At 39.3% G+C, this 105,579-nt stretch overlaps 11 protein-coding genes across 17 annotated transcripts; 8 read left to right on the top strand and 3 right to left on the bottom strand.

Moving 5' to 3' along the window:
- Window positions 1–2,063: 2,063 nt before the first annotated feature.
- LOC147058950 (low choriolytic enzyme-like) lies at window positions 2,064–15,326 on the bottom strand. Of its 3 annotated transcripts, XM_085907764.1 has the most exons (11): window positions 15,281–15,326; window positions 14,241–14,350; window positions 5,439–5,506; window positions 5,049–5,082; window positions 4,886–4,936; window positions 3,783–3,929; window positions 3,576–3,705; window positions 3,094–3,272; window positions 2,740–2,821; window positions 2,287–2,411; window positions 2,064–2,174 (listed from the first exon to the last, which is right to left on the bottom strand). In XM_085907764.1, coding segments are annotated over exons 3-11 (804 nt in total). In that variant the 5' UTR covers window positions 5,493–5,506; window positions 14,241–14,350; window positions 15,281–15,326; the 3' UTR covers window positions 2,064–2,172. The 3 variants fall into 3 exon arrangements, with proteins under 3 accessions (XP_085763890.1, XP_085763891.1, XP_085763889.1); XM_085907763.1 differs by lacking the exon at window positions 2,064–2,174 and having other exon boundaries at window positions 2,279–2,411; XM_085907765.1 differs by lacking the exons at window positions 4,886–4,936; window positions 5,049–5,082; window positions 5,439–5,506; window positions 14,241–14,350; window positions 15,281–15,326 and having other exon boundaries at window positions 3,783–3,968.
- Window positions 6,266–13,827, top strand: LOC147058951 (high choriolytic enzyme 2-like). Its single transcript, XM_085907892.1, has 9 exons — window positions 6,266–6,305; window positions 6,478–6,545; window positions 6,904–6,937; window positions 7,032–7,082; window positions 11,966–12,115; window positions 12,197–12,326; window positions 12,643–12,821; window positions 13,171–13,252; window positions 13,695–13,827. Exons 2-9 carry the CDS (start codon window positions 6,492–6,494, stop codon window positions 13,825–13,827), a joined length of 813 nt encoding a protein of 270 aa, XP_085764018.1. The 5' UTR covers window positions 6,266–6,305; window positions 6,478–6,491.
- A 3,469-nt stretch (window positions 15,327–18,795) lies between the features above and the next one.
- c1qtnf4 (C1q and TNF related 4) lies at window positions 18,796–21,958 on the bottom strand. The gene is made up of 2 exons (XM_085907823.1): window positions 21,599–21,958; window positions 18,796–20,525 (listed from the first exon to the last, which is right to left on the bottom strand). Exons 1-2 carry the CDS (start codon window positions 21,953–21,955, stop codon window positions 19,740–19,742), a joined length of 1,143 nt encoding a protein of 380 aa, XP_085763949.1. The 5' UTR covers window positions 21,956–21,958; the 3' UTR covers window positions 18,796–19,739.
- A 15,711-nt stretch (window positions 21,959–37,669) lies between these two features.
- On the top strand, window positions 37,670–42,320 carry LOC147058948 (low choriolytic enzyme-like). The gene is made up of 10 exons (XM_085907184.1): window positions 37,670–37,806; window positions 39,050–39,126; window positions 39,308–39,375; window positions 39,728–39,761; window positions 39,869–39,913; window positions 40,527–40,676; window positions 40,765–40,894; window positions 41,353–41,531; window positions 41,842–41,923; window positions 42,039–42,320. The coding sequence occupies exons 1-10, from the start codon at window positions 37,670–37,672 to the stop codon at window positions 42,169–42,171; spliced, it is 1,035 nt and encodes a 344-aa protein (XP_085763310.1). The 3' UTR covers window positions 42,172–42,320.
- A 6,178-nt stretch (window positions 42,321–48,498) lies between these two features.
- LOC147058947 (high choriolytic enzyme 1-like) lies at window positions 48,499–53,503 on the top strand. Of its 2 annotated transcripts, none has more exons than XM_085908429.1 (9): window positions 48,499–48,518; window positions 49,787–49,854; window positions 50,293–50,326; window positions 50,438–50,488; window positions 51,519–51,668; window positions 51,750–51,879; window positions 52,185–52,363; window positions 52,690–52,771; window positions 53,082–53,214. In XM_085908429.1, exons 2-9 carry the CDS (start codon window positions 49,801–49,803, stop codon window positions 53,212–53,214), a joined length of 813 nt encoding a protein of 270 aa, XP_085764555.1. In that variant the 5' UTR covers window positions 48,499–48,518; window positions 49,787–49,800. The 2 variants fall into 2 exon arrangements, with proteins under 2 accessions (XP_085764555.1, XP_085764556.1); XM_085908430.1 differs by lacking the exon at window positions 48,499–48,518 and adding an exon at window positions 53,336–53,503 and having other exon boundaries at window positions 49,786–49,854; window positions 53,082–53,206.
- Window positions 53,504–55,578: 2,075 nt separating this feature from the next.
- Window positions 55,579–61,144, top strand: LOC147058946 (low choriolytic enzyme-like). 2 transcript variants are annotated; one of them, XM_085908179.1, is made up of 10 exons: window positions 55,584–55,727; window positions 55,877–55,944; window positions 56,498–56,531; window positions 56,623–56,673; window positions 59,160–59,309; window positions 59,391–59,520; window positions 59,826–60,004; window positions 60,331–60,412; window positions 60,723–60,847; window positions 60,977–61,144. In XM_085908179.1, coding segments are annotated over exons 1-10 (870 nt in total). In that variant the 5' UTR covers window positions 55,584–55,678; the 3' UTR covers window positions 60,979–61,144. The 2 variants fall into 2 exon arrangements, with proteins under 2 accessions (XP_085764304.1, XP_085764305.1); XM_085908178.1 differs by lacking the exon at window positions 60,977–61,144 and having other exon boundaries at window positions 55,579–55,727; window positions 60,723–60,855.
- A 2,066-nt stretch (window positions 61,145–63,210) lies between these two features.
- On the top strand, window positions 63,211–68,780 carry LOC147058945 (low choriolytic enzyme-like). 2 transcript variants are annotated; one of them, XM_085908242.1, is made up of 10 exons: window positions 63,215–63,371; window positions 63,521–63,588; window positions 64,134–64,167; window positions 64,259–64,309; window positions 66,796–66,945; window positions 67,027–67,156; window positions 67,462–67,640; window positions 67,967–68,048; window positions 68,359–68,483; window positions 68,613–68,780. In XM_085908242.1, coding segments are annotated over exons 1-10 (870 nt in total). In that variant the 5' UTR covers window positions 63,215–63,322; the 3' UTR covers window positions 68,615–68,780. The 2 variants fall into 2 exon arrangements, with proteins under 2 accessions (XP_085764367.1, XP_085764368.1); XM_085908241.1 differs by lacking the exon at window positions 68,613–68,780 and having other exon boundaries at window positions 63,211–63,371; window positions 68,359–68,491.
- A 3,180-nt stretch (window positions 68,781–71,960) lies between these two features.
- On the top strand, window positions 71,961–77,543 carry LOC147058944 (V-type proton ATPase subunit d 1). Its single transcript, XM_085907928.1, has 8 exons — window positions 71,961–72,194; window positions 72,857–73,028; window positions 73,252–73,430; window positions 73,539–73,618; window positions 73,875–73,952; window positions 74,696–74,872; window positions 75,675–75,752; window positions 76,445–77,543. Exons 1-8 carry the CDS (start codon window positions 72,068–72,070, stop codon window positions 76,604–76,606), a joined length of 1,053 nt encoding a protein of 350 aa, XP_085764054.1. The 5' UTR covers window positions 71,961–72,067; the 3' UTR covers window positions 76,607–77,543.
- Window positions 77,544–77,966: 423 nt separating this feature from the next.
- foxr1 (forkhead box R1) lies at window positions 77,967–82,823 on the top strand. Of its 2 annotated transcripts, none has more exons than XM_085907929.1 (7): window positions 77,967–78,173; window positions 78,644–78,730; window positions 79,810–79,979; window positions 80,264–80,326; window positions 80,432–80,592; window positions 81,258–81,490; window positions 81,613–82,823. In XM_085907929.1, the coding sequence occupies exons 1-7, from the start codon at window positions 78,053–78,055 to the stop codon at window positions 81,639–81,641; spliced, it is 864 nt and encodes a 287-aa protein (XP_085764055.1). In that variant the 5' UTR covers window positions 77,967–78,052; the 3' UTR covers window positions 81,642–82,823. The 2 variants fall into 2 exon arrangements, with proteins under 2 accessions (XP_085764055.1, XP_085764056.1); XM_085907930.1 differs by having other exon boundaries at window positions 77,975–78,173; window positions 80,432–80,559; window positions 81,613–82,810.
- A 2,126-nt stretch (window positions 82,824–84,949) lies between these two features.
- LOC147058941 (uncharacterized) lies at window positions 84,950–104,866 on the top strand. Its single transcript, XM_085907871.1, has 14 exons — window positions 84,950–85,118; window positions 88,336–88,461; window positions 89,132–89,381; window positions 89,541–89,635; window positions 90,147–90,327; window positions 90,979–91,101; window positions 91,691–91,714; window positions 92,783–92,824; window positions 92,958–92,989; window positions 94,058–94,142; window positions 94,299–94,430; window positions 95,145–95,237; window positions 96,084–96,186; window positions 104,475–104,866. The coding sequence occupies exons 1-14, from the start codon at window positions 85,060–85,062 to the stop codon at window positions 104,477–104,479; spliced, it is 1,350 nt and encodes a 449-aa protein (XP_085763997.1). The 5' UTR covers window positions 84,950–85,059; the 3' UTR covers window positions 104,480–104,866.
- LOC147058942 (uncharacterized) lies at window positions 97,454–103,333 on the bottom strand. Its single transcript, XM_085907723.1, has one exon. It carries the CDS (start codon window positions 103,123–103,125, stop codon window positions 98,089–98,091), a length of 5,037 nt encoding a protein of 1,678 aa, XP_085763849.1. The 5' UTR covers window positions 103,126–103,333; the 3' UTR covers window positions 97,454–98,088.
- Window positions 104,867–105,579: the final 713 nt, after the last annotated feature.

The following is a 105,579-nucleotide window of genomic DNA, read 5'->3' as shown; positions in this document are numbered from 1 at the left end:
GGATAAAAACTAGTGAATTTTGTTGCTTAACTCTTATTCCACAAATGAATCATTATTCGGAACACTGTTTTGAATCTTTGGGATGCACTGAACATACTTTTACAGAGAAAATTTGGAGATTGACTTCCCTTTTAAAAATGAAAGGGGAGCAAGGGGCGAGTTAAAGACAATGTCTGCCTTTCACTTATAACCAAACATTCCGAAAGACATTGTGAGGAAAGGAAACAAAGTGCACTTCACTACTAGTAGTGTGTATGATAATTGACTAATGACATTAGCCATCATAGCATTTCTAAAACAATGCATCCAATGATTGCCTTTGCACATTTATGGAGGCAATGAAAGGAGAAACAGAGTGAAAATTCTTGTTGAAATATGGTCAAAATGTCAATGACCTACAAAAGAACAAAAATCTAATACTCTCACCCAACAAGGCATCCAGGTTGTCCTCGCAAACTTGCTTCCCCAGCCACCAGCTGAGGTTACTGGTGCTTCTCTGTTGGGTGATGTTGCTCAGAAACATTTTGACAGCATCATTAAAATCCATCACTAAGACTCCTCCTCGCTGTGCACAGCTGTTCCTTGCTTGCATCCAGGATTTCGACTCGCTGTAAATCTCATAACAAGCATTTTTTAACACATTTTCACACAGTGAGGGTCTTCCATCAGGTTGACAGAGCTCAGTTGTTTCAGATAAATAAACAGCAGCAACCCCCAAAAAAACAGCAATTCTGAGGAACATGTTTGCTTTTTTTATAAGTTTCTTAGCTCACACAATGGTGCAGAGCAACTGCTCAAGGTTAGTTCAGTCGACAAATGTAAAGCAGAGCGCTTTCTCCAAGAAAACTCTGCATGTGTTCTCAATACATTAGGAAAATCACTGCCGACACTCAAACAAGATGCAAAACGCAAGTATCATCACGGGTTTGACTAGTGCAGGGGTCGGCAACCCGCGGCTCCATCCAGAGCCGCATGCGTCTCTTTAGCACGCCCCTAGCAGCTCCCTGAAATTTTTGCAAAAATGCGTGAAAATGGAAAAATATGTTTGTTTGGTTTTTTTTTTTTATATATGGTTTTTATATGGTAATCATGACACAACCATTCTCATGCTGTAAAAATATATGTAGTTGTAAATATATTAAAAATACTGAATTTAAGAATGCGTCAAATACAGCAAAATTGCGTCATGGTCTACAACACAGCACATGCGAGTTGTAAACAAACAGGTGTGTGAGTGATTGGCCATGGATTCAAAAGGCAAAAAAGAGAAAGATTGCTGATGAGAACAGAGGCTTTAAGACAGAATGGACTGAACTATTTGCTTTCATTGCCAATGCTGAAGCATTGCCTGCATGTTTGATTTGCAATGAGAAGTTGTCAAATAACAAGAAGAGGAATTTGGAGCGACATTTTCAGATAAAGCATGCTAAATTTGCTGCCGATCACCAAGTTGCAACTGAGAGGAAACGTGCAATTGCAGTGCTGGTGAAGAAATTGCATGGATTGCATCTCCAAACTTTACTACTGCTGCAAGTTTTGTTGCAGCCCGGGAGATACTAATAAAGCGCGGAAAACCATTCACCGATGGAGAGTACATGAAGGGATTCATTCATGAAAATATCAGAGTGTCTATTTGCGGTCTTCAAAAATAAAACCAAAATCATTCAGAAAACTAAAGAAATGCCTCTCCGCACAAACAATATCACCGATCACCAGGACATCAATTCCGATATCAAACTGCTATGCAGGTACGTGAACTCTAATAGGCCGCAAGAAGAAATGATCGAATTGATACCACTATTATTTATTATTTTATTAGTAAGAATACAGCTTATGTATTGACAGTCCATGTTGCCTTATAAAAGGCTTTTAGATTTCTGCGGCTCCAAACAGGTATGGTTTTTATTTTATTTGTGCCAATATGGCTCTTTGAACATTTTGAGTTCCCGACCCCTGGCCTATGGCCTATCCTAGAGAGAATCTTTTAAAGGGAAAACTCACACATTTACTTCTTTAAAATGTATTTATTTTTGGATTGGTTATACATAAGTGAATTACTGTATCTTATCAACCACTACCAGTTCATACATTTAAATGATATGCTTGAGCACTTAATTTGATCACCACTGGAGACCTCAACAAGACCTGGACATCCTCTGTTTGTCTTGAAGTTTCTGATTGGTGGGGGGGAATAGACATCAATTAACAGGCGTAATCATCCAGTAAGTCAGACGACAATGTATTTTCTATGTTTTTGGATCATCATCATACAAAGTGTTTACTCACAGCACTGATAAAGACGATTGATGCGTACATAGTCAATGTCACTCATCTCTGTTGCAGTGCCAAAATTATTTGTAAACCTATATCTGGCAATGATGGTTGGTTTACCATTTTTAGAGAAGGAAAATCTACAATAAATAAATAAATAAATAAATAAATAAATAAATAACATGTAAACATGTTTTCTCGTCCTCAATTTACATCACCTGAACTCATAAAATGCAGAACTTATATTTTCCATGGAGGATGACCATTTATGTTTTCAAATGTTCTCTACATTTCCACAACAGGTAACAATATACGCATAATATATGGTTCAAACAGCTATTGGGAATTTGGATGTTTAGTTCCATGTCAGAAAACAACCAGTTGGGCAAAAAGAACAGAAACATTGAGCAGTTGGACATCTGCATTCAAATAGATCACATTGTTTTATGGTTGGACAGATGTACTCACGCGTCGTAATGCATCACAGAGTCATAATCATACGGGGTACCCAAGTTGTTTGTTGGTGTAATCTCAAAGTTTTGTTCCTTTCCTGCATACAGAGAGAAAGCCAAAATTTGTTCAGATTTCTTTCAGTAAAATTATGTAACAGTTTTAGTTGTATATTCAGAGTATCATGACATTTATTTGCGCAATCAAAATGATGAGGACAATAGGACATTTACACACATGATAATATGAATGCCATTCTGACAAAAATCTTATAGTCAAAAACAAGTAGCATACACCAGCCGAGCTGCCAGCCATTTCCAAGAAGAAGAATAAAATGAACCAGTTTTGTAAAATGTCTCTCGGCAAACTGACCTGGTTCGATGTTTGCATAATCAATGAAAACGTAGTCATCTCTGTCAGAGCGGACCTGCTCATGGTGGAATCCAAGTGCATGGAGGACCTCGTGTTGCACAATGTTTTTGATTACACAACCATTTCTCTGCAAGGAGATCAGCTGTCTGCCACCAATTCGACCAACGTTTGACCCACACCTGGCACACAAACACACAAAATCTATTGATGTCATGAGCTCACTGATTGCTGACTTTTAACTAATTGGAACGGAAAAGAGAATTCATCCAAATTGTTGCCACACTTGATTTTAGAACACTAAAGTGAAATGTTTTGTGACACTGTGCGCAAGCAACTGACTCAAAAACAAGAAATGATTTCACACTGGAAAACAACCATAACAGGACTAAAGTCTGTCAACTTAAGGAAGGAGGTGCTTTTTTATGCACACCAGCTGAATCAATGGGAAAATAAATGTGAGTTTTAGGAAGTGTATTTCTTACCATCTGTATGATTCGAAGGATAGATAGTGTCTATCCCTTTTAGTCTTCCTGACAAAGCGAATGCATGTCGTGCGCCCTCCGAAACTAATGTCTCTTAGGGCATTTTCTATAATTCTCCTTTGACGTTTGTCTGCAAAAAGAAAATTGAACTGCCAAGTTTGATTGATTAAAGTTACACTTATAGTAGGTAACGATACCATGACTTACTAAAAGCTCTGGAGATTTCATAGGGAATTATGACTCGCTTTCCAGTTTTTGGCCATTTACAGCCAATGCCTGTGCAGGTGGCAGCATTCCTCAAAGTTCCCTCGTGTACCATAATGTCCCCATATGTCAGGTTGTAGATCAGGTTGCCTGTAGAATAAAAAACAGCAGAGTAATTTGTCATGTGGAACAGACAGTTTCTTTCGTCAGTATTCCCACAACAGGTTGACAATATTCCTGAGATGGACACAGAATTTTGCCAGTCTGTCATCCATCCTTCATCCCCGGACTTGGACAGCCTTCAGTCCTTGTCTGTCCATCCTTATTCCTAATTCATTCGTCCCTCCATCCATCGTCGGTCCCAAAAAAGTCCTACCTTCACAGGTGGAAAACCCAATTTGATTAAAATGGTGGAGTGCATATACCGGAGTATCTACATCATATGGTGGCTGCCAAAAATCTTTACAAAGCCTCAAATTCACTTCGTTTTAATTGCAGCCTCAAAACATCAAAACGCTTTAAAATGGCTTACTAGACCCCGAAAAAGGATGAGTTCTTGGGTGGAACAAAACACAACTATGAGTGCTCAGTCCCTCTTTTTTTGACTTTCTCATTCCTCATCCTTCAACCGCAAAATGTCTATCTGTCCATTTGTTACAATATTAATGTTTTTCAAAAGCCACCCTCATAATCATAAAACAAATTAAAGGTAACTACCATGTGCATTCCTAAATACTGTGGGATTGATGTGTTTCAATTGTAGTATTCCAAATTTTCATTAAAGATATCTGGAAAAATTGAAGTAAATTAGCATATATATGCAACATCACAAGCACAAATTTCACTAACAACTGAGACTTATGTTTACCGTTTGCGTCTAATGACAAAATTTAAGTCATTTATGTGTCGTCTGCTTAACTCAGAAGCTATGTGAACACATTGGGATGAAATGTGGAACTTCAGTTTGACCAAGTAATGAATGATTCAAGGTTCAATTCTTTATAGGCCAGCGGTGTTACGATAAAAAAATATATAAGAATAACATTCAAATAAAGTGTCAGCTGAATCCTGCTCAGTACATTTCAGTCCAAAATGAAAACACTGACCTGGTTTGACATTTGCATTTATCTCTTCAGTTTTTGCAGAAACTGACTCTTCTGGGAAAAAATAAGAACAAACACAATCTCAAAGAAGCACTAGAATATTTTCATATTGTTCACATTGAGAACTAAATAGCCCGAATGACCAGTTCGATAGGTTTTCACACACCCATTTTCTTTTTGCCATTTCTCTTCATCGAGACCTGGAAAAAAACGGTAACAAAACACATTTTTAAATCACATTTTACAATAGTGCACATATGAAAAGACGAATCATTTCTCACATATATTGGTCGTTTTTTTTGTTTGTAAAAGACCTAAAAAAGAAACTCTGAAGAGACTATGACTAAACATTTGTGTAAATTGGCTTTGGAAATACAGTAGGAGAAAAGTCCTACAGAAGTAAAAATGGCATTAAAATCTTCAGAAAGCACTTTGCAAATTCTGAAACCTTATCTCATTACATTACAGACGTTTTGGCATTAAAAGTTTGAAAAAGTTATTTTTTTGTATAAAAACTACCATATCACTGATTACGGGATTGTAAACCTGATCTTACCGGAGAAACGGCTGCAACAGACAGAAGGAGAACAGTGATGACAATTGGCGTCATGGTGTTGCGGTTTTCTAAAAATGAAAAAAAAAAAAAAAAGACATTAAAAAGTTAAAATCATAGTGATGGGTTTGTGTGAGAGAGAGAAACAGAGAGAGACAGAGAGATGAATTGAAAGATAAACAAAGCAAGTAAAAGTAGAACAATTCTGTCTTACCGGTATTTTCAGGTAAATAAATAAAAAAAGACATCAGACAGACAGAAAGGGAGAGTGAGAGAGAGAGAGAGAGAGAGAGAGAGAGAGAGAGAGAGAGAGAGAGAGAGAGAGAGAGAGAGAGAGAGAGAGAGAGAGAGAGAGACGAGTAAAAGTAGTGCAAGTCTGTTTTACCAGTGTTTTCAGGTATGTCCGTGGTACCTGGTATTTGTCCTTTATAAGTTGTACATAGGGTGTGTCTTTTACTTATTCCAGCATTCTACATGCCAAATCAAGTCCTATTATGGAAGTTTCCATGATTTATTGTACGACATTATGCAACTTGAGGCTGAATTCAAATGTTTGAATGATCCAATATCTAGTATTTATCATCTATCATAATTACACTTCTTGCTTGGTGGAATATATTGTAGTTGTATACCACCATGCATTTTCCAAAGTCCACGATGCGGCACATGACAAAAATGTCTTTGACACCCTTACAAGAACTTGTGTGAAGCACAAAACGCAAGTTGCATAATGTCGTACAATAAATCATGGAAACTTCCGTATTACCACTTGATTTGGCATCTAGAATGCTGGAATAAGTAAAAGACACACCCTATTTCCAACTTATAAAGGACAAACACCAGGTACCACGGGCATACCTGAAAACACCGGTAAGACAGACTTGCTCTATTTTTACCTGTTTTTCCTTCAATCTCTCTCTCTCACTCTGTCTATTTCTCTGTCTGTCTCTCTGTCTCTCCATCTCTCTAATAAACACACATGGATGCGCACTGAGATTTTAACATCTGTATATTTTCTGTAGTTATTTATCTTCATTTTTAGAAAACAGCGACACCATGACGCCAATTGTCATCACTGTTCTCCTTCTGTCTGTTGCAGCCGTTTCTCCGGTAAGATTAGGTTTACAATCCCGTAATCAGTGATATGGTAATTTTTATACAAAAAAAAACGTTTTCGAAATGTTAATGCCAAAAAGTCTGTAATGTAATGAAACAAGTTTTCAGAATTTGCAAAGTGCTTTCTGAAGATTTTAATGCTATTTTTGCTTCTGTAGGACTTTTCTCCTACTGTATTTTTTAATGAAAATTTACACAAACGTCTTATTTGCTTCAGAGTTTCTTTTTTGGGTCTTCTACAAAAAAAATGATCAATGTATGTGAAATGATAAGTCTTTTCACATGTGCACTATTATAAAATCGACACTTAAAAATGTGATTTAAAAATGTGTTTTGTTACTGTTTTTTCCAGGTCGCAATACATAGAAATGGCAAAAAGAAAATGGGTGTGTAAAAACCCATGTAATTTGTCAATCCTAATCAATGTGAACACATGTTCTAGTGCGTCTTTGTAATTGTATTTATTCTTATTTTTTCCAGAAGAATCCGTTTCTGCAAAAATTGAAAAGAGAAATGCAAATGTAAAACCAGGTCAGTGTTTTCATTTTAGACTGAAATGTACTGAGCAGGATTCAGCTGACACTTTATTTGAATGTTATTCTTATATATTTTTTTATCGTAACACTGCTGGCCTATAAAGAATTGAACCTTGAATCAGTCATTACTAGGCCAAACTGAAGTTCCACATTTCATCCCAATGGGTTCACATAGCTTCTGAGTTACGCAGGCAACAAATAAATGACTTAAACTTTGTCATTAGACGCAAACGGGGAAACATGAGTCTCAGTTATTAGTGAAATTAGTGCTTGTGATCTTGTGATGTTGCATATATATGCAAATTCAGTTAAGTTTTTGCAGGTATTTTTAATAAAAATTTCCATCCATCCATCTTCTTCCGCTTATCTGGGGTCGGGTCAAGTCAAGTCAAGTCAAGTTTATTTGTATAGCCCTAAATCACAAGCAGTCTCAAAGGGCTTCACATAGACAATCAATTGACAATAATTCTCAAAGCATCCCCTGATCTTAGGCTCCCAAAAGGGCAAGGAAAAACTCAAAAAACCCCTACAAGGGGAAAAATGAGAAACCTTGAGAAGGGACCACAGATGGAAGGATCCCCCTTTCAGGATCACCAGGCTGCAATGGATGCAAAGAGGGCACATAAAATACATCATATGGAAACCAAAAAGTGGATGCCCAGGCCAAAGCCAAGAGCTGTCGGAGGTGCCTTCGATTGTCCTGGCAGTGTCCTCCAGGAGGGTATTCCACTGCAGTTCCCTCATGGTGAATTGGTCCACGAGAATCTAGATAGCCATCGTCAGCATGGGTGACACCTAACCACCTCCCCAGCCGGGGAGGGGTGGGGGAGTGGGGTCAGGGAGAGGTTAAAGGCCACATCATAGAAATACGTCTTTAAACGTGTCTTAAATGTTTCTACTGAGGTAGCAGTTCTAATATCCATTGGCAGGGCATTCCAGAGCTCTGGAGCCCGAATGGAAAATGCTCTAGCCCCTGCAGACATTTTCTTGGCCCTCTGTGTCACTAAAAAACTAGCGTTTTGCGAACGAAGGTTACGAGACGGAACATAAGGAACAACTAAGTCGACGAGATATGAAGGCGCTAAGCCATGCAATGATTTATAGGTTAACAAAAGAACTTTGAAGTCACATCTTAAATGGACCAGGAGCCAATGTAAATTGGCTAATATTGGCGTAATGTGATCAAATTATATTGTCCGTGAGAGCAGCCTCGCAGCAGCATTTTGCACTAACTGTAGACTTTTGATGCTGGACTTGGGAAGACCAGAGAATAATGCATTACAGTAGTCCAGGCGCGACGTGATAAATGCATGTATAATAAGTTCGGCATCACTGGTCGAGAGGATTGGGCGAATCTTAGCAATATTAAGAAGGTGAAAAAATGCTATTCTGGTTATATTTTTAATATGCTGTTGAAAGGAGAGCATTTGGTCAAATATTACCCCGAGATTAGTTACAGTATCACTCTGAGTGATAGTACGGCTATCTAGAGTTATAGCGGTTTCCTTAAATAAATGTTGATAACGAGCTGGACCAATTATCAACATCTCAGTTTTATCTGGGTTCAGACGAAGGAAGTTGAGAGACATCCATTGCTTGATCTCTGCAAGGCATGCCTCAAGATTACAACAGTCCCGCGGATCTGTCATTGATAATGGCATATATAATTGGGTGTCATCCGCATAACATTGAAAACTAACATTATATTTACGTATTATGTCCCCATAGAGCTCAGAGGACGCATTGCCATGGACCACTCGGTGCGTCCTGTCTGATAGATACGAACGAAACCAGTCTAGTGCTGACCCCGAAATACCAACACAACCTTTAAGACGCTCTAACAAAATATTGAAGTCAACAGTGTCAAAGGCAGCACTAAGATCTAGTAGTAACAATACCGACGAAGTATTTGAATCCATAGCTAAGAGGAGATCATTAGTCACTTTAGCAAGCGCTGTCTCAGTGGAATGATTAGCTCTAAACCCAGACTGAAAAGATTCATATCGATTATTAGCGACCATGTAATCAACAAGCTGCTGCGCTACTACTTTTTCAAGCAGTTTTGCTATGAATGGGAGATTTGAAACTGGCCTATAGTTACCGAGACAGTCCGGGTCAAGATTTGGTCGCTTAAGTAGCGGTTTAATGATAGCGGTTTTAAAGGCTGTAGGCACTATCCCAGAGGAGATAGACAGATTAATTATATTTAGAACGGACGGTCCTAAGATTTGAAATAATTCTTTAAGTAGTTTGGTTGGAAGCGGGTCAAATAAACATGTCGCGGGGGCAGCAGCTTTAGGAGGGACTCCCAGACCTCCCTCTCCCCAGCCACTTCATCCAGCTCATCCCGGGGGATCCCAAGGCGTTCCCAGGCCAGCCGAGAAACATAGTCTCTCCAGCGCGTCCTGGGTGGTCCCCGGGGTCTCCTACCAGTGGGACATGCCCGGAACACCTCCCCGGGGAGGCGTCCAGGAGGCATCCTGATGAGATGCCCGAGCCACCTCATCTGGCTCCTCTCAAAGTGGAGGAGCAGCGGCTCTACGAGTCTCTCCCGGATGACCGAGCTTCTCACCCTCTCTCTAAGGGAGAGCCCGGACACCCTGCGGAGGAAACTCATTTCGGCCGCTTGTATTTTGGATCTTGTTCTTTCGGTCACGATCCATAACTCGTAACCATAGGTGAGGGTAGGAGCGTAGATCGACCGGTAAATCGAGAGCTTTGCCATTTGGCTCAGCTCTCTTTTCACCACGACGGACCGGTACAGAGTCTGCATTACTGCCGACGGTGCACCGATCCGCCTGTCGATCTCGTGCTCCATCCTGTCCTCACTCGTGAACAAGACCCCAAGATACTTGAACTCCTCCACTTGGGGCAGGATCTCATCCCCGATCCGGAGAGGGCATTCCACCCTTTTCCGACCAAGGACCATGGACTCGGATTTGGAGGTGCTGACCCTCATCCCGACCGCTTCACACTCGGCTGCGAACCGCTCCAGTGAGAGCTGGAGATCACGGCCTGAAGAAGCCAACAGCACCACGTCATCTGCAAAAAGCAGTGACGCGATGCTGAGGTCCCCAAACCGGACCCCCTCAACGCCTCGGCTCGCCTAGAAATTCTGTCCATAAAAATTATGAACAGAATCGGTGACAAAGGGCAGCCTTGCGGAGTCCAACCCTCACTGGGAACGAATCCGACTTACTGCCGGAAATCCGGACCAAACTCTGGCATCGGTGATACAGGGACCGAACCGCCCTTATCAGTTGGCTCGGCACCTCGTACTCTCGAGGATCCTGCCGAGGGTGTAGAGCTGGTCCACTGTTCCACGGCCAGGACGAAAGCCACACTGCTCCTCCTGAATCCGAGGCTCGACCTCCCGACGGATCCTCCTCTCCAGCACCCCTAAATAGACCTTAAAAAATAAAAATTTGGAATACTGTAATTTTTGGACTATAAGTCGCTCCGGAGTACAAGTCGCACCAGCCATAAAATGCACAATAAAGTGAAAAAAACCCATATATAAGTCGCACCGTAGTATAAGTGGCACTTTTGGGGCACATTTATTTGTCAAAATCCAACACCAAGAACAGACATGAAGCAGCAACAACAGGCTAAACGATACGGTATGCTAACGTGACATATACACAAACGAGGAGCTGAGAACGGGCCTGACGTAACATTCAGTTATTCAAGTATGTATTACATAAATAACACCTTTATCAAACCATCTGTGTCACTCCAATTCATTAAATCCATCGATCGTCCTTTATGTAAACAATGCCGCGTATGCGCCACATATGCTGACGTTGGACCCTTTATAAGTTGCATTTCTAATTATTCCATAGACCCATATAACGATATATAAACTATATTTCAAATAACTATTATATAACAACAATATTATCAAACCATCTGTGTCACTCCAAATCATTAAATCTATCGATCAAATTCCTCGTCCTTCATGTCAACAAAGCTGCTCGTGCGCTGCATAGATCTAGTATATAACTATATTGTAGCGTTAACAAAGTACCAGGAAAGACGTGGGTTTGATAAACGGCTCTTTATTTAACAAAACAAGAGTTCAACGAGCCTGCAACTACTGAACTGTAACGATAAAAACATATACAAGTTGCGACACAAATAACTATAACATAAATAAGTTTTTCAAACCTTGTGTCACTCCATATTATTAAATCCTTCAAACGTGGGGCCTTTCGTCATCTTCGTCATCCCGTGATTGTATCCTTTGTCCTTTATGTAAACAACCGCCGCGCGGTGTCGGTGACGTCACTTGCTGTTTAAATGACAGTAATCGCTTGCTACATTGGGGTTCGTTTATCGCGGTTTCACTACATCGTGGATTTTTGAATTTTGAAACATTGTGAAAAAAAATCACATATAAGTCGCTCCTGAGTATAAGTCCCCCCCCCCCACCCAAACTATTAAAAAAACGCGACTTATAGTCCGAAAATTACGGTACTATAATTGTCATTGCCATTTTAAAGCGTTTGGTGTTTTGAGGCTGCAATTAAAAAGAAGTGAATTTGAAGCTTTGTAAAGATTTTTGGCAGCCACCATGTGTGTAGATACTCCGGTATATGCACTCCACCATTTTAATCAAATTGGGTTTTCCACCTGTGAAGGTACGACTTTTTTGGGACAGACAATGGACGGAGGGACAAATTAATTAGGAATAAGGATGGGCAGACAAGGACTGAAGGCTGTCCAAGTCCGGGGATGAAGGATGAATGACAGACTGGCAAAATTCTGTGTCCATCTCAGGAATATTGTCAACCTGTTGTGGGAATATTGACGAAAGAACCTGTCTGCTTCACATGACGAATCACACTGTCTGAATATTCACTGTTTGTTAATCTACAGGCTTAAACCTGACATATGGGGACATTATTGGACACACAAGCGATGAGGAGGGACTTTTGAGCGATGCTACCCCCTGCCACATCCTTGCCTGTAAATGGCCCAAAACTGGAAAGCGAGTCATAATTCCCTATGAAATCTCCGGAAATTTTAGTAAGTCATGGTATCGTTACGTACTGTAAGTGTAACTTTGATCAATCAAAGTTAACAGTTAAATGTTCTGTGTGTCTGCAGCCGAACAACAAAAGACAACTATAGAAAATGCCCTAAGAGACATTAGTTTCGGAGGGTGCACGACATGCATTCACTTTGTCAGGAAGACTGAAAGGGATAGAGACTATCTATCCTTCGTATCAGAGAATATGTAAGAAATACAGTTACTAAAACTCACATTTGTTTTTCCCATTGATTCAGCTTATGTGCATAAAAAAGCACCTCCATCTTTGAGTTGATAGACTTTTATTTAGACGTTATGTTTTTTTTCCAGTGTGAAATTACTTTTTTGTCTATGTGAGTCAGTTGCTTGCACGCAGCACCATAAAACATTTCACTTCAGTGTCGTAAAATTAAGTGTGGCAACAATTCGGGAAAATTCTGTACATCTCTCTTCCTTTCCAATTGGCTAAAAGTCAGCAATCAGTGAGCTCATGACATCAATAGATTTTGTGTTTGTGTGCCAGATGTGGGTCACAGCTTGGTCATATCGGTGGCATACAGATAATCGACTTGCAGAGAGACCGTTGCGTGTACAAAAACATTGTGCAACACGAGGTCCTCCATGCACTTGGATTCCACCATGAGCAGGTCCGTTCTGACAGAGATGACTACGTTTCCATTAATTTTGAAAACATCAAACCAGGTCAGCTTGCCGAGAGGCCTTTTAAAGAACTGGTTCTTTTTTTTTTCTTCTTGGAAATGGCTGGCACCTTGTCTATGGTGTATGGTACTTGTTGACTGTAATATGGGCGATGGGTACTTTTTGTCATAATGGAAATGGCTGGCATCTTGTCTTGTGTATGCTAAGATGGACGATGGGTACTTTTTGTCAGAATGGCATCCATATTATGTGTGCAAATGTACCCTAATCCTCATCATTTTTTATAGAGTAAATACATTTAATGAGAGTCAGAATATACAACTAAATCTGGTACATAATGTTAATGAAATAATTTTCAGTTAGTTTGGTTTGGATTTCTCCTTTTATGCAGGAGCGGTAAAAAACTTTCAGATTGCATCAACAAACAACTTGGTTACCCCGTATGATTATGACTCTGTGATGCATTACAACGCGTGAGTACATCTGTCCAACCATACAACAATTTCATCTATTTGAATGCAGATGTCCAACTGCTCAATGTTTCTGTTCTTTTTGCCCAACTTGTTTTTTCTAGCATTGAACTAAACATCCAAAATCCTAACAGCTGTTTGAACTATATATTGTGCATTTATTGTTACCTGTTGTCGAAAATCCATCCATCTTCTTCCGCTTATCCGGGGTCGGGTCGCGGGGGTAGCAAACCACTCCACCACGATAAGGTGACGACTCACGGCGGGGTGTTATGGAAAATCTATTTAGAAAATATTGGAAAACATAAATGGTCATCCTCAATGGGAAATTTAAGATGACTTTCAGTTAGTTATACATTTTATGAGTTCAGGTGATGTAAATTGAGGACAAGAAAACTTGTTATTTATTTATTTATTTATTTATTTATTTATTTATTTATTGTAGATTTTCTGCCTCCAAAAATGACCAACCAACCATCGTTGCCAAATATAGGTCTATAACAAATTTTGGCATTGCAACAGAGATGAATGCCAATGACTATGCACGCATCAATCTTTTTTATGAGTGCTGTGAGTAAACACTTTGTATGATGATGATCCAAAAACATAGAAAATACATTGACGTCTGACTTACTGGATGATTACGCCTGTTAATTGCTGTCTATTCCCCACCAATCAGAAACTTCAAGACAAACAGAGGATGTCCAGGTCTTGTTGAGGTCTCCAGTGGTGATCAAATTAAGTGCTCAAGCATATCATTTAAATGTATGAACTGGTAGTGGTTGATAAGATACAGTAATTCACATATGTATTTTGAATGCAAAAATAAATACATTTTAAAGAGGTAAACGTGTGAGTTTTCCCTTTCAAAGATTCTCTCTGGGATAGGCCATAGGCTCACAAGATAGATGAACTCCGGGTTGACAATCCACAGATGAACTTACATTGACTGATTCATTCTAAACAGTAAAAATGAAGGACAAAAGCTTACCCACCGCTTGCCATTTTCATGTCATCAGCTTTGGTTACTTGGCAATGGAGGAAAGCAAGGACATGCCAGGACAAAGAGTCGTTAATGGTTCAAGTTAAAGCCAAGTGATCCTGTAATTGAGGAAAAGGCAATTAACAAGATTGGATGTAAACAATCTCACACACACATACAAAAGCCAAGGTCAATTGACGATCTGGCCATGAACAAAATGGCAAAACATAGTCTAAAAGTCTGGAAGCAAAAGAACAAAAGCAAAAACTGTTGTTTACATGTATTCCATCAGAGCCTCTGATCGTGATGAAATGCTGAAATCGATAAAGTGCCGTTTCCGTCAAGTCAGTTTTCTTTCATTAGTTCAGAGACATACGCAAACACAATGCATTCCGAACCTTTATGTAAGCTGAATTGTTCATAGATCTTTATATATTCAGTCGAAATTCGTAAGACTTCATTCGACTTACGTTTAACATATGGGGTACTCCGTCATTTGCCTATCTGAAAAGGAGGTGCTTTAAGTGGCCACACTCGATTAAATGATCGGCCTCATTCTTGAGAATCCGGTGCGCCGGATCTTTCCAAGTTTAACTTTTCAATCCGACAAGTTGACCTCCAGGGGTTGTCACCGTATTGTTGGGGGTACAAGTACAACAATTTAGCCCCAAACATTGAACACCCCCCCTTTCACTCAGCCAAAAAAGGATCAATTTAATCTATACCTATTCTGATATGCCATTAGTAAAGTGGCTTGTGATTTCCCAAACACCCATTATCTTTATTTGTTGTAGGTGAAGTAGACAATAGAACATCCCAGTAAAAATGGCACCACCCCTTATTTGTTTTCTTTAATTCCAACACCCCGCTAGTAAAACCACATATATACATATCATAATATCTCAATTTGATATCTGACCCCCCCACAATCCATTATGCCACACCAGTCAAATTGCTAAGTGACAGTCTCCCCAAAAGTCATCTTCACCATTAGTTTGAAGACACAATGAAAACATGTCATAAAAAATACACGCAAACAGCATATTTACCTCAATTTTGTGATTCCTCATCCTGTCGTTCCCCCCTTGTTTCTTTATCTTCTTTGTTAGCCCTTAATTGAAACTAAATTCAGATTTACATGCTTAATCACAATCATGTGCTGTCATGATGTAGAAACCGAAAACGTCCTATAAACAATGTCAAAAACTAGTAATTCACTTACACTTACATTTTTCCAGTTTATTGTTTCTGTTTTTATTTACTAACTTCAGGTAATGTGAAACACCACTTCTTTTCTTACTCAGTTTATTATGGACAATGTGTATTTCCCTTAAATTCCCATTCTCAGTCTTTCAGTAAGTCCTGTCACTTTATGAAATTCCAAACTGTGATGGTGAATCCAGTCCAGTCTTTCTGATTGTCGATTAACCAACCTATTCCAGGAGGTTTTAAATTGGGTGATGTGAGGCAGATGCCAGATTCCAGACACATTGGTCACCGACTACCTTCATCATGGCGAGGAAAGTGTTGCTTGCAGGATAAATGAAATAAATTTCCCTCCATCCAAAACACTCACTTTTGGGTATAAAGATAAAGATAATTTGCAATATGGGTGCATGTGTGTGCGTGCGTGAATGTGTGTGTGTGTGTATGTATATATGTATATATATATATATATATATATATATATATATATATATATATATATATATATCCATCCATTTTCTGAACCGCTTAGTCCCCACGGGGCACACAGAGACGAACAACCATCCGCACTCGCACTCACACCTAGGGGCAATTTGGAGTACTCAATCGGCCTACCAAGCATGTTTTTGGGATGTGGGAGGAAACCGGAGTGCCCGGAGAAAACCCACGCGGACACGGGGAGAACATGCAAACTCCACACAGGGTTTATATATATATATATATATATATATATATATATATATATATATATATATATATATATATATATATATATATATATATATATATATATATATATATATATATATATATATATATATATATATATATATATATATATATATATATATATATATATATATATATATATATATATATATATATATATATATATATATAAAATATGGGATATGTTTCTGGGTTAATATTATTCATTTTGTATGTTGTGAAGTTGTTTGCAATATTAAACTGAAGTATTTGAAGAAATAAAAATTACTATAGGCAACTGAAAAACAAAACCAATGTGGTTTCGGCAACTGTCCTGAAGGTAGCGCCACAGCATCATTTGAAACAGAGCACTGCTGCTTCCGTCTGTTTTCTTTATCCAGAGATAAAATGACCATCCAATCAAACCAATGCATCTTTTAAATTGTTTTATTTTGTTGAATGGTGAAATAATTGGTAATAATTGGTCAAAATTTTCATCAGCTAAAAGACAAGCCACATTTATAAAAAAATTCATCAGCTAAAAGACAAGCCACTTTTACGTATAAGACAAGGTTCATAATGTATTTTGTGATTTTATTTTAGATGGAGCTAAGCTGTCTTTCTTGAGTCAAAGTCCCTTTTTATGTGTGTGTCCATGTCTTCTTAATACATTATTATAATAATTGTAATCCTTTTATTATAAAGTAACAGAGCAGTGACAATGATTATACTTTTGAATAATAATAATAATAATAATAAGGGAATGCAGTATATAAATTTATATATATAATATATAAATTTCTGCAACGTTGAAAATTTCAAACACAATAATGATGTAAATGTTTTATGTCGAATGTGAATTTCAGGATGAGAATTTTTGGATCAATAGTGTGAAATTTCGGAAAAAATTTTGAATTTTTTAAATGAAGAAACTGAAGCTTGGAAGGCATGAGTATTTTGGCACATGGTGAGGGATGGATAGAAAATATGTAAGGAATAGCAGGATAATAATAATAATAATAATAATAATAATATTAATCGCGACCCTCATGGGACAAGCGGTATAGGAAAAGGATGACTGCATAATAATAATAATAATAATAATAATAATAATAATAATAATAATAATAATAATAATAATAATAATAATAATAATAATAGAGAGAAGAAGAAAGCAGTGACAGTGTCTTTTCCCAATTCATTGACTTTTCAGTTACATGCATGCATCACATCTCATACTGCCACTGGAAGTTTCAGATAAGAATGATGAAGTCACTTCAAACCATGGATTAATTAACATTTTTCATAAATGTTCCATGTTTGGGTAGTGGTGCGAAGTTTTACAAAGAACCATTGTCAACTGTAATTTCTATGTGGCTGAAACCATTACAACAAAAAGGCAGCACACAAATGAATGAGCTGCAGCTTGCGACATACTTTTTGAGTCAAAGTAACCTTTAGAAAAATGCTTATCAACACCACTGAGGTGGATGGCGGTCTATTGGGAGACTGACACTCATCATGTACTACATTTTTATTGCATGTGTCAGACGAAAAGAAATGTTGGGCCTAAGAGACTTTATTTGTTTGCAAATAAACACACATATGTGTGTGTGTCTGTATGTACCATTTTATATGAACAAAATGTTTATTCAAGTGTAAAGCCAGAAATTTTTCAGTGGGCTTGCAATAGGTGCACATACGATATGTGCGTGTGTAGGCGTGCACATGTGCACACATGCTCTTAAATGACTGTTTCTAGAAAGTCATTATCATACCATCCAAAGTCGCTGTTTTGTTCCATTACTCTCAGTGAAATGTGCAAAATGCAAATTGCGCCACAGCAAACTGAAAAGGGATATACAGAGAACCTCCTAAATATTGCCATTAACATTTTTGCACTCTAACGAGGTGGTTTTTGAGATGGGTCGATATAGTAGAAGAATATCGCAAAAGTAGTTGAGGGATAGTTGATAGAAACTGCTTTTATCTGAGCTCTGGTTTTAAGTGGGGCATTGAATGGCGATGAACCAGTTGGAATAAGGTATTGACAGTGCAGACTTGAATAGTATTTTCGAAAAGTATTCATATATTAATGAAAATAAATGATTTCATTTCTATTTATTGAAAAGTATTTCATTAAAGCATATATAAAGTGGCCTCTTTCATAATTTGCTATCCTGTTACCTATGACTGTGATGAAAACCAGAAAAGTTTTCATCAGAAAAACATCATGGCCTTCTCAGACAACATACAGTATATAAATTCACAATGTCAAGGGTAATCACAATTTCCAACGGCATCATGTTTCTCCCCGCAGTGTATAATGAAACTGACATGCATATCAAAGTGGCCTAGAAGAGGAAATTTAATTTTCCCCATAGTGGTCTTCATTTTAAGAATAAATTACACTCTGCCAGAATTAGAAATCAAATTATGGTGCCCCTTCCTTCAGGCTCAGTGCTGGCATGTGGTCAACAGCACATATGGGTTGGATATGGTGTTTGTACTAAACCTTAAAAGAAAGTTAGTTTTGTCCTCAGCTGCCCTTGTGGCTTTTTCAGTGTGAGTGATGCTTTGAAATGGGAATGACCAAATATGTCAACAACAACAAAACAGTCCATGTATTGTCTTTTAATAATTCGGTAAATAGAATTAGGAAGGATACTTACAGTCAGTAACACGAGACAGAATTCATTTAAAGTAGAACAAACACTTTGTCTTTCACCATTTTCTTTTAAGTAAAAAAAAAAAATCTTTGCAGTGTGTTTTATGTGCCCCTACTGGCCTAAACACGGTATTTTGATTGATATTGCTTTTGTGGAATATGATCACATTCACGTCACAGAATTGAGCACAAAAACTGTACCATAAAAATGACAATTATATACAGTGGTTTCTCACGGCAGTCCCTAAGCTTGCTAAAAGGGGAGAAAGGAGGGAGGAAGTTGGACAGGAACATCACTTGACCAGACCCAAAAACCATGTGAGCCATGACAGTCATTATTTGAACCATCAGACATTGTGATGTCATTTTCAGGTGACACCAAGAGACAATACAAGTCAAACTGGCCGCCCCTTGAGATGGGTTTTTCTGATTAATTAATATTCCACAAATACAACATTACTCAGAATATATTTACGCTGGTGGGGGTGCAAAGAACATGCTATTTTAAAGGAAATGTTGACTTGACTTTCCCTTTAAAAGGTTGGCTCACATTTCTTTTGATTGTGCATGACCAATGGCTCAACGTAAAGTTACAGGACTACATCTGACACACATTAACCAACACTTTGAAGTAAATGTAGCCGTGTTTTGTTAATTTGTCTATGAGGTCTAAAGACAATGATCATATTCATTACATATTCAACCAACCCCTCACTATCAATCATAGGGCGGAGGGGGGGTTAGATCTCATTTCATGAGGCTGGAGATTCCGGAAATTCATATCCGTTTTCAATCCGTTCTCTGTAGCATACCGAAGGAAATTCACAGGAAGAGAAAGTATGGAGGAGCCTTGAAGAATCATTCATGCCCATTATTTTGCATGAATTCCACCTTCAACATTTTAGTTTGTAGCCAAATTGCTGTGGCTAGGGCTTCTTTTCTACATGCAACTGAGTGGTGGTGCTAGTGGCAGGAAAGTCTGGGTACACCAGAAAGCCCGTAAAGGTGATGTATTTGGCGTGATTGCTGTACGCCCCAAAGCCATCTCTCTGGTGGGAGTAAAGCCACACTGTGTCCCCTGTTTTCAGCGAGAGCATCAAACTCTGACTCTGCAGCGCTTTCTCTCCGTGGCTGTCGTCATAGATCATTGCCTGCACTTCCAAGTGGTTCTTCATCAGCTTGACGGAGAGCGTCTTCTGCGGAAGCTTGCCCACGTTGAAGGAGAAATAGTATGTGCCAGGAACACGGCACATAAAAATCCCCTCTGTCACGTTGAAGTCCTCACCGATGTTAACGAACGCCGTGTCAAAGCTGACCGGCTGGTGCTGTGGCATACCTGCTTGATTCTCTCCTATTATACTCTGAGTGCGACCCACTGAGAAAGCAGATCGTGGATCTTCCTCCTCCTCCTCTCGCTCCTCTTCATCGTATTGATACGGCTCCTTCTCGCCCACTATGTTCTTCAGATCAGATCCGACATCCACTGTAGCCTGGTTACTATTCTGCTCTTGAGCCTGTTGGGAGTTGTAAACAGGGCGGTGCTGCTGCGGGCGATTTGTCTGGTAGTCGTAGGTGTCTGGGTAGATGAGGTAACCGTTAAAGGTGGTGTAGTGTCCAGTGTTGCTATAGAGGGCATAGCGAGGATCGCCATGGAGGCGGAGCCAGATGCTGTCACCAAACTCCAGCTGCAGCATGACACTCTGGCTCTGTACCTAAAGAAAGCAAAGTTTGCATGGGTGGTCTCCTTTACATCAACCATCAATCGACACAATTTGTGACAGATTTGTTGCAGTTGATAAAGGGTAAAGCAACTTCATCCTCTATTGCTCCCAGCCTAAAAATGTTTGGAATGGAGGACTGAAGGACTGAAGTGTAGGTGCATTTGCAGTATGCAAAGAACTAGTAGACCGAATTTGGAGAAGGAGAAAAGATGAGCTCCTTCCATATAAAGTACGTTTTGAGTTGTATATTCAATTAAAAAATGACACTAAAGATCAGATTTGTTAATGATAACATTAAATGCATCTCTGAAATCAGAATTACATAATTATCAATGCAGTACACAATATGAAGGTTTCTTTTAATTTTACACGTTGCTCTCAAAGCAAATTTTATTCACAAATATAGCTTACTGTAATTATTGTACTATAAGATTACAATTACATATGCGTTAAGGTATTTTTTTTAGGGTGTTTGTGATAATTGAAATAGCTTTTTCCCAAATAGTATGCTATGTGTTCCCCAACTCATAAACACTTAACTGGAGTACCCCTTGAGTTATGATTTGAAATATTTCTCCAAATTTCTACTGTTCTACAGTAATAGAAAAAGGAACTCACCAAGACGTTATCCCTGTATTCTCATGACTATAATAGATAGCAAACCAAAGCAAATAGCAAAAGATATCCATTTAAGAATGGTCTATAGATTATTCATAAGGATTTTTTTCAATGCAAGAGAATCCTTTGGGTCATGAATGAATATAATGAGTGTTCCATTAATCTCCAAGGATTGCAACTGCAACAAATATATATTCTATAACCGAAAAAATGAAAAAATATTTAAAGGCACCTGTGAAAGCACATTTCTTATGTGAGTGTGTTTATACATACACTTTTGAGCTGCCTTTCAAGGCACCCAAGTGAAAGCACATTTCTTATGTGTGTGGATTTGTACATGCACCTTTGATCTGCCTTCTCTTAGCAGTAGCTGCCATTCCTCTTCAGCGCAGCAGTGTGCTTTATACACAAATTTGCTATGCTGCAGTGCCAGAGCGCTGACCTACCTTCCTCTCCTCTCCAGCATTCTCTTCATACACAATGGCTTGCACCTCATTCCTATTCTTCATCAGCATCACAGACAAGTCTTTATGAGGGAACTTTCCCACTGTAAAGGAGAAGTAGTAGGCCCCAGGAATGCGACAGCGAAACAAGCCAGTCTTTGGGTCAAAATCGCCACCAATGTTGACATAGACTGTGTCAAAGGTCACCGTCATCTTGGGTCCCCCTTCCATGCTGTTGGTCCGTGAGACTGAGAAAGCTGACCGTAGTTCGGTGTTGTCTGGTAGTCGAGCGAAACCCATCACAGCGCTCTCGTGGCTCATGCACAGCAGGCCAATCAGCATGCCTGCTGAGATCAGCATCTTGTCTCTGAACGGATGGAAATGTGTAATAAATAAATAAATAAATAAATAAATAAATAAATAAATAAATAAATAAATAAATAAATAAATAAATAAACTTTTAATTCAGTTGACAGTAAAGTTGTGGCTATATTACTTTTGACTGTGCCAGTACAGCACAAATCAAAACAACAATATATATTTGCATATGAATCCTTAATATGAATATTACAGATATTATTTAAATTGGAATTTTGCATCTTTATTGACCTTGGAAGGGTGTTTTACGCAGAAAAGCAGAACGTTTCTTTACATGTTGAATATTAATGAGAAATTTAATCATTTTACATAAGAGGTATTGAAAAACATGTAAAACATCTTGAAAGTTTTCCATCCCAAATGATGTAAATGTGATCAAAGTATATCAAAGATCATTGGGGGGAAAAACCGTGTCATAAAACCCTTAAGATAGTCTCATTGCTGCTGTTTACAATGCAAGATGTGTGAAAGCTGTGAATTACAGACTGCAATATATCTGTTGCCAAGCAACCAAAACCTGGTTAAAAATCAGAGGATAGCAATTTAAAGCACCCCCATGGAGATTAATATTAATACAGTACGTTCTGGTTGCAGGTTTTAATTCTGTTTTAAAAATAACAAAATTTTGTATTGTACAGTATAGCATGAGCAATCGTTCTGTAATAAAAATAAATGTAATCTGTACTTTACAGTTTGTGATGCATATTCAGTGTCAAAAAGCAAAATGCATTTTTAGTTGAGCTTTGGATCCTTGACATTCATTCGTTTAAATGAATTACATTGAAAATGTTACCCAAGGGGATGATAGCTCATTGTTGGAGAGATGCCACTTAACTACTAAACATTCCACAGCTGATCAGGTGAATGTCAAAATTGGGTGAGCCGCATGCCCAAAGGTTTATCCTCACTGCTAAGTGAACCGTCAACTTTGTGAACAATTGTGCAGTTTGAAAACAGTATTTCTCAATTTACATTTTTGCAAGAAATTATGAGATTACATCATCACCGCTGCCACATTCTCTGGGCCTATGATCATTTGTGATGAACAAAGCGGTCAAGTGTGTTTTGGTCTGACGAGTGTTTTTGCAAATCATGGACATTGTGTCCTCCGAGCCAAAAAGGAAACGGACCAACTGGATTGTTGTTAGTCTAAGCTTCTGTGATTGTATGTGGGTGACCATGGCATGTGTAATTTACACATGAATGATGCTGAAAGATAAAATACAAGTTTTAGAGCAACATATGCTCTCGTCCGGGCATTGTCTTTTTCAGGGATGTCTTTGCTTATTTCAACAAGACAATGCCAAGCAACATTCTGCTTGTGTTATACGCACAACAGCATGGCTTCATAGAGTGGGAGTCCTAGACTGGCCAGCCAGCAGTCCAGACCTGTCAGCCATTACAAATAGGCACAACATGGCCCCAAAAAGACTTACACAGGCACTGAAATGCCCATTTTTACGCCAAGTGCATGGACGCCAGTACAGTCATCCCTCCTACTTCGCGGCTTCAACTATCGCGGCTTCGCTGTATCGCGGGTTTTCAAAAATAAATTAATGATTTTATCGCAGAAATTTCATCATTTCACGAGGTTTCGCGGCCACTTGAGTTTCTTCATTTTCCTTTAATAATGATAGCTTATGTTTAAAAGTCGTTTTCTTGTTTTGAAATGAATAAATTAAAGAGTCAGTACAGTATACTTTATCGTCACATGTGACTTCAGGGCGTTCTCTCTGTTGTATATTTAGATGTTGTATATTTTGGACTAACTCATGTTCCGTAGTGGGAAAACCCCGGATGTGGGAGGGGGAGCTTCGGGGACGTTCAGTGTTGTGATGTACGGCCAGTGAACTGACTGTGATGAAAGGAATAAAGCAGTATCCATCACGTCGTTGTCCGAACCATGCTTGCTACATCAGAACCTGGAAAATAGTAAAGATATAACACTCTCCACCGGCGGTGGCCTTCATCTGGACATAGCAATACACTGTTAGTCTCGTCGCTAAGGCATGAATGCGGAGCGCACAGTCCATTGATATGAAAGTCCCCTAGCAGCGAGCTGGTTGATGTCAGCGATAAAAATAGAATATCTTCCAAGAATAGCTCAAAAAAATCTAGTTTCTATTTCGCGGAAATTCCCATTTCGCGGGTGGGTCTGGAACGTAACCCCCGCGAAGTAGGAGGGATTACTGTATACCAGAATAGGCCCATTGTCTGTGCTCTGATTTCCCCTGCTGTACCTGTTGTGATTAAATGACCACATAACTGTTGTCAGCATTCGTCTGTTTCTCCTTTGCGGTTCACTAAAGAGGTCATTAAAAAGTACTTGGCTATCCCTTCATATGAATTTCTCAGTTGATTGTGCCTATCCCTTCATATGAATTTCTCAGTTTGGTATGCAAACTGGTTCTCAGTTTGGCGTGCAACGAAAACAGCATAGTACTGTATTGTTTTACAAGTTAGTTGAAAAACTATACCGTAATTTTCGGACTATAAATCACGGTTTTTGTCATAGTTTGGGGGGGGGGGGGGGGTGACTTATACTCAGGAGCGACTTATATGTGATTTTTTTCACAAATTTTCAAAATTCAAAAATCTGCGGTTGTAGTGAAACCGCAATAAACGAACCGCGATGTAGCAAGGGATTACTGTCATTTGAACTGCAAGTGACGTCACCCATGCCGCGCGGCGCTTGTTTACGTAAAGGGCAGAGGATTCGATCACAGGATGACGAAGATTACGAAGGGCCCTACGCACTACCGGCATCATTAGCGGCTTTGTAAGTGACACGGAGGACGAGGAGTTTGAAGGATTTAATGGTTTGGAGTGACACAGAAGTTTTGAAAAACTATTATGGCTTTTACGCACGCCTGGTCCTTCTCGACGGGAGCTCTCTTTCACCTCCGTGGATGGAATCCGGGGGCCGACGCTCGGCCGGGTGGCTGTCCGGGGAGGTGGATGGGGCTCGGACATGGCTTTTACGCACGCCCGGTCCTATTTATGGAGCTCTCTTCCACCTCCGTGGCTGGAAGTTCAGTATTTGTTTGTTGAACTCTTGTTTTGTTAAATAAAGAGCCGTTTACCAAACCCACGTCTTTCCTGGTACTTTGTTAACGCTACAATATAGTTATATACTAGATTTCTGCAGCACACGCGCGGCGTTGTTGACATAAAGAACGAGGAATTTGATCGATGGATTTAATGATTTGGAGTGACACAGATGGTTTGATAATATTGTTTTAATATGATAGTTATTTGAAATATACTTTATATATTGTTATATGGGTCTGTGGAATAATTAGAAATGCAACTTACAACGAGTCCGATGTCAGTATATGCCGGGTATACGCGGCATTGTTCAAATAAAGAACGATCAATGGATTTAATGAATTGGAGTGACACAGATGGTTTGATAAACGTGTTATTTATGTAATACATACTTGAATAACTCTGAATTTTATGTCCGGCCCGTTCTCAGCTCCTCGTTTGTGTATATGTCACATTAGCATACCGTATTGTTCAGCTTGTTGTTGCTGGTTCATGTCTGTTTTTGGTGTTGGATTTTGACAAATAAATTTGCCCCAAAAGTGCGACTTATACTCCGGTGCGACTTATATATGTTTTGTTTCACTTAATTGTGCATTTTATGGCTGGTGCGATTTATACTCTGACTTATAGTCCGAAAATTACGGTATAGTGATTTTTACAACATACAATTTAGAACTTCAATTTAGAATTTAGAAATTCAATTGGAAATTCTTGTTCAAAGTGGAAACATGTTGATAGCTCACTCCAAATAAAAGGGAAGGAGTTACAAAGAAAGCACAGTAGCCATGTAATTTATCAGTGAGTTTTCCTACATATGGTGCAGATATTATTGATACGATTGTCATATTTAAATCAGTAATAACCGTGGCAATTGCACTACAATGGCCAATCACACATTTTTAAAAATATTTCTATATATTTATTTATATAGCTTATTTATTTAATGGCAAACGCTCTAATATGATTCATGGTACTCAACAGACAAGTGCCAACGGTGAAAAGAGTCGACCAGACAATCGTTTACTGTAATGAGCACCGTTGGGAGCAAGGCAGGGAGATGAAATTTACCCATGCAAGTTAAAATCCACGAAATGGTATGCAAGTTTGAACAGTCAAAATCATCCGTTTTACAATTTTCTTCCAACTTGGATGTACAGTATTTTCCAGACTATAAGTCGCTCTAGAGTAGAAGTCGCACCAGCCATAAAATACATAATAAGAAAGGGAAAGACATATATATGTCACACTGGAGTATAAGTCGCATTTTTGGGGGAAATGTATTTGATAAAATCTTGAAAGGCAATCTAAAATAAGAATAGAATAGAGGCAACAACAGGCTGAATAAATGTAAGGTATGCTAACATTAAATGATAGATAAACAATAAATAAACTGAGAACGTGCCTGACGTAACATATTAAGAGTTATTCAGATAACTATAGCATACATAACATGCTGATAAGTTTACTAAACCATCCGTGTCACTCCAAATCATTAAATCCAATGAAATTTTTATCCTCTGTGTCACTTTTAAACCACTCCGCTTACATCGAAAGTAGAAGATGCGGCGCTTCCTCTTCTACGTCGACTCATTAAAACACTTACCAACACAGGCCAGAGCGCTCTCTTGCGGTTTAGTGTGAAAATAACATGTGAAATTATATAATAATGTGTTAATGATTTCACACATAAATTGCTCCAGAGTATAAGTTGCACCCCCGGTCAAATGTTATTTCAGCGAGTATTCCATTAAGGATTTTATTTCCCTTTTTATGGTGGCAAAAAATGTGTCCATAAACGATACACAATTGTATAATTATTTGGTTAGAGACCGGGCCAGTAGAACATTGTGTTCCTGAACAAATTGCCGTATTTAAACCTGTGACATTCTTCTGCAGGAGAATGACTTAAGTACTTGCCCCAAGATTTCAAAATGTGGACTAACAAGTCAGTTCACACTTTGACTTACTGTACTGTATTTATCTTTGTAAAGCAAATCTGTATTCATCTTTGTAAGACACCAGACCATAAACAACTTGACGTGTTTATGGTCTGGTTCCATGCAATTCAATGCAATTATTGGGTGTTCGTATGATAGACGACTTAACAGACAGCTTCACAAAGATAATGTGCCTTATAGCGCAGTGTGACTTGTTTGAAAATAAACCTGTTCATAGAAATTGTGCCTAATAATAAGATATTAATCACTTGAAATAACATTGTTTGCTCAACTTTCTGCTCCATGTCAAAGTCAGCATAACATAGAATGACCTTGTGTTGGTTTTGAATGTGAAGCTGGAGTGATTTGATCAAATTCCTCAATCGACTGTGAAAAATGTCTCATCTTGTTTGAATATTTCTGTCACTACAAGCTCCCCGGAACATAAACACGAGGACAAGCAACACATAGCAATATGAGTGTGTATAGGCTTCTTCACGGCTTTCCGCCAAAGTGAAAAAAAAAGTGAAAAAGACATTTGAAGTCTTATCAACCTGCTATCAAATACACAGCCACCTCACAGTATCAGTGGCATCTGTCTTCTTTCTCTCAGTAGCTCCCTGAGATGCACTATGTGTCTAAAAATAGAGCTCTGGAGACAGATCAATAGATGGTAGAAGCAGAGATGAAAAGAACACGAAAATAAATAAATAAATAAAGTGGAACGAGGGTGTAAGAGCTTCCACTAAACAATACATTTCAATTTTGGCATGCATCAGTTACCGATAAGTCTTAACTAAATAGTGTGTGGTTTGCTGAGGTTTACAATTAGTCTATCTAATGTACTATAAATTTAAATTTTATTCAAGCTTTTCACAGAAAAACAATGAAGAAATCACACTTTGCTACAAATGTAAAGAAGTCATTTTACAGGTTATATAGCGCAAAATAACACAACACAGTCTTCCCAGCTGGCTTCAGGTAAAAATAACATGTATTGTTGATGAGTTATGGTTTTACTGTATTTCATTGTCAAATACATTTTATGGTAATAAACAGGAAGTGGCTGTCAAGTTTGTCATGCATCGCAAGACCTAGCAGGCACTGTAGTGTAAATTGTTTGAAGGTCAATACAGAATGTAGTTCTGACAGGAGGGCAGATGTTGCTTAGAAACCGAAAACCATGAAAGTGGAATCTTTGTGGCTGTTGGATGAACACAACTTGAAAAGGTTCATAAGGTTTATAATAAGTGTTTATAAACACTCTAGCCGTTAATTTCTGAACTGTTTGTCCTTACGAAGTGTTGGGTCTGTTGCTATTCATTCATTCATTCATTCATTCATTCATTCATTCATTCATTCATTCATTCATTCACTCATTTATTTATTTATTTATTTATTTATTTAAACATTTGTAGCCTGAGTGAGTGAGTGAGTGAGTGAGTGAGTGAGTGAGTGAGTGAGTGAGGGACGGAGGGAGGGAGGGAGGGAGGTTAGGGAGGGAGGGAGGGAATAAATAAGTCAGTAAGTAAAGTTTGCCGGGAACTAAATTAAAATTGCCTCTTAAGTAGTAACTGCAGGAGTCTTGCCTCAACTGCCCTCCACAAGCTGGTCCATGACTGTCAGAGGACAGGTGCAAAACGTCAGTTCCGGTGACATCACAACATCTCATTCAAGTCCACATATTATAAGTACATTTTTAGTATGCCAAGCCCAATCATTCATACACAAGTCTTAGGGCCACGCTTAATTTAAAAATAAAAACAACTATGATAAAAAATGGTGATTTCATAATTGTATTCATCTGCAGTATATAAAGCTGTCCACAATGAACAATACTATTTGAACTTCCATGATGGAGGTAGGGAGGGGTGGAAGTTTTCAGTTGAAAGTGCAATGTTTTGTTTTGATGCTGGTGAGAGTGGTTGATATCAAAGTGAGGAGGGTTGAAAAAACTGAGGGTTTGAAAAAACCTCAACAATGAGCACTTCAAATGTGCATGGGCATCAAAAGTGGAGTCTAGTCACTGGTTCTACCAGTACATGTTTGAACTCCAATTTCAAGTAACACCTGAACAATCTAAAAGATAAAAGTATGCCTTTATGATACCTTATATACTACTGGGTGTTGACAAATTTTGAGATAGCCTCAGCAAAGCATGGTTTTGTAAAAAAAAACAATTACACCTCATTTCAAAAACTGATTGAAAGCCACCCAAAGTTTATTAATTCACGCTTTGACTATAGTTAACCCCCTCCTCCTTTCTTTTTGCGCACGAGATGTTTAATAAAGCTCACATGCGGTGGGTGGGGTGACCTGGCCTCTTGGGACGTATCAAAGAGTCACGGGGGCTGTTATATGGAGATGCACTGACAGACCCCCGCTGCTGCAACCCCTCTCATTAGACTCTCTTCCTCTCGCCCCCTCCCTGCTTCTCATCTTCAACACTTGTCAGTGAGCTGTCAGCTGCCTGCTTGGCTGTAGACACAGAAACAGCCTTGGGCTGAAATTAATGTCAGCGAAGGCAAGAGCAAAAGACAAAGTATTTCTCAGAACTCTAATCCATCCTGTCTGCTATCTACTGCCACTACCTACCTAATCCAACTAAAGAGAGTCACGCACGGAAAGGGCAGAAGGACAAAAGCAATGGCAGCAAGCAATTATCAAGAATTGCCGCAGAACTATTTAGCATTGATAAAAGTATATTTAAGTAACTCTTGTACCTTAAAACCACATTTCTTTTACATTGAAAATTTCTCTTGCATCTCATCAACAACAGATGTAAACAGAAATTATTTCAAATCTATGTGGTGAGAACTTTGAACTGATCATGGTTCAACTTTAATTACATGTTTTGCAGTTTGTCTGTGGTTAAAAACTTCCCACAGTTGCTTTGCACTTCCTTGACAAGTACACAGACGCTGTGACTTTTGAGCTTTCCTTTGACAAATAGTTTCGGGTTTCCCGTATTCCATCTTTCTAAGAATTTTTCAACATAGTTGCATATCATCTTCTATGTCTCTAAGTACTAATTTTAACTTCTATCCCTGTCTGATGGCAAATAATTAGATACAAATTTTGGACATAAAAACAATACATCAAAAAGGTAAATTTTATTATTTTGTATTTATTTATATGGTTATTTATTTATTTCTATTTTCTTTTTTTTTTTTTTTTTAAGGATTTTGCCCATAATCCACAGAAATTCAATCCTCAACGTTTAAGAGTTAAGACAGAAACAGCCCTGCCCACTAATAGGTCACAGTGAAAACACGCATACACAATCTTACTGGTTTGCTTTTTTTTTTTTTAGTGTGAGCAGCCTTGCACATACACAGGAGAGTACATACCTTCCTTGACAAGTACACAGACGCTGTGACTTTCGAGCTTTCCTTTGACAAATAGTTTCGGGTTTCCCGTGTTGCATCTTTCTAAGAATTTTTCAACATAGTTGCCTATCATCTTCTATGTCTCTAAGTACTCATTAGTACAACTTCTATCCCTGTCTGATGGCAAATAATCAGATACAAATTTCCGACATAAAAACAATACATCAAAAAGGTAAATTTTATTATTTTGTATTTATTTATATGGTTATTTATTTATTTCTATTTTCTTTTTTTTTTTTAAGGATTTTGCCCATAATCCACAGAAATTCAATCCTCAACGTTTAAGAGTTAAGACAGAAACAGCCCTGCCCACTAATAGGTCACAGTGAAAACACGCGTACACAATCTTACTGGTTTGCATTTTTTTTTTTTTTTGTGTGAGCAGCCTTGCACATTCACAGGAGAGTACAGGAGAGGAAAGCAGGGAGAAACACAAACACGAACGAACCCTAACAAACACAAAAACCTGCACTGCTTGCAAATTTGACGTCCACACGGTATCTCATGTAGCAGCCATGTCTTACACTGATGGTATAAGACAAGTGCAGCTGCAGACAAAAGTAATCCCCTTTGTGTGGAAACCCATTTTAAGATAAGAGGTCATGACCTAAGCTTTATTCACATCACAGCTTCCTGCTGCCTCGTGGACCACCACCACCATAGATAATGAGCCATATGACTTTCATACGTATTCTTTTTCTCCGTAATAACTATGACTGCATTGGAGCATCCATTATACATTCCTTCCCCAGTTGAGATATCGCTATTTCACAGCAGATAAATAATGCATTCTGCTGAAATGTGGCACAAGTGCATGCTGAATGCAAATACACGATGAGACTTTCCTCCAAAGTGCTTCGCTGTACGCCAACATACTGCTGTAATTGGAAAAACATTTGCACATTACACATATCTAAGGATTCATTTTCATCATTTGTTACCAGATTTGTTACACATTCTATTGTGAGCTCCCATTTGTGTCGACAATCTCTCAGGATGCAAGGACTCGCCAAGCCCCCCGGTGGTGCGTTGCTGTTTACATTACATTCCTCTGCACACTTTCAACTTGGGCTGCGGCTGAGTTCACAGCTTGCATGCAGCACTCCCAACCATTCTGGGATGCCATCACATATCGTATTTGGCACAAAAAAAAAAAAAAACATCACATGATGATGAAGATGGTGATGACAGTGATGATGATGGAATCTTCTCACCTTGGCGTGTGTGTTTGAGATAACCTTGTGTCTTGGTCGTTGCGTCAAGCAGAGAGTAGCGTTGAAACTTCCCACCCTCCAACGCCGTTTGGATAAACCTCTCTCTTTTGCTCTCTCTCCCCGTACTCACCCTCCTCTTTTTCCTTCAATCTGCTCTCCCCTCCTTTTGCCATCACTCATTGTTCCATCTGCTCTATCTCTCTTCTTGTACCTTCTGTTAACACACCTCCACTCCACCCACCCCCTCCCTCACACACTTATCATATGCTATGGTGGGTTGTAATCTGATTGGTTTCGGGGGTGCAATGCGTATACTGCAGAGATGCAGTTCAGATACACCCAGTCTGTGTGTGTGAGCTTTGCTGTTTGGTGCTGCTGGTGATATTGCAGCCAGCCCTCCCCCCTGACATTATTGTCTTTATCTTACCTCTCTTTTAAGTCTAAGTAATGCATTTAAATATAAATATAAATTCAACCCACCCATATTTCCTACATTTAAATTTGACACTTTGTTTCTCACACATAAACATGCACTGAATCTATTTTTTTTTCCCAGGCATTTGGCAAACTGCTGCGCTGTTTTGCATCTGATCATCTTAGCGCCTTTGCAGCAAACTGCTGTGCTGTTTGTGTTTCGGCCAACGTGCAGAAATAGATTTAAGAGTGGGCAGCACAGCTCCACAATGACAATGAAAGATAATGAAGTGTGAAACCACCACAAACACTGGGACTCTGCTCTAGTTTGATATTTTTGCTCTGTATCATCTGGAACAATTATATGCATTCTTTTTTTTTACGGTTGTCATAAATTCTACTCAATGAAAATCCATTTTATGAGACCTTTGAGTTTGTAAGACGGTACATCCTGCATTCTGCATTTTTTTTTCCTCGAGCAACACCTTGATTTTTATGCAACTCCAGTTTCATCACCAACTCATTTATCGTCTCGGGAGACGTAAATCAACCTGCATCTGCTGCAAACGTGCCAAGCGGGGAGGGGACCCCTGTAGATGCTTGCTGCAGTGTTGAGTTGACATGAGAAAGCGAGTAGGTGTGTTTTTATTCATCTTGATGAAGGAATGTCAGCAGATGTCTCGGGTGCATCCTTTCATTTATGAGCAAGAATAGCAGAAACTGAAAATGCATTTTCTAGTCCACACGCCATCTCTTTTTCAAAAAATTTTATTGCACAGATGTAGAAAAAGGCAGTGTCGGAGAAGTAGAAATTCTTCAGATCTCCATAGCTATTTTATTATTCATTGATGAAAAAGAAGCTCAGCCTGCAACACATCTTCCTATACCATGACATGCTGCAGAAATACATTGGCATAGAGGGATGAGAAAGTAGCTGGATCGACATGACATGTTCCTATGTACCAGTGACGTGCAGTGAGGTTCATGACTGGGGAGGCACTGATGTCCCCCCCCCCCCCCCCCGGTAAAATTTGTCCGACACCTAACCGTGTCACAAAAAGGTTGGGGAACGCTGCTCTAGACTAGCATATTTATTATTTAATTTGAGCTAGTATAATTGAAATCCCATATCAGTCTTCACACATAACATTCAATGGCAATAAAGCGGACTTTGACTTTGACTTTGACTTTGATAAAGCACATGGAATCAAAAACTTGTTTTCGATCGTGCGTTCCACTCCGTTTGAAAAGACATGCTCCGTCCAAAGTCACGTTGTTCGAATCAAACCTTTTAACTCCAGAGTTGGTCTTCCTTTACTGATGACCTACTGCTTCGACCAAAAATCCATAGTTGAAAATCGTTTGGATATGTAATCCTCCATTGTAAAACAAAATGTAAAAACAAAAACAAAAAAACTGAATGTAAAACGAAATAAATGGACGATTGCTCCTCAGTTGTTCACTGAACCCACAACCTTCCAGTCTCAGGGCGGAGACTCTACCACTAGGCCACTGAGGGTCAAAAGAGAAATCAAGTTATACTAGCGAGCAAAGGTTTATTGGTTAATTTGGATACACTTTTTTTGGGTGAGACGTGGTTGATTGGTTAGCACATCCGCCTCACAGTGCAGAAGTAGTCGGTTCAATTCTGTATCCAGCCTTCCTGTGTGGAATGTGCATGTTCTCCCTGTGCCTGCGTGGGTGACCTGTGGGTACTCCGGTTTCCTCCAACATTCCAAAAACATGCATGGTCGACCGACTGAGAACTCCAAAATGCCCATAAGTATGTGTGTGAGCGGTCAAGTGTCTGTGTGTGCTCTGTGACTGGCTGACGACCACTTCAGGGTGCCCGAAGACTATAAAAATGGGACCCATTGGCTCCCTGCTTGGCACTCAGCATTAAGGGTTGGAATTGGGGGGTTAGATCACCAAATGATTCCCGGGTGCGGCACCGCTGCTGCTCACTGCTCCCCTCTCCCCCAGGGGATGGATCAAAATCACATGGGGGTGGGTTAAACACAGAGGATAAATTTCACCACACCCAGATGTGTGCGTGACAATGATCATTGGGACTTTAACAGGACTTTTGTCTGCATGCCTAACCCTGTAATTAAACTGCCAAAGGTGTTTAAATTCCATCAATGAATAGGTGTGTTCATAATGCAAATTGAAGATGATTATAATGTGAATTAACACTGATCACATGCTGCAGGGCCAAATAGGTTCAAGGTTGTGTACTATGTTGGAAAATCCACTTTTAAATAGATTTTATTGTGGACTTGGAGTTTCCAGTATTGTAGAGCTATTGTCATAATCTGTTTGGGGAATATTTTCTGTTCAATTTGATTCATTTTCTATTACATGTTTTTATCTATTACATCTTTGGAGTGGCACTACCAAACAAAGTAATGGGTGTGGCCAAATTGTTACACAAATCCACTGTTGGAATAATTGGACGGTGACAGAGGCCCTCATAATTTACGAGTTGGACTCCCTTGCTCCAACGAAGCTCTCTGTCTAGCTCCAGAGAATTCCTTTAACTCCCAGTCATATGTGTGGCTCTCATCTCATCCCTTCCTTTCCCTTTTGGTTGGCCATCCCTGCTAGAGGCCCTCATTAGTTATGAGCAGAACTCTCTTGCACCAACAAAGTTCTCAGTTTAATTCCAGAGAATTCCTTTAACTCCAAGTCATCCCTGTAGCCCTTATCCATAGATTGCTGTTGACCGGGACTGGTTTTCCTTGTTGAGTGATATAGAAAAGACATATCTGTTGAAGTAATTACATATAAGTTATCCCACATTTATTCAATATCTGTTGAAGTAGTTGCGCATACGTTCTCCCACATTTACTCAATATTATTAATGTGTGTTGTGTTAGTTTGGCAAGAAAAGGAACTTAGCAAAAGAAAGTCTAGTTGCATTGTTGCACAGGAAAACTCGAGATATCTCCCTAATCTCAGCCCAGGTGGTGTCAGCCAACGGTGGAGAAGCCAACCGGCTGATGAGGAACAGGACAGAAAGTGTAACCTAACTGCCAGGGTCACGGAAAGGTCAAGGCTCCTGTCGGCTTGCACCACACTACATTCATTAGCTGAACAGTGTTGCGACAGCCACAAACTCCCCTCCCTTTAATGTAGCAATGCCTTTGTAACCAGGGCAACCTAGACGTTAAAAAGAGGAGACAAAACACAAAGTGCTCAGAACTGATAGAGAATGTAACTGAAATGCTCTCTTTTAGTTCTCCCCGCGAGTAAAACAAATACTGGTTGTCTTCTCCTCTTTGTTTCAGTGTGTGAATGAACGTCTGATGGTACTTAGACCTGACATTCGCCATCTTTATTACACAGAGAGAGACTTTTGTAGTCTAAACAACACAAGGATGCTGAAGTGGAGCCCTCAAAATGTTCCTTTGCTGGATAGATTCATCCACACAACTCATTATACCCTCCCCCAGCATGAGAATCTCAAAGAAGTGCCTGGTTAAATTAAATATTTCAGGACGGATTTCCCATATATGTGGGCAAAATCTTGCTTATGTGTGCCAAGCACTTCAAGGACAAGTATTTCAGAAATCTCTTGTCACTATAGAGAAGGATTTGCCAAAAGACTTTGTTTCATTGAGGGTTTAGGTCCTTTGATCTATGGAAACGACTGACACATTAAAGCGGTTATCTTGAGATGACACAAAAATAATAACTGTACGTATTTTACTTTCATATAAATTAGCATCAGTCTTTCTGCTGATTTTGACGCTGTGCGCCGTTTTCACTTCTTCTGGATGTATTTTGAGTAGTTGTATCAGTTGAATTGCATCGTGTAATGAGATGCCACCGAAACGCGAGCTCGCTGACCGGCCCCCCGTCAGTCGCCTCGTGCACACACTCTGTTGGGGTTCGAGCCTTGATTTTCCCCTTTTCCTCTCTTTGTATTCCCTAAATAGTCCATGTTGCACATGGTTGTCCTGCCTCGTTCGTGACATGCTGGATGCCGTGCTTCCGGCGCGTGTCTGCAGTGACGCACATTGCTCAGAGGCTCGCACGACGCTAACAGCGTGTATTTAAATGCCGTTCTCCCATCATATATAAAGTAGCGCATTCCGGAAAGGTGAAGCGCGAAGTGGCGAGGGATCACTGTAGTTGTTCTCAGTGTAAATTAATGCTAGTTTTAACCAGCTCAGTGGCCTACTGGTAGAGTATCCGCCCTGAGACTGGAAGGTTGTGGGTTCAAATTCCGGCCGGGTCATACCAAAGATGGGACCCATTGCCTCCCTGCTTGGCACTCAGCGTTAAGGGGTTGCAATTGGGAGTTAGATCACCAAATGATTCTCGAACGCGGCACTGCTGCTGCTCACTTCTCCCCTCTCCCTCAGGGGATGGATCAAAATGCAGAAGACAAATGCAGAGGACAAATTTCACCACACCCAGATGTGCGTGTGACGATGATCATTGGGAATTTAACTTTAACACGAACAATAGATACAAACTCAATGACACACTGCTGAACCAACCCGTGAATGCTTTTCCTTGAAGTACAAGGGGGGACGGAATAGCATTCCTATGGCCGTGGAAATGGTACATGTCGAACATGCCGATGAAATCATGCCCTTGTGAAAAGACAGAAGGGTGAAAAACAATCCAGAGAGCTAAGGTAGCACAACCTGTTTATAATTATGAGGAAGGGTTTACCGCATGCTTTTCTCTTCATGATTAGTTTAATTAAAATGTGAGACACGACTTGAAAACGTTGCGTGTATATGTAATGCTTACTCATTGCGATGGCATAATCTTGTTAGTGCTGAATGACGATGTTTCTATTGCTTGTTTAATCAGTAATTGCTGTTGCCTGTTAATGCTCTTTAAAAATAGGAGTATTTATTACTGAAACATCCGGATGTAAATGTAGGCACATGCCTACAGTTTGCATAAGGATTAAAAATATACAGGTAGCACAAACTCGCTGTGCTGACGTGATGGTCTTAATCTGGTTCTGCCAGAGGGCCAGCATTGCACAGTGACTGTATTTACTTCCATCAACACTTAATTTCTCCGTCTCCCCACACCCCTCGCTTTCTCCTTGAACTTCAATCCCATCCTATTTCACACTATCCCCTGATCCCCTTTTTATCTTAGTTTCTTTTGCCTCCTGTCCCCTCACATCTTTTCCTCTTGCTGTGTAATAATTTCACACATTTTTTTCTCCATTTTGGAGCTTGATATTTCCCCAAGGATCCCCTTGTCATCTTACCTTTCAGCTTTTCTCCATGGAGGAGACACAGGAGATGGATAGATAATCATTGTATTAAAGAATATAGATGTTTGTGTGTCTTAACATGTGAAGAAATTGACAATAAAGCTGACTTTGACTTTGATGATAAGGTTTCACTGCTTCCCACTTGGTGAAAGAATCTCTGTAATATGCATGACAAAAATCGAATCACGGGTGAGGTGGAACCTATTCCAGCTAATTTCGGGATTTTCACAAAATTTCATGTGGGATAAGTTTCAGCTCCTGGTCCTGAAAATGGATGGACGGATGACAGATGTATTGTACTGCATCCTTCTTTGCATTATTTTCAAACTCTTAATGAGCCATAGTGATGTTATGCTACCAGAATTTCAGTATTCAGTAGCAATAGATTTGGCATTTGGTACACCTGCAGAACCGTGAGGGTCAGAGAGAGCCATCCGAGAAGAATGAAGATCAAGATGTACACATCTTCAACATCTTCTGTGTCCAACATGCTGAGGCACAAGACAAGCCACTTGCCCCAACTGTCTATTGTGTACCTGCGAGAGAGGTACCACGGGGGCACCGTGGCTCGCCAGTTCCGGTGCGTCGAGTGGCGTTGGTCTGGTCGATTGCCCTGAAGACCCATCTTAGGACATCCTTTGCTGATAATACAGTGGAGGCTGTGCCTGTTCCTGCGCTGTAAGACTATCCCCGAGAATACCTGCAAGACTGTGACTCCATCTCACATTTATGGGTTACTCTATCAAGGTGCCTGCCTGTGAATGTAGACATGATGCAAGGAGATTACAGAAACACTAAATCCCAGTACATTACATCTGAATGACATTTCATATGACATATTGTATTGTTGTATCAATAAACTCTTCACCGTTTTTTTAAGGTCTTCAGATTTGCTGACATCTTGATTTCTGTGTTTAGTTTATTTTAGTACTCAACACCTGCCACCTGTGGCTCCGTAGTGTTGTTTATCTCTAAGTGCTCAAACATCCATAGTCCACAAAGATTAAGGATTTCCCATCCCAGTATGAATAGATGTTGTTCATTCCGAGAAATGTCATATCTGGAGACTTTATACAAGTTTGTTAATGATGTATGTAGAATAATATCATGGAGCTTTAGTATTTTATCATGAAGAAACAATTCATTTGTGTGAAAAGTGTATGGTTTGCAGGTTATAGTCCGGAGTGTTTGTATTTGAAACTCCAGTGAGGTTCCAGTAAAGTTTGATAGCTGTGAACCCACAATTTGGCATTATAAAACAAGTGTGTTTATATTAGTTGGCTGGTTCACTTTATTTTGTAGTCTCTATAGTACAAATATGCTTTATATTAGTTTTTGCTCGAGAACTTGGTTTGCTTTGTTCATTTTCTGCAGAGAAACAAATGTCTGCGGTGCTCCGATTCAGTTTATGGTTTTGTGTGTGTGTGTGTGTGTGTGTGTGTGTGTGTGTGTGTGTGTGTGTGTGTGTGTGTGTGTGTGTCGGTGTGAAGACCTTCCTTAAACACAAGAAAAAACAAATGGGCGTTGAGTAAGTTGGGCATAGACAATTGGTAATAGTTTTATGCCATCAAGTGCAGCTGGGCCACTGCCCATTGAGTAATCTAACATAACCCGAGAATCGCTTGCGTGAAGCACAATTAAAATGCATGATGAAATACAACCACAATAGATTCCACCAAGCAAGCACTGTTATTATGAAAAATAGATGATGTACAATGACCCAATGATTCAAACAATTTAGTTCAGCCTCAAGTTGCATAATGCCGTACAATAAATCATGGACACTTCCATTTTAGGACTTGATTTGGCATCTGAAATGCGAGAATAAGTAAAAGTCACACCCTATGTACAACTTATAAAGGACAAACACCAGGTACCACGGGCATACCTGAAAACACCGGTAAGACAAACTTGCTCTACTTTTACCTGTTTTTCCTTCAATCTCTCTCTCTCACTCTGTCTGTTTCTCTATCTGTCTCTCTGTCTCTCTATCTCTCTAAAAAACACACATGGATGCGCACACGACCATCACTGTGATTTTAACTTCTGTTTTATTTTAATTTGTTTGTCTTCATTTTTAGAAAACTGCAACACCATGACGCCACTTGTCATCACTGTTCTCCTTCTGTCTGTTGCAGCCGTTTCTCCGGTAATAATCAGTGATACTGTAATGTTTTATAAAAAAAAAAAAAAATCTTTCTCTAACTTTTAATGCCAAAAAGTCTGTAATATAATGAAATAAGGTTACAGGATTTGCAAAATGCTTTCTGAAGATTTTAATGTAATTTTTGCTTCTGTAGGACTTTTCTCCTACTGTATTTTCAATGAAAATCTACACAAATGTATAGTTTTAGTTCCTTCAGAGTTTCTTTTTGGGGTCTTCTACAATATAAAATTACCAATATATGTGAAATGATTCTTTTTTGTCATATGTGGACAACTGTAAAATTGACACTTTAAAATGTGGTTTAAAAATGTGTTTTGTTAATGTTTTTTTCCAGGGCTCAATACATAGAAATGGCAAAAAGAAAACGGGTAAAAACCTTTGGAACTGGTCGTTTGGGTTATTTAATTCTCAATATGAACAATATGAAAATGTTCTAGTGCTTCTTTGAGATTGTGTTTGTTCTTATTTTTTCCAGAAGAGTGCGTTTCTGCAAAAATTGAAAAGGCAAATGTCAAACCAGGTCAGAGTTTTCATTTTTGACTGAAATGTACTGAGATCTAATACCTCTGGCCTATAAGGAATTGAACTTTAAATCAATCATTACTAGGTCAAACTGAAGTTCCATCTTTCATTCCAATGTGTTCACATAGCTTCTGAGAACAGAGTCTGCCCGACAGACTGAACTCTCACAGAAGTGAGGTTTCCTTCCGTCCCAGAAATCGTATTTTTTCGGGTCAAGTGCCAATGTGTGAAATCCGTAATAAACCATTTTAAAGCGTTTTGGTGTTTTGAGACTGCAATTAAAAATAAGTGAAATTGAGGCTTTGTAAAGGTCTTTGGGAGCCACCATATGGGGTAGATCAAATAGTGTTTTTCTCCTGTAGAGGTATGACTTTTTTGGGACCAACAATAAATGAAGTGACGAATGAATTAGGAATAAGGATGGACAGACAAGGACTGAAGGGTGTCCAAGTCCGGGGATTAAGGCTAGCTGACGGACTGGCAAAATTTAGTAAATTTAGTCTCCATATCAGTAATATTACCAATCTGTTGTGGGAATACTGACAAAAGAATCTATCTGTTCCACATGACGAATCACACTGTCTAAATCTCCACTGTTTGTTACTCTACAGGCTTAAACCTGACATATGGGGACATTATGGGACACAAGAGCGATGAGGAGGGAATTTCGAGGAAAGCTGTCCCCTGCACCAGCGGTGGCTGTAAATGGCCAAAAACTGGAAACGAAGTCATAATTCCCTATGAAATTTCCAGAGCTTTTAGTAAGTCATGGTAACGCAAAGGGTTACGCACTATAAGTGTAACTTTGATCAATCAAACTTAACAGTTCAATGTTCTGTGTGTCTGCAGCTGAACAACAAAGTATAACTATAGAAAATGCCCTAAGTGAGTTCAGTAGTGGAGAGCGCACGACATGCATTCGCTTTGTCAGGAAGACTGAAAGGGATAGACACTATCTATCCTTTGTATCACACGATGGGTAAGAAATACAGTTACTAAAGCTCATGTTAGAGTAGTGCTCACTCTAACTTATTTTGCAAGAACCACACGGTAGACACTTTAAGCACTTGCAAGTGGAGAATCTGTTCATTACTGTAGGTACAGCAATGTTCGAACAAAGTCTGACTTGGGATTCTTGCAAGACAGTATTTATTGAGAGAAGTAGGGTTGGGGTGAGAGTGTCCAAGGTGGAGGTGAACCCCTGGCCTCTCGGGGGATCACAGCAGGGGGTGTTTTACGATGTTGTGTAAACAGAACAACTGTGATTGCTTCCTTTGCAGTTGGTCAATCAGTTCAAAGGATCTTAGCACTTTGTTCTTCTACTTTGTTAAGACAGGACAAAACAAATTCTGTACATCTCTCTTCCTTTCCAATTGGCTAAAAGTCAGCAATCAGTGAGCTCAAGACGTCAATTAATTTTGTGTGTTTGTGTGCCAGGTGTTGGTCACACCTTGGTCGACACGATGGCAGACAGCTGATCTCCTTGCAGAGAGACCATTGCGTGCACAAAAACATTGTGCAACATCAGGCTCTCCATGCACTTGGGTTCCAACATGAGCTGGTCCGCTCTGACAGAGATGACTACGTCATGATTAATTATGAAAACATCATACAAGGTCAGCTTTCCGTGAGACCTTTTACAGAACTGGTGCCGGACGTGCATGAGAACATATTGTATATGGTTCATTTTATTTATCTTCTTGGAAATGGCTGGCAGCTCGATAGTATATGCTGTTTTTTATTGACTGTAAGATGGGTGATGGGCACTTTCTGTCAGAATGGCATCCATATTATCTTCTGTCCAAATGTCCCACCTTTTATTGAGTAAATAAATGTCATGATACTCAGAATATACAACTAAAAACTGGTACATAATGTTACTGAAATAATTTTTAAATTACTTTTTGGCTTTTTCCTTTTATGCAGGAGGTGAACATTACTTTCAGATTGCACCAACAAACAACTTGGGCACCCCCTATGATTATGACTCTGTGATGCATTTTGACGCGTGAGTACATCTGTCCAACCATACAACAATTTCATCTATTTGAATGCAGATGTCCAACTGCTCTATGTGTCTGTTCTTTTTTACCAACTTGGAACTATTTACTTCTTTTTTGTAGATTTGCCTTCTCCAAAAATTCCCAACCAACCATCATTGCCAAACATAGGTTTATGAATAATTTTGGCAGAGCAACAGAGATGAGTGACTATGACTATATACGCGTCAATCGTCTTTATCAGTGCTGTGAGTAAACACTTTGTATGATACTTTGTAAACCAGCATCTGCTCCAAAAACATACAAAATACATTGACATCTGCCTTACTGGATGATTACGCGTGTTGCTGTGTATTCCCCCCACCAATCAGAAACTTCAAGACAAACGTAGGATGTCCGGGTCTTGTTGATCAAATTAAGTGCTCAAGCATATGATTTAAATGTATTAACTGGTGGTTGTTGATAAGATACAATCATTCAAATATGTATTTTGAATGCAAAAATAAATACTTTTGAAAGAAGTAAACGTGTCAGTTTTCCTTGAAAAGATTCTCTCTGGAATATGCCATAGTCTTAAAAGATAGGTGGACTCCGGGTTGACAATCCACAGATGAACTGACATTGACTAATTCATTCCAAGTAGTAAAAATGAAGGACACTCACTGCCTGCCATTTTCATGTCATCCTCTTTGGTTTCTTGGCAAGGACGTGCCAGGACAAAGGGTCGTTAATGGATAGCGTTCAAGTTAAAGTCAAGAGATACTGTACTTGAGGAAAAGCCAGAGGGTACTGACATTTCAATTAACAAGATTGGATGTAAACAACCACATACACATACTAAAGCCATAGTCAATTGACGATCTGGCCATGAACAAATGGCAAAACAGTCTACAAGGCAAAAGAAGAGAAGTCAGCAGTAAACACTTTTAATTTTCTGGAGAAACATCTTCTCCTGTTGTGGTTTTGGTTGCGAAAACCCTAAACGCAAAAACAAAAACTATTGTTCATATCACATCAGAGCCTCTGTCATGAAATGATGGTGTGTCAGTTCGAAAGTCAAACATTTGTTTGCAAGTAGATGCAAAAAAATCGTGAGGCTTCAGTTTGTATTGGCGCGTTTTGTTCAAGGTGTCCGTCGTTGAGCAAGGAAAACAAAGATGTGGAGTAACAGTTGGTTCTTTTTTGGCAAGATCTTGGGTTGTTTAATGGCGGTCAGTACACGAGGCACTGCAGCAGACGTAACTACAACCCTTACCCTCCAGGTCATGGAAGACTCAGAGACATCACTGTGCAATAACATCCTGCTCTCGCCACTTAAATGTTGTTAGTTACCTGAATGTTGTCAGTCACTTAAATGTTCTACAGAGGCTTAGCTCAACCGGAGACAAATTCCCTGTTTGGCATTCTGATATAGGTGTGCAGGCCTTGAGCTGAGAATGTAGAGATATGTGGGCTATGCTTCACTGTATCTGCATAATAAAATGCCCAAGGGAGGATCTTTTTGCTCCTCCGTGTCCAATTATAGTAGCTGAGCGTCTATAGTGCAGATAAAGCCGCCTTTTCTCTTCCACACTCCAGCACATTTTATGACTACCGAAGGAGACAGGCATACACATTGGCAGGATGATGAGTATTATGTTGAAAGCTGTGCTGTTTGCATTGAAGACTGTAAATTGATCTCTTAGCATAACTAAACAATAAAGAGGGACGAGCATTCTGCATGTATGTTCTTTACAAGCTTTTCATCTCGATCTTCACGGTGGAGAAAAATAAAAATGGGTTTATGCTCTCAGAATGATGATATTTCTGTTTTTTAACAGCAAATCTAAAATTTTATCTACCTATCCAATTTTTGTTATTCAAATTGAGAGGTCCAGCTCTTCCTAGATGAACTGTTTAGAATCACTGGACTGTGTGAATTGTGAAGCTAGACTAGCAAGGTTAGATTGACATTTTACCTTATACCGTATTTTCTGGATTATAAATCGCAGTTTATTTCATAGTTTGGCCGGGTGGGCGATTTATAATCAGGACCAATTTATATGTGAAATTATTAACACATTATTACTTGATCATTAACACATTACTAACTATCGTATAGTTGAAAACTTCACGTTATTTTCACTTTAAACCGCATGAGGGTGCACTAGGCCTGTGGAATAATAGGAGCCGCATCTGACAATGAGTCTGACATCAGTGCAGCATGTACTTCTGGAGTCAGCAGCGGTGTCACGGAGGACTAAAATGTCGATGGATTTAATTATTTGGAGTGACACGGATGGTTCGATAAAATTGTTATTTATGTTATAATTATTTGATATATAGTTTCTATATAGTTATATATGTCTGTGGAATAATTGGAACCGCAATTGATGATGAGTCTGACGTCAGCGTCGCATGTTCTTCCGGAGTCAGCAGCAGCCTTTTTTTTTAAGTGACACAGAGGACGAAGATTTCGTCCGAACAGCACTGCAATCCTGGTCCATGTCAGGGTGCTAGCCTCTCCCTTCCCCTGTCTACTCCCAGGTGGAGGCCATTTCAAGTTCCTGCCTCTTGATCTTTTTTAACTGTTTTTCCACAAGTGATGGTTTTAGCTAGAGTCATTGGTTCGCCACTGGATTTTGGCTTCCGCTTCCGGTTGAGTGCACGCTGGCATGACTAGCTGCCGCTGCTCTCCGGTTGTTTTTAAAGTTTTCATGATGGCCCACATCTCTTGCAGCAGACCACCTACTCCTGGTGAAAGTGGTACTGTCGGATCAGCATCAACCTTGATCCAATACACGAGTGTGGAGCTCCTCCAACTCCGTTTTCATCGTTCTGCTCCCCCGTCTGTACTGCACCTCTTCCTGGACGTCGCTCGCCTTCCTCCCGGAGGTCGGAGATACATCCACCGTGGAGCTGGACAGAGTTATAACATCAATGATTCCACTGCCAAACACTCCATCTGGTCCTCCGGCCACCACCAGCGTCCGAATAACATCCGCAGGAGGGGGATCACCGCGCATTAGCCAGCATAGCCAGGTCGGCTAACGTTAGCTTCTCCAACCAGCACTCTAACGTCAATTTTGGATTACTTAACATCCGCGCCCTTTCTGGCAAGGGACAATTGTTGCAAGACCTCCTCCTTGACCGAAAGTATGATCGTCTTTGTCTCACTGAGACATGGCAAATTCTTGACGACTACTCTCAGTTGAATGAAACTGCACCACCTTGGTTTGTCTACACCAGCAAATCTCGTTTTACCGGGAGAGGAGGGGGTGTCGTGATAATCCACCGCGAGACTTGGAAAGTCTCACATGTTGCGTTGCCATTGTCTCAGACGCTCGAGGCTGTGGCTCTCAGATTCAATGGTCCTACACCTACTGTTTTAGTTAACATTTACCGCCCACCTAAACCAAACAAGGATTTTATTGATGAATTCACTACACTTCTCACTCACATCTGCTCACTTTCATCGAATATAATCCTGCTTGGTGACATTAATATTCACATGGACAACAATAACCATGCTCTCACTAAGGACTTCACTTCTTGCCTGGACAGCTTTGGTCTTAAACAATACATTAATTTCCCTACTCACTGTAAAGGTCATACTCTGGACTTAGTTTGATGCTCTGGTGTCACTCCTCTCAATTGCTCTGCTGCTCATCTCCCCATCTCTGACCACAAATTGGTTTAATTTAAGTGTCACACTGTCCAAAACTAAACATTCACATACAATATCATTCCGTAACATCAGAAACATTAACCTGACCGACCTCACAACTGGGACTGACAGTTTCTCCATCATCCCCCCCCCCCCCCCCCCCTACACATCACAGATCAGTTGGTTCAATTTTACAATGATGGTCTCAAAGCTCTGCTTAATTCACTTGCACCCCTCAAAACCCGGATTGTTTTATTTCCTCACTCTGCCGCCTGGTTCTCCCCCCACCTACGCCAGCTGAAGGCCAAAGGTCGTCAGCTGGAGCGGCTCTTTAATAAAATTGGACTCACTGTACACAAAGAAATGCACCACGCACATATCCTCCTTTATAAGGATGCCCTCTCCTCAGCCAAATCTCAGTATTTTACAGAAAAAATCAGCGCTGGTGCTGGTAATACCCGGGCCCTGTTTTCAGTCGTAAACAATTCCATCCGCCCCCCTGACTCTCTCCCCCAACACTTCTACTCCACTGATCACTGTAACTCTCTGATGTCATTCTTCAACTCAAAAATATCCACCAGCAACTGGCCCCCCACTCATTTAGCTGTCCACCCTCTTTTGTTCCAAACCCTCCCATCTCTACGCCTCTCTCCTACTTCCAACCCCCCTCTGTCACCGATCTATCAAAACTCATCCTGACATCCAAACCATCTACCTGCCAAATCGACCCCCTCCCATCCTCCCTGGTTATAGCCTCCCTCCCCTCTCTAATACCCCTGATAACAGCCATCATTCACTCCTCTCTCACCTCTGGTTCCGTCCCATCATATCTGCTGTTACACCTCTACTGAAGAAACCTGGTTTAGACCCCCAACATCTTCAATACCTCCGCCCCATCTCCAACCTCCAACATTTCTCTCTAAAATTCTGGAATAGGCTGTAGCATCACAGATTCAGGCCCACCTTTCCAAAAATAACCTGTATGAACAGTTTCAGTCCGGTTTTCACCCCTGTCACAGCACAGAAACAGCCCTCATCAAAATCACAAATGACCTTCTAATGGCAGCTGATTCTGGATTAATATCCATCCTCATTCTCCTAGACTTGAGCGCAGCTTTTGACACCATTTCGCACTCCATCCTCCCCGACTGACTATCCTCCATTGGCCTATCTGACACACCCCTAGACTGGTTCCACTCATATCTCTCTGGGCGTAAACAGTTCATTCAGTTAAAATCATTCACATCCGATCCCTCACCCCTATCCTCCGGTGTTCCCCAGGGCTCTGTCCTTGGCCCTATCCAGTTCATCATCTACCTCCTTCCACTTGGTCTCATATTCCGTAACTACAACATCAATTTTCACTGCTATGCGGACGACACTCAGCTCTATGTTTCCTCCAAACCCTCTTCCACCTTCCCACCCTCCTCCCTCTCTGCATGTCTACAGGACATCAAAACTTTCTTCACCTCCAATTTCCTCAAAATGAACAGTGACAAAACTGAGACAGTTCTCATTGGGTCCAAATTCATACTCTCCAAGCAACCCAGTTTCACTCTCACCATTGACAACTCCGTCTCCCCTTCCTCCCAGGTCAAGAGTCTGGGTGTCGTCCTCGACCGCACTTTATCTTTCCAGTCACACATCAACAGCTAACACCATCCGGTTAGCCAGCTTCCAACTTCAAAACCTCAACCGCCTTCGCCCCTCACTCACTCCCAACAGCGTCGCAATCCTGGTTCATTCACTTATCACTTCCCTTTTGGACTATTGCAACTCCCTTCTGTTTGGCCTACTCCACAAACTCCTCCATAAACTCCAACTGGTTCAGAACGTTGCTGCTCATATCATCACCCATACCCCTTCCATCTGTCACATCACCCCCGTTCTTCACCAAGGCTCTACACTGGCTCCCCATCAAATACCGTATAGTCTACAAAATCCTTCTCAACACATTCAAAGCAGTCCATAACCTAGCCACCCATATCTGTCTGACCTCATCCATATGAATATCCCCACCCGGTCCCTCAGATCTACCTCCTCCTTCAACCTCACCGTCCCCCCAGCTCGCCTATCCACCATGGGGGCTAGGGCCTTCAGTCCATCAGACACCACCAGGTTGCTCCTCAGACTTTATAGGAGCTCACTGATGCCCTTAGACAGATCTGGGAGATCCCACAAGACACCATCCGTCGTCTCATTAGGAGCATGCCACGACGTTGTCAAGCATGCATACAAGCACGTGGGGGGCACACAAGATATTGAAAATAATTTTGAGTTGGAGAAATTGAATTTAGGCAATATGGTCGAGCATGCCACATCATTTTTTCACTTTGATTTTTGGGGTCTCTATACTGAGCCCTTTGTAGGCTGAAAACTTTTATTTCCATCAAAAGATGTGGCATCCTTTTGTTCCTTAGACATTAAACTGTCCATATCAGGATAGATATTCAACATTTTTTTTCACCATTGAAATCTGATGTGTTTTCAAAGTGTTTCTTTAATTTTTTTGAGCAGTATATATAGTTATAGTATAGACCTGTGGAATAACTGGAACCGCAACTGACGATGAGTCTGGCCTGAGCGCCGCATGTACTTCCGGAGTCAGCAGCGGCGTTTTCACAGAGAAAGAAAGATTTTGATGGATTTAATGATTTGGAGTGACAAAGATGGTTTGATAAATGTGTGATTTATGTTAGTTATTTGAAGAACTGTTAATATGTAACGTCAGGCACGTTCTCAGGTCCTCGTTTGTGTGTATGTAATGTTAGCATACTGTATTATTTAGTCTGTTGTTGCCTAGTCATGTCTATTCTTGGTGTTGGATTTTGTCAGAGTTTTCCCAAAAATGCGACTTGTACTCCAGTGCAACTTATATGTTTTTTCTTCTTCTTTATTAAGCATTTTATGGCTGGTGCGACTGGTACTCCGGAGCGACTTATAGTTCGGAAAATACGGTAAATGTGAACATAGCATTGCCGGGCAGTGGTAAGCTTTCACCAAGTACCCTCATTAAATCTTAAATACAATGTAAGATTAAATTTACATTGAATCTATGTATCATTCTGTTCCAACATACGTAGTTTCCATGTCACACACGGGCGCCACACAATCAGCCAATGTACAAGTAGCTAAATATAGCAACAACAACAAAAATATCGAATAACATGGGACACTTGTCACTGCAGTCAGTGAATCTCTGAGTCAGTGTGTGTATAAAACTATTTTTTATTTATTTGGCTGCATATCAGATGTGCAGCCCCTATGTGTGATGGGGTAAAGGTAAGTCTTTTCTAGACTGTGTTTGGCGGACTCAGACCGACTGGGCGAGGCTAAAATTGGGACGAAAACTGAGGGAGAGAGGACGATGTCCACCTCTGGTAATCACTGAGCAAACAACCCAGGCCACACTGACTCAGAGACCAGCACTCCGATGCGTTAAGTTTTACGACATAACTAGCTTTGGTTACACATCTTCAGATTTTATTATTTACACAATATTTTATGACTTATAAAATCCAAATCCCACAAAGGTTGACTGATGTTAATTTTTTGATTGCCTTATTATGCTCAATGGTGAACGTAAAAATAATAATTAGTCTTCAACAAGTAAATTACACATCACGGTACTGCACTAAATTCCTTTCATTCCAGAGCATTAGTTATCGGTTTAGGTGTCGCATGGAAGAGAATAAATGAAACAAACAAAAAAGATTTTTTTTGCTCATATTTTTAAATGTAGAATAAAAAACACATTGTTACATTGAATGAGAATGAATAAGGGTAATAAGAGGTTGGTGACGGTGATTACACTGATGATGGGTAGACACAGGAGGGGAGGGGCGAGTGCACAGAGACGCAAATGGAAACCATGGCAACTCTGACACGCGAGGAAATCACCGGAGATGAGAAGTGACAGTGTTCTTGGTATGTGGGAATTTTTAGTATGTTGTTCCGTACTACAAATCATGGAAACTTGCATACAAGTACATAGTTTGACAGCTGGAATGCGTCAGACACACCTTATTTAAAATGTATAAAAGTCAACCACCAGGGACCACAGGCATACTTGAAAACGCCGGTGAGACAAAATTGCTCTACTTTTACTTGCTTTGTTTATCTTTCAATTTCATCTCTCTATGTCTGTTTCTCTCTCTCGCACATACCCATCACTGTGATTATAACTTTTTAAAATATATTTTTTTGAATGTATCTTCATTTTTAGAAAACAGCAACACCATGACGCCAATTGCCATCATTGTTCTCCTTCTGTCTGTTGCAGCCATTTCTCCGGTATGATCAGGTTTACGAATATAATTTTTCCATCATCTGATCAATGACATGCATTTAATAATTTTACTGATATACATTTTTGAATAATTGGCCATCATTATCAGTGACATGTTAACTATTTCTAAGGAAAAATATACATTTTTCAGATATTTAATACCAAAATGTCTGAAGTTTTATGAAATAAGGTTTTGTGATTTGTAACATTTTCTCTGAGAATTTAGTGTCAGAGAATTTAATTGCCATTTTGCTTTTGTAGGATTTTACTGCTATTGCAGTTTCCAGGAAAATTTATACAAATGTGTGGTCTTTGTCTCTTCAAAGTTTTTTTGTTGTTGTGGTCCTCCTACTATGAAAATGATCAATTTACATGAAATGATTTATCTTTTCACGTGCACTGTTGTGAATTGGACACTTAAAAATGTGATTGTTCTTTTCCAGGTCTCAACAAAGATCAACCGTAAAAAGGAAAAGGGTGTGTACAAATTTATTTTACCTTACAATTGGTTGTTCGAGTCTCAGTGTGAACAATATGAAAATGTTCTAGTGATTTTTAAGTGATTGTATTTGTTGTTTTTTGTTCCAGAAGAGTCCGTTTCTGTAAAAATTGAAAAGGCCAATGTAAAAGTTAGACCAGGTAAGTGATTTTCTTTAGCAATCATTTAGCATCATTCAGCTGAATGTCCGTTTATTCATACAGGTTGTGGCAAAAAGACACTTTGAGCGAAATAACACAAACATTTTCAAAAATCCTATTTATGGGCAATAAAACTGACAGAAATACAATTGACTGTTTTCAGTTACGCAGTCAACCAAATATTGTAATGTATAAACCATCTATATCTGGTCCTACTAGATACTAGATCACCAAAAATGATTCCCGAGCGCGGCGCCGCTGCTGCTCACTGCTCCCCTCTCCCCCAGGGGATGGATCAAAATCACATGGGGATGGGTTAAATGCAGAGGACAGAGCCCTTTGAGACTGCTTGTGATTTAGGGCTATATAAACTTGACTTGATTGACTTGATTGGTCTATTTATGTCAATGCAGTGTATTAAAGTAAAAAAAAAAGAAAACCCAAAGTGGAAGCCTTTGCGTGAAATGGATCTGAATAAGTTGCTAACCAATGACTTTTAAATGTTTATTATCGTGTATTATGAAACCTCTGATTTGATTCTATGTTTGGCTACTATGCAGAGAGGGATCCTGGTTAAAGTAAAACATTTTTAACTAGTTTGCAACTTAATATTGCAAATAAAAATACAATGTCAATGTGAGACTTTTTAAGGCTCTTTGCCCATAAAGTGTAAATACTCTGGTATATGCACTCCAACATTTCAATCGAATTGGGTTTCTCATGTCAGGGGTATAACTTCTTTTTAACCGACAATGGACGGATAGACTGCTAACAGAAGCCCTTATTAATTATAAGGATGGACCGGGAAGGAGGGATGATTATATTATGAATAAGGATGGACAGATTAGGACAGAAAGGTGTCCGGGTTAGGGGACCAAGGATAGATGACGGACCGGTAAAATTTGGTAAAGTGTTCACCTCTGGAATATTGTCTACCTGTTCTGGAAACATTTACTTTAGAACTGACAAAAGAAACTGTTTGACATGACAAATCACACTGTCTGAATCTCCGCTGTTTGTTATTCTACAGGCTTAAACCTGACATATGGCGACATTATGGGTGACATGATCGATGACGACGGAATTTTGAGGAATGCTGTCCCCTGCACCAGCACTGGCTGTAAATGGCCAAAATCTGGAAACGAAGTTTTAATTCCCTATGAAATCTCCAGAGCTTTTAGTAAGTAATGGTATCGTTAATTATTATAAGTGTAATTTTGATAAATCAAACTTAGCAGTTCAACGTTCTGTTTGTCTGCAGGCAGGCAACAAAAGAGAATTATAGAAAATGCCCTAAGTGAGATCAGTAATGGAGAGGGCACAACCTGCATTCGCTTTGTCAAGAAGAAAGGAAGAGATAGGAACTATCTCTCCTTCATATCAGACTCGGGGTAAGAAATACAGTTACTAAAACTCACATTTGTTTTTCACATTGATTCATCTTATTTGCACAAAAAAAGCACCTTCGTCTTTGAGGTGAACGACTTTAGTACTGTTGTGGTTGTTTTCCAGTGTGAAATCATTTCTTATTTTTGAGTCAGTTACTTGCGACAAAATATTTCACTTTAGTGTCGTAAAATCAAGAGTGGCAACAATTTGGAAAAATTCTGTACAGATGTCTTACTTTCCATTTGGCTAAAAGTCAGCAAATCGATCAATCAGTGAGCTCATGACATCAATTGATTTTGTGTGCCAGGTGTTGGTCATACCTTGGTCAAATAGGTGGCAGACAACCAATCTCCTTGCAGAGAAATGGTTGTGTGTTCAAAGACATTGTGCAACACGAGGTCCTCCATGCACTTGGATTCCACCATGAGCAGGTCCGCTCTGACAGAGATGATCATGTCATCATTCAGTTTGAAAACATCATATCGGGTGAGCTTGCCAACAGACTTTTTACAGAATTGGTACTGGACGTACATGAGAGCATATTGACTATGGTTCAAATTATTTATCTTCTTGGAAATGGCTAACAGCTAGTCCAAAGTGTATGCTACTTCAAACCGACTATAAAATGGGTGATGGATCATTTTTGTCAGAATGGCAGTCATATTATCATATATGTAAATGTCCCGCCATCATCATTTTTATCGAGCAAATATAATTCATGATACTCAGAAGACAGTATATACAACTGAAAACTAGTACACCATCTTACTGAAAGAAATTTGAATTAATTATGCCTTTCTACTTGTATGCAGGAACGGAACGAAACTTTCAGATTGCAAATACAAACAACTTGAACACCCCCTATGATTTTGACTCTGTGATGCATTACAGCCCGTGAGTACATCTGTCCAACCATACAATAATATGATCTATTGGAATGCAGATGTCCAACTGCTCAATGTTTCAGTTTTTTTTGCTCAACGTTTTATTTTCTAACATGGAACTAAACATCCAAATTCTCAACAGGTGTTTTGTCCATATCTTCATATATAATCTATATGTTGTCATCTGTTGTGGAAAATCTATTTAGAAAATATTTGAAAACATGAATGGTCATCCACAATAGGAAATTCCAGTTGACTTTCACCTAATTCTGCATGTAATGGGTTAAAAAAATAATAGGTTATTTATTTATTGTTTGTAGATTTGCCTTCTCCTCAAATGGCCAACGGACCATCGTTGCCAGAGATAGTTCTATAACTAATTTTGGTGATGCAACAGAGATGAGTGCCAGAGACTATGATCTTGTCAATCGTCTTTATGAGTGCTGTGAGTAAACACTTTGTCTGATAATTTGTGAATCAGCATTTGCTCCAAAAACATACAAAATACACTAACATCTGCCTGACTGTATAATTTCGCCTGTTAATTGCTGTCTATTTTCCCTCCCACCATCAGAAACTTCAAGACAAACGGAGGATGTCCAGGTCTTGTTGAGGTCTCCGGTGGTGACAAAAAGAAGTACTTAAGCATATCATTTTAAATGTATTAACTAGTAATTAGTCATAACTAACAGTAATTTACATATATTTGAATCAAAAAATAAACACATTATAAAGAGGTAAATGCGTGAGTTTTTCCTTTTAAAAGATTCTCTCTGGAATAGGCCATTGGCTCATGAGGTTGGTGGACTCCGGGTTGACAATTTACAGATGAACTGACTGATTTATTTGATGCAGTCAAAAAAATGAAAGAGAAAGGATCACTCATTGCCTGGCATTTTCATCATCATCTTTGACTCCTTGGCAATTGAGGAAAGTAAGGAAATGCCAAGAAGGGATTTTAATGGGTCGTGTAGTTCAACTTGTAGCAGCATCAACCAATCCATGCACAATTTGCTCCTCTATTTTCTTTTTCATGTCTTTTGTGTTTCTTTTACGTCTTTATGTTTTGCATCCACTGAGATGTCCTGCACCGATAGGATCACTGAGGGCGGACCTCACCAGTGTATAAATAGGGTCAGAGTCTGTGAGCCTCTCCTGACAACTCGTCACCTCAAATGACTCAACTGCAATGTGAGGCCGATAAGGATGCCATGGATGTGCACCTTCACAGACACCAGCTCCCCATTCCACTGAACATTCTCATGCCACCTCCCCGCCTCCTCCACCACAGTCGTCTGCTGGAGGCTCTGCATACTCGCCTGTGGCAGTAACAGCGGCTCAATTGGCAACTGGTCAGCAGCACAAAGTGCCACTGCTACACATCAACAGGATGATAGTAATTCAAGCTGCAACACCATCAGGATGACACAGTTATTTTCTCAATTCTTTATGTCTTATATCCACTTTGACGTCATGCGTCAATAGGATTGCTCAGGTATACTTCACTAGTGTATGAATAGGGCCAGAGTCTCAACAGAGTTCAGTCACAACGCAACTCTCGACTCACTGTGAGCATTTCCTACAAAGGGAAGTCTGTCGGTTTTCTTTCATAAGTCACCAAGATATTCAAGCTCAATATGTTCTGAGAGGCTTTTTTTAAGATAAATTGTTCATAGGTCGTTATATTGTTGCAGACATTTGGACCGGGCCTCTCATCCAGCAGGCATGCAATTGTGGGCTGGTTTATTCATATATTTCTTGGTATAATTCTGCCACATACGTTGGTGACCCCTGACGCGAGTTAACACACCAAGATGTGAGGCCGACAATTACCTGCTGTTCGCCAAAGGATGGCTGAACACCTGTCACAAGACCAGCTGCGCACCGATTCTCTCTCTGGACACTCTCTGGCCATGGCTGCCTCGTCCGCCGTGGTCTTTTGCTGGGGTTTCTTGGTGGTACCCTTAATGACGGCTCAGGTGACTCCTGACCAGCAGCCCAGGATGCCGCTACACGTCAGCTCGCAGGATGATGGTGATTCATGCTCGCAACGTTATCTGGAAAGATGCATGCTGTCCCACCCGGCCAGTCAGTGCTGCCCGCACCTCAACATGTACCCCAAGCCAGTAGGACAGCTGCGCATCAAACCCAAGACCAGCCCAACCCAGCCATCCCACCAATACACTCAGTGCCGCCTGGAGCCTACCTCCTTCACCTCTGTGAGAGATCCAGTCCCTCATCCTCGTCGGATCCGGCGTGCCCCTATTGGAAGTTATAGAGAAAATCACAAATGGCATAGATAATAAAAAAACAGGTTATGGTGATTTTCATAGATCTAAAGAAAGCATTTGACACAATAAATCATGGCATTCTATACAACAAATTAGAGAGATATGCATCAGAGGGGCTGGTCTGGACTGATTGAGGAGCTACTTCAGCAACAGGCAGCAATTTGTAAAATTTGGACATCATGTATCTGACTTTTTGCCCATAACGTGGAGTACCTCAGAAACAGAACTGACAGAGGCAGAGTAACAGGAGGAACTGACAAACTAACAGAACGATCCAACAGGGGAGTACCACGCAGACAGGACTTAACATTAGAACAGCTGGTGTTCTGGTTGTTACCTATGCTATACAAGACAACACCTGTGACGACAGGTTACGTAAGACAGGTAACGAGAGGCAGGTAACAGCCATTACACTGATTACGGGTAGACACAGGCAGAAAGGGGCGAGTCCACAGAGACGCGAACCGAAACCATGACAAAACTGACACGAGGAAACCACTGGAGGCATGACAGTCTTCTTGGTAGGTGGAAATTTTTGCCATGTTGTGGCGTACAACAAATCATGGGAACTTACATACAAGCACATAGTTTGGCAGCTGGAATCTGTCAGACACACCTTATTTACAATGTATAAAAGGCAATCACCAGGTACCACAGGCATACCTGAAAATACTGGTAAGACAGAATTGCTCTACTTTTACTTGCTTTGTTTATCTTTCAATTCATCTCTCTGTCTCTCTCTGTTTCTCTCTCTCACACACAAACCCATCACTGTAATTTTAACTTTTTAATGTCTTTTTATTTTTTTTTATTTTCATTTTTAGAAAACAACAACACCATGACGCCAATTGTCATCACCGTTCTTCTTCTGTCTGTTGCAACCGTTTCTCCGGTATGATCAGGTTTTTGAATTTATAATTTTTACATAATTTGATCAATGACAGGAAAGACATGCCTTTAATAATTTTACTGATGTAAGTTTTTTGAACAATCGGCCATCGTTATCAGTGACATGTTAACTATTTATAAGAAAAAAATCTTTTTCAAATATTAAAAAGTGTGCCCTGCGATTGGTTGGCAACCAGTTCAGGGTGTCCCCCGCCTACTGCCCGATGACGGCTGGGATAGGCTCCAGCACGCCCGCGACCCCCGTGGGGACTAAGCGGTTCAGAAAATGAATGAATATTAATACCAAAATGTCTGAACTTTTATGAAATAAGGTTTTGTGATTTGTAACAACAATTTAAAGCCATTTTGCTTTTGTAGGATTTTTCTGCTATTGCATTTTCCAGGGAAATGTACACAAATGTGTAGTCTTGGGCTCTTCAGAGTTTTCTTTTGTGTCGTCCTGCTACAATTAAATTGATAAATTTACATGAAATGATTTGTCTTTTCATATGCACTGTTGTGAAATGAATACTTAAAAATTTGATTGTTTTTTCCAGGTCTCAATAAAGGGCAATGGCAAAAAGGAAAAGGGTGTGTACAAATTTATATTACTGTACAATTGGTTGTTCGAGTCTCAGTGTGAACAATATGAAAACTTTCTAGTGCTCTTACTTTTTACCAGACGAGTCCGTTTCTAGAAGAATTGAAGAGGCAAATGCAAATGTTAGACCAGGTAAGTGTTTTCCTTTGGCAATGAAATGTAATCTATGTACTGAGATATTTCTCTGAGCATCATTCAGCTGAATCGAATAAGGTTTATTAGAATACTGTGGTGGGAACATTTGACAAATAATCTGCACTGTGTTTAGGAGTGCATTTGGTAGTTACATTTAATTTGTTTTAGGAATATGAGCGTGTCCTTTGACAAATGTTAACCTTGTAACCAACGAGCAGAAATTTTGCGGGGACCCATTTTGCAGCCGAAGGACGAGACAGGTAAAAAAAAGGACGGACTGGGGACTGACAGAAGTGGGTCTTTGTTCTGGTCACGTCATCGTCCTTATCTGGGTCAAGTGCTAAACTCTCAGTCCGTCTGATGGACCGTTTCAGCACACCAGCACTGTGTGCAAAATTAGGGCTTTGCGTTTCTGTCTCTCATATATAATCCATACTTCCTGACTAAATGTGAACAATAAAACAAAAAAATGTCCTTTTATTCAATCAGGTTGTGGCAAAAAGACAATTTGAGTAAAATAATGCAAACATTTTGAAAAATCCTATTTATGGGCTATAAAACTGACAGAAATACAATTAACTATTTTCAGTTACGCTGTCAAACAAATCTTGTAATGTATCACAATCTATATCTGGTCTATTTATGTCAATACAGTGTATTAAAGTTAAAAAAAAAGAAAAACCGAAGTGGAACCCTTTAAGTGAAATGGATGTGAATAGGTAGCTAACCAATAAGTTTTAAATGTGTATTATGAAACCTCAGATTTGATTCTATGCTTGGTTACAATGCAGAGCGGGATCCTGGTTAAAGTAAAACATTTTAAACTTGTTTACAACTTAATATTGCAAATAAATATACGTCAATGTGAGGCTTTGTAAGGCTGTTTGGTGTAAATACCGTAATTTTTGGACTATAGGTCGCTCCGGAGTATAAGTCGAACCAGCCATAAAATGCATAATAAAGTGAAAAAAAAAACCCATATATAAGTCGCACCGGAGTATAAGTCGCACTTTTGGGGCAAATTTATTCGTCAAAATCCAACACCAAGAACAGACATGAACGAGAAACAACAGGCTAAACGATAGGTATGCTAACGTGACATAAACACAAACGAAGAGCTGAGAACGGGCCTGACGTAACATTCAGAGTTATTCTAATAACTATTACATAAATAACACGTTTATAAAAAAATCTGTGTCACTCCAATTCATTAAATCACTCGATCGTCCTTTATGTAAACAATGCCGCATACGCGCGCCGTCGGACTTGTCGTGATTTGCATTTCTAATTATTCCACAGACCCATATAATGATATATAAAGTATATTTCAAATAACTATCATATTACAACAATATTATGAAACCATCTGTGTCACTCCAAATAATTAAATCCATCGATCAAATTCCTCATCCTTCGTCAACAACGCCGCGCGTGGGCCCTGACGTCAGCCTCGTCTTTATTCTACAGATCTAGTATATATTCTACAGATCTAGTATATAACTATATTGTAGCGTTAACAAAGTACAAGCGAAGATGTGGGTTTGGTAAACGGCTCTTTATTTAACAAAACAAGAGTTCAACGAGGCAACAACTACTGAACTTCCAGCCACGGAGGTGGAAGAGAGCTCCATAGAATAGGACCATGCGTGCGTAAAAGCCATGTCCGAGCCCCATCCACCGTCCCCGGACAGCCACCCGGCCGAGCGCCGGCCCCAGACTTCCATCCACGGAAGTGAAAGAGAGCTCTGTTAAGTCGGACCGGACGTGCGTAAAAGCCATAATAGTTTTTCAAACCTTCTGTGTCACTCCAAATCACAAAATCCTTCAAACTCTTCGTCCTCCGTGTCACTTACAAACAAAGCCGCTAATGATGCCGGTAGTACGTGGGGCTCTTCGTCATCTTCGTCATCCCGTGATCGAATCTTTGTCCTTTATGTAAACAACCGCCGCGCTGCTGACGTCACTTGAAATTCAAATTACAGCAATCTTTTGCTACATCGCGGTTCGTTTATCGCGGTTTTCCTTTTTTTTTTTTTCTTTGAATTTCGAAAATTCTTGAAAGAATTCACATATAAGTCGCTCCTCAGTATAAGTCGCCCCCCCACCCAAACTAAGAAAATAGCTGCGATTTATAGTCCGAAAATTACGGTACTCTGGCATATGCACGACAACATTTCAATCAAATTGGGTTTCTCATGTTGTGGGTATAACGGATAGACCACTGACAGAAGCCCTTTTTAGTTATGAGGATGGACCGGGAAGGAGGGATGATTATATTATGAATATTGACGGACAGATTAGGACAGAAAGGTGTCCGGGTTAGGGGACCAAGGAGAGATGACGGACCGGCAAAATTTGGTAAAGTGTTCACCTCTGGAACGTTGTCTACCTGGTGTAGAAACATTGACCTTATAACTGACTAAAGAAACCGTTCGACATGACAAATCACACTGTCTGAATCTCCGCTGTTTGTTATTCTACAGGCTTAAACCTGACATATGGCGACATTATGGGTGACATGATCGATGACGACGGAATTTTGAGGAATGCTGTCCCCTGCACCAGCACTGGCTGTAAATGGCCAAAATCTGGAAACGAAGTTTTAATTCCCTATGAAATCTCCAGAGCTTTTAGTAAGTAATGGTATCGTTAATTATTATAAGTGTAATTTTGATAAATCAAACTTAGCAGTTCAACGTTCTGTTTGTCTGCAGGCAGGCAACAAAAGAGAATTATAGAAAATGCCCTAAGTGAGATCAGTAATGGAGAGGGCACAACCTGCATTCGCTTTGTCAAGAAGAAAGGAAGAGATAGGAACTATCTCTCCTTCATATCAGACTCGGGGTAAGAAATACAGTTACTAAAACTCACATTTGTTTTTCACATTGATTCATCTTATTTGCACAAAAAAAGCACCTTCGTCTTTGAGGTGAACGACTTTAGTACTGTTGTGGTTGTTTTCCAGTGTGAAATCATTTCTTATTTTTGAGTCAGTTACTTGCGACAAAATATTTCACTTTAGTGTCGTAAAATCAAGAGTGGCAACAATTTGGAAAAATTCTGTACAGATGTCTTACTTTCCATTTGGCTAAAAGTCAGCAAATCGATCAATCAGTGAGCTCATGACATCAATTGATTTTGTGTGCCAGGTGTTGGTCATACCTTGGTCAAATAGGTGGCAGACAACCAATCTCCTTGCAGAGAAATGGTTGTGTGTTCAAAGACATTGTGCAACACGAGGTCCTCCATGCACTTGGATTCCACCATGAGCAGGTCCGCTCTGACAGAGATGATCATGTCATCATTCAGTTTGAAAACATCATATCGGGTGAGCTTGCCAACAGACTTTTTACAGAATTGGTACTGGACGTACATGAGAGCATATTGACTATGGTTCAAATTATTTATCTTCTTGGAAATGGCTAACAGCTAGTCCAAAGTGTATGCTACTTCAAACCGACTATAAAATGGGTGATGGATCATTTTTGTCAGAATGGCAGTCATATTATCATATATGTAAATGTCCCGCCATCATCATTTTTATCGAGCAAATATAATTCATGATACTCAGAAGACAGTATATACAACTGAAAACTAGTACACCATCTTACTGAAAGAAATTTGAATTAATTATGCCTTTCTACTTGTATGCAGGAACGGAACGAAACTTTCAGATTGCAAATACAAACAACTTGAACACCCCCTATGATTTTGACTCTGTGATGCATTACAGCCCGTGAGTACATCTGTCCAACCATACAATAATATGATCTATTGGAATGCAGATGTCCAACTGCTCAATGTTTCAGTTTTTTTTGCTCAACGTTTTATTTTCTAACATGGAACTAAACATCCAAATTCTCAACAGGTGTTTTGTCCATATCTTCATATATAATCTATATGTTGTCATCTGTTGTGGAAAATCTATTTAGAAAATATTTGAAAACATGAATGGTCATCCACAATAGGAAATTCCAGTTGACTTTCACCTAATTCTGCATGTAATGGGTTAAAAAAATAATAGGTTATTTATTTATTGTTTGTAGATTTGCCTTCTCCTCAAATGGCCAACGGACCATCGTTGCCAGAGATAGTTCTATAACTAATTTTGGTGATGCAACAGAGATGAGTGCCAGAGACTATGATCTTGTCAATCGTCTTTATGAGTGCTGTGAGTAAACACTTTGTCTGATAATTTGTGAATCAGCATTTGCTCCAAAAACATACAAAATACACTAACATCTGCCTGACTGTATAATTTCGCCTGTTAATTGCTGTCTATTTTCCCTCCCACCATCAGAAACTTCAAGACAAACGGAGGATGTCCAGGTCTTGTTGAGGTCTCCGGTGGTGACAAAAAGAAGTACTTAAGCATATCATTTTAAATGTATTAACTAGTAATTAGTCATAACTAACAGTAATTTACATATATTTGAATCAAAAAATAAACACATTATAAAGAGGTAAATGCGTGAGTTTTTCCTTTTAAAAGATTCTCTCTGGAATAGGCCATTGGCTCATGAGGTTGGTGGACTCCGGGTTGACAATTTACAGATGAACTGACTGATTTATTTGATGCAGTCAAAAAAATGAAAGAGAAAGGATCACTCATTGCCTGGCATTTTCATCATCATCTTTGACTCCTTGGCAATTGAGGAAAGTAAGGAAATGCCAAGAAGGGATTTTAATGGGTCGTGTAGTTCAACTTGTAGCAGCATCAACCAATCCATGCACAATTTGCTCCTCTATTTTCTTTTTCATGTCTTTTGTGTTTCTTTGACGTCTTTATGTTTTGCATCCACTGTGATGTCCTGCACCGATAGGATCACTGAGGGCGGACCTCACCAGTGTATAAATAGGGTCAGAGTCTGTGAGCCTCTCCTGACAACTCGTCACCTCAAATGACTCAACTGCAATGTGAGGCCGATAAGGATGCCATGGATGTGCACCTTCACAGACACCAGCTCCCCATTCCACTGAACATTCTCATGCCACCTCCCCGCCTCCTCCACCACAGTCGTCTGCTGGAGGCTCTGCATACTCGCCTGTGGCAGTAACAGCGGCTCAATTGGCAACTGGTCAGCAGCACAAAGTGCCACTGCTACACATCAACAGGATGATAGTAATTCAAGCTGCAACACCATCAGGATGACACAGTTATTTTCTCAATTCTTTATGTCTTATATCCACTTTGACGTCATGCGTCAATAGGATTGCTCAGGTATACTTCACTAGTGTATGAATAGGGCCAGAGTCTCAACAGAGTTCAGTCACAACGCAACTCTCGACTCACTGTGAGCATTTCCTACAAAGGGAAGTCTGTCGGTTTTCTTTCATAAGTCACCAAGATATTCAAGCTCAATATGTTCTGAGAGGCTTTTTTTAAGATAAATTGTTCATAGGTCGTTATATTGTTGCAGACATTTGGACCGGGCCTCTCATCCAGCAGGCATGCAATTGTGGGCTGGTTTATTCATATATTTCTTGGTATAATTCTGCCACATACGTTGGTGACCCCTGACGCGAGTTAACACACCAAGATGTGAGGCCGACAACTATTACCTGCTGTTCGCCAAAGGATGGCTGAACACCTGTCACAAGACCAGCAGCGCACCGATTCTCTCTCTGGACACTCTCTGGCCATGGCTGCCTCGTCCGCCGTGGTCTTTTGCTGGGGTTTCTTGGTGGTACCCTTAATGACGGCTCAGGTGACTCCTGACCAGCAGCCCAGGATGCCGCTACACGTCAGCTCGCAGGATGATGGTGATTCATGCTCGCAACGTTATCTGGAAAGATGCATGCTGTCCCACCCGGCCAGTCAGTGCTGCCCGCACCTCAACATGTACCCCAAGCCAGTAGGACAGCTGCGCATCAAACCCAAGACCAGCCCAACCCAGCCATCCCACCAATACACTCAGTGCCGCCTGGAGCCTACCTCCTTCACCTCTGTGAGAGATCCAGTCCCTCATCCTCGTCGGATCCGGCGTGCCCCTATTGGAAGTTATAGAGAAAATCACAAATGGCATAGATAATAAAAAAACAGGTTATGGTGATTTTCATAGATCTAAAGAAAGCATTTGACACAATAAATCATGGCATTCTATACAACAAATTAGAGAGATATGCATCAGAGGGGCTGGTCTGGACTGATTGAGGAGCTACTTAAGCAACAGGCAGCAATTTGTAAAAATTGGACATCATGTATCTGACTTTTTGCCCATAACGTGGAGTACCTCAGAAACAGAACTGACAGAGGCAGAGTAACAGGAGGAACTGACAAACTAACAGAACGATCCAACAGGGGAGTACCACGCAGACAGGACTTAACATTAGAACAGCTGGTGTTCTGGTTGTTACCTATGCTATACAAGACAACACATGTAACGACAGGTTACGTAAGACAGGTAACGAGAGGCAGGTAACAGCCATTACACTGATTACGGGTAGACACAGGCAGAAAGGGGCGAGTCCACAGAGACGCGAACCGAAACCATGACAAAACTGACACGAGGAAACCACTGGAGGCATGACAGTCTTCTTGGTAGGTGGAAATTTTTGCCATGTTGTGGCGTACAACAAATCATGGGAACTTACATACAAGCACATAGTTTGGCAGCTGGAATCTGTCAGACACACCTTATTTACAATGTATAAAAGGCAATCACCAGGTACCACAGGCATACCTGAAAATACTGGTAAGACAGAATTGCTCTACTTTTACTTGCTTTGTTTATCTTTCAATTCATCTCTCTGTCTCTCTCTGTTTCTCTCTCTCACACACAAACCCATCACTGTAATTTTAACTTTTTAATGTCTTTTTATTTTTTTTTATTTTCATTTTTAGAAAACAACAACACCATGACGCCAATTGTCATCACCGTTCTTCTTCTGTCTGTTGCAACCGTTTCTCCGGTATGATCAGGTTTTTGAATTTATAATTTTTACATAATTTGATCAATGACAGGAAAGACATGCCTTTAATAATTTTAAGTTTTTTGAACAATTGGCCATCGTTATCAGTGACATGTTAACTATTTATAAGAAAAAATTCTTTTTCAAATATTAAAAAGTGTGCCCTGCGATTGGTTGGCAACCAGTTCAGGGTGTCCCCCGCCTACTGCCCGATGACGGCTGGGATAGGCTCCAGCACGCCCGCGACCCCCGTGGGGACTAAGCGGTTCAGAAAATGAATGAATATTAATACCAAAATGTCTGAACTTTTATGAAATAAGGTTTTGTGATTTGTAACAACAATTTAAAGCCATTTTGCTTTTGTAGGATTTTTCTGCTATTGCATTTTCCAGGGAAATGTACACAAATGTGTAGTCTTGGGCTCTTCAGAGTTTTCTTTTGTGTCGTCCTGCTACAATTAAATTGATAAATTTACATGAAATGATTTGTCTTTTCATATGCACTGTTGTGAAATGAATACTTAAAAATTTGATTGTTTTTTCCAGGTCTCAATAAAGGGCAATGGCAAAAAGGAAAAGGGTGTGTACAAATTTATATTACTGTACAATTGGTTGTTCGAGTCTCAGTGTGAACAATATGAAAACTTTCTAGTGCTCTTACTTTTTACCAGACGAGTCCGTTTCTAGAAGAATTGAAGAGGCAAATGCAAATGTTAGACCAGGTAAGTGTTTTCCTTTGGCAATGAAATGTAATCTATGTACTGAGATATTTCTCTGAGCATCATTCAGCTGAATCGAATAAGGTTTATTAGAATACTGTGGTGGGAACATTTGACAAATAATCTGCACTGTGTTTAGGAGTGCATTTGGTAGTTACATTTAATTTGTTTTAGGAATATGAGCGTGTCCTTTGACAAATGTTAACCTTGTAACCAACGAGCAGAAATTTTGCGGGGACCCATTTTGCAGCCGAAGGACGAGACAGGTAAAAAAAAGGACGGACTGGGGACTGACAGAAGTGGGTCTTTGTTCTGGTCACGTCATCGTCCTTATCTGGGTCAAGTGCTAAACTCTCAGTCCGTCTGATGGACCGTTTCAGCACACCAGCACTGTGTGCAAAATTAGGGCTTTGCGTTTCTGTCTCTCATATATAATCCATACTTCCTGACTAAATGTGAACAATAAAACAAAAAAATGTCCTTTTATTCAATCAGGTTGTGGCAAAAAGACAATTTGAGTAAAATAATGCAAACATTTTGAAAAATCCTATTTATGGGCTATAAAACTGACAGAAATACAATTAACTATTTTCAGTTACGCTGTCAAACAAATCTTGTAATGTATCACAATCTATATCTGGTCTATTTATGTCAATACAGTGTATTAAAGTTAAAAAAAAAGAAAAACCGAAGTGGAACCCTTTAAGTGAAATGGATGTGAATAGGTAGCTAACCAATAAGTTTTAAATGTGTATTATGAAACCTCAGATTTGATTCTATGCTTGGTTACAATGCAGAGCGGGATCCTGGTTAAAGTAAAACATTTTAAACTTGTTTACAACTTAATATTGCAAATAAATATACGTCAATGTGAGGCTTTGTAAGGCTGTTTGGTGTAAATACCGTAATTTTTGGACTATAGGTCGCTCCGGAGTATAAGTCGAACCAGCCATAAAATGCATAATAAAGTGAAAAAAAAACCCCATATATAAGTCGCACCGGAGTATAAGTCGCACTTTTGGGGCAAATTTATTCGTCAAAATCCAACACCAAGAACAGACATGAACGAGAAACAACAGGCTAAACGATAGGTATGCTAACGTGACATAAACACAAACGAAGAGCTGAGAACGGGCCTGACGTAACATTCAGAGTTATTCTAATAACTATTACATAAATAACACGTTTATAAAAAAATCTGTGTCACTCCAATTCATTAAATCACTCGATCGTCCTTTATGTAAACAATGCCGCATACGCGCGCCGTCGGACTTGTCGTGATTTGCATTTCTAATTATTCCACAGACCCATATAATGATATATAAAGTATATTTCAAATAACTATCATATTACAACAATATTATGAAACCATCTGTGTCACTCCAAATAATTAAATCCATCGATCAAATTCCTCATCCTTCGTCAACAACGCCGCGCGTGGGCCCTGACGTCAGCCTCGTCTTTATTCTACAGATCTAGTATATATTCTACAGATCTAGTATATAACTATATTGTAGCGTTAACAAAGTACAAGCGAAGATGTGGGTTTGGTAAACGGCTCTTTATTTAACAAAACAAGAGTTCAACGAGGCAACAACTACTGAACTTCCAGCCACGGAGGTGGAAGAGAGCTCCATAGAATAGGACCATGCGTGCGTAAAAGCCATGTCCGAGCCCCATCCACCGTCCCCGGACAGCCACCCGGCCGAGCGCCGGCCCCAGACTTCCATCCACGGAAGTGAAAGAGAGCTCTGTTAAGTCGGACCGGACGTGCGTAAAAGCCATAATAGTTTTTCAAACCTTCTGTGTCACTCCAAATCACAAAATCCTTCAAACTCTTCGTCCTCCGTGTCACTTACAAACAAAGCCGCTAATGATGCCGGTAGTACGTGGGGCTCTTCGTCATCTTCGTCATCCCGTGATCGAATCTTTGTCTTTTATGTAAACAACCGCCGCGCTGCTGACGTCACTTGAAATTCAAATTACAGCAATCTTTTGCTACATCGCGGTTCGTTTATCGCGGTTTTCCTTTTTTTTTTTTTCTTTGAATTTCGAAAATTCTTGAAAGAATTCACATATAAGTCGCTCCTCAGTATAAGTCGCCCCCCCACCCAAACTAAGAAAATAGCTGCGATTTATAGTCCGAAAATTACGGTACTCTGGCATATGCACGACAACATTTCAATCAAATTGGGTTTCTCATGTTGTGGGTATAACGGATAGACCACTGACAGAAGCCCTTTTTAGTTATGAGGATGGACCGGGAAGGAGGGATGATTATATTATGAATATTGACGGACAGATTAGGACAGAAAGGTGTCCGGGTTAGGGGACCAAGGAGAGATGACGGACCGGCAAAATTTGGTAAAGTGTTCACCTCTGGAACGTTGTCTACCTGGTGTAGAAACATTGACCTTATAACTGACTAAAGAAACCGTTCGACATGACAAATCACACTGTCTGAATCTCCGCTGTTTGTTATTCTACAGGCTTAAACCTGACATATGGCGACATTATGGGTGACATGATCGATGACGACGGAATTTTGAGGAATGCTGTCCCCTGCACCAGCACTGGCTGTAAATGGCCAAAATCTGGAAACGAAGTTTTAATTCCCTATGAAATCTCCAGAGCTTTTAGTAAGTAATGGTATCGTTAATTATTATAAGTGTAATTTTGATAAATCAAACTTAGCAGTTCAACGTTCTGTTTGTCTGCAGGCAGGCAACAAAAGAGAATTATAGAAAATGCCCTAAGTGAGATCAGTAATGGAGAGGGCACAACCTGCATTCGCTTTGTCAAGAAGAAAGGAAGAGATAGGAACTATCTCTCCTTCATATCAGACTCGGGGTAAGAAATACAGTTACTAAAACTCACATTTGTTTTTCACATTGATTCATCTTATTTGCACAAAAAAAGCACCTTCGTCTTTGAGGTGAACGACTTTAGTACTGTTGTGGTTGTTTTCCAGTGTGAAATCATTTCTTATTTTTGAGTCAGTTACTTGCGACAAAATATTTCACTTTAGTGTCGTAAAATCAAGAGTGGCAACAATTTGGAAAAATTCTGTACAGATGTCTTACTTTCCATTTGGCTAAAAGTCAGCAAATCGATCAATCAGTGAGCTCATGACATCAATTGATTTTGTGTGCCAGGTGTTGGTCATACCTTGGTCAAATAGGTGGCAGACAACCAATCTCCTTGCAGAGAAATGGTTGTGTGTTCAAAGACATTGTGCAACACGAGGTCCTCCATGCACTTGGATTCCACCATGAGCAGGTCCGCTCTGACAGAGATGATCATGTCATCATTCAGTTTGAAAACCTCATATCGGGTGAGCTTGCCAACAGACTTTTTACAGAATTGGTACTGGACGTACATGAGAGCATATTGACTATGGTTCAAATTATTTATCTTCTTGGAAATGGCTAACAGCTAGTCCAAAGTGTATGCTACTTCAAACCGACTATAAAATGGGTGATGGATCATTTTTGTCAGAATGGCAGTCATATTATCATATATGTAAATGTCCCGCCATCATCATTTTTATCGAGCAAATATAATTCATGATACTCAGAAGACAGTATATACAACTGAAAACTAGTACACCATCTTACTGAAAGAAATTTGAATTAATTATGCCTTTCTACTTGTATGCAGGAACGGAACGAAACTTTCAGATTGCAAATACAAACAACTTGAACACCCCCTATGATTTTGACTCTGTGATGCATTACAGCCCGTGAGTACATCTGTCCAACCATACAATAATATGATCTATTGGAATGCAGATGTCCAACTGCTCAATGTTTCAGTTTTTTTTGCTCAACGTTTTATTTTCTAACATGGAACTAAACATCCAAATTCTCAACAGGTGTTTTGTCCATATCTTCATATATAATCTATATGTTGTCATCTGTTGTGGAAAATCTATTTAGAAAATATTTGAAAACATGAATGGTCATCCACAATAGGAAATTCCAGTTGACTTTCACCTAATTCTGCATGTAATGGGTTAAAAAAATAATAGGTTATTTATTTATTGTTTGTAGATTTGCCTTCTCCTCAAATGGCCAACGGACCATCGTTGCCAGAGATAGTTCTATAACTAATTTTGGTGATGCAACAGAGATGAGTGCCAGAGACTATGATCTTGTCAATCGTCTTTATGAGTGCTGTGAGTAAACACTTTGTCTGATAATTTGTGAATCAGCATTTGCTCCAAAAACATACAAAATACACTAACATCTGCCTGACTGTATAATTTCGCCTGTTAATTGCTGTCTATTTTCCCTCCCACCATCAGAAACTTCAAGACAAACGGAGGATGTCCAGGTCTTGTTGAGGTCTCCGGTGGTGACAAAAAGAAGTACTTAAGCATATCATTTTAAATGTATTAACTAGTAATTAGTCATAACTAACAGTAATTTACATATATTTGAATCAAAAAATAAACACATTATAAAGAGGTAAATGCGTGAGTTTTTCCTTTTAAAAGATTCTCTCTGGAATAGGCCATTGGCTCATGAGGTTGGTGGACTCCGGGTTGACAATTTACAGATGAACTGACTGATTTATTTGATGCAGTCAAAAAAATGAAAGAGAAAGGATCACTCATTGCCTGGCATTTTCATCATCATCTTTGACTCCTTGGCAATTGAGGAAAGTAAGGAAATGCCAAGAAGGGATTTTAATGGGTCGTGTAGTTCAACTTGTAGCAGCATCAACCAATCCATGCACAATTTGCTCCTCTATTTTCTTTTTCATGTCTTTTGTGTTTCTTTGACGTCTTTATGTTTTGCATCCACTGTGATGTCCTGCACCGATAGGATCACTGAGGGCGGATTTTGCTCAATTGGCCACTGGCCAGCAGCTCAAAGTACCTCTGCACATCAGCAGGATGATAGAACCTGAAAATGTCTGCTGTGCTGTCTATGTTTTCAGTGGCCCAGGGTAGACTACCTGGCCACCAGGGGTGAGAGGATTATTCTGCCTCTTTCTCAACTGGGAGTGGGGACGCTGATGATGACTGATCTGGATCTTTCACAAGGGCACACACTTCTAAGGGTCCAGTCCACCTAGGCTCTGTCCACTTCCTCTTCAAGGCCTTTTAGCCAGACAGTTGGGGTGAGCCGGATCTTTGTCTTCGCAGTAGTTTGCTCAACACACCTGCAACCATAAAACTGGGTAATTGTTATGAGATGTGAGTGTGTGCGCTTTCCAACATCTGGATTAGCAACTGGAAGGGTTAAAATTTGTCGGGGAAAACAACACCCTTTCTGGAACTCTAAAGGAGTGTGCCCAGTTCGGGCATTAACAGACATACACACACCCATCAAAGCGAGAGGGAGTGCTTAAACACAATTCAAATGGGTCTCTGCCATGACATTTAACGGCCTTCTAAATATTTGTTGTTTATTTTGTTGCTGTCTTCTCTCTATTAGCTGAATGATTTATCACCTTTTGCACTTCGGCGGACCTCCGGATTGCAGTACAAAACCTCTCCCTTTTCGCTCAACTGGACATCACGTTAGGGTCACCATCTGTTGCGTTTTGTTCAAGATGTTTGTCGTCGATCAAGGAAAACTAAGATGTGGAGTAACAGTTGGTTCTTTATTGGCAAGATCTTGGGTTGTTTAATGGCGGTCAGTACACGAGGCACTGCAGCAGACAAAACAACAAACCCCACTTTCCAGGTCAGAAGGTTTTATACTGTCCGGCGGGAAAGCAAAAGGATGTCCAGTGCGTATACAAATAAATAATTAAAAACTCATAAACCATACAATTTATGGGTAGCAAGAATTCGATTGGCCTTTTTTTCAATCAATGATCAAATAATCCACCCAGTTGGTCAAAACAATTTGTATTGGATCATTGAGCTGCAGATTCAAACTGAAGGCAAAGACATGTGTAACATAGATCTCACTTTAGTTCTGTGTTGCACAATATTGCTGCAAAGTGTTCTTCCTCTTTGTGATGAGGTGAGATGAAAAAGACATATGACTTTCTGAATCTGTAGTCCTTTGGCAGATGTTTTTCAAATATAAAAACCTAGTTAAAAACACATAACCATAATAATCATAATCATGGCATTAAAGAACTAGAACAAAACTCTCAATACAATAATGTTACCTGAGCTAGCTATCCACATGCACACTATAGTGTCTAGCGCACACTTGAACAACTAACCACAACACTTTAAGCAGTTTAAATGACACATTTGTCTGTTTCGCTGTAATGAATGGTGGTAACAGATCAACCCTTCAAATTCATTTATTTTGTTTTTGTCTTTGTTCCTCATCGCTCACCTTACATCTGCTTGGTGCACTTTCATGCTTTTATCAAACACTTAAATCTCTCTTAAATCTGGCCAACACTTTTTTAATAGCCTCCTGCCAGCAATTGCCTTCTAAGAAAATGTCTCACAGTTTTGAAACTATGATAATTGACAATGACTAATGGGAATCTATAGGAGCTGTCAGTTACTATGTGATTAACACCGACATAATTGTAATGTGAACTTCCCGAGACAGCGTTTCAGAACAAATTGTTTATGCAACAGGAATGTAGTGGTGCTTCATATTATTCAGGGCATTCCTTTTTCTAATTATACTCATCCGGAATCACTACAGATTTTAAGGTTGCCGATTTACAGTATGCGTTTTGTGAAATTTTCAGCCAAGTAAGTCACAGCTATCTGCTGTGTTTCTTCAAATTTCAGCATAATGCAACTGTATGTATATATCTTTTTTGAAAAACAACACAAAGAGGTGGGTGTATTCTGTGTCATATAATTATTTTGTTTACGTTCACATCCAGTATGTCCTTAATGTCACCTGTGCCATATCTAGTTTGAAGGCAGACAGTGCGGGTTTTTTTTTCTCACTCTGTAGTCATCAGCTCTGGCAATGAAAAAGTAAACGTGCCCTGTGCCTTGTCCCACCGAGCCGCTGCAGACTTACATTAACAATTCATATTGCTGCTGGCCCAAAATTGTGTTGAACAGTCAGCTGTCAAAATTTGACCACGGGGTTTTAAGGAAGTCCGGGTTTCAAAAGAGCATGGGTCAATTAAAAAGAAACATCAATATCTATTAGTGTGCAAGTTTCTTGGGAAATATATTAACTGGATTTTTTTTATTTATTTATTTATTGTGACAGGCCGGAATGTATGTCACTTCGTCGTGGAGAGGCCAAAAAGATGCAGATTGGTGGTTGATATAATCAGTCAGGGTTTCAAATGATATTAAAACTTCAATGAAAATCAATATCCAAGTCGTCTTAATTTTTGACAGCTTTCCAGAATTTAATTGATCCAAACTGTTCCAACTTGAAACATTCATGTTGATCCAACCACCTTCTTTTCTCCCAACTTTCCAACTAAAAGGCCGTTTTTGTTTTGTTTTGTGTTATTCGTTATTTAGTGGATTTTTAATTCAATTAAAACATAATCCGAAATCATTTAAAAAAAATCTTTTAGTCTGATCATTTGCAAACAATTTCTCGAGAAAACGCATTCTCAAATTATTGAATTTGAGAGGACTTTGTTTTTGTTTTTTTTTCGCTTTTCACAAATCATGTTTTTAAAATAAAGTATTAGCGTCATCTAGTGTACTTTTCCCTAAAAAACAAGTAGGGTGAGCGGAAGAGCCGTATTGGCTGATCAGGTGACCGTCACATGGTTTAGTCAGCTGATGCTAATGCTAACGCTAAGCCACCAGACGGACGTTTCTGCGGCTGACGGATCGAACGATCAGACAAGATGCCTTTCTCTGAGCTTTATTTTAACGTTGATAACGGCTACCTTGAGGGCCTGGTTAGGGGATTCAAAGCTGGAATATTGTCTCAAGCCGATTACTTAAACCTTGTACAATGTGAGACCCTCGAAGGTGAGATTTATGTGAGAAATGTTCGCTAGCCGTGCAAGCTAATTACACGAATGACAGATATTCTAGACACACTGGCCGGATTAATTTACATTACTTGAATAATTTCCGTCTTTATTTAATTTCAAGACTAACAATCTATTTGCCCTATTCGTTTGGTATTTGTCATAAATAAATATAGGAACCACAGTGCTACCCAATCCAATTCGTGCTTGCGTTTTTGACAGTAGATTTGCAGTTATGACGTCGTATTTTACATGATGGAGATGAGCTTCTTGACGTAGTTCGTCGATAAATGATAAGATTTAAAAGCGATGCGCCTGCAACGTTTGTGCTAGACATCGGTTTCATTTCCCCTATGCTGACACTTTCACGGTAACATCTTTTGAATTGACGTTTTTATTTTTTATTTAAACTCGTTTTCTAAAGCTGCAAAAAATAACATGCAGTACTAAATAAATTGCTACAGCAATTCTACCTACTAACTTATCGACTTGATTACTTATTAGTTTATGTAGTATGTGGTGTTGCGTAGTGCTTGTCGTTTTTCCTAGCTGCTCTTCATTGAGTAAACACTGTTGTTATGGTGCTATATTTATTACTCTTAGTTTGTAACTGCACAAGTTCATCACTTGGCTCTGTCTCCCCGCTCCCTTCCCTTGCAGACCTGAAACTTCACTTGCAGAGCACAGACTATGGCAGCTTCTTGGCTAACGAGGCGTCACCTCTCACCGTGTCTGTCATTGATGACAAGTTGAAGGAGAAGATGGTCGTTGAGTTTCGCCACATGAGGAACCAGTCATATGAGCCACTGGCCAGCTTCATGGATTTCATTACGTAAGGAAGTCCCTCTTGTGTTGGAATATTTTGAACATTTACACAAGGTGTTGATTGAGGTCCAGTACAACCTTGCATATTCTGTGTAAGACCACTGAATGCTGGACCATTGTTGAAGTAGTTAGCCGGATTGTAACGGGTATCAATATAAAAGGTGTTGCTGATGTGTTGAGTGAGGAAAACCATTACTAATATGTCCCTCTCTCTCTGATGATGGCCACAGGTACAGCTACATGATAGATAATGTCATCCTGCTCATTACGGGAACCCTTCATCAGCGCGCCATCTCTGAGCTGGTGCCCAAGTGTCACCCTCTGGGCAGCTTTGAGCAGATGGAGGCGGTTAATATTGCTCAGACTCCAGCTGAGCTGTACAATGCCATTCTGGTGGACACGCCACTTGGTAATTGACCTCTGACTTTGTCAAGTGGACACTAAATCTTCTTATTGCCTATTGCAGAACAGAGGGTGCATGAGGAACAATTAATTTTCTGTCTTGTTTTGCTTTCAGCTGCATTTTTCCAGGATTGTATATCTGAACAGGACTTGGATGAAATGAACATTGAAATTATCCGTAATACACTCTACAAGGTAAAACATTTAAAGGTGGTCAAACAGATATTTATTGCATTAAACCTTTAGATGGACTCAACAACAACAAAAGAAACAACCAAGTTTAGTTAACTTTTTGCACAATCAATACAAATTTCTTGCTGATAACGTGATATGTATTTGAGATCATTATAAGGTCACTTGTAAAGATGCGTTTTTTTCAATATGGTTCAAGTCACAAGGTTTTACCCCTGACAAGTCACTTTATTTCCTGTCTGTGTATTAATTTTCCCAGGCTTATCTCGAAGCATTTTACAAGTTCTGTTCCAACCTGGGAGGAACTACAGCTGATACCATGTGTCCCATCTTGGAGGTGAGTGGCTTGTCTTGTAAATTTAAGATAACAGACAGTAATTAGTTGATGCACTTGTTGTTTTTAAATCCTCTTGATAGGGCAGTCAAGCGCTGATTATCCTAAGGAATAGCCCCAAATTTAGGAAGTATGAATATTTCAGGATTTGCTCTTGATCACAAAGCTTTGATTGAAGATGTACGTAGAGGCGTTTTACGTTTGACCGCTGCAGTCAGAAAGCGAACCATTAACCACAGGGATACGGTATTTCTTTGTATAAAATTTGATATTGATGTCTTAGGATCTAAATATGATCTCATTTTGTCATGTATGTCCTTTTTCCTGCTCAAGAAACTACACCTAAATCTCGATTTTTCGCGGACTTTGGGGTCCATGATTTTGGAATCGCGGTAACCTCGAACGCGCGTTCCATAGAAAGTCTTTTTTTTTTTTTTTTTCTTTAAGAAAGCTATGTTTTTAGGCAGCCGAATGGGTTCTTTGTTACGTCAATTCATGTCAAGCATGTTGTTGGCTCAGCCGTTTGCCGTCCGTCACCTTGAACGCTTCCCACACATCCAAGTCTGTTGACATTTTATTCGGAGCTGCAATATGCATATGACAATTTCAGACCGATTGAGTGAGTCATTTTGACGCTATGTGAATTGAATGAACTGTTAGGTCTGGTCATAGATTGCGGATGGGCCAGTTGTGACCATTAGGCTGCACTTTGCCTAGCTTTGCTCTAACCTTCCTCTTTGCTGCAGTTTGAGGCTGATAGAAGAGCCTTCATCATCACCATCAACTCATTTGGCACAGAGCTCTCCAAGGAGGATCGTGCTAAGCTCTTTCCTCACTGTGGCAAGCTTTACCCAGAAGGCCTTGCTCAACTGGCCCGGGCGGATGACTATGAGCAGGTCAAGGCTGTGGCTGATTACTACCCTGTAAGTCCTATTTTTTTCTGCTTATCTTCACAATAGGCCTGTACAATTTAGCTAACGTATTTTCTGGGTTATAAGTCCCTCGGAGTACAAGTCACACCAGTCATCAAATGCATAATAAAGAAGGAAAATACATATATAAGTCACACTGGCGTATTCGTTGCATTTTTGGTGAAAATTTATTTGCTAAAATCCAACACTAAGAACAGACATGTCCTCTTGAAAGGCAATTTAAAATAAAAATAGAATAGAGGCAACAACTGCCTGAATAAATTGTACGATATGCTAACGTTACATGACCAATAAACAACAAAGGTGCCTGGTATGTTAACGTAACATATTAAGAGTTATTCAGCTAATGATAAATAACATGCTAACAAGTTTACCAAACCATCCGTGTCACTCCAAATCACCAAATCCAATGAAATCTTCATCCTGAGTCACTTTTAAACAACTCTGCTAACTCCGGAGATAGAATATGCGACACTATCTCTTCTACGTCACTTACGTCAGACTTATCGTCAGTTGCAGTTCCAGTTATTCCACAGGCGTAGAGCGCCCTCTTGTGGTTTAGTATGAAAATAGCATGTGAAATGACATAATGTGTTAATAATTTTACACATAAGTCATTCCAGAGTAAGTCCCAACCTCCGGCCAAACTATGAAAAAAACCTGTGACTTATAGTCTGGAAAATACGGTATTTATTCCCTGTGGAATGCGTTTGAGCAGAAAACATCAACTTTGTAAATCTGTTTGTGGGCATCCAATTGCTCACTTAGGCATGTTTGTTTGTGTATTTTTCAGGAGTACAAACTGCTGTTTGAGGGTGCTGGCAGCAACCCAGGCGACAAAACTCTGGAGGATCGCTTCTTTGAGCATGAGGTGAGAAAAATAAGAGCAACCACTTCTTGATAAACTGCTTACCATTTGATTAGTTTTTGCAGAAAAACATGCTATTATTTAAAATAAGACTGCCCAAGTACAGTTTTTAAAAGCATGTTTTAGATCTATCCCTCCTCCAATATCAGACTTGTGCAAAACCTTCTGATCAGCTGAAATAGGTGTGTTGGCGGAGGAAAACTTCTAAAAGTGTCAGAATAAGGACTCTCAAGGACCGGCCTTGGGCATACCTGTTAAAACCACTCAATTTTTTAATCTTGTGTGATCAAGTACCGTATTTTCCGGACGATAAGCCGCACCTGATTATAAGATGCTCCAGCTAAAAAAACGTAAACATAAAAACGGGTATCTCAGCGACGACCATAATAAACTTAATGTGCAGCGAACACTAGCAACACAAACAAAATGTATTTTGTCCTGAGTTGTTTAACCCATCTAGATGTGACTACCATGACACAAAAGCTTTAAGGTGTACAAATTTGAGACCAATTTTTTGTTGTTGTGTACTCTGAGGTTTTTTTTTCCCCCCAAGTACTAAGTTACCGTTATGTGCCAGGGCTCTGTAAATGTTGGGAAGCCCCAATCAATACCATCATTTTGAGACATGAATGCTGAAGTGAATTATGTACTCTTTGAGAAATCACAACTGACTGTGGTCATGCTTATGTTTGCAGGTGAAGCTGAATAAACTGGCTTTCCTTAACCAGTTCCATTTTAGTGTTTTCTACGCTTACGTCAAGCTGAAAGAGCAGGAGTGCAGGAACATTGTCTGGATTGCCGAGTGCATTGCCCAGCGGCACCGTGCCAAGATTGACAACTACATTCCCATCTTTTAAGATCCCTCCCACACTTTGCTTTCGTCCAGCCTCATGTCATGTCCACTCCTATCTTGGTGTTAAAGCATCTCATGCCACCATGCCAAGCAGCCTTCATTTTTTAGTTTTCAGTGTTAGTTGGTCCTCAAAATCCATGTCATAACCCTTAATACAAGTCTTCATTTCATTGGTGAAGAACCAGTTATAATTAAATGCAGTGTACTATATGTTATTCGAAACCCTTTATCTTATGTATTCTTTATGATGCCAGGTTGTAACAACCCCAAATTTTAAAAATGGTAAAATGTAAATCTTTCAGATAGATATTCCTGTTGCCCTAAATAAAATCAACAGGAGTCTGAATTAATAAATGTGTATAGTCAAGATGTCCATTATTTGTAAAGCAAATCGAATCAATCCATCCTCTGGGATAGTTTTTATCCCAAGGCTCACTAACAATTGAAGGCGGTAGCATATGTTTGAGTTTGTATGTTTCTTTCACTGCAATCAATGAAATGAAACCAACACAATTACCGAAAACATTCCATTAGCCCTAGTTGTCAATGTTTTTGTTATGGGCAAGGCCCTGTAGGAATGGTTTATCGTGTGTCCACCCCCCCTTGCCACAAAAAATATATACTGAGTGGAGAGTTAGTTGCTACATGGTCGCTGGCTAACTTGAGTGTTGTTCGATATGAGATGTGCAATAGAACATGAATTTCCATTCTGCATCAAATCTGTTGTGTGATAAGTGTGAGCTTTCGAATGATGCTCATTGTTGTAAGTAAAAGGAGATATTTAAAAGAAGAGATATTTAAAAAAATAAAAATAAAAAAAACGTGTTTTTCCATGCTGTAAAAATTGCATTACTGCATATGATGTTGATGTTTCCTGTGAAGTGTGTTGTCAATGTGACAAGAAAAATAAATGAATAAGATCCTATGCACATTGTCAGGAACTGACAAGACTCGTGCAATTGATTTGTTAAAAGAATGCTCTAATTTATGTTAGAAAAACTCAGTTTCACTTTAGTTCCATAAGAAAATGAATGAAATTGAAGATTTCTGTTCAATCTTTTATTTAGGTTCTGACATAAGCTCTAAGAATAATGGTCCGAAAGTCACCACATAAACCTGCTTGCTGACATATTTTGTCAGATGCAGTGAAGGAGACGGATGTATACATACTGTTCTATCAATCACTCATATCCCATGTGTTACTTTTCACCCCAACCTATGTTTAAAAAAATAAAAAATAATAATTGGTTGTTTTCATCCAGTCAATAAACAAGCATCAGTTTCGCTGTTGCAACTCTTCTTAAATCATTCAATGGTGCTAAAAGGAGGCAAAGGTCTTTTTTGGTTCAATTAAGAGCAATGAACTGCAGCTGCAGCACCATGCATTAGCCTCCCAAGTTTGTCTAAGAAGGCCAAAGGCAAAGGGAATCCTTCTTCTCAAGGTCTTGACATGACTTTACAGCTTCACACCCAATCTCGACTCCTTGACCTGCACTGCTCTGTAGGTCTGACAGACTGGGACATGGACCAGGAGCTTAAACTGGTAACAACTACTGATCAATTTTGCCATGGTGAATATTTATAGTCTTCTATGGTTTCAACTCTCGAGTGGCCACTCGTCTGATTTCGCCATCAAAGTGAATGAGAGAATAAAGTGTGTGTTGCTCTGGTCTTGACATACTTTTGCTCTTTAATGGACAAAACTACTTTTGGTACAGCAACCAAAGTGATACCTTTTTTTTAATTTTTTTTTTATAAGTGTTAACTTAAAATTCCACTGAATGCTTGGACCAGATCAGGATAGAAGTTTGAAATTTAATTTAGTTTGATCTTGTCATTAGATTTTAATGTTTACGATAAATGAAGATTTTTCTCTCTCTGATATTTAATGTTTATTAATTCTCGTTAAAATAAATAAATTCCATAACATACATTGGCTCAAGAAAGAAATGAATGTGTCAGTACCCCCCCCCCCCAAAAACAAAACAAAATCAAAGTGCAATATGACAGCTGTGTACCTTTATTGTTTTTTTACCTCAAGATGATAAACTTGGTGATCAATATGTGATGCAGAGTACTTTGGCCTCCCAAAGAAAAGATGAGTTCATTTGGTATGACGAAACATCTGGTGAGTGAAGTTTTTACTCTTTCTTCAATCAGCAAAATGTAATTAGTGAAGCGTTCCATCCCTTTTGTATAGACACCTTGAAGCAGGGCTCATCAAACTATTTGAATCTGAGAGCGATTTCATGCCTCCTGATATGTGAAGAGCTATCAGTCTGAAAACATCGGTTCAGTGACAAAGAAATGTCTGCCTCGAAAGAAGAGCTAGAGCTAAGAGTAATCAAAGTAATTGGAATAATCAATTGGCTAATCAATCTGAAAAATATTTTTGGGTGAAATTTCTAAAACAAATTGTGACAGCTGTTATGAATAATTCATGACATAATATAAAGACACTTATGTTCACTATTGGTCACAATAATAAAGAAGATAAATACCAATATGCAACATTTTTACAATCGTTTTCAAATGATCACTTAAAAACATTGCTCATAAAAAGAAAAACGGCCCTGGGGGCCACTTATCTGGTCCTTGGCTGCTATCATGTTGGTGACCCCTGCCTTAAAGCAACAATACACCAGGGGTCACCAAAGTTTTGCCTGCAGGCATTTAACCCCCCAAGCACGGAATCTGTAGCCTGTGACCCTACTCTAAAAATTATTCACCAATGAGGGGACATCGTAATTTTCTAGGAATGTTTTTAATGCGATCATTTGAGAAGGTAAACACAGACACATTTATGGAATGGCTGCAAATAAAATTATAATTAATAATTAAAAAATATATAATTTAAATCAATAAAAGCAGTTAATAAAAACAATAGTGATGTAAATAAAATTAATTATATTCAATTTATTTCAGAAGTGCATAACAAACTGGTAGCCCCTGGGATTAATGAGTAACCATGAAGTAGATGTCAGTTTCAAGTTAATCAATTAAAATTGAATCAATTGAATGACCCTTTATATAATAGATTAGATAGATTATATAAAAAGAGAAGTTTTGGCTCTACACCGGGACTGTATTTGCACTAAAGTCAATGGTTTGTTCGAGCCCCATTGTAGTGTGTTTAGCTAATAATGTGTACAGAACAACAAACAACTTTTTTAGATATGACACGCCCTGCCAATTTTCTTTTGTTAGACACCTTTGTGAAGCCAAACCTATGGCTCCTCGTCAATCCTAACATTGCCTGTCCGATCGTCTACGGAGAACCTGCTGCAGGTCGACTGAATATCCAAGACCTTACCGAGGAAACCCAAATTCCACTGAGGTGTTCGCCAGTCAGAGAACAGCAAACATTATCTCCCCAGGTTGGAAGAATGCAGGTTCTTTCCTCATCTACTGACTAGATGGTCCGGTATATTCAGTAGCGGCACATAGTCATGCTGGACAATGAAAATGGATTGATATGTGTGTATAGTATATAGATATTTTTTTAAAGAGGTTTGAACTGTCCAGTGCGTCCCATTTAGTCAGTACTATATAAACATTCCAAATGATTCAGTTGCAGAAAAGTGTAACAAATGATCAGATCGCAGATAGAATGAGATTAATGCATATTATTATTTTTTTTTTTTTTACATGTGACACCAAGGATGACGTCTCCTCGTGTCAGACAGCACGTCGCAAACGCAAGGGGAGAACCCCAAAAGTTTGGGTGAGGACATAGGGTCCTAACAAATGACTTTGCCAATCTGTGTAAAATGGTATGTTCATTAATTAAAGAAAATTCCACCTTAAGTTAGCATCTGTTTGTTTGCAGGACAATAAATCCTTGAAGCCAGGATGTTGGCCTCGTCCACCAGTGAATTATTACATCCTCATTGCTCTGGCACTTAAAAGCAGCCACGATGGGAGCCTCAAAGTTCAACAGATTTACAACTTCACCAGGTCAGAAAATGACTACCGTATGTGGCAAAGAAGGTACAAATTAAACGATTTCATGTCATGATTTTCAACCGCAGTTGAGACAGATTGCAAATGTAACACATTTTTAGAAGCGGAATATTGTTTGCAGGCATTTCTTTGCCTTCATTGTTGTCATATTCAGCTTTCAGTGTTGTGTTACAGGACTGAAACACATGCTCTCATTGAAGAATAATTTCTTTTGCTTCGACAATTCTTGTTGCTTTCTCCTGACTCGCCACTGAGGTGGCACAACTATCTTGTGATCATCAATTGCTTTCCTGTATTGATGGCGTCCCCAAATGAAAGACAATGCAAACAGCCTGTCAACAAAAATGCGCAAATCATTTGTTATAGTTTTGGGCAGAAAGTTGAGAAAAGACTTGCATGAATAGCATGTGATCCAAATCATGCCGCCAAATAATTATGGGGAACTGGTGCAGCATTGGGAAGGAGGCTGACTGCAAAGGGTTCAACTTCATGTTTTTACAAATGTTTGAATTCCTTTACATTTTGTTAACAGCGGATAATCTATTTAAAATGTACGTGAACGTCAGACTTTAATTTCAAGGTTTTTTTAAATATATTAATTAATTAATTAAATATATATAATATAATATAAATATATTTTACATTGGACTTCACTCAAACCAAACCCCTTTCTGTTCTTCCCCAATCCCCAGAGAACATTTTCCTTTTTTTCAGACAGCTCCTGATGGCTGGAAAAACACAATTCGACACAACCTGTGCTTCAACAGCAGCTTCCGAAAAACCTGCAACCAGATATGCAGGGATGGTAAAAGGAAGTCCTGCTTTTGGTACCTGACTCTAGAAGGCCAACGCCGACTAGGGAATGAGCTCCGCATGTTACCGGCAGAATCTTTAAAGCAGTTGGAGAGAAGCATGTCCCGTCCAGGTGAATGTGATCAAACTACGCTACGTACAAGTGTTAGATTGGTGAAAACGATTAATGGGGGTGAGATTGAACATGGTGAAGATGTCATGACAAATCTGCTTTTTTTTTTTTCTTTATTGCAGATATAGTTGCAAAACTACTTGGAATGTGATTCCAGTTATCAATGATATAAACAAACAAATAAATGGATGCAAAAAAGGATGTTCCCTTTTATGATATATGTGTATTGTTTGGCATTTTGAGGCTTGTATTGATTTAAATAGACATTATACTGTCTTTCCTAGGCAAGGCAAGTTTATTTGTATTGTATAGCGTTGATTGTTGGATGTTCTTGCATAATCAAGAGTGTTGACTGCCACAGGAGCCGATTAGGAATTTTAGTTAACCATTTTGCACATGTCTAGCCTTCATTTATCATTGTAAATATGGTGAAGGTTGGGAGCAGAATTTTGTTTTATTTCGCCTAGTAAATTGTCACCATTCATCACCATTTCATTTAATGCAGTTAGCACATGACTTGCCGAAATGGGCAACGAGATGAAGCAAATGCGTTTATCTAGTCCCGCCCTAATTTCAACCAAGAATTTACATCACCAAGCTCCATAATTACACTTATGTTAGTTTTGCTACCACAAAAAACAAGAGTGACATCCCAAGTTGTATACAGCAACAACATGGTGGTTCATATACGTATATATTTTTTTGTCCTAGTGTCCGAATGATCAGGATTCTTCACGGATCGCAATCAGGATTCTTGAGTTTATATTCCAAATTTCAGATATTGCAATGAAGTCTCTTTAGCTAGGGCAATGGCCCTGTTTGGAATGTTAGTCATAAGTCCAAAAACTCACAGGACGTTTCATCATGTTAACATGTCATGTTGACACTGGTATTGTTGCACTAATGATGAATTATGGACAGCTTTCCTTCCAAATTGATGCGGCTGTTGAACAGATTGTCAAGTAGTGTCCACATTCGTGCATTTCATTACAGTAGTAATGGCAGTCCGGATCAATATCTTCGTTAATCTTGGATGGTGAATTATTTCCAAGTTTATGTTGTTTTAACGTGCAGCCAAATGCATCAGTTTACTTAGTGACAATTTGATTGTAGCATGAGCTGGCCTCATGGATTTTTTTCATCAGGCTTGACAACACACCTCAATTTGTGAATTTGTCCAACTTCTCCAGCATGCTGATCTGGAGCGATCTGGTATTCTCTGACAATGAGCCGTTTGACTTTATGATTTTGCTGTTGGATGTCCAAGTCCCTTGTATCTTCCCTTCTTTCTACAGTTGATGAGCTTACCAATCACTGAATGCATTTTGTTTGCTGTGATTCGCGTTGATACAAACATAAGATCCTTTAGATTTTTTCCCTGTTTCAATAAAACGATTTTTACTTTCTCCTTGTCAGTCTCAGTTGTACGATGCGGTTGTCGGTGCCGTGACTCCTCCCCTGGGAAGCAGGGGGCATGAGTCCACATTTCCAATATCCAGTGTTATGCTTTCTGATGTTAAAAACTCCGTTTGCTGTTCCACGAATTGGTTTTCCTCCTCATCCACAATGCTTTGATGTCTCAGTGACTCGGCGTTGGTTCTCGGTGAGAGACCTTCAGCCATTGCTTGATCCTTCTTTGACGCCGTCATTTTTGGATTTTTGTGACTATAAAAGTTGGAGCTTTTTCTTATTCTTTTTGTCACAGGGTACACAATCCGTGCAGCCTGATTGTTGTTTTCGGCTTATCACTTACAGTTTGTAGTTGTATCCTTGAGAGGTGTAAATCCCCCGGCAGCCGGAACGGAACAAGTGCAGAGAGATCAGATGGCAACTCATGTTCAATCCATAGACGGTAGAGATTAATACGTATAACATCCCTCCCTCCCTCCATCCATCCATCCATCCATCCATCCATCCATCCATCCATCCATCCATCCATCCAACCTGGAGTGCTCAATCAGCCTACCAAGCATGTTTTTGCGATGTGGGAGGAAACCGGAGTTCCCCGGCAAAACCCACTCAGGTACAGGGAGAACATGCAAACTCCTCACAGAGAGGGCCGTGGGTGGAATTGAACCCGCAACCTCTGTACTGTGAAGCAGACATGCTAACCAATCATTCACCATGCCGCATTAATATAACACACACTGACAAAAACAATCAACAGCAGACTATTGTTCAACCAGCATTTTGTTTGATCAAGTTCTGACAAAACAAAAAGTGACAGATTTGACACATTGGTTGGGAAGGTAGTGGGTTATGTAGAATTAGCTGAGGCAGCAGTTTGGTCCTCTGTCAGGTTCCGATGGAGCTGTTCCAACTGTTAGATTGTGTTGCTGTGGGGGTGTTGCTGTGGCAACTGTTTAGTGGAATGAATTTGAGTCAAGTTCCTCTGGGATATCAGGAGGCTAGCAAGCAAGCAAAAAAAATTATGTTTGAGTGCAAAACAAAATTGGCTGGAAATGCTTGGGTGACCTAATGCACCTCTGTGTGCTGGAGAAAAGCTCCACTTGTTTCTCATTCTTGCTGTTGGATCAAATAAGATCAGAGGGGTAGCCTACATAGGCTATTCAACATTTGTATATCCACTGAAAAAGACACATACACACGTCACAAATGAATATTTAATCATGTCAAAATAACTATATGAAATGAGGATAGCTCCAGGGCCAATAACAAAAGATCCAGGTTTTGTTACGTGAGAGCCAATGGCAACTGTGCTGCCCATTAGGTGTTTGAGCTCCCTAGAAGGCAGTAAACCCCTTTTTATGTGGGGCTAGTGAGCACATAATCAACATCCATATCTGGAGAAGGAAGAGGAAAAAGAATGTTGCTTTGTTCACTTTTTTTCTTTTTACAAAAAGAGGTTTTGAAATTTGTTTTGTGGACTGCATTATAAAACTGGGATTGAACATGTGGAATAGTGCTGCGGTTTCTTTTATGTTGTCAAAATAAAGCACCCAAATTGCACTTGTGTGTTTATTTAAATATATTGATCTACATATATAAATAAAAAAACAATGGAGTTGAGTGAGAAAACCTGTTCCTGTATTGTAGCAGATGCAGTTCCAATTCATTTGGTGCAGATAATTTCCCTTAAACAAGCACAACTGATCTGAATGGAATTTCTCTCTCTCTCTCTCTCTCTCTCTCTCTCTCTCTCTCTCTCTCTCTCTCTCTCTCTCTCTCTCTCTCTCTCTCTCTCTCTCTCTCTCTCTCTCTCTCTTCCAAACCAACCATTTCCAAACATACTGTAATATATACAATACAAACATTGTGATCATTGATCACAGTTTTTTGCAACAAACTCATCTTGCATATCCTCTTGGGAGAGTCACATGACTCCTGTTGCTTAGGGAGGTTGGGCTCACTCAACACTTTGATGAAATTCTCACAGAGGGAGGGGTGAGCTGTTACTGAACATAAAGACCTGACCATGATGGGCTACAGATACAGAGTTGGAGGACGAAGGGGGAAACTGTTGGAATAGTATTCCTAAACCTGAACCAGGAGACCAGCTGGAGGCGTCCAAAAAATCAGGACAAAGAACAGAAGCAGGCCAATCCACCATGTCAGAGTCCATCAGAAGAAGAAACTCCAGCAGACAGCTGCTGCAAAACCTCATCCAGTGAGAAAATTATAAATATATTTTGTGCTGTTAGAATGACATTGCTAAAATAGTATTTGAAGTACAGGATGGATACAGTAATCATTTATTTTAATCGCTTCTGCTTTAAACTTTAAAAATAACGTGCATAAGATTGATTAGATGGATACAAATGTCATTTAATGTGGTGATGATACAGAGCATATTGTTTTTCTACGAAGAATTTGAGAATCTGCAGCCATTTCCTAAATCTGTTTATTTATAACTTAATTTGAGTAGATTTCAAAATGATGATGACATTTATTGTAGCTCTTCCAGAACTCAATGAGCAGAGAAGACACTAAGATGGGCGCTTAACTTTATTTACAGCTTGTGAATCACTGCACACCATGAAAACTATGCATAAACTATGAATTCCAATACCAGGACAAAATTTTGTCAAGAATATAACTACATTTTTGAAAACATAAAGCGCAAAGGGGGAGCTAATTCAAAATTCACTAGGTAAGGCACGTGCATAAATAAATGCTGTGTTATCTTAAAGTTTGCGTTTTCAAATATAGACTTCTTGCTCTTTTGTGTTTGATGGGCACTCTATTATAAAAACAGGTTGTGTTTTTCATTATCTCTGAGGTTTTTTTTTTTTAATCCTCAGTTATTGGTGGAAAATGTGTGTGACTTCACTCTGTTCTAGGCTCAATGGCGTCTTTTATAGTTGCAACTTCCCTTATGGCAATGACATCATCTGGCAGGCCCCATGAACTCCCTTCTGCTCAGCTGCACTCAACGCTCACCCCCGCAAAATCATGATACAAACATTCGCACAAAATTCGATCTACTGCACAATATATGTTGACATTTTTCTTAATTTTAACTAATGTTAACAAAATATTTCTTAGGGCCTCTTTTAGGTCGAGGAATTCAATAAAAAATGGGCTCACACAGGCTCTAGTCAGAAATGACCTACTCGTTCTTCAAGCAAGGACCACAATGTTGTTACCATCTGGAGTAGTTTAGATGAAAGCTATCTGCCTTCTACTAAAACTGTTTTTCCGACTTCTATTTTAAAATGTCTGCATTCAAATTGAGCCGCATCACTTAGACTACAAGTAGTCAATTTTTTAAATATTATTTTATGAAAATAAATGGTTCTCTATTTTTATGGTTTCTTGTGATTGACTGGTGTCTAGTTCAGGGTCTATGTAGTGGGTCTTTTGCCTGAAGTCAGTTGGGATTACGTTTAGCTTCCTACAATTCCAAACAGGATAACAAGAGTGGAAAATTGATGGATGGATGGATGGATGGATGGATGGATGGATGGATGGATGGATGGATGGATGGATGGATGGATGGATGGATGGATGGATGGATGGATGGATGGATGCTGCTGTGTGTGGTCTATCGATTTAGTCAGCTGCATTCACACTCAATTTACACAACCAGATGAAAATTCAATTCATGTTGTCAGAGGAGTAACCACTACATTATCAACGACCAATCAATTCACAGCGACTTTTATTTAAATACATCCTTTGTCAGATGTTAATACCAACCGTTCTCTGCTTGAGTACTAGTCCCTATTGTAAACCCTAATCGGTGCCAAAATTCCACTTTCTTTCAATGACTAAACAATAATCATATCAATGAGCCAACAGCATTCACAGACATTAAATGACCTTGCAGTGAACTCATGCTTTTTATAAATACAGTTGCCACCTACAGCACTTTTGAATTCGATCATATCTAGGTCACCTCCCACCATAATAATGACCACAGCATGTTTGACTCGCTCAGCTCACCAGGGATCGTACCAGTGGGAGCTGATTTACAATGAATGCTATGAAATGAATTAAATTAAGGGTTATGTTCAGCAACAGGGGGGTCATTCTTAAACATCATAGCTAGAAATTTCATAACAAAAATCTGTATTGAGCAAGCTTTATTGGCCCAAACTTAAAAGTAAATACTGAAAATATCTCAAAAGACTAAAATCCTAAAAGAAACGTGAATACATTTTTAAATCAGCTCCCAAAACATATTTAGGGAGTCAAAAAAACATCTCTGATTAAAATTGGTTGTTGAGCAGTGTTGTTACACACCTAGTTGATGATTGAGATGGTTCTTGGAAAAGTTCTTTTACTTCTGATTCTGAGTAATTGCAGTGATAGCGCTGGGAAAGAAGCTACTGTATCTCACAGCGTGCTTGTCCAAGCTTTGACTGACCTAGTTACTGGGGTGAGAAAAGTTCTTGGTGATGTGGCCAGCTCTGCTGAGGTAGCGAGAGCTGGCAATGTCCTTCTGACAGGGCAGATTGAGAGCAACTGCGAAAAAAGGGAAGCGCCTTGACACCGATGAATGAGTCATATGCTGAACTGAATGCTTCCAATGTTTTGTTCAGTTTTATCCATGGTCTCATAGCTTCCATTTTGCAATAATGAGTTCCTGCTGAATCTTGTCCCCATTTTTCCGTTTGATCTTTTGACATCACTCTTTATCTTGTAAACAGATGTACAAAACATCTGTCACTTGAATTCTAAACAAAGCCGTTGTTTTCTGAGGATTTGGATTCTGAGGTGTATACGAAGTTTTGTTTCAGAGGTTCTCCGCCTTAAACTCTGTCAGTGTGGAGTTTGCCTGGCAGCCAGGTCTGATCCGTTACGTCTTTAATTTACCGTTTACAATTAAGTTGACACTGCACTGCAGATGGTTAAAACACTCCAACAGATGTGTCATAAAAAATATTGTTATAAAGTTCTTCCCATTGAAAATGACAGTTTTGATCTGTCACACATTTGTACATTTACCATTACATCATTGTAAAATGATTTGAGAGCAACACAGGACACAGAAACTACAGCCCAAGTAAAAATGAGGTATCAGTTTTGTGTGTCACTTTTTGCAAGTTTTGGAAAACACATTTAATTCATTTCCACTTACTTTCTCTCTCTCTCTCTCTCTCTCTCTCTCTCTCTCTCTCTCTCTCTCTCTCTCTCTCTCTCTCTCTCTCTCTCTCTCTCTCTCTCTCTCTCTCTCTCTCTCTCTCTCTCTCTCTCTCTCTCTCTCTCTGCGTGTGTGCGTGTGTTCATGTGTGCATGTGTGTGCGACCAAATTAGGCACTTGAGATTAGAAAACTTGCAAAGACTAGAAATTCTGTTTTGTGTTGTGCAAATCAACTCAAGACTTCAATAAATAATTTCTATCAGTTGTTCATTGTGCAATTGTATCTTGTTGGCTTCAGGGTGACGTTCCAGCGTAGCCTTGAGGATGCTGAGGAGGTGGAGCGAGAGCGCAGGAGGAGAACTAGGGAGAGGCAGAGAGACCAAGTGACGCCTCAGCAGGAAAATAAACCAACATTTTCAGGAGTGTAAGGCTTGCTACACTTGAATTTTATCCTTTGTTCAGTTTACTGTATCGCCCAAATAAATACTGAATTTGCTGACTTTTTGCATGATAAAAAAAAAAACGATTGTTTGCGATTTTACCATTCTAATTTATTGTGACCATAATACACTAGACAGTGACTTTTTAAATAGGATAGAATTGTTTGATCTTGGTCAATCTGCGTGTGAACCGATATGCCATGTGCGGTTGATTTTTTATTTTTAGTCAATGTTCTTTGGGCAGATATTATAATGTTGGTAATGCTATGCAGGGGAGGTTGGACTTGGTTCCTACAGTTAGGACTCAGAGAAATGTTGCATCCTGGCAAAATGATGACCTAATCATTCTCAGAAAGAGAGGCATAAATATCTGACCACTTATTGAGCCAAGATGTCTGCTGCAAAATCGGCTTCCTACTCTACCTTAAAACAAACAAAAAAAACTGAGGTGGGCGAGTCAGAAACTTTTGCCAGTCAGTTATTTATTTGCCAGCGACATTATCTAGCCGAACCAAAATTGTCATGTCAGTCCGTCATCATAATTTTAACGGAACTTTAACTTGTGCTTGGTTACAGGATGTGTTGCTTAATTTAAAAAAAAAAAACACCTTAAGTTCTATTACAGTGGATTTCTTTGACACTGCTATTCCACAGGTCAGATGAAGAAGTGAAGCCTAGTTGCTGCTTTGTTCAGGAGGAGGATGAGGGTTTTAGTGACTGGAGCCACAGGTTGGAGAACCGTAATGTTCTTCGGGACTTCAGGGTCAAGGCACAAGAACCTTCATCGTTTCAGTGGGAAGCAGGCATCAATAAAGAGAAACAACAGAATGATGAAGAGCAGGAGGAATGGCAGCCAAAACAGAGGGCTCATGGGTTGCAGTCCACCAGAAGCCCTCCACTGAGCGTATGCAGCCCTTATTCGTCAATTTTCTTCTTCTTTCACTTTAGTGGTTACTTTTCTGTCACAAATCTGTCAGGAAAATGGTTGACATCATGCTTTTTTTTTTTCCTTGAATGAACTTTTGACCGAAATCAAATCCAACTGAAATTTCTTTCATTTTAGAAAAGAGAAGTGTTTCTGACAAATGATCCAAGACAACAGCAGGCCAGCGACCCTCCGACAGACACAATGCCCTACTTAACGACTGGAAGGATGAGGTTACAATGTGTTCAGTTATTGTGTAAAAGTGCTTTTAGAATTTGGCTCAAGGTATTCCTCTTCTACTGCTGGTGCATTAATTTAGCTTGTTTTCAGAACACAGGTTTTTCCTTTTTGGCTTTTGAGAAATTAAGTCTTTTTTGGCATAAACCTGATGAAATTAAATGACACCAACTTCACACCGACTTGGTTAAACAATGTACTTATCTTTTTAACCACAAGGAAATCCAATAGTTGGCAGGGGATACATTCTGACCATTTACAATCAAGCTCTTTCAGTTAACGGATCCTACCTGGCATTAATCAGAACCATATAATACTAAAAGCAAACAATAAAATAATAAAAATAATTGTGAAAAAATCATGAATAACCTTAAATCTTTATTAACCTTGAAGTATAAATGGTCTTGCATGATTCGAATAGCTCCAGTCCGAGACAGCAATGTGAAAAGTTCATACAATTCAAGTAAAGCCTATTATTTTTACATTATTTTTTATTATCCTGAACAGTGACGAGGTGTGCAAGGTGAAGCAAGACGAAGAAGAGGTGCATCAGATTTTACAGAACGAGTGGAGATCTGGCGCTAGCGCTAACAAACCAAGATACGAAGTTGATCAAGAAGAGGATCTCAACTTCACACATGAAGGGATGAAGGAAAGGCTTGAGAGAAACCAAAAGTTGACAGAAAAGGTCAGTTTTAAAATATCACTTATCTACAAAGTAGACAACTGTAACTTGTTATTCTCAAATGTATCGGATTTTAGAAGACATTCACCTCATATTGTACATTACTGCAGACATGACTCAACTTCTCGTTGCTTCCTTAACTTTTACAATCCGGTTCTGAGTCAAATTCCCCATAAAGGCTCTATATATGTTCACCACGAGAGGACAAAGGATATTGTATGTAGTATACCAAAGCCTGCCAGTTCGCTAAATGGTCAATTTGTAAATGTGGAAAACTTTACCTCTCATAAATTGAGGAACATGAGCTTATTCTTGTTATCCAGCTACACGTGGCTTTTTCCTGGTTCACTTAATTGGCTTTAAATCAAGAGCAGTAAATGAGAAGAATGAGGAATGTGTTTTGGCAAAAACTTCAACAAATGACAGGTTTTCATTAGGCTTGGAATCGCAGTGTAAAATAAATTTTTAAAAGCTATGAGCAAAGGTATATGGTGGAGGGAATAGAGAAATTAGACACTAGTACATTTTTTTGCTCTAAAAATGGCACAAGGCAAGCATGAACACAACAGAGTAAAAACATGTCAAACAATTATCGTTGTCAAAGTAATCATTTGAATAGTAATTGATCAAATGTATATGTTGTGTTTGTTGTAGAGGTCAAAGGAAGAAGAACACAGAAGTGATGACGATAAAAGCAGGCCGTCTGGCCTTTCTGTTTACAGCAATGAAGAAGATGAGACATTCAACTGCTATGGAGCCATGAGCCCAACATTCAAGGTACGGAGAAAAGTAAAAGAGTATGTCATGCAGATACCGAGAGATGTTCAAAGACAATTAAGGTTGAGGATTCTTGGTGGTTATGAGTGGCAATTTATTGGTCACTGCAACAGCAAATGAAAACTAAAAATAAAATATAGTGTGAGGTAAAAGGCTTCCTTCAAATCTTTTTTGCCTCAGTAGTCACTCATCTCTGGGTTAGGATGCAAATGATGAATCTATCGTAAGACTCCCATCAATAAACATGCTGTCATGTTTTGAACTCTCAATCTAAAATAAATAGATTTTAAATGAACCCAGAAAGTTCATAACTTTCATAACATATAAGTGACAAAGATGAAAACAAAGAATGTTGTCGCAAAAATGATAGTTTTAGATAGTTTCATCAACATAATGTGTGGTGTCAGTTAAAGCATTCTCATTCTTTTATCTCATTTATGAATATGTTATTTTTCTTCAATTTTAGTTTGATTTATTTTGTTAATTTTGGTTAATTACTTTTTGATGGCAGTTTGTGTAATCAAGTGTCGCTGTCCATGTTCATGTTAATTGTGACAAAAATTCTCTCTCATGTTGCTTCTTCCAACAGAAACTCCTCATTCAGTTTTACCCAGTAAGTCCCTTTTACTTCCTCATATTGTTGTGTGAAGAAGATGGTGGCTCAGTGTGTATGCCCTGATGGTAACGCTTTCAAAGAACCCAACACAAGCATGTCCGTCCGATAAGCAAACTGTTTGTGGTTAGTGAAGTTGCCCTCCAGGAACATGACAGCATCTTTAATTGCTCAAACATCCTGCTAAGCAGTTTGTTCAGATGGATGTGTTTAAGTGCAAAAGAATGCCTTAGTCATAGTCTATAATTGGAATTGGAAACTCTCTTTCCTAATTCACATTAAGCATAACACAACATATAACACAGCTGTCATGGAATTCTGTTTTGTTTCAAATAGAGTTTGCCTGACAGAAAAATAATATTGCACATCACCAAACGTTTAGTTTTGCATTGCAGTTTTACAATATTTGTCTTTTCTTTTTTCCTTTTACAACACATGTGTCAATTGTGGTACAAAATGTAAAGAGACATTTACAGTACTTTACATTTCACCCCAATTGCTACCTAAAGCATATGTGAACATGTACTTTAGAGAAACCAGATGGTGGTTAGACCATAATTGGAATTGGGAAAGCTGTTTCTTCATTTACATGAAGTTCAACTTATAACAGCTCTCTAACAGAGTTTTGTCTTCAAATACCATTTGAGTTATTTCACTACAATCGCATGTCAGACAGAAAAATAACACTGTTTGTATATCATCAGACCTTTTGGCTAGCATGGACCTGTTGGACTATCTGTATATTTTATACAAAGAAACCATTTCAGCCCTATCACTACCTATACATTTATACATGACAGCCTAAATCCAGGTAAAAGCGTGAGCAATGACTTGGAGCAGGCCGTTTACCTTAGATGCACTTTAAAATCAAGAAGTGTTATGCTGACATACAGCTACCCGGTATTTATTGAATAAATGCCCTGAAGCAATCAAAAGGTGCAATATTATAAAGCTGTGCCGAAAAGGGTACGCATGTAAGTCCCATGTGATTTGTTGTCATAGCAAAGATAAATAGGGCAACTCAGCTGAACTTTGACATGCATCTTAGGACACTGTTTCTTTGTATAGGATGAGGCGAAGAGCAGAATACCAACAGATGGTAAATGTGTGGTAAGTTGGGATCAAATGTCTTCTTCATTAGCTGGCTGGCTCAGAGTCTTTTTTTATTACTCTGTGCTTCTCTTCTTGTTTTGTTTTCCTCATTTTCACAAAACACTGCCTAACCCATGTCGCATTTTTTCAGATCACCGAGCGAACAGAATCTCTGCGAAAGAGGTGGGTTAAGTGTAATTCATACAGCATGAAAATCGCTACAGTTACCTAGGAGGTTGGAAAATTCAGTTGGAATATTGGGAATTTACAATAATTCTTCTGAATCAACACAGAATTGAAAATAATTTAGTTTACTCTAACAGGGAAATTAAATGTATATGGTGACCCCCCCCCCCCCCCCCCCCCTCTGTATTTCATTGTACTAAGTCTTGTTAACATGTTCTTTTACCACAAATTAACTTTTGTTTTCTTCCAAACTGCATAAATGTGTGTCTACTAATGCTGTCTACATGACCTGGTCATTATTTTTACATTTTTGTGCACGTTTTGAATTTGGGTCAAACAACTGTTTATATGGCGCCATCTTTAGATTAAACAATGTACTGCGTGTAAATTTGGCTTTCAGTTTTCTGGATTTAACTAGCAAGAAATCTTAAAACACATTTTACACAATTTATAGCTGGAGACCTGTTAGATATCACAAACCAGAATGTGCCTTGATTTAACATGATGAAACTGCTACCACACACACTCTCTTGGCATCAGAACCATGGTAAAAGGTACCAAACAAGGAACACTGTGAATGTGACAACTTGAAAGGACCATCAGACACCTCCAAGTATTGTTCCAAGTTACACCCTATTGCCAGTATTATTACTATGATTTTTTTTGGGTTCACCCTGTTTTATTGCAGCCAACTACTAGGTTTGTTATTGCTCCAAATCTTCATGTCTGGCACCTTTTTGTTGTCTCACAACACATCCCGGGGGCCTAAAATGGGCAGCCAAAGCCACCAGAACCATCTCACAAGCCGAGCTTGAAACAACCTGATTACTATGCACTGTAATTTTAATCACAGATTATTTTCAAAAAATCTTCCATACTCCGGCATGAATTGAAGCCTTATTGCTAAACTAGAAGGGGGAAAAATATTTTCTCTCCCTTTGCAACCTTCTTGATGGTGAATTTTTTTTTATTCGTTCCTTTGCTTGTGTTTTTTTTTACGCATATACAGTCTACAGTGTATTGTCATCATGTGACGATGCATGGTGTTTCCTCTTTCTGTTCAAGTTCTAACATCAAAAAGAAGATTCCACAACCTCTTTGTGTTTCCAAGATTGACAAGAAACTGCAGCAGTATACGCATGCTCTTGAGGTAAAACATACCAAGAGCGTAAATACAATGAAACCAAGTTCAGATGTATACCAGTAGTACTTTGTTTTCAAATAATCTATGACTGTAGAATCTTTGACTGTGTAAAATACCACTTTTTTACAGTATTTTTTTAAACACAAAACTACTTTTACACAGGTTTCCACAAAGGAATGCAAACCAGCTAGTCCAGTCCTTGTGGATGTGATAAGTCCCATTGCACAAAAAAAGAATCTTTTTGAGGCTGGAGTGGCATGGAACCAAAACACTCTCTCAAACACACCACCAAAGGTCAGTTAAAATCTGAGTTTTGTCATACCTCCAAGTATGTGTGACGGAGCAGGCAAGTTAATCAAATTTGCGGTAGCTAGTATCACTACCATACATTCACACAGTAGGTAAGTCATAATTACTTTAAGTCATAAAAACTATAAGTCCAGCTATAATCACGTGTGTTTTCTTGTTGTATACGGGTGTATATTTACCCCAAGTACTGTAAATCACAAAGATCCCTTTATTATTTCAACAACCAAAATGTTAACATTATGCTGTGAAGGCAAGTCCTACTATATAACTGCTCATTATTAGCACAAGTCGATAGCTTGTCACTTTGGCTTGTTCAGTGAACCTTTTTTTTTTATAGCAGGTATACGTCTCAGTTTCAACATATATAGAGACCATAAAATAAAATATAAAAACATCATAAAAAAATAGTTTTACCTGTTTCATATGCTTTAACTACATTTCAACTCAATAAAAACACACAGAATTCAACACTGAATATACAAACACTAAAATATCAAAACGAATCATATAAAAAGTCAGTTTGCATGGTTCTGAAAAATGAGGTGAATTTAGCATTGATGTTGCATAATTATAAACCTTCAAGCAACTTCTAATTTTACATACGTGTAGCAGTAATCTGTTCAAAATCTAACAATACTCTCAGATAATCCATAAAATAGATTTAAATCCAGGAAGTTTTTGAAATCAGATCTTTTTCAGGAAATACAACCCGGTGGTGTTTTAAACAAGAAAAATGTTTGGGAAAACTTCAGCGAAATTGTTTCTCCCACTTCTTCTGTGAGGAATAGCAAGGTAGGTGTTTTTTTGTGCTGATGTAATGCTGTACTCCCCAACTTCCTAAAAACAATGAAAAAAAAACTATGATATACAAATGAAGGTCATGTCATTATCAAAATAAGAATCTTGATTATAATACTAAATATTTTTCACGGCGCCACTGACATAGGTAGGCTATGCATGGATTTCAACAGATGCCCTTTGGGGACAAAAATGTCGCATATGTATTTAAATAGGGCGGCACTGGTTAGCACGTTCGCCTCACAGTTTGGAGGATGCGGGTTCGATTCCACTGCCTGTGAGGAGTTTGCATGTTCTCCCCGTGCCGGCATGGATTTTCACCGGGCACTCCGGTTGCCTCCCACTTTCCAAAAACATTCATGGTAGGCTGATTGGGCAATTGTCCGTAGGAGTGAGTGCAAATGGTTGCTCATCTCTGTGTGTCCTGCGATTGGCTGGCAACCAGTTCAGGGTGTCCCCCCCCTACTGCCCCTAGATTGCTGGGATTGGGTTCCAGCATGCCCGCGGCCCCCATGGGGACAAGCAGTACAGATAATGGATTGTATTGAAGGATGTATTTAAAACACAGACAGGGAGGGGCGAGTGCACAGAACAGACACCATGACAATAAACATTGTGACACACGGGGCTATGAGGAAAAGGCGTGGATTAGCTCCACTCCGCGTAGCAATCAGCGCCACCGTGCAGCGGAGACGTTATAAAATTACCATTGTATGACAATCGAAGTGACATTAATATTAATAATGGTGCGTAAAGTAACTGAAATTGCAACAAAAATGAAAGTGTAATCAGTGGTTTTCTTTTTTTTTTTTTTTTAAATGCACTTGAAAATGAACTCAGGAATGCTCAGCTGGTAAAAAGTCTCAATTTGTTGTGATGGCTCACAGCAAATATGAGAAGCCTTCTGATGAGGATGCCAGCAGTGATGATGCAAACTGGACAGGTAGGTTTGATGATCAGCCACTACCCTATAGAAATAGTCAATGAAAAAGTCACAAGTATGTTCTGACTTGTTATTACTATTATTATTATTATTATTATTATTATTATTATTATTATTATTATTATTATTATTATTATTATTATTATCATTATTATTATTATTATCATTATTATGATGATGTATAAGTTGTGCTTTGGAGTTTTTGTGTTCTTACTCAAGGTACCATGTATAAATTAATTAAGGTCCAACATGGAATTGAATTTCCAATTTCCCTTTACCTACCTGTGGTGTTATGCGAGCTGTAAGGTGTACCACCCCAATAGTATTCTCAAAGGTACATTCTAAGAATGTCCAAGTCATGGAACCTGAAATATACTCAGTTCATTGGGAATTCAGAAAGTACAGCTGCAAAAATGTAACACAACATAATAGAAAGATAACAGATAGTTAAGATTGTGAAATCTGTTGTCAGTCTTAAATTGACATTTTTAGCTTGCTAACTGAAATGAATGGAAACCCCCACCACTGTCCTTAGTCGTTACCTGCTTTATCAACACAAGCTATTCCAGTACTTTGTTCACTTCAACTTGCCTTGGGGTGAGCCGCTCTTGCTCTGATACAGGTGTTGTTTGTCATTTTTCATTTGAATTGTGTGATTGACAAACCAAGTTAAACACTAAAGGGCTCTTTTAGGTTTGTTATTGTATGCAACATTTATCCGATTGGAAAAGTACGTAACAATTAGAGGCATTGGAATCTATTTCAAGCAGATGAAAAAAGATGTTGTCGTGGAATTTAATTGATGTCTTTTTGTCGGCCAGTTTCTATGTTAGGATAATGGTGGACGAACTTAAGTGTTTGCGTTCAACAAACAAAACATTTGAGCCAAGCCCTATTTTTTTCTCAAAAGGGGCATACTGTAGTGTTTCAGGGAAATGCAAGCAGTGAAAAGAAAACCCTTCAAATGTATGCAGACTTTGAATATTTAAACATCAGCGGAGTAAATGAGGTCGTCGATAGCTTATTGGAATAAAGGAGCCTTAAAATTGCAAGGGGTCTATGCATAATTACTCTCACAGCAGAAATGGTATGAGAGGTGTGAAATATGACACCGATACGCTGTATAATGCATTTTCTTCAATTTCACTTTCTTTTCATCATAGGTTTGCACACAGAAGACACAACCAGCATAACATCATCATTATTAACTTCCAAAGTTCAACCTCGGATTATGATTATTATTAATGTGTGAAGTGCCACCCCCAAAAAAAGTTTGATTCACAGTTTCAATCCAACACACAGGTTTTAGCTCTTAACATATCGGATATCTTCACTTTGGTTTACTGACTTGTTGACTGGCCAATCACTGACTTATTTCCCCCCATGTATAACTCCCAGGGTCATTCTGTCCAATATTCATTTAAAAATGCATCATCTTAATTGATTTAGGAATGTAAATTTGAATTTATTACAGTGGTTTAGAACTGAGAAGCTAACCCCGATAAATACATAGATGCAACTTGCTACAGTACAACTAATCGAACCTGGATTCATTTTTAAAATTCACTGTTGTTTGTTAGCTTTTATTTTTTTTTTAATTTGCAAATGAAAAGTGCAAAGATGCCTCTAGCACATGATGCATTTTCACAATTCACAACACACTCTCCCCAACTATTTACACTATTAAGACAGTATGAAGAAGAAATGTTCTATAAATATTATATAAAAACAATTCTTTCAAAGTTAATTTGGTTTCTTAATTTGGCTCAAGCGAACACATTTGAGAATACTTAGATCAATGTTCTCCCAGAAGGTTAAAAAAAAAAAAACCCTCCTCATCCTCAGTGATGCAATAGACTAATTAATCAACTTCAGGCACATTTGTCCAAGTCACATTTCTACTTAATTGGGTTCAAATCCTCTGGCTATTCTATTGAAGTCCTTGCGATCATCCTCCTGAGTTTTTCGCTTCAGTAGTCCTCTTTCAAACACCGATGCTACTTTTGTCAATGGCTTCTCTGCTGCCTCTTTTAATTTCCTAGCATCAAATCGAGGACTGTACAGCAAGAGTGGTAAGCGATTGACAAAGGATGGAACCTCCTCTTGCTTGTCATCTGAGACCTTTTTCTTTACCGAATCTTTTTTGGTGGAGTTGATCTGCTGCATGATTCGGTCTTTGGTCGAGAACATCTGAAAGAGGAGAGCATCCCACATACTCAGCGCCCTTGGACTTAGAGAGACCTCTTTGTTGTTGACCAAGTCTTGATTTTCACATTGGTCTGCTGACAACCTTTCCTTACTATCGCTGTCTGTGTTTTTCTTGTCACTGAACTCATCCTGAGATTTGGCCAGTGGCTTTGGAAAAGCTGGTTCCTCTGGTTCAACCACCATGTGTTTCTTGAGCCGTGTCCATCCACTGAGTTTAACCTTAAAGCCTTTTGGCTTCTGGGTTGCCTTCGTAGCTAAGGGCGATGTTCCTGGTCCAACTGTGTTTTTCTCAGCAGTTGAAGATGCAGTTGATGTCACTGACTTCATGGAGGGCTCGACTGCTCTTTTCTCTGCCACACCTGATGTATCCTTCATCTTCAAAGTATCCCTGTCTTTGAGTCCAGTGATTTGCTGAGATAGCAGTGACGTTCCTTTGTTTGGGGATGGAGTTGAGACTGACACTGAGGCCTGAGGCAGAGAGGCAGGAGTGGGAGAATCAATCACAGCAGCGTTAAATATGGATGATTTCATGACAGAATCTGTTGCTGGCTCTGTGGGGGCAATGTTCTCAACTGGCTCCTCTGTCAAATACTGGTCCTTAGTGGCAGAACCTTTTGACTGGCCTTGATTGTGTGAGTTTACAACAGATGGGTTTTGTTCTGCACTGGCAGAAGAAGGGCATATTTCCACTTGCTTAGATGCATGTGTGGTTGGACTGCCAGACAAATGATGATTGCTTTTTGAATGGGAATTTGGCTTAACAGGGACATAAGCAGTGCCAGAAATGCTCTTATTTTGTACAGGTACTGAGGAGGGGGTGTTGTTGACAGGAGTATGACGGGACTGGCGTAAAATCGAATGAAATGCCTCTGTTGGTGTAATGCACAATCTTGGTTCTTGTAACGAGGGGGCTCGTGGTACAACCAAAGATTTTGCATTTACAGCACTATGTGAAAAGATTTGAATGTTTTCTTTATGAATGTCATTTTCAAAATTAGCTTCTTTGTGACTCGTGTTTTCCATTCCAGTCAAAATGCCTGATAATTTCACACAACTTTGCTCTTTTTCATCAGACTTGAGCTTTTGATTCTGTTCTATATTGTTCCTTTGTATGTTTGTAGCAACACAGTCATTTGGATTTAAAAGACTTTTCCTAGGATTTTGAATTATAGTCTCCTCAAGTGGTGTGAAAAGGGGTCTTTTGTCATTATTTTCAGCTATTATAACTGACTCTGGTTTTCCTAGCTGAAGACCTTTTGCAGTCACACACCTCATTGAGGGCACATTACCTATGATGTAGGGTGTAAGATGTAATGGTTTACCACTTACCACTGGGTCTGTTAAAGTCAACTCAGTGATGGGAACCTTTCCACCAAGATTGGATTTGTTTGATTTTGTAGTTTCCAAAACACATCTGTCTTTTAGGTTGTTAATATATCCTGATTCCAGAGGGGAAACCATATTTGTGATTGTCCTGTCGAAAGCATCTAATCCTACAAATTGCATGTTGGATTGCTTACCATTACTGTCAAGCACGTTTGGCTGTGTTTCTCCATTTGGAAGATTTGAGGTGTTTTTGGTATCAGTAAATTTAGCTTTATAATTTCCTGCCATTAAAGGTATTGTAGGCAGAGAGTCTCCTCCTAATTCTGCACTCATAAAAGCAATGCCATTGGTTAGGATAGAAGGTGCATCAGAATTTCGTATTTGGGCTTTCATATTTGCTTTGCCGAGGTATACACGATTTCTAGCACATTCATTTTGATTTTTTAGTGATGCTCCTGGTGTGTCTGTTGCAAGCTTGGTGGCTGTAATGTTGCAATTTTCTTCATGGCTAACGTTACTTCGCAGTCTGGAGGATGGAACGCTTGTTTCGTGAAGCATTCCGGTTTCTATATTTGGTTGGTGGTCGCTCTCCAAAGGGAATACGTTAGGGGATTTGGTTGTAATCATTGGTATGTCCGAGAGCTTGATATCACGCGCGGGGTTATTGGGTAGCAATGTATTTACAGGGCTAGTGCATGTATTCAAAGCAAATGTGTCTCCTAGGGAACACATTTTGTGGCCTACTGTCTTGCTGTATGTGTGATTGTGTTCAGAACATGCAGAAGCTCTTCTAGGCTCATCTTGAACCATTGACTCTATAGCAGTGAAAGTTGGCTTTTTAATTTCAGTTTCAAATTGGCAGGTTCTCTTTGTGTTTTGGGGGATTTTATTAGTATTGCTCATGGCAGAGGGTGAAATGTCATGAATGTTAACAGTGCGTGGGATAAACTCAGTACTTTCTTTTATGTTTTGTTTAAGCTGTTCTCTTTGGCTGTCTAAAGCTTTGTGATCTGTTTTGATACAAGGTTTGCAATGTGATGAATTATTTATTTTATTGATTGATATCAAGCCAACACCATATATACTTTTGCCAAGTTTCTGCTTTGAATTTGTGACACTGGTTTGTTCAAAAGGATTGTCTAGTTGTGTGTTTGTACACTGTGTTCCTGTCATTGAATCTTGCTTCACCAGCTTGCCATCAATGAAATTACTGCTCTTGTTTAGGCATGGGGACACATTTGTAGCTGCCTTTATAGGAAACATTGTCACAGTCTGTGTGTGCACCTCACCTGCTTTAGGGATTGGCTTTGGAACCTCAGAGTATGAGGCCTTTCGTGCAGATACATCAACTGTGGACTGACACATGTGTTTCTGTACCAAGCCAAGAGGAACCTCAGGTCTTATTTTTTCCAAACTAGATGTTCCAAATGAAGGTATTTCCACATGTAGACTTTTGACCTCATGGCTTTTCTCAAATATGTCTTTGTGATCTCTGACAGTCCGCTCTGTTTGGCATTTGGGATCCTTTGGCGTTGAAAGTGGATGCACAGCATTTACAGATTCACTCTCTAATGATGGTCGCTTTTGATGTCCATTGAGTTGTTTTGGTGAATCATGTTTTGAGACACAGTCATTCTCTGAATGTGTTTTGGTGAAAGAGGTCAGCTCAATTCTGTGGGATAGAAGGCTTTGATATGATTTTAGAGTTTGAATCCCATCATGTGCAGCATACTGAAGAGGAGTAAGTCCATAATATGTTGATTGTGCTTTTGTTTTCGAGGTTGTTAATGATATCCGATTCTCCAGGAGTGATGACAAGGACTTGCGTGCCTCAACAATTGGAGGATGATAGGAGGATGACAGTTGGCTAAAGCTTTTGGAATCTTGTGGGTAGATTATCGCTGTCTCGGTCTTTGGTGCTGTGCAGAAAAATGATGGGACATTTGGCAAATATGCAGCGTCTCTTTCTAAAATGTGGTCTTTTTTCAAGTTTGGGACAGATTCTCTAAGAGCAGAGTCAGGCATAGTAGCTTGTGGTGTGAAAGTTTCTCCAGAAATGCAAGAGTCAGCGGTGCAGCTTAAATTCAGGGTACTCCTACAAGTATTTCGGACAGCGCTCCCTTTGTCATCGGTATTTTGCCTTTTTGTATAATTGTCAATAATATTCTGCTGTACTTCTGTTTTTGCGGCACACATTTTGCTGCGAAGAGACTCAACGGAAATCGAGGGAGCAAATTCATTTTGACAAGACTTCAAATCTGTATTTGTTATGGATAACAGAGGGTCATTTTTAGGTATTTCACCAGAGTGACTGGATAATCCTGGCTTTGTGCACAACACAGTTTTGGGTTTTCCACATAAAATTGTGGGAACAGCTGGTTTCTGAGGTTTCATTTCATCTGTAGCTTTTTTGTCCATATGTGTAACTGCTAATGACTCTTCTTTGGTGCTTTGGTGTATCGCTGTCAGGTCTTGATTGGAAGGAGGCTTCGAGATCTCATTAAATCTTGCTTTTGATGTATAAATTGAATTTTTAGAACCATCACACCTTGTCTCTTGGGATAAACGCGTTACCAAGTTATCATGACTGATAGGTCTTGGGGTCCAAGAAGTTGATGTATGGAGTAGATTATGCTCTTTTCTTTCCATATGGTTGGGATTAAAATGATTTTTTTGTGTGTTTGAAACTGATAACAGCACAGGAGCAACAGGAGGCAAGTCTGCAACTTGAGAAGGTGTTGGGTCTGGGCCATGGTTTAGGATGGCTGAGGATGGTGTCAGGTTATGAGTTGATATTTTAGGATTGGACTCTGACACAGTGATAGGATGGTCTATTGTGTCTGATCTAAGATCAGATCTGATCAGTGACACTGAATTGAAAGCAGCTTGAAGTGTGGATGATGGAACCCACTGCATTCTTGGTGCGGTGGACGAATTTATAGTTGGCATCATACTAGGAGTCACTTCATCAAATAAAAATGCGGAGCATTCATATAGTGGTGCCACCTTCTCTCCAGAAGTCTTAATCTGTCTTTTGGACATCTGTGGCAGATTGCCATCACATTTCTTGTAGGAGCTGCTTTCAAGAAGACGTAATGTAGATGCAGATTGATCAAAGGAGTCTCGTGGAAGAGTGGACCACAAGGATTCCACAGTGCCGACTGAATCCGGTGTTTTGGGTGGGCTGGACAGGTCACTGTGCTCAAGATCTGTGCTGGCTTCATTGACTGGTGACAAACAGGAACGAAATGGGACAGGTGTCTGAGAGAGACTGCCCTTTCTCTTGGCTCTCTTTTTCTTTAGTTTTTGAAGCCTCACATTGTCTTTGGCTGGTTTTGGGAGTAAAGGTGGTGGATATTGCTGGGAAAGCCCCGACTCAAACCCGTTGTTTACTTCCATCAGCATATCAAGTCCTGCAAAAGATACAAAGGAATATCAACCAACTTTTTTTTACATACAAAATGTTAAAATTACAATAAGAATCAGAGCAGAAATGTCTGTTTTGACTCCTCTGGACTATCGAAAAAAATACCGTATTTTCCGGATTATAAATCGCAGTTTTTTTTTCATAGTTTGGCCAGGGGTGCGACTTATACTCAGGAGTGACTTTTGTGTGAAAATATTAACACATTATTACTCGATCATTAACACATGACTTACTGACTAGCAATATTATCACTTCACATGTTATTTTCAGACTAAACCGCATGAGGGTGCTCTAGGCCTGCGGAATAATTGGAACTGCAATTGAGGAGTCTGAATCCATCCACTGACTTCTGGAGTCAGCGGCGTTGTTTACAAGTGACACAGAGGACAAAGATTTCGATGGATTTAATAATTTGGCGTGACACGTATTGTTCGATAAACCTGTTATTTACGTTATAGTTATTTGATAGATTGTTTATGTATAGTTATATCGGCCTGTGGAATAATAAGAACCGCAATTGACGATGAGTCTGACGTCAGCGCCACATGTGTTGTTTACACAGAGGACGAAGATTTCGATTGATTTAATAATTTGGAGTGACACGGACGGTTCGATAAACTTGTCGTTTGTTATAGTTATTTGATATATAGTTTATATATAGTTATATAGGCCTGTGGAATGATTGGAACCGCAACTGACGATGAGTCTGACGTCAGTGTTATAACCAAAGAAGTGCGCCGACTGACAATGACGCAGAAGTAAACAAAATCATAGACCCAATGTCATATTTTTGTGTCTAGGTTATCAGAGAACACCGCATACGATGGGACAATAGTTTTACTGTAAATGCCCTTAAGAAAAAACAGATGAGAAAAAACAATTTTATACGTACAAGACCTTACAGGACTTATTGGTAGTTTGCTTCATTTTGCACCAAGGAATACTTGAGCCCTGACTGAGTGAGCCTCGCATTCTTGATCTCCTCCATGCCATTCTCCCCACTCAGTTTAGAAAGATGGGCATCTTTGAATACGAATAGTGGAGTTGGCTGTATTCCACTTTGGAATGAAACTGTAACACAAAATATCGCTATATAAGTGCTGTGAATGGAATGGAAGCATTGTTGATATTCTTAGAGGGGTTAACAGCGAACGCGTTGCAGCTTTGTAATGCGACCCCAATCCTGGATGGATGGATGGATGGATGGATGGATGGATGGATGGATGGATGGATGGATGGATGGATGGATGGATGGATGGATGGATGGATGGATGGATAATTGTTTCATCTTGAGAAGTAATAAGTGTGATATGTTCTTTTTTTCCAGCCTGAAGAAAAGTGGAAGAGGGACATGCCGTTTAGGATTTTCCCTAAAAATGTTTACGTCTAAAACTGTATAGCGTTTGTGATTTCCGTCATCCATATATTTGAACATATATAATGCCCCTTTACTCAAATGTTTTAAAGCTTACCTATCACGCCTATTACTCTTTAGCAAAATTTTGGAAACTTTGTTTTTTTTCTACATGTATTCATTTATGCTAGAGTACTTTATCTTGTAATTTAATAAAATAACTCTATATTTTTTCTTAATCTCGTTTGATTTCTCTGATTTGTTTGTGTTTGATTTATTGCACAAGTCATTTCCTAGTTCGCGTTCGTAGTGTTCATGTCCATCGTGTTCTACTCTGAATTCTTATTGCCTGCTCTGACACTGAATAAAATGGCTGCATGTCTCTGAGCTAAATCTGTCGTTGAAATTAGAATATGAGCTCTCATCACTGACTCATTTACACATTTTGAATGTCTTAATTGGGTCCTGAAGACGATGCCTTTCTACCAAAGGCAATACTATTAGAAATAGAAAGGCACGTAAAGCTGTTGCTTATGGCAAGGATACATTGAACCGATGACAAGCTTCTTTTGAAAATAGTCTTTCAAGGAGGCGGTCAAATTCGAGAATGACCTTGGCATGATATAAAAGTAACTGACACATGGGTAAGAGGGTAAAGAGGTGCAAGCAATGTAGGAGGGGCAGGGACTTTAAGCCAACGAGGGAGTACTTAAGAAGCTGCTAAAACATTTGTTTTACTAATAAAAAGATTTGGTTTCATTGAATGGCAATGTAATAAAAACATCAAGTATTATGATAAATGCATATGGATATTTTTTTTTTACTTTGCCACCGAGCAGGGTTACTTTTATTTAAGTGCAAACATGAGTGGAATCGGTTCCTTTCAGTTTGAATCGTTTATTTGGCTGCCACTAGAAAATGGTCTGCAGTCTAAATTTAGTCTGGGGGAAATAAGAGCAAACATTCTGACAGTAAGCACCTGTTGCATGATGTCCTACACTCAGAGAAACAACATCAGTCTGTTGGAAATCAATATGAGGCGTAAAATCCTCCCAGAGCTTGTATAAGCTTGGACTTG

Source organism: Syngnathus leptorhynchus, chromosome 3 (assembly GCF_054491065.1).
Source record: "Syngnathus leptorhynchus isolate UIUO chromosome 3, UIUO_Slep, whole genome shotgun sequence".
Lineage (NCBI taxonomy): Eukaryota > Metazoa > Chordata > Actinopteri > Syngnathiformes > Syngnathidae > Syngnathus > Syngnathus leptorhynchus.
This window is presented reverse-complemented; position numbering and strand designations above follow the sequence as displayed.

What these genes read in the sequence shown, in the direction of transcription:
- LOC147058950 (XM_085907763.1), bottom strand. Translation starts at nt 5,492, where the DNA reads ATGACGCCAATTGTCATCACTGTTCTCCTTCTGTCTGTTGCAGCCGTT. An exon ending in AAATGGCAAAAAGAAAATGG is followed by an intron (nt 4,937 to 5,048) that starts GTGTGTGAAAAC and finishes ATTTTTTCCCAG; the next exon opens with AAGAGTCAGTTTCTGCAAAA. An exon ending in TCTGTGATGCATTACGACGC is followed by an intron (nt 2,412 to 2,739) that starts GTGAGTACATCT and finishes TATTTATTGTAG; the next exon opens with ATTTTCCTTCTCTAAAAATG.
- LOC147058951 (XM_085907892.1), top strand. Translation starts at nt 6,492, where the DNA reads ATGACGCCAATTGTCATCACTGTTCTCCTTCTGTCTGTTGCAGCCGTT. An exon ending in AAATGCAAATGTAAAACCAG is followed by an intron (nt 7,083 to 11,965) that starts GTCAGTGTTTTC and finishes GTTAATCTACAG; the next exon opens with GCTTAAACCTGACATATGGG. An exon ending in TGAAATCTCCGGAAATTTTA is followed by an intron (nt 12,116 to 12,196) that starts GTAAGTCATGGT and finishes GTGTGTCTGCAG; the next exon opens with CCGAACAACAAAAGACAACT.
- c1qtnf4 (XM_085907823.1), bottom strand. Translation starts at nt 21,955, where the DNA reads ATGCTGATCTCAGCAGGCATGCTGATTGGCCTGCTGTGCATGAGCCAC. An exon ending in ATGCTGGAGAGGAGAGGAAG is followed by an intron (nt 20,526 to 21,598) that starts GTAGGTCAGCGC and finishes TGCTTTCTTTAG; the next exon opens with GTACAGAGCCAGAGTGTCAT.
- LOC147058948 (XM_085907184.1), top strand. Translation starts at nt 37,670, where the DNA reads ATGAAGATCAAGATGTACACATCTTCAACATCTTCTGTGTCCAACATG. An exon ending in TCCTTTGTATCACACGATGG is followed by an intron (nt 40,895 to 41,352) that starts GTAAGAAATACA and finishes TTTGTGTGCCAG; the next exon opens with GTGTTGGTCACACCTTGGTC. An exon ending in TTATGAAAACATCATACAAG is followed by an intron (nt 41,532 to 41,841) that starts GTCAGCTTTCCG and finishes CCTTTTATGCAG; the next exon opens with GAGGTGAACATTACTTTCAG.
- LOC147058947 (XM_085908429.1), top strand. Translation starts at nt 49,801, where the DNA reads ATGACGCCAATTGCCATCATTGTTCTCCTTCTGTCTGTTGCAGCCATT. An exon ending in TGAAATCTCCAGAGCTTTTA is followed by an intron (nt 51,669 to 51,749) that starts GTAAGTAATGGT and finishes GTTTGTCTGCAG; the next exon opens with GCAGGCAACAAAAGAGAATT. An exon ending in GTTTGAAAACATCATATCGG is followed by an intron (nt 52,364 to 52,689) that starts GTGAGCTTGCCA and finishes ACTTGTATGCAG; the next exon opens with GAACGGAACGAAACTTTCAG.
- LOC147058946 (XM_085908178.1), top strand. Translation starts at nt 55,679, where the DNA reads ATGTATAAAAGGCAATCACCAGGTACCACAGGCATACCTGAAAATACT. An exon ending in AGGCATACCTGAAAATACTG is followed by an intron (nt 55,728 to 55,876) that starts GTAAGACAGAAT and finishes TTTCATTTTTAG; the next exon opens with AAAACAACAACACCATGACG. An exon ending in CAATGGCAAAAAGGAAAAGG is followed by an intron (nt 56,532 to 56,622) that starts GTGTGTACAAAT and finishes ACTTTTTACCAG; the next exon opens with ACGAGTCCGTTTCTAGAAGA.
- LOC147058945 (XM_085908241.1), top strand. Translation starts at nt 63,323, where the DNA reads ATGTATAAAAGGCAATCACCAGGTACCACAGGCATACCTGAAAATACT. An exon ending in CTGTTGCAACCGTTTCTCCG is followed by an intron (nt 63,589 to 64,133) that starts GTATGATCAGGT and finishes TGTTTTTTCCAG; the next exon opens with GTCTCAATAAAGGGCAATGG. An exon ending in TCCTTCATATCAGACTCGGG is followed by an intron (nt 67,157 to 67,461) that starts GTAAGAAATACA and finishes TTTGTGTGCCAG; the next exon opens with GTGTTGGTCATACCTTGGTC.
- LOC147058944 (XM_085907928.1), top strand. Translation starts at nt 72,068, where the DNA reads ATGCCTTTCTCTGAGCTTTATTTTAACGTTGATAACGGCTACCTTGAG. An exon ending in TCTGGTGGACACGCCACTTG is followed by an intron (nt 73,431 to 73,538) that starts GTAATTGACCTC and finishes TTTTGCTTTCAG; the next exon opens with CTGCATTTTTCCAGGATTGT. An exon ending in CCATGTGTCCCATCTTGGAG is followed by an intron (nt 73,953 to 74,695) that starts GTGAGTGGCTTG and finishes TCTTTGCTGCAG; the next exon opens with TTTGAGGCTGATAGAAGAGC.
- foxr1 (XM_085907929.1), top strand. Translation starts at nt 78,053, where the DNA reads ATGACTTTACAGCTTCACACCCAATCTCGACTCCTTGACCTGCACTGC. An exon ending in TACTGATCAATTTTGCCATG is followed by an intron (nt 78,174 to 78,643) that starts GTGAATATTTAT and finishes TTTTACCTCAAG; the next exon opens with ATGATAAACTTGGTGATCAA. An exon ending in AGCAAACATTATCTCCCCAG is followed by an intron (nt 79,980 to 80,263) that starts GTTGGAAGAATG and finishes TGTGACACCAAG; the next exon opens with GATGACGTCTCCTCGTGTCA.
- LOC147058941 (XM_085907871.1), top strand. Translation starts at nt 85,060, where the DNA reads ATGTCAGAGTCCATCAGAAGAAGAAACTCCAGCAGACAGCTGCTGCAA. An exon ending in TTAACGACTGGAAGGATGAG is followed by an intron (nt 89,636 to 90,146) that starts GTTACAATGTGT and finishes TATCCTGAACAG; the next exon opens with TGACGAGGTGTGCAAGGTGA. An exon ending in TCTCAAACACACCACCAAAG is followed by an intron (nt 94,431 to 95,144) that starts GTCAGTTAAAAT and finishes GATCTTTTTCAG; the next exon opens with GAAATACAACCCGGTGGTGT.
- LOC147058942 (XM_085907723.1), bottom strand. Translation starts at nt 103,125, where the DNA reads ATGCTGATGGAAGTAAACAACGGGTTTGAGTCGGGGCTTTCCCAGCAA.